This window comes from Chiloscyllium punctatum, chromosome 2 (genome assembly GCF_047496795.1).
Source record: "Chiloscyllium punctatum isolate Juve2018m chromosome 2, sChiPun1.3, whole genome shotgun sequence".
NCBI classification, from domain to species: Eukaryota; Metazoa; Chordata; class Chondrichthyes; order Orectolobiformes; family Hemiscylliidae; genus Chiloscyllium; species Chiloscyllium punctatum.
The window spans coordinates 142,717,710-142,839,605 of record NC_092740.1 but is presented as its reverse complement, the minus strand read 5'-3'; the positions used below and the strand labels follow the sequence as shown (position 1 = coordinate 142,839,605).

General features: G+C 40.9%; 2 protein-coding genes across 3 annotated transcripts; one reads left to right on the top strand and one right to left on the bottom strand.

The window, feature by feature from the left end:
* Positions 1–386: 386 nt before the first annotated feature.
* On the top strand, positions 387–35,717 carry rest (RE1-silencing transcription factor). Of its 2 annotated transcripts, none has more exons than XM_072589167.1 (4): positions 387–519; positions 4,769–5,639; positions 20,371–20,454; positions 28,345–35,717. In XM_072589167.1, exons 2-4 carry the CDS (start codon positions 4,778–4,780, stop codon positions 30,645–30,647), a joined length of 3,249 nt encoding a protein of 1,082 aa, XP_072445268.1. In that variant the 5' UTR covers positions 387–519; positions 4,769–4,777; the 3' UTR covers positions 30,648–35,717. The 2 variants fall into 2 exon arrangements, with proteins under 2 accessions (XP_072445268.1, XP_072445267.1); XM_072589166.1 differs by lacking the exon at positions 387–519 and adding an exon at positions 787–922.
* A 6,212-nt stretch (positions 35,718–41,929) lies between these two features.
* noa1 (nitric oxide associated 1) lies at positions 41,930–73,390 on the bottom strand. Its single transcript, XM_072589168.1, has 7 exons — positions 72,280–73,390; positions 70,241–70,405; positions 58,626–58,843; positions 53,243–53,374; positions 50,016–50,132; positions 45,306–45,423; positions 41,930–42,686 (listed from the first exon to the last, which is right to left on the bottom strand). Exons 1-7 carry the CDS (start codon positions 73,364–73,366, stop codon positions 42,418–42,420), a joined length of 2,106 nt encoding a protein of 701 aa, XP_072445269.1. The 5' UTR covers positions 73,367–73,390; the 3' UTR covers positions 41,930–42,417.
* Positions 73,391–121,896: the final 48,506 nt, after the last annotated feature.

Sequence of the window (121,896 nt, the reverse complement as noted above, 5' to 3'; positions counted from 1 at the left end):
GATTTGCACCGTCCTGATTAAGCGAGTGTGTAGAGTTGCACCGTCCTGTTGATGCAAGTACAGTATGGCCCGTTCCTGTTTAACCGAGTGTGTAGTGTTGCACCGTCCTGATTAACCAAGTGTGTCGTGTTGCACCCTCCCTGTTTAAGCGAGTGTGCAGAGTTGCACCTTCCTGATTAAGCGAGTGTAGAGTTGCACCGTCCTGTTGATGCGAGTACAGTATGGCCCGTTCCTGCTTATGCGAGTGTGTAGAGTTGCACCGTCCTGTTTAAGTGAGACTGTAGAGTTGCACTGTCCTCTCTGGGGTGTGGAAGTGTAGCGGTGGGGTATTGGGGGGGGCGGGTCTGTCTGTCTAACAGCTGTGCCGGGCGGCGTGCTGACGTCACGGGCCTGCAGGGACGGACGCCGCGCTCCCGCCGCTGGAGTTTGCGGCTGAAAGTTTGTCGCGGCCGCTCGATGTGAAGGAATGTGAGGCGGCGAGAGCAGCAGAAGGAGAGGCACTGGGCCTTGAGCCTGTCGGTGAGTGGACGGGACGGGGTTGGGGGAGGCTGACGAATGGACAGCGGGATTTCCCCCGGCTCTGGGTGGGGGTGAAGGAGGGGGGCTGGTTTGGGGGGGGAGGGGGGAGGTGCGGCTGAAAGGCGCTGTCCAAGGCTGATCGCCGAGCAGGCCCGATCGGGACCCGGGCAACGGAGGCTTCCGCCCACCACCGGGAACTCTCTGCACCGACTGGGAGAAGACAGCCCCCCCCCCACCCCCCACTCATGGCCGGGCCTCTCCTCCTCGGGGTATTCGGGAAGGGAGGGGGGGTCCGCCCCAACTCTCCCTCAACCCGCAGCAAGATCCCGCCCGCTCTCCCTCCCTCCGCGTCTGGACAGCGAGCGGTTCTGGAATCAACATGTCGGGGCCTCGGGCAAGGGAGGTGAAGGCACGGCGATTCCGTCACTGCCCCCCCCCCCCCCCAACCCGACCGGCAATGTGGAACCCCACCGTGACCCCCAATCTCTAACCCCCCCACCCCCACCGTGACCCCCAATCTCTAACCCCCCCACCCCCACCGTGACCCCCAATCTCTAACCCACCCCCACCGTAACCCCCAATCTCTAACCCCCCCACCCCCACCGTGACCCCCAATCTCTAACCCCCCCACCCCCACCGTGACCCCCAATCTCTAACACCCCCACCCCACCACCACTGTGACCCCCAATCTCTAACCCCCCCACCCCCACCGTGACCCCCAATCTCTAACCCCCCCACCCCCACCGTGACCCCCAATCTCTAACCCCCCCACCCCCACTGTGACCCCCAATCTCTAACCCCCCCCACCCCCACCGTGACCCCCAATCTCTAACCCCCCCACCCCCACCGTGACCCCCAATCTCTAACCCACCCCCACCGTGACCCCCAATCTCTAACCCACCCCCACCGTGACCCCCAATCTCTAACCCCCCCACCCCCACCGTGACCCCCAATCTCTAACCCCCCCACCCCCACCGTGACCCCCAATCTCTAACCCCCCACCCCACCGTGACCCCCAATCTCTAACCCCCCACCCCACCGTGACCCCCAATCTCTAATCCCCCACCCCCACCGTGACCCCCAATCTCTAACCCCCTCATCCCCACCGTGACCCCCAATCTCTAACCCCTCACCCCACCCCCACCGTGACCCCCAATCTCTAACCCCCCACCCCCACCGTGACCCCCAATCTCTAACCCTCACCCCCACCGTAACCCCCAATCTCTAACCCCCTCACCCCCACCGTGACCCCCAATCTCTAACCCACCCCCACCGTGACCCCCAATCTCTTAACCCCTCCCCACCCCCACCGTGACCCCCAATCTCTAACCCCTCACCCCCACCGTGACCCCCAATCTCTAACCCCTCCCCACTCCCACCGTGACCCCCAATCTCTAACCCCCCACTCCCACCGTGACCCCCAATCTCTAACCCCTCCCCACCCCCACCGTGACCCCCAATCTCTATCCCCCCACTCCCACCGTGACCCCCAATCTCTAACTCACCCCACCGTGACCCCCAATCTCTAACCCCCCACCCCCACCGTGGCCCCCAATCTCTAACCCCCCACCCCCACCCCCACCGTGGCCCCCAATCTCTAACCCCCTCACCCCCACCGTGACCCCCAATCTCAAACCCCCTCACCCCCACCGTGACCCCCCATCTCTAACCCCCCACCCCTGCTGTGACCCCCATCTCTAACTCTCCTCTCCCACCATGACCCCCCATCTCTGACCCCCCATCTCTGACCCCCCATCTCTGACCCCCCATCTCTGACCCCCCATCTCTGACCCCCCATCTCTGACCCCCCATCTCTGACCCCCCATCTCTGACCCCCCCCATCGTGACCCCCAATCTCTAACCCCCACTGTGACCCCCCCATTTCTAACCCCCCAGCCCCACCATGGACCCCATCTCTAACCCCTAACCCCCCACCATGACCCCAATCGCTAACCCCCCACCCCCGCCGTGACCCCCAATCTCTAACCCCCCACCCCCGCCGTGACCCCCAATCTCTAACCCCCCACCCCCGCCGTGACCCCCAATCTCTAACCCCCCACCCCCACCGTGACCCCCAATCTCTAACCCCCCACCCCCACCATGACACCCAATCTCTTACCCCCACCCACCCCCAATCTGTGACCCCCAATCTCTGACCTCCCATCTCTGACCCCCCCACTGTGACCCCAATCTCTAAACCACCCTCCCCCCCCCACCGTGACCCCCAATATCTAGTCCCCCGCCATGACCCCCCAACTCTACCCCCCTCTGTGACCCCCAATCTCTAACCCCTCCACGTGAACCCCAATCTCTAACCCCCCCACGTGACCCCGATCTCTAACCCACACCGTGACCGCAATGTCTATACCCTCCCCACGTGACCTCAAATCTCTAAATCCCCTGCCGTGACCCCCAATCTCTAACTCCCCCCACCGTGAGCCCAATCTCTCAGCCTCCCCATGTGACCCCCAATCTCTAACCCTTCCCCCACCGTGACCCTCAAACTCTAAACCTCCCCCACCGTGCCCCCCATCTCTAACCCCCCACCGTGACCCCAATTTCTAACCACCCCATCATAACCCCCCCACACCAATCTCTAAACCCCCCCCACCGTGACCCCCAATCTCTAAAACCCTCCCACCGTGACACATAATCTCTAACCACCCCGTCATAACCCCCAATCCCTACTCCTAATCTCTAACCCCCATCACCGTGACCCCCAATCTCTAACCCCCTCCCACCGTGACCCCCAATCTCTAATCCTCCCCACCGTGACCCCAATCTCTAACCCTCCCCACCGTGACCCCCCAATCTCTAACCCCCCACCGTGACCCCAATTTCTAACCACCCCATCATAACCCCCAATCCCTAACCTCCCCCCACTGTGACTCCCAATCTCTAACCTCCACCACCGTGACCCCAAACTCTGACCGCCGCTACCGTGACCCCCAATCTCTAACCCCCACCACCACAACCCCCAATGTCTAAACCCCCAATCTCTTAAAAAGCCCCCCTACAGTGACCCCATTCTCTGCCCCCCTACAGTGACCCCCAATCTCTACCCCCCCACTGTGACCCCAATCTCAAAAAACCCCACCGTGACCCTCAATCTCTAACCCCCCCCCCCACCGTGACCCCCCAATCTCTAATCCCCCCCCACCATGACCCCCAATCTCTAACCTCCCCCCACCGTGACCCCCCAATCTCTACCCCCCCATGACCCCAATTTCTAACCACCCAGTCATAACCCCCAATCTCTAACCCCCCTCCCCACCAACCTCGCCCCCTTTTGACCCTCCTTGACTCCCATCCGCTCACTCATTCTGGCCTTCTTTCCCCTCCCAGCTTTCTCCTTCTCCAACGACCTTCCACTCACTCCTCTGCCCCCTCTGCTCACACACTTCCAACCATCTTCACCTCTTCAACCGTCTTTTTGGAACCCTGACCTAGCTGGCCAAAACCCCTTCTACCCCAAAACTCATTTGCCTTCTGCCTTGCCCCTCACCAAGTAGTACTCCCAGACTACATTCGTCCCTTCCCTTGACTCTTACCTATCAATTATCCCCATTCGCCCCATTGCTCCCCTGTCCTCCATCCCCCTCTCATCTTATCTGTGCCCTTCACCCTCCCAACCTCACCTACCTCTCCTGTCTCCTCCTCTAACCCTTGCTTCCCATCTTTTTCCACTCTTCTGCTCCTCCTCCCTTCCTGTCTCTTTCCTCTCCTCTGCTCCCCCTCCCTTCCCCCTACCTCTCCCCTCTGTACCACTCCCTCATTCCTCAGCTCCACATGCAACCATTTACCCCTGGTGTGCCCTGCTAATCCATCCCATCCCCAAAACTCTACACATTGCATCATGTCCCACTCCCTTCACACCATGTCCCATCCTTCCCCTTCTCCGGGCTGAGCACTCTCTGCCTCTTGTCTACTCCATCGCTCCCAGCCACTCAAGCCTGCCTCCCACCCCTTTTCCCAATGTCTTCCCCCGACCCACCCCATTCCCTGCCCCCTCTCTTTCATTCCACCTCCCCATGCTACTTGTCTCTCCTTCCATGGCCCCATTTTCTCTCCTTTGTAATAAGCTGAAGCAGTTAGGTATTTGTCATTGACTCAGTAAATGTAGTTGACCTTCATCAATTTCTTGTTACAAAATTGAATTGTCACGGCAAAATATTAAAACCTCATTCTTGTCAGATGTTAATTGTTGAAGCTGATTTATTCAAAATTCATTTTATAATTGTGTACACAGAAATTGAAGATGGCTGCGCAAGTGCTCGAGCAATCTGGTGGGACCAGTATGTTTTCTCGCTCCACTGTTGGAATTTCTTCAGATGAGGAAATATGTGGCCTTAATTATCTTTCCAAGAATGACTTGACAGCAGCACCACAGCTGGTTATGTTGGCAAATGTTGCATTAACTGGTGACTTAAGCTGCTATGACTACCATGGCGAGGTTAGACAGATGGCAGAATTGAAAACGGTAAACAGCAATTTATCTGACAATGAGGATGATTTGAGAACTGATGTCAATGATGCTTTGCAATCTGAAAGTCTAAGAGCAGAAGATCAAGCCCTGCCAAGTGTTGGAACAAAGGACAATTCTGAGAGTTTTTCTCGAGATACTGGTGACTCAGGTACAGATTCAACAGAAATTGTAAATCAGGAGAACTTGGCTGACAAGAGAAAAAAACCAAAACCATTTCGCTGTCGCCCGTGCCAGTATGAAGCTGAGTCCAAGGTGGAGTTTGTGCATCACATCAAAGTACATAGTGCCAAAAAGTTTATTGTTGAGGAAAATGCAGAAAAGCAAACAAAATCCAAAGTTCCAGATCCTCTTCCTGAAGAAACTGATATTTCTAAAGGTCCCATTCGTTGTGATAGGTGTGGGTATAATACAAACCGATATGATCATTATTTGGCACATCTAAAACATCATGACAAGGTTGGGGAGAACGAGAAAGTTTATAAATGTACCATCTGCACATACACTACGGTCAGTGAATATCACTGGAGAAAGCATTTGCGGAACCACTTTCCTCGGAAGATTTATACTTGTTCACAGTGCTCTTATTTCTCAGACAGAAAGAATAATTATGTGCAACATATGCGAACGCACACAGGTATGGTTTGTTAGTACATTATTGGATTTTCAGAACGATAATTTGTATTTAAATAACCCTTATGGCATCCTGTTGAATCAATTAGTTCTGTTTCAAATCTGAAAATCACATGACACCATTTAAGAGTCCAACAGGTTTATTTGAAAATGCAAGCTTTTGGAGCACTGTTTCTTCATCAGGTCTCAGTTACTGTGTAGGTTGTGCACTTGTAAGTCCAAAAATCTTAACAAATGAGATGAATGATTTGTTTTTGAAAGTGATTGATAGAGGGATGTTGTGTTGCTAGGAGAACTGCATACTTTTCAATTAGCGCCAAGAATCTTTTACATCAGGAGTTGGGACATGGGTTTAACGTCTCATTCAAAGGTCTGCATCATTGACAGGACTTAAGAATGAACTGAAGTTTCAGTTTAGATTATGTGCACAAGTCCTTGACTGATACTTGACATGAGTGTTCCTCAATGAGTCGGGCTGATTCGGTGGATTAAATTGCAACAACATTTTCCTGACAAAATTTAGTATGTGTGGATACAAAAATGGATTTGGAGTACATTGCCACTTTTTGTGTTGCAACAGCAACATAGCTACTTGTTTAAAATCTTAAATATGACTATACACAGCATACTTCACATTAATGATGCAGAATAACTTCAGTATATAAGTTTCTTTGAAATCTTTATCAAGCTCTTACATAAGTTACAGAAGAAATTGAGGAATATAAAAGTAAGAAAAATCTGTTGTATGCACTTCAGAATATCTCAAAGTGGTTTATGGTTAATCACTTTTAAAGTGTAGATGTTGTTAGATATGAAATACACCATGCAGTTTGAACACAGCAAGTTGATAGAAACAACTTGAGAAAAGTGACAAAATAATCTGATTAAAGGTGTTGGTTGAGGGAAAATATTGGGAAGTAATAACATCTCTGGTTAGGTTGATTTAAAGAAATAGGTTAAATTTTTAAAAAAATCAAGAAGTATAAATCATTTTGGGATATTTTGTATTCACCTGCAAGGGTTTATGAGACCTTGTTTCTTTTTAAAGTCATTGCCATTGATTTGATGACATTTTTGAAATGTGACTGGAATACATTTTGTTTTGTCTTAAAGATAACAATAAAAAGTCTTCTGGATTGATATTTCTACAGCCTGTTAAAAATTGTTGCCTTGATGTTAGTGCTAAATGGAATGAAATTAAATTTTTGCATGTTGGAGGGCTCTTCAAATCTGTGGCGGCACGGTGGCTCAGTGGTTAGTACTGCTGCCTCACAGCACCAAGGACCCAGGTTCAAGTAGAGTTTGCACATTCTCCCCATGTCTGCATGGGTTTCCTCTGTTTTCCTCCCACAGTCCAAAGATATGCAGCTCGGGTGAATTGATCATTCTAAATTGCCCGTAGTGTTAGGTGCATTAGTCAGAGAGAAATGGGTCTGGGTGGGTTACTCTCCGGAGGGTTGGTGTGGACTTCTTGGGCCGAAGGACCTGTATCCACACTGTAGGGAATCTAATCTAATCTGCATACAAGTATGAGTAAATTGAATGGTGACCACTGTGTATATTGATGAAGTAATGCACATAGCTGGATAATGAATGTTGTAGTCTTACTTTTCAAGAGCAATCTTGCCAATGGTTTTTTCTGTTAGTGATGTCGGTTCCAGTGATTTATCGTTTCATAAAAAGTAATATGACTCATAACCTTCTGTGGATCAGAACGTTAACTCAGCAAGTGAAATTATGCATAGTTGAAGTAGTTTTCCACACTTCTGCATGACAGCTAGAACATAAAATGTAAAACATTACAGCGCAGTACAGACCCTTAGGCACTTGGTCTTGCTTCGACTTGTGGAACCAATCTGAAGCCCATCTAACCTACACAATTCCATCCTCGTCCATATGCCTAGCCAATGACCATTGAAATGCCCTTAAAATTGGCAAACCTACTGCTGTTGCAGGCAGTGCATTCCATGCCCCTACTACTCTGAGTAAAGAAACTACCTCCAACATCTGTCCTATATCTATCACCCTTCAATTTAAAGCTGTGTCCCCTCATGCTAGCCATCACCATTAGAGGAAAAAAAGAGTCTCACTGTCCAACCTATCTAACCCTGTGATTATCTTATATGTCACCTCTCAACCTTCTCTCTAACTAAAACAGCCTCAGGTCCCTCAGCCTTTCCTCGTAAGAACTTTCCTTTATACCAGGCAACATCCTAGTAAATCTCCTCTGAATCCTTTCCAAAGCTTCCACATCCTTCCTATAATGCGATGACCAGAACTGTATGCAATACTCCAATGTGGATGTACCAGAGTATTGTACAGCAGCAGCATGATTCCATGGTTCTGAAACTCAATCCCTCTACCAATAAAAGCTTACACACCGTATACCTTCTTAACAATCCTATCAACCTGGGTGGCAACCTTTCAAGGATCTATGCACCTGGACACCGAGATCTCTCTGCTCATCTGCACTACCACGAATCTTACTATTAGCCCAGTACTCTGCATTCTTGTTACTCCTTCCAAAGTGAGTCATACTTTTCCACATTTAATTCTGTTTGCCACCTCTCAGCCCTGCCCTGCAGCTTATCTATGTCTCTGTAACCTACAACATCCTTCGTCAATATCCACAACCCTACCGACCTTAGTGTCATCCACAAATTTACTAACCCAGCCTTCTATACCCTCATCCAGAGCATTTATAAAAATGACAAACCACAGTGGACCTAAAATAGTTTATTGCGGTACCCCACTAGTAACTGAACTCCAGGATGAATATTTCCAATCAACCACAGACTCTGTCTTTCAGCTCGCCAATCTCTGATCCAAACCACTAAATCACCCTCAGTCCCATGTCTCTATATTTTATGCAGTAGCCTACCGTGGGGAACCTTATCGAAATCCATATACATCACATCAGCCGCTTTACCCTCATCCACCTGTTTGGTCACCTTCTCAAAGAACTCAATAACAACAGAGTGTTACAAGGGGACATAAATTTAAGGTGAAGGGTGGAAGGTATAGGGGAGATGTCAGGGGTGGGTTCTTTACCCAGAGAGTGGTGGGGGCTTGGAATGCGCTGCCCGTGGGAGTGGTAGAGTCAGAATCATTGGCGACCTTTAAGCGGCATTTGGATAGGTACATGGATGGGTGCTTAATCTAGGTTAGAAGTTCGGCACAACATCGTGGGCCGAAGGGCCTGTTCTGTGCTGTATTGTTCTATGTTCTATGTTTGTGAGGCATGACCTACCCATCACAAAACCATGTTGACCATCCCTAATCAATATATTCCTTTCAAGATGATTATAAATCCTATCTCTTATAACCTTTTCCAAAACTTTACACACAGCCAAAGTAAGGCTCAACAGTCTATTATTATCAGGGTTGTCTCTACTCCCCTTCTTGAACAATGGAACAACATTTGCTATTCTCCAGTCTTTTGGTACTATTCCTGTAGACGAAGACTACATCAAGATCAAAGCCAAAGGCTCGGCAGTCTCCTCCCTGGCCTCCCAGAGAATCCTAGGATAAATCCCATCCTGCCCAGGGGATTTATCTATTTTTACACTTTCCAGAATTGCTAAAACCTCCTCCTTATGCACCTGAACCTCATCTAGTCTAGTAGCCTGTCTCTCAGTATTCTCCTCGACCACATTGTCTTTTTCTAGTGTGAATACTGACAAAAAGTATTCATTTAGCACTTTCCCTATGTCCTCTGATTCCACACACAACTTTCCACTACTATGATTGATTGGCCCTAATCTTACTCTAGTCATTCTTTTATTCCTGATATATTGATAGAAAGCCTTAGGGTTTTCCTTGATCCTATCCGTCAATGACTTCTCATGTTCCCTCCTGGCTCTTCTTCGCTCTCTCGCTAGGTCTTTCCTGGCTAACTTGTAACTCTCAAGAATCCTATCTGAGCCTTCATGTCTCATCCTAATATAAGCCGCCTTCTTCCTCTTGACGAGAGATTCAACTTCCTTAGTAAACCATGCCTCCTGCGCTCAACAACTTCCTCCCTGCCTGACTGGTACATACTTATCAAGCACCCACAGTAACTGGTGCTTGAATAAGTTCCATATTTCAATTGTACCCATGCCCTGTAGTTTCCTTCTCCATCCTATGGATCCTAAATCTTGCCTAATTGCATCATCATTGCCTTTCCCCCAGCTATAACTTTTGCCCTGCAGTATATACCTATTCCTTTCTATCACTAAAGTAAACATAACTGAGTTGTGGTCACTATCATCAAAGTGCTCACCTACCTCCAAATCTAATATTTGGCCAGGTTCATTATCTGGTACCAAATCTAATGTGGCCTCTCCCCTTGTTTGCCTGTCTACATACTGTGTCAGGAAACCCTCCTGCACACATTGGACAAAAACTGACCCATCTAAAGTACTTGAACTATAGTATTCCAAGTTCATATTCGGAAAGGTAAAGTCCCCCATAACAACTACCCTGTCAATCCCGCTCCCATCGAGGATCGTCTTTGCTATCCGATCCTCTACATCTGTGGAACTATTTGGAGGCCTATAGAAAACTCCCAACAGGGTAACCTCTCCTTTCCTGTTTCTAATCTCAGCCCATGCTACCTGAGTTGATGAGTCTTCAAACGTCCTTTCTGCAACATTAATACTGTCCTTGACTAACAGTGCCATACCACCTTTTTCTTTGTTCTTACTGAAACATGTAAATCCTGGAACCTACAATAACCATTCCTGTCCCTGCTCTCCCCTGTATTAGTGGCCACAACATCAAAATCCCAGGTACCAACCCATGCTGCAAGTTCACCCACCTTATTCCGGATGCTCCTGACGTTGAAGTTGACACACTTCAAACCAACTTCTTGCTTGCCAGTGTCTTCTTGTGATCTTGAAATCTTAATTCTGACTTCACTACTGTCAACCTCCCGCATACTCAGATTACAATTTCGGTTCCCATCCCCCTGTTGAATTAGTTTAAACCCACCTGAGGAGCATTATCAAACCCCCACCCCCCCAGGATATTGGTACCCCCTCTGGTTTAGGTGAAGACCATCCTGTTTGTAGAGTCCCACCTACCCCAAGAGGAGCCCCAATTATCCATGAATCTGAAGCCATCCCTCCTACACCATCCCTGTAGCCATGTGTTCAATTCCTCTCTCTCCCTATTCCTTGCCTTTGTTCTACCTGTAAGCTTCCTCCCTAGCTCCCTGAATCTCTGCCTTAAATCTCCATCTCTCTTCCTACCTATGTCGTTGGTGCCTATGTGGACCACAACTTGGGGCTGCTACCCCTCCCCCTCAAGAATCCTGAAAACACAATCAGAGATATCACGAACCCTGGCACCTGGGAGGCATCATACCAACCATGAGTCTCTCTTGTTCCCACAGAACCTCCTATCTGTCTCCCAAATTTTGGAGTCCCCAATGATTAATGTTCTGCTCCTCTTCCATGTTCCCTTCTGAGCAACTGGGACAGACTCCGTGCCAGAGACCTGTACTCCATGGATTACCCCCTGGTAAGTAGTCCCCCCAGCATTATCCAAAACTGTATACTTGTTGAGGGGGACAGCTACAGGGGACCCCTGCACTACCCATCCACCTTCTTCTTTTATCTGAGGTGTGACTACCTCCCTGTAACTCCTCTGAATAACCCACTCTGCCTGCCAAATGATCCAAAGTTATTCAGCTCCAGCTCCAGTTCCCTAACGCGATTTTTGAGGAGCTGGAGTTGTGTGCACTTCCCACAGATGCAGTCAGCAGGGATACTACTGGTGACCCTTACCTCCCACATTCTGCAGGAGGAACATTCAACTACCCTAACATCCATTCCCACTATTCTAAATTCCCAATGAGACTACTGAAAAATGAAAAAAAAAGAAACCAGTCACCTTCCCAATTGGAACACCAAACCTTTTTTTTTGGTTAGAGGAGGCAGACAGGTGGGAGACAGTACCCGAATAGTATTTTGGGTAAAACAACCACCCAAGTATAAAGTCTCACTTACCCAGCTACACTGCACTTTGCTCTAAATATTTTCTCATGACCCAGTGAAATCAGGCAACATTCAAAATATATTTTTAAACACCTACTTGAAATATTTATTCTTAATACGAGTGATGCATTTTGTTTTTATTTATTAACAGATGATTAATGACCTGGGCTAACCAATCAGAAATTGTTAATGTAATTATTATGCTCATTGCATCCAAACAGAGCCAATTTATTTTATTGCACGACAATCCCTTTCACTAAAGACAATATAATACAACCCAGATTTGAGCGAAGTACAAGAATAGCAGCAAATTGTATTTCATAGTGCTTTAAACATAGATTAAGTATCTGGCGCACTTCTCACTAAGAAAATGAAAAATGAGACACATCAGTTGTTGAAAGGTGATGACCAAATGTTTGGTCGAATAGTTAGATTGAGTAGAAATAATATAAATGCTGTTGAAGAAGTGAAGGAATATATGGCAAAGATACCCAAAGCAAAAAGAATATTTGAATTGGTGCAGTCATAGGGAGAGAGGGGCCCCCAAAGTGCTCATAAGAGAATGCCAAGGTTTTAACTCAGTGACAATGAAGGAATAGTGATAGAGTTCCAAGACAGGACATTGGTTAGACCACTGTTGGAATATTGCATGCAATTCTGGTCTCCTTCCTATCGGAGAGATGTTGTAAAACTTGAAGGATTCAGAAAAGATTTACAAGGATGTTGCGAGGGTTGGAGGATCTGAGCTACAGGGAGAGGCTGAACAGGCTGGGGCTGTTTTCCCTGAAGTGTCAAAAGGCTGAGGGGTGACCTTATAGAGGTTTACAAAATTATGAGGGGCATGGATAGGATAAATAGACCAACACCTGGGAATGCAGAACTAGAGGGCATAGATTTAGGGTGAGAGGGGAAAGATATAAAAGAGATGTAAGGGGCAACTTTTTCACGCAGAGGGTGGTACGTGTATGGAATGAGCTGCCAGAGGATGTGGTGGAGGCTGGTACAATTGCAACATTTAAGAGGCATTTGGATGGGTATATGAATAGGAAGGATTTGGAGGGATATGGGCTGGGCGCTGGCAGGTGGGACTAGATTGGCTTGGGATAGCTGGTCGGCATGGATGGGTTGGACCGAAGGGTCTGTTTCCATGCTGTACATCTCTGACATGATATTGTGTGACTGGGAAGTAAACTTGCAAGTGGCAGGAGTGTTCCCATTCATCTGCCATTGTTTAGCTGCTGAGGTCACAGACTTGCAAGATGCTGTTCAAGGAGCCTTCGTGAAGTGCTACAGTGAATCCTGTAGATGGCACAAATTGCTGCCACTGTAGCTAGTTGGTGGAGGGAGTGAATATTGAAGGTGTGGATGTGGTGTCAATCAAGCTCCTTGGTCCTGGATGGTATCAAGGTTGTTAAGTATGTTGGAGCTGCAATCATCCAAGCAAGTGGATGGTATTCCATTACATTCCTAACATGGGCTTTGTACATGATGGGCAGACTTTGGGAAAACAGGAGTTGAGTTACTCGTCAAAAAATTGCCAGCATCTGAACTACCTTTATGGGTACTGTGGTAATGCCATCATTGAATGTCAAAGGGCACGATTAAATAGTTAGATGCGCTCATGTTGAAGATGATCATCACCTGATAGTCGCACAGAGTGAATGTTGGTTGCCAGTTGTGTGCCCAAACCAGAGTGTTGTCCCGCATATGGGCAGGCTGCTTCAGTATCTGAGGAGTCACAAATGGTTCTTGATATTGTGTAGTCATCAATGAACATCCCCATTTCTGACTTTATGGTGGAAAGAAGGACACTGTTAAAGAAACTGAAGATGGTGAGGTCTAGGAGACCACCCTGAAGAATTATTTTGTTATTCACTTAGGGTGAATTATTCAAGCTCCATTCCAGACAGTTCTGACATATGGAGACTGGAATATGCTTTAAATGCTATATTGACGTCCAACAGGATACTCTGACCAAGAAATTTCTGGCTCATTAGTAATGTTCCAGTTCCGAATTAGAAGGATTTTAAGATCAGTCAACTTCAGTGAGTGCAGACTGAAGTGTGTTACAGATTAATTAGGGAGTGAGTTGTTGTGGCATCACACTTTTTGATATGCATGTTGTAGTCTCTACCTATGGATAGTAATGTTAGAGATTTCATTTTTTTTTCCATCATATGGCTAAAATTGAATTTCTCCACTCTTAGAATTCCTAATGTGTGGAAACAAACCATTTGGCCCAACAAGTCCACACCGACCCTCTGAAGAGTAACCCACCCAAACCTCTTACATTTACCCTGATTAATGCACCTATCCTCCACATTCTGAACATTACAGGCATAGCATGGCCACTTCACCTAACCGGCACATCTTTGGGCTGTGGGAGGAAACTGGAGTACCCGAGGGAAAGCCACGCACACACTGGGAGAAAGCGCAAACTCCACACAGTCGCCAAAGGCTAGAATCGAACTTGGGTGCCTGGCGCTGTGAGGCAGCAGTGCTAACCCTTAGCTATCATATATTTTGGAAGGTGTTACACGTTGATGGTTTATCTGTTTGGCTGTATTATGACTGCATTTTCCTTTGCTCTCAAGTTAGGATGCCACCACTGTGTCGCACAGTGCCAGTCCTGCAGACTAGAGACCCAACTCTGAGTACTACATTGATGTATGTCTGGGTTACTTACCTGAATGTCCACCAAGTGACAGTTTTGTGCAATTCATATATTCCACTTGTGCGAAGTATAAGGGGGAGAAAAACTGATTGGATTTCCTTTGGTATGTGTGCAGTTGAATGCAAAGATGATGAAACTTGAGACTCTGAAAACTCAAGCAAGGCAAATCCCTTGTGTCAGCATCAAGTTGAGACCTGTAAAAGGATTTGGGTATTTAGTTCCTTAGTTGTGATTGAATGAGATCAGTTCTACTGATGTCTTGAAGTGAGTACTAGAATGCTTACCTTTGTTCAATTTCCAGTTTTCCCTTTCAGTCAAAGGCCAGAAAACAGTTCAAAAGAATATTGTAGGAGATACTCCAATAATATTGCATTAAAACAGAAATTCCTTTGTTAAAAGGTCAATATGCTGAAAGTGACTAATTGAGAATCAGAATTATTAAAACAAAATGTTTCACTTCAGAGTGCCTTTGCCTTTGATGTGCTAAACTCACAAAATGCTAGTTGTAGGAGAACACAGTTGGGCTGAAATTGGTAGCAGATCTTTCTTTAACTTAGAGCTATGAGATGAGAAAAGCATTGATCAAAATCTTGATCATTTGTTTCATACCTTCACAGGGAACAGCATGGTGGCTCAGTGGTTAGCACTGCTGCCTCACAGCACCAGGCACTTAGATTTGATTCCAGCCTCCTGTGACTGTGCAGACTCCACACAGACATTCTCCCCATGTGAGCGTGGCTTTCCTCCGGGTGCTCTGGTTTCCTCCCACAGTCCAAAGATATGCCAGTTAGGTGATTTGGCCATGCTAAATTGTCCATAGTGTTCAAGGACATGTAGGTTAAGTGCATTAATCGGGGTAAATGTAGAGTAATAGGGTAGGGGAATGGGTCTGGGTGGGTTACTCTTTGGAGAGTCCGTGTGGACTTGTTGGACCAAATGGCCTGTTTCCACACTCTAAGGATTCTATGAGTCTATGATCTCAATCAGTGTTTTACATTGAGGGAATAGTAGCATCACAGTTATGTTATTCCGCTAGCAGTTCAAAGGCCTTGACTTCTGCTTCTGCTATGACAGCTGGTCATTGAAATGTGATTAAACAAGAATGGAATAAAAGGTTAGTCTTTATGGTGATCATAAATTTGTTTGTATTTAAAATGTGGCTGGTTCATTAACTATCTTTAGAATCAAAGGGGTTCTAACAAAGAAGAATGCCATTTGGCCTGTCATATTTGGTGCTACTTTCTGAAAGAGAAAATTGCTCAGTGCCATTTTTTTCTTCCCCGACAGCCCTGCATTTTTAAAAATGTTTAGGTAATGATCCAATTCCTTTTTTTTGCAAGATGCAAATGGATCACCCTATAACACATTCTTATGAGATTGATTCTAGATTCTAGTCTTACACTGCCAAAAAAAGCCTCATATTTCTGCTTTTGCCAATTATCTTAAATTTAGTGTCCTCTAGTTCTTGATCCTTCTACCCCTGGTAACAGTTTCCCTTGGTCTGCACTGAGGTCCTGACTATTTATTTTTGACGAAGCTACAATGAGGCCTAGAAAAATGAAATCCAAACTGAGCTCCAGTAAGCAGGCTACCACCTAGTTGGTGAAGCTTTTAATAATATCGTCTAGTTAGGTTATGGTGTTTAAATCCCTGAAATTGTGAGTTGAACCCACACAGTGCTTAACTTAGAATTGGGAGGATATGAGCACTGAGCATCCAGAGCACTGAAATGTCCATTAAACATACTGAACTAATTCGCCATCAGAAAATTGTTGCTCTTGCGATGACATCAGGGATTTTCGGTTTAAAGGTATTTGATTATGGGAAGTTGTTGAAGAAGCAAGAAATCTGCCATCTTTATCTCGTCTAGACAAGCAGGAGGCAGGAAGAACACAGCAAGCCAGGCAGCATCTGGAGATGGAGAAGTTGACATTTCGGGTGCAATCCATCTTCGGTCCTGCTTGTCTACCTTGGATTCCAGCATCTGCAATTTTTTTGTCTCTAATCTTTATCTCATCTGACTTGCACGTGATTCAAGATCCACAATAATATGGTTGACTTTTAACTCTTTTCTGAAATGACCTTAGAAGTTGATTGTAGAAAATCACCAATGACAAAGTCAAATAAAAATATACTTAGCAGATCCTAGACTAATAAATTGGGCATTGGAAATACTAATTTAGTCAATCCTGAATGTCTTTTTCAGTAGTAACTGGATCTTAGGCCAAATTGGGAAATCTGTCTTTGTGAATTAATCATACTTTCAGATTCATGCCTTCTTGCCAAGGCCAGTGTTTCAGATTGCCCTATTACCATATCTTGTGTGTCATTTTCTGCTGTCTCTATAGTCCTCAATATTAAGAACAGAACAGAATTATAGACCAGTAAGCCTAATATCAGTAGTAGACAAAATGCTAGAGTCCGTTATAAACGTTTGGATAACAACACTGGAAAGCATTAACAGGATTGGACAAAGCTAGCATGGTTTATGAAAAGCGATTCATACTTAACAAATCTGCGTATGTTACGTAACTAGCAGAATAGATGAGGGAGAAATAGTAGATGTGGTGCATTTAGAATTTTAGAAGGCTTTTGATATGAGGTCAGTATTCAAAAATAAAACTTGTGGAATGTGGTTAATGCATTAGTTGATAGACAAAGACCTGTGGGAATTACTTTTTCTTTTCAAGTTGGCAAACAGTGAAAAGTGTAGAACTGCAAGGATCAGTTTTTGAGCCTCAGCTATTCATGATAAATAAAAGTAACTGGGATGAGGGAACCAGTTCAATATTTTCAGATTTGGTGATGACGCAAAACTGAGTGGGATTGAGAGTTAGGATGCAAGCAGGCTTTAAGATGATTTAGACAAGTTGAGCGGCAAACAAATGGCAAATGCAAAGTGATTGAATGTGAAATTATGCACTTTTGTGTGAAAAACATGGATGAATGTTATTTAAATGGTGATATATTGGGAAATATGAATGTACAAAGATACCTGGGTGTCCTTGTACACCAGTCATTGAAAATACAATAGACTGGCAGATGCAGCAAGCAATTAGGAAGACAAGTGGTGTATTGGTCTTCATTGCAAAAGGATTTGAGTTCAGAAGTAAACTGCAGTTTCAGAGCACCTTGGTGGGACCGTACCTGGAGTATTGCATGTAGTTTTTATCTTCCTATCTTAGGATACACTTGCCATAGACTGAGTGCAGCGGAGGTTCACTCGGCTGATGCCAGGAGCAGCAATATTGTCCTATGAGGAGAGATTAGTTTGAGTGGGTTTGTATTTTCTAGAATTTAGAAAGATAAAAGGGGATCTGAATGGATTTCACATTTTTCAGTTGGGGCTGGATGGATGAGATGCATGGAGGATGTTTTCCCTGTTTAGGGATTCTAGAAATAGGAGTCTAAGTCTGAGAGTACAGTGCAAGCCTTTAAGACTGAATTGAGGAAACATTTCTTCAGTCAGAGTGGTCAACCTGTGGAATTCTCTACCACAGAGGCTGTGGAGGCTAAGTCACTGAATGTATTTCAAGAAAGTGATAAAAGTTTTAGAGTTTAAAGGCATTAATGGGTATGGGGTGAAAGCAGGAATTTGACATTGAAATAAGAGGATTAGCAATGATTATATTGAATAGTGGAGAAGGCTCAAACAGCTGAATGGATACTTCTGCTAGTTTCCATGTTTCTGATAAATCCCAGACTACAGGAGGATTTAAATCCAATCAGATACGAGGACGGAGATCTCCCGGTAACTATCAATTGCGATATTCTATCAGTATTGTTTTCTACCGCTTGGAAGGAACATGGAGGCCACAGGAATGTAGTCATGATGGACAGCTTCAGTATCTGTCACAAAGGATGGTTGAGTAGCACCACTGCTCATTGAGCTGACTAAGTCCTCAAGGAAATAGTGCCAAAACATGCCTGAGGCAGGTTGTGCCAACAAAAGTGGAGGGGGAGGAAAATTACTTGAGTTTGATCTCATCTGTTGCAGAGACATTGACAGTGTTGGCAAGAGTGAGCATTGCATAGCCTTTAACTCCAGTTTACACACACACTGAAGACAATTTTCACATCTTTTATGACACTACAACTGAGTTAAATGTAATTAGTTCAGCTTCGATGTAGGAGGTCAAAACTTTCCATGAGGAATTGTGAATCGTCAGCTACAATAGAAACAAATTCTACCACGATCTGTAACCTCATGGTCTGGTCAGTTAAGTACCTTAAAATGAGGTGCCAATTTATTGAAACTAATTAGAAATTAAGACATTTCTTCTCATCTTAGTCTTAAATGGTTCACCCATAGGATCTTGTCCTAACATTTGTGATTGCTTCTTGAAAAACTGCAGTACAGCTGGCATAGATATGCCTCCACTGCTATTGGGAAGCAATTACTGTAAATTGATTTGCCCTTTAGGAAGGAGCTTCAAGGTATTGAAAATTTTCATAATTTAGGAAATTAAGTCAAATTATGCATATTTGTCAGAACTAATCTATGATCAATTTAGGGACCATATTTTAGTGATGGGCGTGGGTGCAGTTGTGCTTCAAGCCAGCCGTTGCTTGGGTTTTCTTGATCATTGAGAATGAGATCTTTCCTGTAATGTGGTGACCAGCAACCTGTGCACTATTTCAGCTAAGACCTAACCAGTGTTTTACGTAGTTCTTGCATCTCTGCTTTTGTATTCTACAGTTCATACAGTAAAGATAAGCATTCAGTATGCTAATTGTCTCATATCTTCTGTTTATTGTTTAATCCCTGATTGTGTTTGCCCTGCCCAAATTAAAAGTTTTCTTTTTGGCAACTTTCGCCTTGAGTCAGATTGTGAGAAAATCACAATTACCCTTTTTATCTCTGGAGGAATTTAAATGAATTAATTAAATGTTGTGATAGAGCTATGTGCTAATTAATTGCATTCCCCAACATCTCAAAAATAACACAATCCTGTTTTGCCAATGTGAAACAGTTTTTGATGTATTTACACTCAAAATCTGCCTTAAGGTACCATTGGTAATGTAATCAATTTGACACTGTAAGCCTTTAAGAACTGTCTGTTCTCTGTGTGGATGTATGCTGATAGATTTTGCAGAAAATGTATGATGTAGTATTGGTAGAGTAGGAATGAAAAATTGAGAAGACATATTTAGAGGGTTTTAATAAAGTTCACTAATGAGTTTTATTAATTAGGACCCAAGGCGCTGTTTCAGTGAAGAGTTCACCTGTTGTCCTAGTCAATATTTATCCTTAAAATTTCATCAGCAAAAGAGGTTATCGGATCTTTGCTGTTTTTGGAACCACATTAGAAAAGTGACTGAACTTCTCAAGTTCTTCATTGGCTGAGAAGTCTTGTTGGGAGGTCCTAAGGTTGTGAAAGTTCTAAGGAAAGGTCACCAAACCCGAAACATTAACTTTGATTTTGTTCACAGATGTTGCCAGACCTGCTGAGCTTTTCCAGCAACCACTGTTTTTTGTTTCTGATTTGCAGCATCAGCAGTTCTTTCAATTGTGAAAGTTTGCTGTGTTTGGTAGTAGATGACTGTAGTTGAATCATAGTTATTAGAGTTCTCTTCTAAAAATTCAATATGTGATAATCTGAATCTTCATATCTGGAGATACCAAGCTAACTTATGTTGGTATGTGACACACAAAGCAATGTTATGTCATCCTGATGAAACAATACCTGCTTCAGAAGGTTCTGTTTGTGTAAGAAGGGAAGCCTTAATTTTTAAAATCTCCATAATGCTGAATTGGAGCCTCAAAAGCATATTGATAAACATTAAATCCATATTCTCAATTTCTATTTACCCTAAATTGTCGATATGATCTTGGTATTCAAACTTGGTGTTTTGTTAACCAGGTAGCAGCCACACCAGAAACTGCATTTTCCAAACTTTCAGGCCCATATAGTCCTACAGTGTGAGAAATATAAACCAAATAGAAACAAATTGTCAAAGCCCTCCGTGTTCAATTGCTGAAATTTACAGGGTACTTTTTGTGTACTTCTGTGTAAAGTTTTCAACTTCTTTAAGTGGAGTTGCAACCTCCTTTTAATGTCAGTACACTTGTTTTACAGGTGAACAACCTTATAAGTGTCCACAGTGTCCTTACTCAAGTTCTCAGAAAACTCATCTGACCAGACACATGCGTACGCATTCAGGTTAGTATAATTAGTGGTGTGTGAGCCATGTTTTGTAGTAATTCCAGATGATGTGAATGGATACATGATATAGTATCTTTATTGAAGGAGCTACCAATCTAGGTAGTTTAAATATTGCCATAGCAGCTTCAGAATTTGAATTCATTTTTTAAAAAGGTGTTCAGGCTGGTATCAGTAAAAATGATCAGTTGTAGCAGGTACTTTCATGCCTATTAGGGAAGGGTAATCTGATATTGTTGTCCGTTGGAGCTCATCTCTGACTAGTCTTTTATTTGTGTGGTTGTCTCTTAACTGCCTTGAAATGGCTTAGAAAGCCACTCAGTTTCTCAAAGTTGCTGTCAACATTTTACAAGAAAAAGCTAAACAACACCATCTTGGGCTAAGAATGAGTAATTAGTACTGTAAACGTATTAACTTGAATCTATGACACTAGGATTGTGCCACTTAATCAAATGTTCTTTATAATCAAGAGGTATGCATAACCGCAGTAAACTCTGACCAAGCAAAGCTTCAGGCCATCAATATCCCTCAAAAAATCTGCGCAAAACATCAATATGCCTCCTAAAGTCAATGTAAAAACATACAATGAGTAATAGAAACTTAATGCAGTAGGTATATACTTCACTGTTATACTTTATAGCATAAATACTTGGACATCATGGTAGATTGCGGCATTTGGGTGTTTTTTTTTGCAGGTTTGTCAAGAGTGCTGATTGATAATGTGCCAGTTAAAATAAATTTTACTACACAATAGTTCCCCCCACCCTACCCATGGGGCATACTTTCCAAGACCAACCACAGAAGCTCAAAACCATGGATAGTCATGAACCCATTCATTTAAATTGGAAATTTACATTCCTGGCAGACCCCTGATTCTGGACGTTCCCTGTAATATGTTCAGGTTGTGGTAAACTGTGGGTAACTGAAACCGGGCCCGTGGATACGGCGGTCAGCTTGTTCCAACTGTTTCTGTTACACTTGAATCTGGAGTTATTTTTAATAAGGTTGTTTGTATTCCTCAGTGATTACTTTTACAGATAGTAAACGTTTACATGTTTACTCAGTGTAATCCTTGACAATATGCATTTCAACCCTAGAAGCTGTTTTAGATGAGGCCTGTTCTGTCTTTTATGTTTTCGGTTTAGATTCTGATGAGGCTGATGATTATTTTTTGCCCTCCAAAACTGAATGATGCTTGGGTCAGTTGAAGTGCCTCACGTGTGAACAGCTGACATGTCACAAAATGAATCCTGTATCTGCTGACTTGAGCTTCATTTTGCAGTGCTTTTAACCAGCACACTTGACTATTTTAAAAATATGTCCAAATCTATTGTATCATATGCATGTATCTATTTCATAACATAATTCAGCATATGTACCATTTATATTAATTTTATTCAGAAATTGACCTACTTATTCTTAGCCATAAAATTAAATGAATGGTGTTCAGTGACCTTGCCTATACATATACAAGTTCATTACTGCAAATTCTGTTTTTGTATGTTTTAAAAAGATGCAACTCCTTTTCCAAATATTCTCACAACTGTAGTTTTGTATTTGGAATACATCACTGAGTTGATTATTACTTAGTCACACAATCATAACAGGAAATGGTAATGGCACAGGTTTCTGGGAGTAATTCAGGAGACACAAGAGATTCACCCTGAGGAAAAAGAAGCATGGTACACGGAGGATGAGGGAACCATGGCTGACTAGGAAAGTCAGGGATAGCATTAAAGCAAAAGGGAAAGCATAAAATGTGATGAAGGACAGTGGGAAACCAGAGGAATGGGAAACTTACTAAGATCCAGCAGAAGGTAACAAAAAAAGAAATAAGGAGGGAGAAGATTAGTTATGAGGGTAATCTAGCCATAACATAAAGGAAGACTAAGAGTTTCTTTGGATGTATAAAGGGCAAAAGTGGGCATCGGGCTGCTAGAAAATGAAGCTGGAGAGATTTTAGTGGAGAACAAAGAAATGGCTGAGTTCACGTTAGTCTTCATGGTGGAAGACATGAGTAATATCCCAAAAGTTCGAGAGTGAAGGGCCAGAGCTGAATATGGTGAACATCACCAAGGAGAAGGTGCTAAAAAAACTGAATTCCCTAAAGATGGATAAATCACCTGGACCAGATGGGCTACACCCCAGAGTTCTAAAGGAGATAGTTGAAGAGATAGTAGAGGCATTAGTGGTGATCTTGCAGGAATTGCTAGCATCAGGGGGGTTCCAGAGGAATGGAAAATCGCTAATGTGACACTCCTATTTAAGAAGGGACTAAGGCAAAAGACAGAAAATTACAAACCGATTAGCTTAACCTCAGTAATGGGTAAGATTCTGGAATCCATTATGCAGGATGAGATTTCTGAATACTTAAAAGTGTATGGCAAAATGGGGCAAAGTCAGCATGGTTTCATCAAGGGGAGGTCATGCCTGACAAATCTGCTAGAATTCTTTGAGGAAGTAACAAGCAGGATAGACCAAAGAGAACCAATGGCTGTCGTGTTAGATTAGATTCTCTACAGTATGGAAACCGGCCCTTCGGTCCAGCAAGTCCACACTGATTCTCTAAAGAATAACCCACCCAGACCCATTCCCCTACCCTATATTTACCCCAGACTTAACAATTTAGCAGGTCCAATTCACCTGACCTGCACATCTTTTGGATTGTGGGAGGAACCAGAGCACCCAGAGGAAACCCACACCAACGTGGGGAGAATGTGCAAGTTCTACATAGGCAGTCACCTGAGGTGGGAATCAAACCTGGGTACCTGGCATTGTGAGCCTGCAGAGCTAACCACTGAGCCACCATCTGCCCTTCACTACCTGGATTTCAAGAAGGCCTTTGACAAGGTGCTGCACAGGAGGCTACTGAGTAAGATGGGAGTTCGAGGTAAGATACTAGCATGGAAAGAAGCTTGGCTGTTTGGCAGGTAGCAGAGAGTGGGGATAAAGGGGTCCTTTTCACTTTATACATTATCCGTCTTGAAGGAACTGAGCGCATTCTGGCTAAGTGTGCAGACAATACAAAGATAGGTAGAAAGACAGGTAGCATTAAGGTGGTGGGGAGGCTGCAGAGGATTTGCACAAGTTAGGAGAAGGGGCAAAGGAGTGGCAGGTGGAGTACAATATGGGAAAGTGTGAGGTCATATACTTTGGTAGGAAGAATAGAGACATGGATTGTTTTCTAAATGGGGGCAAAATTCAGAAGTACAAAGATTTGGGAGTTCTACTCCAGAATTCTCTCAAGCTTGCAGTTTGTGTCAGTAGTTAGGAAGGCAAATGCAATGATGGCAGTTACTTTATCAAGGCTTGAATATAAAAGCAGTGATGTACTTCTGAGGCTTTATAAGTCTCTGGTCAGACTAGATTTGGAGTACTGTGTGCAGTTTTGGGCCCCATATCTCAGGAAGGATGTACTGGCTGTGGAGTGTGTTCAGAGGAGTTCATGAGAATGGTCCCAGGAATGAAAAGCTTCACACATGAGAAACGTTTGAGGACTCTGGGTCTAAACTTGGAGTTTAGAAAAATGAGAAGGCATCTAATTGAAACATACAGAATAGTCTGGACAGAGTAGATGTTGGGAAGATCCCTCTATTGGTAGGAGAGACTAGGACCCCAGGGCATAGTCTCAAAGTAAAGGGAAGACCTGTTTGAGTCATCGACATGTGCAGCACAGAAACAGACCCTCCGGTCCAACAAGTCCATGCCAATCGGATATCCCAACCCAATCTAGTGCCATTTGCCAGCATCTGGCCCATATCCCTCCAAACCTTTCCTATTTATATACCCATCCAGGTGCCTTTTAAAGATGGCAATTGGATTAGCCTCCACCACTTCCTCTGACAGCTCATTCCATACACGTACCGCCCTCTCGTTCTGGACTCCCCACCCCAGGGAAAAGACTTTATCTATTTATCCTATCCATGCCCCTCATGATTTTATAAACCTCTATAAAGACACCCCTCAGCCTCCGATACTCCAGGGAAAACAGCCCCAGCCTGTTCAACCTCTCAAATAGCTCAATAGCTCAAATCCTCCAACCCTGGCAACATTCTTGTAAATCTTTTCTGAATCCTTTCAAGTTTTACAACATCTTTTCGATAGGAAGGAGACCAGAAATGCACGCAATATTGCAACAGTGGCCTAACCAATGTCCTGTACAGCCACAACATGACCTCCCAACTCCTGTACTCAATACTCTGACCAATAAAGGAAAGCATACCAAAACCCGCCTTCACTATCCTGTATACCTGCGACTCCACTTTCATGGAGCTATGAACCTGCTCTCCAAGGTCTTTGTTCAGCAACACGCCCTAGGAGCTTACTATTAAATGTATAAGTCCTGCTAAGATTTAGAAAGAATGGAGATAAGGAGAAACTTCATCAGCCAAAGTGGTGAATCCATGGAATTCATTGCCACAGAAGGTTGTGGAGGCTAAATCATTGAGTATATTTAAGACACTGAAGAACCTATCTATCTCTATCAAGGGGGTCAAGTGTTATAGGGGAAAAGTGGGAGAATGGGGTTGAGAAACCATGGTCTATCAGCCATGATTGAATGATGGAGAAGACTCGATGGGCTGAATGGCCTAATTTCTCCTTTTATGTCTTATGGAAGTGTTAACGTTTTTCTTTCTCAAAATTTGAACAGCTGGCAGCTGGCTGTAGTGTTCCGTAGTAAAGGTTGATAGCAATATGGCTAAATTGAAGATGAGTTATTTCTGCTTTTTATTGCAGTTGAATTCAGCACTTTTTTTTGAGACTTAATTTTTTGAGTTTCCTCCTTTGTTTTAAAAAGTATCTTTCAGGTATGAATTAGTTGCAAAAGCCAGTGAACAATGAAAGATCCAAGAGTTGATCCCTGTCACTGCGGGTTAATCAATATTTTCAAAGATGACATTGCAGCTCATTGAGTTTGAGCAGTTATCTAATTGATATCAGCTCTTGGACTAGCTCTGCTGTGTTTGCAAAAGACAGAGTATGGTATTCTTTTAGTTTTGTTTGAGCACTCATGATTCCAAAGAATAACTGAAATGTTCTGTGCTGATGTCTTTTAGGGAAGGGAATCTATTGTTACTTGGTCTCACCTAATTGTGAATTCAGATCCAGAGCAATATAGTTTATTCTTAACTGCCATCTGAAATTGTTTAACAAGCCACTCAGCTGTACTATCTAAAGGACAGTTAGGGTTGGTCAGAAATTCTGGCCTTGTCAGTCATGCCAGTGTGAAAATAAAACAATGTTTAGGGTGCTGATACCCAGCACTGGGCTAATTTGAATAGTAGAATAGTACAGAAAATGTTCTGGACTGAGGCAGAGCCTAATTACATGAATTCGCTCTTTACCATACATCTGAATGTAGCTCTAGGGCAGAGAAATTTATCTGCTTCTTGTCCAAGTGATAGCTGCTTCCCAGAACTGCCATGGTGAAAATGATGGTGAACCTCAATGTGTCAGTAACAGGCCTCAAGTGTCCACTGGAGTTGGAGGGGCATTTCAATGGCTGTCTCCCATCTCCTTTTTTAACAATAACCTACAGGTTGGCAGTTTTGATCTCTATCGAGGCCTTAGTTAGGATTTAAATTCAGATCTTCAGGTTGCTTTCATTAGTGTGTGGGAATTCTGGTCTTATGGGAAACTCGATGTATTTATGATTGGTGGGATTCTCCATGTTTGCTCAAGATCTTGCATCGTAATACCTGACCAGTTCAACATCCTGTTCGTTAGCCCATGTTGTCAAATCTTATTTTTAAGGAGGAGCCCAAGAATGGTTTCCAAGCAGAAATTCCTATGATGAGTAATGGTTGTACTTTCCCATTTAGACTGGCAGTGTTAACCAGTTGTAACTGGAATGTATTGTTTGCTGAGTCATATATCTTCCACAAAATACAAATACTTGATCAAATATCAAATTAAATTATTTGCAAAGAAAATGCAAATGCACTTTTGTGTACTGAGGACTCCTGCCACAAGATTGTTGAAGAGACTCCAGTCAAATAGGACTTCATCAGCTTTATTGAACTCAGCAAATGAGTTTTATTTCCAGATCACAGGTACCTTTTTCATCATCACATTATGAGGTGGATTACCTTATCTTTGCTATGGATTTCTTAGTTCATAGTGAAATGTGAAATTGTTGGATAAGATCTCCAATAAGCTGTTGAATATAATATTATGTCAGGTGAAATGTTATGGTTGCTTTTGTGAGCAGCTTTCTTTTGTACTGCATGTTTTTATTCCTATAAGGTGTGGTAAGGCTGCTACTCATTATATGTTGATTTCCATTTCCCTACAATGCCTTCACTGGACCAGATGAGTTTTGATTCCATTCTGTTATGGCACGTTTTTACTTTATGGTCAGTATTGGTAGGTATTAATATTTAGTTTGCAATAACAGAATTATTGGCATGATATGTTCATATGTTATTTAGTCTGATGTTTGTATTTTGCCTTTTTTTTGGTATGTTAAAGTTACAGTTTACTATGAGTCCATTAAGTCTATCATGCCTGTACCTATCTTAACATTTTAATGACCAATACCTATTCTACTTCCAATTTCCTGTCCTTTCTGTTTCCCTAGAGGATACCTGTCATTTGAGGACAGGATGCTTGGCTTTTTATGACTAAAGGGGAGGAGGTGTACTAGAGAGTATCCCTGCCATTCAGGGAGAAAATTCATTTGACCTGAAGCTGCATCTGCTGGAATTACTAGGCCAGTTTTGCTTGTGGTTGGACAAATACCAGTTAGATTTTCTTTGCCAGTTTCACAATGCAGAACATCCATCCTATCCCAGATACCTAAACTGCCTTCCTGTGGAGGTGAATGAGAGGAAAACATGAGTCTGTATTAATTGTTAGATATTAACCATGCACAATCAGCAACCTATAAAATCTGAATTCCATGGTCCACACCCCATCTCTATCCCATCTCTATCCAGCAAAGGTCCAATATATTTTCCTGTAAATATAGTATAAATTTTAAAGAAAATCTGAGTGATCTGTGACCACTTAGAACTTTTACTACATTTTATAACAAATGCAAAAAAACTCTATTATGATACTGAGAATGTTTGAAGTCCCTATTTTGAAAGTTGCCTCACCTATCATAGTTAAATCTGATATTATTGAGAGATCCTAAATAATGTTTAAACTTCCTCACTTAGGCATTCTGGTAGTACAACAATGGCCAAATTTCGTGGCCACAAAGTATTATGTGCATATTATTGGTATGTATTTAGCCGTTTAGTATGTCTGCATGTGCCTAGTCTTGAATTATCATATCAGTGATTTTTCATATCCTTCCAGTATCTGTGAAACTGTAGTTTTGCATTGTCCTTTTGTGTATTTGTTTGTGTTGATGTTATGGTACAGGGACCTACAACATTAAAATGATTTGGGTGGGTTCAGATGAGGTGACTTCCTAAAATGAGTACCTTCAAAATAATTTTAATTTCACTATTTATAAAAGATTTACTTAACAGTCCAGAAAGACTGCAGTAATGTAAATGATCAGTAAATATATGGTTGGATAGAAAAACATAATTAAGAAATTTTTCAAGATCATTCCAGGCAGTTTACTGAAATCCAGGAATTCATCGTAAAATTACTAGAATTTTAAATTTCATGTGCACCTTGTGTCATTGATGAGAACATTAAATCTCTCTCTCTTCAGATTTCAATTGAAAATACACGCACTCTGTGGAATACATGTATATGGGTCATAAATTGAAATACGATAATTAGTCGTTTCAGACTTTGAATTCAGTTAAATATAGAGACTCCCCAGATCAGTTCACTGACAACCATGTTACGCTGTTTGAAGGGTCAGTGAATACTTTGTTATAATGCACTGTCCAATAACTAAAGGTTTCTGTTGATGTATTTCAACAGGTGAGAAGCCATTTAAATGTGATCAATGTAACTACGTAGCATCAAACCAGCATGAAGTGACACGACACGCCAGGCAAGTTCATAATGGACCCAAACCTTTAACTTGTCCTCACTGTGAATATAAAACAGCTGATCGCAGCAACTTCAAAAAGCACGTTGAGCTCCATGTGAATCCACGTCAGTTTCTGTGCCCTGTCTGTGAGTATGCAGCTTCCAAAAAATGCAACTTGCAGTATCACATCAAGTCTAAGCATCCACACTGCAGTGATATTACCATGGATGTGTCAAAGGTGAAGTTGCGCACCAAGCGAGTTGAGTTAGACATTCCTGTTGCTAAAATGGGAAAGAAAATGTCAGACAAACTGCAACCTAAAAGAGCTGAGAATCCAGAGGAGAAGATTGCTCCCAAAGATGATAAAAGTACATCTGTGTCAAAGGAGCAAGGTTTTACCTCAAAGAGTCAAAGGATAAAGACCCGAAGTCATACAGTTTCTAATAACAAGATCCCATCCAAAAAAAGGGAAACGAATGCAGAGAAGATCAAGAAAATAAAAGGTAGCAAAAGAAAGGTTTGCTCAACAGATGTGCCTTTGCAGGAGAAGTCTGTAGTTGAGACCCATACAGAGGTGAAAAAGAGGAAAATATGGAAAACTAAAGAGTTTGTCGAACATGAAACAAAGCGAAGCAAAGTCAAATTAGAAAAGTCCTTGCACAAGAAAAATCTTAAGTGCAAGCAAAGTCAGAAGAAAAACAAAAAGAATAAAAGTACTCATGTAATTTCTGCTGATGATTCAGAAAAGAATAAGAAACAGCGTGAACATCAGCCAAATCTGTTGAAAAAGAAAAGAGATTATTCCAGAAGCTCTTCATTCAGTAATCCTAGTACTGAAAATGTGCATAAGAGAGATACCCAAGATTCAGAATCAATGTTAGATATTCTGATGACTGAAATTTCAGTGAATACTGCTGTTGAACAAAATGATATGCAGTTTGTAAAAAGTACCTGTGAAATATTGTCAACAATTTCAAAAGAGTCCCAAATGTCTCCTGATCAGTTAACTGACTCTAAGTCAAAGGAACACATGTTTATTGAAAAAATGAACAAAAATGAGTTGCTTTCTGTAGAGGAACCTCCTGTAGTTAACACAGAACAAATTTGGATTCCTTCTCATAGTTCTGGGAAGAGAGAATATGTAACTAACTCATCCAAAATCTGCAACACAGAGTCAAAAGTGATGAGTGAAGAGTCTAACTTAACTTCTGATTTTGAACAAGAAAGGGCTGTTCAGATGATCAATGTTGAATTTCCTATATCATACAATCCAGATAAAGATGAGAATTGCACTGGTCACCAGATGGAAGTCCAGATTAATGCCAATGAGCAGGAGAAGGCCCAGGCTATTGGCAGCATGCAGATGGCCATCCAGACTAGCATGGTTGAGCAGATGGAGGTCCAGGCTCATGCCAGTGAGCAGATGGAGGTCCAGGCTAATGGCGATGAGCAGGTAGCGGTCCAGATGAGCACGGTTGAGCAGGTGGCGGTCCAGGCTAATGCCGGTGAGCAGGTGGCGGTCCAGGCTAATGCCGGTGAGCAGGTGGCGGTCCAGGCTAATGCCGGTGAGCAGGTGGCGGTCCAGGCTAATGCCGGTGAGCAGGTGGCGGTCCAGGCTAATGCCGGTGAGCAGGTGGCGGTCCAGGCTAATGCCGGTGAGCAGGTGGCGGTCCAGGCTAATGCCGGTGAACAGGTGGAGGTCCAGGCTAATGCCGGTGAACAGGTGGAGGTCCAGGCTAATGCCGGTGAGCAAATTGAAGTCCGGGCAAACATCTGTGAGCAGCTGACAGTTCAGGCTGACCAGAAAATGTTGAAGTTTGCTAATGTTTCAGCTAACCACGATAAACTCCAGGATAGTGCTAATGAAGTCCAGGATAGTGAGACTAACCAGGACAAGCTCCAATGTGGTAGAGATAAGGTCCAGAATAGCAAAGAGGATCAGAACAAAAAACAGGACAAGTATGAGATGGTAGAAATGGATGAAGATGAAGGTATTCACAGCCATGAAGGAAGTGATATCAGTGAAGATTCAGAAGGAAGTGATGACTCTGGCCTAAACGGAGCAAAGTCCATTCCTGGCGACAAGACCAACAAAAGAACACTAGAAAATGATGTGGTGGATGCTCCAGAGAGTTTTGTTTGCATATTCTGTGATCGCATGTTCAGTGTGAAAGGAGAGTTTACCAAGCACCTTAACCGCCACTTGGTAAATGTGTACTATCTTGAGGAAGCAACAAAAGGCCAGGAATGAGCAGAGGCTTGAGATTTGGCAAGCTTTCCCAGAATATTAATAATTGCTATGAAGTGATACAGTTCACATTAGTACAATTGGATTTGGGATATTTTGCTAAACACCTCAATTGTTCATTGCTGTAACTGCATGTATTTCCTGCTTTTTCAAGTTTCTGGCTAATACTTCAGAGGTAGTACAACAGCATTCATTCACACATGGTGGCTAAATATATTAATCATGCTTTGTAGCAGTTTAATCACCACTGATTTTGAATTTTCATTGCACTATTATTATTCAAGAAATTTATTTCATTTAATCTATTCTGTTCCACCCCATTGTAAATATTGGTAACACTGGACATTGAATTATTTTCTGTTTTTACAAGACCCAGGGTTTAAGCTGATACACAATGATTATTATAGCTGTTCATAATTTTAAAAGACTCAAGGTAATGGTTGAATGAAAGAAATTATGTCAGATGTTTGATTTGGATATTTCTAATGGCAATGTTAAAATGAAGACCTCTCAATGAGTAGTTTTGCATTTCGTGGGCATTTAATGCATCTGTACTGAAAGTGTATTTTAATTTTGATGTACAATGCGTGGAATTAGCCCATTTTCATTGAGTTACATTAACAATATTACATAGTTTTCCCATTTTAGTTTTGAATCATAACAAACATTTTTACATTGATAGTTCAGAGAGCATTCTCAAGGTAACATGTTAAAATATCCTGTTTTTCATTCAAGTCACTGAAGTGAGCACTTTGTAAGATGATATCACATCTCAAATAGCTAACGTTACAGGCCATGAAATTGTTTTAGGAGTTTGTAGCAAACAGTTCTCAGCAGCCACAGAGGAAAATGATCCAATATGGTGCTTTACAGCTTATAAAATTGCACGATATAATTAATCAACTATGCAATATAATTAAATAGTAGTAGTTTATATATAGTAATGTTTTTTCTGTATCATGTTTTTATATTTGTATGTTTAACCAGCATTTGGGACTTGACAATTAACCAAACCACTGTGCCACAAGCTGTTTGGGGGAAATTGTCCTGGTAAAATGCTAAAATATATTCCATCTGTATTGAGCATTGACACAGTTTTCAAAAGGTGAATGTCAAGCACCCCAAATAAGCAGAGGTGTAAAAATCGCTGTCTTGCATCCTTTTTTAGCTGAAGAGCTATATTTCAATTATGCTCTCTTGCTGGCATTCTGTGCTGTAGCACGTAGAGCTTTTGGCAACCTGGATTTTCCTTGTGGCCATTTGTAGATCGGTTATTATAAATGGAATTGATTTTGTCCCAATTTATTGAGGTCATCTGTTTCTAATTAGTGCACCAAGTATAATGGCCTTTTCTTTATACAAGGACCTTTCGCAGTTTTGATGTTGCACTCAATTCTTAGCTCCCTGTGTACACATTGATGATTTTGTAGATCTGGCAGAATTATTGGAATGCAACGCGTTGAAAGATTTGCTCACCTCTGATCTACTTAGTTTGTGAGTTGATATGGCCAAAGAACACACATTACTGTGATTACCATGTGTTTTTTTTCTTCTGACTTGATGATGTGTAAACTGTTTGGAGTAGCCACTTTCGTTAAAGAATATGGAGAACAGTTTAAATGCTGAAAAGCATTTTCTTTGCTTTGACAATCATGTTGACAAACTCAATGTATATCTGTGATCAAATTACATTGATTTTTAACTGCAATTGGCTTCATATAGTTTGTGGTACTCTATATAAGTTTTTGAATTCATTTTAGTAACTTGTACTAAAATTTGATTACAGTTAAAAATCTGTGATATTACAGTTTAAATAATGAATGCTGTAAGAGGTCTGGAGGGTCTGCTCATGCTAATATGAAGCATGCTTGTCCTTTTCAGTTCTAGAATACTACTTAGCATCCTCATTTTGGTACTAAAATGCTAATGGATACACCAGCAACCCAGTATTTCCTGTGGTAGGTAGGTAGCGCACGGCAATTATATAGATAAATATTATTTGTTTAACATAATTAGAAACTGCAGTTTGTCACAGTGGAAGATTTGTGTCCAGTGTTGAATCTTGCTCACCCTCTATAAAAGCCAATTAAACAGGATTGGTTAGTTGAAGTGTGATTTTTTTTTAAAAAGAAAATTACTTTCCAATTCCAAATTTACGCGTTGTGCAAAATGGCAATAGCATAGGGTAAGAAGGAAAAATCCACAGTTCTTACTACTGAATTCAGCAATAAGCTTTGATTTTATTTTGCCTGCTCCCTGGTAATGAGATCATGTCACAAGACCAGTGACAATGCTGTAAACTTTATTCCAAAACAAACCTTCCACTATAAGGGAGATTTTTGTGTCCTATATCCAGGTGCATTGTTTCACTTGGGCACAACAAAAATCAAAAGGATTGGAGTAGGTGTGAAAGGAATCTTGCCTGTTTTTCTGATTGTTGAATGATGATCAGTAGATTTAGGAAAATCTGCACACGTTCTACTGGGCAGCCATTAATTAATAAAAGCCTTACGTAACCAAGTGTGAACTCTGATCTCTTCAATAATGGACAGCAGCTTGCCAAAATTGTAATTTTGTTGTTTAACTACAAAAAAATTATTAAAGACAAAATAGTTTGCATAATCAATAATTACTTTCATTGCGCTCAAAATCTTGATCCATTGTAAGAATGCTGAGAGTGACCTGCTATATATCAGATTTTGAAGGTCTTACAAAGTGTTGAATTTATGCACTTTTCTGTGTAATATTAAAAATATCAGATGGCATCTCTAGATTTTTAAACATGTTCAGTTTCTATTCAAACATTTGAATTACATTTGCCAACAACAACCAAGAAATTCCTGTAGATTTAGCTTTTCTGTTAATGATACTCTGCAGTATTGTCGGTATTATTAGAATCTTAGAGCCCATTGTGTCAGTGACAACTGAAAAATTTAGCTCTTCCCATTCTCCTGTTAGTTCCCCACATCTTTGCATATGTTTATTTGCAGGTATCCAATATCTTCAAACTGAAAGTTACTATTGAATCTTTTCCACCATTCTTTCAGACAGTGTGTTTTAGATTATAACCAGTATAAAGAAAATGTTCTTCCTTTTTAGCCCTGTTTCTTTTGCCAATTATCTTAAATCTGTGACCTCTGGAAACAGTCTTCAGCCAGTGCAGCAGAATTGATGAGGTGAAACTATTGAATACATCTTCTAAAGTAGTTTGGGTAGCAAGGTTTGTAAGATAACAACTGTGTCAAAGAGGGGGAGGTGGGGTGTCCGTGGCTCAGTTTATGAACCTGTTCAAAATTCAAAAAAATCCAACTGCTACTTCTATTATACTCATGGTGATCGTATTTGATACAAAGCAGATTCATTTATGTGCTGGCACTGGAATTTACCAGGAAAGGATGAGAATTGAATGAGAGATTGGCATAGCAGTGTAATTGCTACGTTCTTGTTGAAACAGAATGTGTAATGGAATAAATGACAGTTCCTTTGTAATCAGTTTGCCAATAAAATTGGTTGGAAAAGCAGAGCACTTAAACTGCATTAAATCTGAGAGCACAACAGCTGTTGGTCCTTGACATAAAGAATAATAACTTCATGTGACAGTTGTTCCTGTGCTCTTTTCCACAATGAAGAGCTAAGCCACGTAGTCCAGAGTGAATTCAGTTTTAATTCCCAGTCTGTGATATAGTGGAGACTGTTTAAATACTTAAAGGCCTTGAGGGAAGAAAGTTTCCTAGGATTGTTGCTTCTGATCATTTAACCCTTTCTGAAATACGTTGGTGCTGATGTCAGGTGAGGAAGAAATTACATTTGGCCCTTGCGGTGAAGTTAGTGATTTAGTTTTCAACAAACTGAGGAAAATAACATGTGTACTACTTGTCTTAAAACTTCACTGCTACAGGGTGTAGTGGTATTGTATGTCATTTCAAAATATTTGTTGATTTCTGAACTGTAAAATGTTTGGTAGAAAATGGAGTATCAAGTCCAAGAACATGCATTTTTGACTTGGTCTTCAATATCTTCATGTAGGCATTGTAAAATATAACAAAAAAAAATTATGTTTTGGTCTGCAGTTAGTCATTGTTAACTTCACTTTGCCAGCAATAACCTGAAGGAGCTTCTGTTATTTGGGAGGCAGTAGAGATCATATTATTTCGTCTTGGTGGGGGAGGAGAGGAATCATACAATTATCCAAGTTGTAGAAGGAATATTTAACAAGAAATATTTGTTGACTCATTTTATGCATTCTCTGGGTGTAGGTATTGCTGGTAGGATCAGCATCTGTTGACCAACCGTGTTCTCCTTGAGAAACTGGTGGTCAGCTGCTGTCTTGAACTACTGCAGTCATTATGGTAATAGTCCACCTTCTCTTAGGGTAGAATAATATCATCAGAACATCATATGCAGTCTTGGCACACGTTACATTGCATACTAAATTTGCCATGTTTATTGAGTGGTTAGAAATGAAGTATGACATATGATTACAGAGATACCAATGAGGATGGATAGCTAATGACAGCAGGCAGGAACACTACAGAAAACCAGTAGGCTAATAATTAGCTTTGAGCAACGTTTAAACTGGATAACTGCCAGAATAACAAGCAGCATGCAGATGCTATAGTAGTCACTGCTCTAAGAGACCTCTACAGCATGATTCACAAAATATTTTGGCTGTTCTGTACAAAAGCACTGCCATTGGTGCTGGATTAAAATGGAAGCTTATTAGTAATTCAGAATTGTTTTACAGCATTATCTGTGCAATACTTCTGTTTTTCTGAAGATACCAAAGTTTAATAGATAACCTACTACTGTACTTCACTCTTTTCAGATTAATAAATAGAATTTTGATTTCAAGGGTAAATGTTTGTCAAAGAAAATGACTCCGACAGTTGTGTTGGACAGAATAAAACTGTCACAGTTTTAGTACAAAGACTATGTGTATAAAGAGGATATTTTTCACTATTTGCCATTTTGTTAACTAAAGTTAAAATGAAAACTAATTTCTTTCTGTAACTTTCTAAAAAGCATCATAGTATTTAGCAAAATGTTTGCTGCATTAAAGTTTTGAGAGCTCAATTGTGTGTGCCTTTCATTTTGGACTATGTTTTCATCTCAATCTACTTTTTTTCCTTCAGACTAGTACAAAAATACACTTTCAGCTGATGCACACCTAAATTTAGAGTTCATTGTGTTAAATTACTTGTGTTCTAGGCCAAAGGGCATCACTTGCATCCAAGGGCATTAAAGGAAATAGTACATTGTAGATGGCCTAAGTAAATCTTTGAGTTCCCTACATACCAGGACTCTGGACTGGAAAACTGCCCACATCTCCTTTTAAGGGTGAGAGGGGAAATCCAGGGAATAGTTAGCCCAGCATCTGTGGTGGGGAAATTGTTGGACTCTAGAACCAAAGATGGGGTAACTGAACATTTCAAAATTTCAGTTAATCAGCACAGCCAGCCCAGCATAGATTCATGACAGGTAGGTCATGCCTGACAACCTCACTGACCTTTTTTTTAAAAGGTGACTAAGGTATTGTCAGGGGAATGTCTGTAGATTTGTTTATAAAATGCCTTCTGGAAGTCCATATAAAGACCTATATAAGAGACTGGTGACTAGTGTAGAAACCTATGTATTTGAGGGCAATACTGTGACAGATGGCGTTCAATGCAAGTAGGTGTGACGGTTTCCATTTCAGACCAAAATGATACGAAGTTAAACATGATGGATGTCCAAAGTGACTTGGGATTCAAGTGCATAGATCTTTTAAAATGCCACAAACAGGTGTAGAAAATAATGATTTTTAAATAATGTCTCTTAACTAATGGGTACCAAACTGACATTTACATAGTTTATTAAGCAAAAGACAGTACAGCTTTACTACATAAAATCTACACTTATTGGAAACTAATCCATAAAGAACACATCATTGTGTGCCTCTGTTGACAGTTCTGATTTTTGTTTTAATAGAGCACTTCATGACCTGGGGCATTCCAGCATATTTTACAGCAAAATAAATATTTTTGAGTAATCACTTTTAATATAGGCAATATGGTGCTCCAAACAGACATCTACAAACAGCAATGAGATAGTGACCAGATACTCTTTTTGTTGCTTACTGAGGGATAAGTATTTGCAAAGAACATACTGAGTAGCTACCTAGCTCTTCAATAATGGTTTTATTTTCAGCTGTAAGAGGTGGGATAAAGTTTCATGTCTGATCCAACAGATAACAGTGTTGGACTCTCTCAGAAGCAGTCAACCTGAATTAATTGCTTGAGCTCTGGAGTGGAACTTGCACCTTCATATTTTGCACAGTGTTTGCGCTGACACTGTGGCTAGTTCCCACCTTTCCCAGGTGGTCAGATTATTTACAGATAGTAAAGCCAGTCTGGCGAAAAGCAACAAAGTTGATGAAAGCAGTTTGGGAGGCTTGACTTTTTTTTTGTCTCATACTGATTGACACTTCTGTTTACTCTAACAAACCAGGAATTTGCTTTGTGTAAAGATGATGCAGTTACCATTATTCAGTCAATGCATTGGAAAAAAAAACTGTCTTTGTTATACTGAAATCTTATTAATAGGCACTACAAGCTGAGGCAAACATGACTTAAATCACAAGTTAATCATCCTTCATTAAATCATGTAATTCAAGTTTGTGGGCATGTTTAGAATTCAATGTTTGCATTGTAAGCTATAGGGTACTTACCACAGTAGCAGAGTTTGTTTTGAGCTGTGATCTTTCCCTTACACACCAAAGCCCTATGGCTAGAGAATTAGATGCCTGAACCTTTGGCAATTATAGGTCAATTTAGTTCACTTTTAAAATATCGTTAAGTAAATGTGTTTTGTAAATTGCCCTGATAACAATGTATCATAGTTGCTAATAACCTACTTCCCTATAGCCAGTTTAAAAGTAGTACAAATGCTGAATAAAGATTGTTCTAGGAGTAAATGTTGTGCATTTCTTTGATTCATTCTGTTTTTGTGTAATTGGATCAAGTCATAGTAAACATTATGCTTTTATCCAATCACAGGATTCATTGGTATTGTTGCTGTTTATTAAAATTGATAAGAATTGAAAGTTTACTCTTACACGTTGTTTAGATTTACTTTATTAACGAAAAATAAAATGCTGGAAACACAGGTCAGACAGCATTTGTGGAGTGAAGCAGATTTCACATTGAAGTTAGAATTGATTCCTTCAATCAATTGCAGTCTTCTGCAATTCCATGTTACATCTTGCAAGTTCCAATATTCTGTAATTTCCTTAAGATATACTCTTTAGATGTTGTTTCTGTCTTATTCTTCTAATGTCCTCAGCTCACGAGGTGGCCAGGACATCTGATTCTTTAATGGACTGTTGAATTAGTCCTACTCTGCTGCTTTATCCCCCCCTCCTAAATGCAGTTTTTAACTTCCAGAAGACATTCTGGATAGATATTTGATGTTATTAATGAATCTGTTTCCATCTCACCATCAGAGTGTACACCAGCTCACTTTCTAAAAGAAAATCCTTAAATAATTTCTTGTTCTTTTGCCAATCATTTTATACAGTGGACTATGGAAAGTTGCCCTTTATAAATCTTAATTTTGAGGAGAAGAATCTGCTTTTCAACCCTGCCACTTAACTGAAGCTCCTCGTCCCTGTTGTTATTCTAATAAATCACTATATTCTCTAATGGTATTCAATTATATATAAAGTGACATTCTGGCAGCTGTGGTCACTTTTTCAAACTATATCTTCAGTCTTCTCCGTACATTAGTGATGCTCACCTCTGACAAGCTGCTGATCAAGTCAGGAGTACTCCACCCAGAAGAGTTTAGCAGAGTGAGAATAAGGGCCGAAACAATACTGCTGGAAATCTGGTTCAAGTGGGAATTCAATGTGTTAGCGCGGATGAAAATCACCCCCCTTCAAATGCAAAGTGGAGAAAGGTGCTTTAACTAAGGTTTACTGCAAGAAGTAAATCTCCAGAGTAAGAGGTAAGTGGAATCAAGAAGAATTGTGACCATCAGTGAAACAATGTCAAAAACCACAGCTTGCTATGGTATAGAGAAAGGTGATAGTGAGTAGGACTGGTGAACATTTCTTGTTTTTAAAATAGAAGTAAGTTCTTCAGTCTTTGTTTCGATTGTGTTTAGGTCTCGTGTTTTTATCTTTTTAAGAAAGGTGCTGGTTAAGTATAACATTGATAACTCTTTTCATAAAAGCAGAGAATCTAGATGAATTTATAAATTAAATACAATAGTGATGTCAAGAAGTTGTTGGACACAGGTGATCCAGATTGAACCCTCTTATTAATGTTTGCAGCTTGATGGAATTTGGATCCAAGTTAAGGAGCTGGAGTTTGAGTTGCAGATGTAGATATAGATATAGAGGAAATAGCAGGCGTAGGCAATTCAGCTTTTTGAGCCCACTCTTACATGATCATGGCTGATTTGACTTTGGTCTCACCGAAGGGCCTGTTTCCACACTGTTGGTGGGGTGGGAGAAAGAGACTAGGGGGAGAACTAGTGCACAATAGGTGGATGGAGGTAGGGGTAAAAGATGATAGGTCAGAGGGGAGGGAAGATGGACAGGTGGAAGAGGTCATGAGGATGGTGCTGAGCTGGAAGGTTGGAACTGAGATAGGGTGGGGGAGGGGAAGTGAGGAAACTGCTGAAATCCACATGGATGCCATGGGAGTGGAGGGTCCCAATGGGGAAGATGAGGCATTCTTCCTCTAGGTGTCAAGTGGTAAGGGAGTAGCATGTCCTTGACAGAGGTGGAGGGGAAGTTGAAGTGTTCAGCCACAATACAGGTCCCAGAGATGTTCTCTGAAGCATTCTGCGCATAAGCATTCTGTCACCCCACTGTAGAGGAGACCGCATTGGGAACGATGGATACAGTAAATGACTTCTGGAAGTGCAGGTTCTAGTACATCCAGCAGACCACCAAACTTTATTTGATTAGCACAGGAAATTGAAGGTCATATCTTAACAGGACAAACCACACATTCTTGAATCTACCTCTCTGCCTTATGCCATTAAAAATCAATGAAGAAATCAATCAATAGTTAATCAATCTCAGCCTTGACTACTCTTCACAGCACTGCTGCCTCACAGCAGCAGGGAACCCAGTTTAGACTCCACCCTCAGGTGACTGTCTGAAGTTTGGACATTCTCCCCACCTCTACGTAATTTCCTCCCAAAGTGCAAAGATGTACAAGTGGATTAGCCACAGAAATGCAGGGTTGCAGGGATGGGATGGGACACTCTTCTGCAAGTGGCCGAATGTAGGGATTCTATGATAAAGAGATTCCGAGGATTCATTACCCTCTAAAAATTCCTCGCCTTTGCTTTAAATGTACCACCCCTTACGCTGAGATTACACCCTCTGGTCCAAAGGTTTTTGAGGAACAATAGCAGATGTTTAAGTAAGTAGTTCAAAGCTCAGAAAGAAGATATACCCTCATGATAAAAGGAGATTTCTTGGGTGGGGGAGGGGAGGAAGAGGAAAGAGAAACGCAGAAGGAAGGAAAGTGGTGGTTAAACTAGGAAGTTAAGGTTAGCATCAAATTGAAAGAAAATAAACATACAACGTGGTGGTAAACCAGAGGATTAGGCCAAAACCAACAAAAGATGACTAAAAAAAAAAATAAAGAGGGAGAAGACTAATTTTGAGGGCACCTTATAATATCAACACCTTAAAAAGTATGAAAAGGAAGAAGCCAAGTTAACCTTAGAATGAGGCTAGGGATATAATAATGGGGAATCAGGAAATTGCAGGCAAATTGAATAAATACTAGGCATCAGTTTTCTTAGTGAAGGACTATTTTTGGAATGCTATTAATCAAAGAGCAAAACAAGGAGGAAATCAATACAATAACAAATCACTAGAGAAATCTTACTATGGAGACTAAAGGGGCTAAAAAGAGTGAAATCTCCTCATCTTGGAGGTACTGATTTTAGGATACAACCCAAGATGGTGAATGTCCTGGTATTAATTTTCCAAGAACCTTTGGATTCTGGAAAAATAGAATTGAACTTCCTTTATTGTCACGTACTCAAGGGAGTATAGTGGAAAGCTTACAATGTCACCCCACATGGCGTCATCTTAGACACAAAATAGAGAAATAAACATTACCTTAGTTACTCATAGTAGAAGCTGGAAAAATAAATAATTTTAAAAGGTAAACATTATAGAAAAACAAAGTTAACATTTTACTAATAGCAGCTGTTATGCTAAGAGTTTAGTGTAAAGCATGTAAAAAGAGTATTTAAAGATATATACTGTGATCAAGAAGAATCAGCATTGCTTCACAAAGGAGAAATTGTGCTTGACAAATTTACTAGATTTCTTTGAGAAATTAATAGGCAGGATAGAAGGGAGCTTTTGTGATGCAGTGGTAGTATCCCTACCTCAGCTAGGCGAGCTGGTTTCACCCCTACCTGTTCCAGCAGTGTGGAACAACATCAATGAACAGATTCAACTATTTTCTAATAATTTAAAAAAAGCACAATCTGGATATATAAAGGGAAGCAATGGATGCAATATATTTGGATTTTCAGAAGGCATTTGATAAGGTATGTTGGATAGAAGATAGAGTTAGGATAAAGGGGTGCATTTTATGGCAGGAGGCAAATACATTTTCAAATGGTTAGGTGTGAATTTGAGTACATACAAGTCACCAAATGGGACTACAATTGCGTGGCAATAAGGGACTCAATAAAAGGATATGAAGTGCTTTGACAGATTTTTAAAATCATTAATGTTTGATATAGTGTGGCACTATCACACTCCTATGGTGCAGTGGTGATGTCCCTACCTTTGAGCCAGCAACTGGGTTCAAATATCATTTACTACAGAGGTGTACCATAACATATTCAGACAGGCTGATTAAAAATATCTAGAATAAATGAGAAACTTCCCAGAGACAAAGTTGGGTAACCAATGGATTGGGTAAAGAACCAGAAGTGACATGGCAAAAAAAATATTGTGCAGTACATTCTGATGATCTGGAATCCACTGCTTGAAAAGGATGATGGAAACAGATTTAGAAGCTCAAACACCATAAACAGAATGGTCTCTTCTGTGCACAGTGTTGTTATTCAAGGTACAAAGGTATGGATTTGCTCACCATTTCCCACTGGTGATCTGTTATTCTCAGCTGTAGCACCGACAAACTGGTGAGTACAGCCCAAACAAGTCTACATCACAACAATTCATATTTTATAAAAGTACAAGTTTAAGAAACAGTTGTTCAGGCAGTGCCTGTAATCAAATAAAAACACTTAACAGAAAAAAAAGTCATCAGGTTTACTTACTGTAGAGGCCACTGTTGCCTTGGGATACAAATTTTGTTTCATACATACTTTACAAACTACATGTCACTGCAAGTTACATGTACACAAATTAAATGTAAAATGATTAATTACTCATCATAGAAACAAAAAAATTCAAAACTGGTGTTAGTCTTGTCATGACTTGCACAATCCTTAGCTCATGGCATTATAAATGAATTTGTCAGTGAATTAAATGACTTAACGGAGATTTTAAATATACATTTATTTGCAATACTGTCAGACTGCACAACTCAAAAAAAAACAAAACTTCTCTTTTCCGATATAATTCCACTGAAAATCACATACTGGAAATTAGTAAATACTCCATTAAAGGAATTAAGGAAATGATGTGATTATTAAGCAGTCAACTTCCTTGCAAAACTCAGCCAAAAAATAATTTATACAATAGGACTTAGCAGATAGTAACTCAGTCTTTGGTGTAATTTATTTACAAATGCTGGGATAGTGACTTTGATAAGTATCTTGTATGCTTCCATTCTTCGAGCAGGTCATGTTTTTGAGGTAATAATCGCAGGTTTTCCACAACAGGTAGTATCTTTTTAAGTTTATAGGCTGGGGATTTTCTAATTCGTTCCCCTTTAACATTGACAATGAATGATAGAAGAGGCGGCTTTTCAACTGTTAAGCCAATTCCTGCTGGAGTGTAGGCCCGAAGCCTAATCTTATCCTCTGACTGAGCTGTCACTGCAATCCAGCCTGATGAAAAGCAACAAAAGGTTACACATTTGTTTCAATTCTGGAACTATTCAAAGGTCTGAATTTCCATACTTAAAGTACAGCTGACTAGAATTCTAGTTCTGGTAAAATTAGTTTCAATAAAAGTTAATTATTCTGCCTATGTTTAAAAGCATTCAAATCTATAACATATTACTCAAATCGCTCCATAACATCTCGATAGATTTTTAATTAGTAATGGGTTGAAAGGTTATGGAAAGTGGGCAGGTAATTGGAGTTGAGGCTGCGATGACATCAGCCATTCTTGTATTAAATGGTGGAGCAGGCTTGAGGGGTTATGTCCTTAGTTCCCTCAGCACATGCCCTAGACCCATTCTAGCAGCAATGTCTTTTAGGACTTGACAAGCTCAACCAAAAGTGTTGCTACCAAGCTACTCTTGGTGGCAAACACTGAAATCTCCCAGAATATATTTTGCACTCTTACCACCAATTTGCCTCTTCCAAATGTGATTCAACATGAAGGAGTACTGATGCTTCAAATGTGGGAGGACAGAATATGGTAATCAGCAAGACATTTCCTCATTTGACTTGGTGCCATTAACTCTGCACATCACAAAGCCTAATGTTGAGAACTCTTAGTGCAACTCCCTCCCTCTCAACTGTGTCACTACCTCGGCTGGACCAGGGATGGTGATGGTGATGGTACTGCCTGGGACTGTGTCTGTAAGGTGTGATTTTGTGTGCATGACTATGTCATGCTTTAGCTTGATTAGTCTGATAGACCAGCTATTCCAATTTTGGCACAATCCCAGCTGTTAGTAAGGAGGGCTTTTAACAGTTGACTAGACTGTTTTTGCTGTCAAGATTAGAGTGGTGCTTGAAAAGCACAGCAGGGCAGGCAGCAGCCGAGCAAGAAAATTGACAATTTGGCTGTTTTTGCTGTTAACATTTCCAGTGCCTAGGTCAATGTCAGGTCTAATTTCTTTGAGACTTTCTAGAGATTGTTACAACTAAGTGGCTTGATAGGCTATTTCAGAAGGCAGTTAAGAATCAAACAGGCTATTATAGGTCTGCAGTCACACGTAAGCCAGACCAGATAAAGATGGCAGCATGTCTCCTTAAAAGACAATACTGAACCAGATAGGTTTTTCCTGACAATTAGTCACCATGAAACTCTTAATTCCAGTTTTTAAAAAAATTCAAATTCTACCATCTGCTCTAGTGGGATTTGAACCTAAATCTGCAGAACATAACCTAAGTTTCTGGATTAATAGTCTACTAATATTATCACTAAATAACTATCTGCCTCAATTCACATTTTTAAATAGTATATCTAAGACTATCAGCTGCTTAGAGCAGTAGCTGACTGTAAGATCTGGCCTCTGTCTAGGACTGAAGCAAATTGAGCAGGAAGAATCTACTTTAAATGGGTATCAGGACAGAAAGACACTGGTGACTTGTAAACACAGAATTCTGTTGACTGGTTGAGACTTGGGCCATGTCAAATGCTGCAGAACGCAATTTCCAAACTTCAGAATCCCCCGGCTGAGTTTGTGATGGGAGATGTAGCAAGACGCAATTGAAGAATATCAGCTTGCTTTCAGTTAAAAGATTGTCTTTTTTTCGTTTGAGGGAGAAAGCAGTGACTGGTTTTATATAAAAACTAATAGTTGTTTACAGTGGATTTATGGATTTACTTCGTATTAGTTGTACAGCTTCATTCATGAGCCAATGAATGAAGAAGTGACATTTTCACCTGGCTAATGGCTTTTTTCCCCTTTCTGCTACAGCCGCACTATACATAGTTTGATGCAAAATGTGTGACTTATCCACATATTAGTACCATTTATGTTAGAATTTGAACTAGTGACACGTCGGTTTTGTCTGTGTATGAGATGGTTTAATGATTAACTTGTAATTATTTCTGGATTTAAAAAAGAAACTTCCTGTAGCAGGAAAGGCAATTCATTAACACTGGGAGACTTCTACAAGTGAACAGAAGAATCACTGAAGAGCATCAATCACTGAAGGTTACTTGTAGTAAAAGATCAAGAATTTTTTTTTCTTCTTGCTTAGGGCAAAAACCCATAGCTCAGAAAGCCTTTTGGTTTCAGTTTGCAGAGGTCCTGGAAGTTAGAAGTGTTAAACAGGTTCTCCTAAATAAAGGAGATAGTCTAGAACTAGTAGGAAATAGGTTTTGTCAGTGTTGAGTTTAGTTTCAATGTTCTAGAACGGAAGTGTTTGGTTGAATGCAGAGCTGTAGATGGAAAATTGTACTTTTATGATGTGTTTCTCAGTATTGTAAATTGTGTTATGTAAATAGCTTGGTTTATTTTATTCTACATTTTCTTTTGCGTAATAAACTTATTGTTAAAACTGTAGCATTGTGTGCTTGTGCTTCAATGAAAGATCGCCGCACTAAATAAAAGCATAACTATGATCAACTAAACCAATTTCAGTCTGAGATTTGACTTGTCCAGGACTAACATTAGCTGGAATCATAATACATTATACAAATCTTAGAAATGTATTTACAAGCCAGTCATATTGCACTTATATTGCTTTGATATGGCTACTTGTGCATCCATTTCTGGATTTTTTTATATATATATCATAAGTTGATTAAGTAAAAGACGCTACCTGCTGAAGAGAGCTTTATGTCAGCTACAGCCTCAAAGGGTCCAATTCCAAACAACTCAATATCTTGAGGTTCCAAGGGAGGGAAATCTTTCATCCTCTCCTCTCCACCAATAGGAACCTAGAAGTGGGGACAGGACATGTCAGAACAGTAAACACTTCAAACCCTTGATGCATGCAAATTTATTGATCAGTCCAACAGAAGGCTGGTTTGGCATCACTGGAATGCTGTCCACTCTTTACAAATCCTTGACTGCAACAGAATTTCCCTTGATGTGCTTATACCACCATCTCTTTTTACAACTAAGTCCTTAATAAACCCACCCCCTTCTCCCAGTTTGTCTGTTGAATCTGTCCTGACAAATTTATTTTGTATACTACAGCTTCAAAAATGTTTTGTTCTCAGCTATAAATTCCCTTCTGCTATAGTTCACATGACCTGGATGTTGTTACCATTTCTCCTGCTTCCTCTTTAACCACAAGTCCAACATTCTTCTCTCTTTCACAATGGTAATAGCACCTTCAGTATTCACATTCATCTACATCTACACCTAAATCAGGATACTACCAAATAGTTCAACTGCAGCCATTTACCAGAAAACCTTTCATGAACCTACTTGACACCTTCCCATATGATTACAGGAGATTCACCTCCTTGCCACATCTCCTTGTTTTCTTTTATTCATTCACTGCACAGTGTTATTGGCTGGGCCAGCATTTATTGCCCAAAACTATTTACCACAGAGAAAGATGGTGGTAGGATGTCTTCTTGAACCACTGCAGTCAATTTGGTTTATGTAGACCCACATTACCATTACAGAGTAAGTTCAAAGAGTTTAACCCATATCACTAAAGAAACAGCAATTTCTCTCAATGATAGCAACAGTCATGACAGCCAGTAGCTTGAGTACAAGTGGCGATGCTCACATGCATCTGCTGCCCTTGTTCTTCTAGATGATAGTGGTCATTGATTTAGACAACATAGTCTAGGAAGTTTCAATCAATTTCTGCAATGCATTTTATACGTAAATGCTACAAAAGAATGTCTAATGAATGTTTGGGGATGTGGTGCCAATCAAGAGGGCGGTTTTGTCCTGGATGATGACAAATCTTGAGTATTGCTTGAACTGCACTCATCCAGGCAGTTGTAAATATTCCATCACACTCCTGACTTGTGCCTTGTAAATGGTGGGCAGGTTTTGGCGAGTTAGGAGGTAAGTTATTTGCTGCAGGGTTCCAAACCTTTGACCTGTTCTTGTAGCTACAGTATTTATATGGCTAGTTCAGTTTTTGGCTAATAGTAACCCGAAGGATATCGATAGTGGGAGATTCGGTGGTAGTAATGCCATTGAATCTCATAGGCAATGGTTAAATTTTCATTTGCTGGAGATAGTCATTGCCTAGCACTTGTTGCAGCATGAATGCTGCATGCCACTTGTTAGTCTAAACTTGGATATTGTCAAGGTCTTGCTACATTTGAATATGGACTGCTTTATTATCTGGGGTGTTGTGATATGTAGTAAAAAATTGTGCAATCAGTGAATATCCCTCTTATAACCTTAGGATGAAGCAGCTAAGGATAGCAGCGCTTCAAACACTTCTTCCATGTAAAGCAACACAGTACACTGTATTCGTTGTTCACTGGACAGATAGTAAACTAGCAAATATATTAAATGGGTAGCAACAATTTCTACAAGCATTTTAAAAATTGCTAAACTAAAAATTGGTCCACAGAGGATGACTTTGAGGACTAATATTACGAACACAAAAATGGCAGTTATGAGCAAATATTTTGTTTGTTTTCATGGTAGAAGAATCCCAATGGTAGAAAACCAAAAGGTACAAGGGAGGGAGGAGCTTAAGATAATCAAAAGCACTAAGGAAACTAATGGGAATAAAGGCTGATAGGTCCTGGAGCCAATGGCTGGCATTTTCGGATCTGAAAGGAAATAAGCTGCAGAGACAGTAGATACATTGAAAAATTACAACCAAAGTTCCCTTGATTTGGTAAAAGTTGCAATGGATTGTAAAACCACATGTGTAACACCCCTACTCAAAGGGGGAAGAGGAGGAGGGGGAGGGAGATAGGCCAGTCAGCCTGAAACGTGTCACTCAGGAAATGCTAAAATATATGACTAAAGTTGTAGTAGCAGCAGAATATTTAGAAAATCATACTATAATCATGCAAAATCAAAATAGCATTATGAAAGGGGAAGTATATTTGAGAGAAATGTCTTTTGAGAATGTAGCCAAGCAGGGTGGGTAAAGGGAAGCCAGTAGGTGAAGTGTGGATTTCAAAAAGACACTTGATAGTGCCACATAAAAGGTTACTCCAAAGAACTCGGTGTTTTGGTGGGGCAGGGAAGTAGAGGGAAGGGAGATTTATATACAGAACAACCTCTGTTATCCAAACATCAATTATCCAAAGTTTGCATTATCTCAAGATCTCTGTGCATGCATTTCAACTGAATTAGGAAAATTATATCCCTCATCCATTTAATGCATTATTTTGTAAATTTGAACAAGAATATAGATGCAAGTATGCTTTAATAAATAAATAACTTCAAATATATATTCCAGACATGACGTTCGAGTTAAGTCTTACACTTTTTATAAAAAGGCGGTGCGATACTTATTCTCCCAGAGGATAAAAGGTTTTGTGACTGTGAACACACAAGAGCAACATATGTGCTATAACAGCAAGAGTTCAGTCAAACTCTAGCCAAAAAGTGATTTTATTTCTAAAATATCATGAATTTTTAAGCAATATCCAGTGTTTGTACATATTTTATCAACTGAATTAAATAAAAACTCTGATCCATATGGCTTCCTGTGTTATCCGGACGGACAGGTGGATGCCAAAATATTTTGTGCTCTACATAATCTTGATGGGGGGAGCTGTCGATGTCCAGCAGAGGGTGATTGCTCCGTGCCTTCCTGAAGTCAACAACCATCTCTTTAGTTTTGTCCACATTCAGAGACAGGTTGTTGTCTCTGCATCAGTCCATTAGCCTCTGCACCTCCTCTCAGTACGCGGACTCATTATTCCCGCTGAAGAGACCCACTACCGTCATGTCAAGAGTGAACTTAATATGATTCGAGCTGTGCTTTGCTGCACAGCCATGTGTCAGCAGAGTGGACAGCAGTGGACTGAGCATAGTAGAATGCCATAGGGATTAATGCTAGAGCCTCAACTATTTCCAACTACATGAATAACTTATATATGAAGCAACTGTCTATATTATATCTAAATTTGTTGCTATGAAACCAGGTAGTTTATGAGAAGGTTATAAAACGCCTACAAAAGAATGAAGAAACGGTGACAGAGTAAACAGGCATTTGGTAGATGAAGTATGATGTGGATAAATATGAAGTCATCAACTTTGGCAAAGAGAATCAAGAATCAGAATATTACTTAAATGGAGAATGGTGAAAAACCAAAGGATTTCAGTGTGCTCAAATGTGCATCATAAAAAGTTAGCATGCAGCATTCATTAGGAAATAAATGGCACACTGAACTTTCTCACAATGAAAATGGGGTATAAAAGCAGGGAAATCTTCTTACAACTGTAAAGGGTATTGATGAAACTGCTGCTGCAGTACTGCCTACATTTTGGTCTGCCTTTTAATTTAGGGAACTTTATAGCTGTATTGAAGCCACTGTTTCTTGGGAAGACAATTCCTTATACTAACTACCATCCAGGAGAAACAAACTGTCATCTGTCTTTAAAGAGAGTCCTTAAACAGTGCTAAAAGTTCTAGTTTATTCCACAAGAGAAATCATTCATCCAACATTCACTATACCACACCCTATCAGTTATCATATCCTTATATTCTTCAATACCTTTAATTATTCTAATTTAGAAGTGGGATTCTGGTTCACATGATACTTCACTCAAAACCAAATGAACTGCAGTAGTTTAAGGCAGCAGCTCACCACCTCAAGGTCAATTAGGGATGGGCAATAAGGGTCAGCCAAGCAGAAAACGCTCAGATTCCATGAAAGAATAATAACGAAAATCTCAACCGAAACTCTAAGAGTAAATATACCTTCGAAACAAGAAAGAAAAGCTCATGCTTTGAAATGCTTTTGCCTGAATTGCCACTTCATCATAGAATCCCTACAGGGTGGAAACAGGCCCTTTGGCCCAACAAGTCCACACCAGCCCTCCGAAGAGTAACCCACCCAGACCCATTCCCCCTACCCTATTATCCTATATTTACCCCGACTAATGCACCTAACCTACACATCCCTGAACACGGTGGACAATGTAGTATACCCAAACACTAAACCTGCACATCTTTGGATTGTTGGAGAAAACCGGAGCAGACATGGGAAGAATGTCTGGGACAACCTCCACACAGACACAGTCCCAGAAGCTGAAATTGAACCTGGTGCCTGGCACCGTGAGGAGGCACCACAGAGCCACCATGCCGCCCTATTTATGAATAAAATTTAGAATATGGAAGATGGTTCTGGGTGAAATATTAGGATAAAGTATGTTGGACTTTTATTTATAAATATTTGTCTGTGTATTTCATGATTTAATTTTGCCTTCAACATAAATAAAAGTCCTATCAAAATGGTAACATTATGGAACAACAATTTTGGCCACATATACTACAATTATAAGAGGGACAACAATCTATGGTAAAGTTCAAATTTCAGCTGCATACTTTTTCCTAAAACTCCAATATAGAATGATTGCCTACCGCAAGGAATGCTGTTCCAGCATGCTTCTGATAGATCGAATCTGCTTTATCGAGGCTTGTAACATGGACTGGAAGCTGGTTGGAAGCAACTACAGAAAACCAGGCCGACCTTTCTCCCTGCATATTGCAAAGAAAGTGAAAAGACAATATTTTAAAAATACTAAATTTGCAGAAATTTTAAATCCAATATAAAAATCAGAATTCTGAGAACATTCAACAGATTAGGTAGTATCTATGAAAAGAACATAGTCATAGAATTATACAGCACAAAAACAGACCCTTTAGTCAACCTCATCCATGCCAACCAGATATCTTTTGTTGTTTTGGGGTGATAGAAGAGTTGGATTTCACATATCAGCTTCAGGTTGTAAGAACTACACTCGTACAATTTTGTCAGCCAACAATGCTGAACATGAAGAAAAACAGTACAAATTAAACGAACTAAAATGTAGCTCTTTTATCCTTATTTTATTTTCCACTATTAATTTTTTTAAAAAAAGGAGCCCATCATAACAACCAACTACAATTTATAGTTGAAAGATTATAGCCAAAGTTTTGCTGCAGCAGCAGCAGCAGCAATCTCAAGCATTCATTTCAATCTCGCCTTCGCCAAGAATTGTTTCCAGTACTATTACAAACTCAAAACTGGAAACATTTATTACATTTATCACCACAAAGGGCTCATTAGCTCTAGTCAATTAGGTCAATGCTGAAAATGTGTTGCTGGAAAAGCGCAGTAGGTCAGACAGCATCCAAGGAGCAGGAGAATCGACGTTTCAGGCATGAGCCCTTCTTCAGGAACTAATTAGGTCAATCCAAGTGAAAAGGCTGATCTCAATCTTCAGTCAAAAAAAATCCTTAATTTTTCACATTTCAGTTCATTAAAATAGTATTCCTATAACATTTTCCAATTGTGAACTTTCACCAAATTCTGAGCCAAGCCAATGTTGATGTTTGCTGTCCCAGGGTAAGGGAATTTACAGAAGCTCCTTGAAGCTGAAACACAAATTTGATGTAACTGTATAAGAGAATGGACTTAAGTTTAATGGCTCTATGGGATTTTGCTTTTGGATCATTATATTTGCAGATCATCGAATGAGTGCAGTAAAAGCAGTACCATGTTACCAAGTACACTGGCATTTCCATGTCCAATTCAAAGTTTGTGGACTGGAAAAAATAATCTTTGTGATGAAATATTGATGATGTGTTGGAAGCAAAGATAAGTTCCACAATTTACGAATGTTCATAGCCATGCAAGCCAAATGATGTGTGCTGACTCGGTACTTCCATACAGCTGAATAACTTCCTTCCGTGTAACCACTGCAGTTAAAATAAGTTCTCCAAGAACATTCCGTGTAAGTGGTGATCTCTGAACATTTTGCCTAAAAACTGGTTTTGAAAGTTCAATTTTACATGAGTATATGTGATATTTAAACTGAAATCAGCTTTTAGAACCTATTTGAAAGTTTTGCACTTAAGGCTATTTCTTTTCAAACCTTATGACTCACTGTACTTTGCCACTAGTTTCCATTTTATTCAATTCACATCATGTTTGTGCCATAATCTGGAGGTACCAGTGTTAAGACTGGGGTGGACAAAGTCAGAAGTCACACGACACCAAGTTATAGTCCAACAGGTTTATTTTAAATCTCATGCTTCTAGAACACTGCTCCTTTGTCAGGTGAAGTGTTTCATATCTAGTTTCTTTATAAGGATAAATGACCGGTTAGGTGACTACTATGCTGAACATCTATTTTGATTGTAGTAGTTGAGGTTCTCATCACTTGCCATTTCAATTCTCCATCCCATTCCCACACTGACCTTAGTCTTTAGCCTTTGTTTTTCTCCACTGAGGCTCAATCTAAATCAAGGATCAGGATCTCATCTCTTCGCTTTGCAGGCCTATGAAGTCAACACTGTCATCAACATATTTAGACTTTAACAACATGATTATTATCTTTTTGACAATGTTGGGAACTCATAATAACTCTGTCTGTGGTTAGGTGATAGGCAGAGAGAACAAGTTGGATATCCTCATCAGAACACCATGGGTGGGGTGGTCTCTATATTAGTTTCAATCTTCTTCCACCAGTCTCCCAAGTCAACTTACTGGTTAGTTTGAGTTAACCAAACTCCTAATTATTTAAAAAGCTATGTCCCAAAGGCATTTTCTTTCTTTGAGCACTCTCATTAAGAGGATGGTCAATAGGAGCATTTTGGTAGCTGTCAGCAGATGGTTTTGAGTAGAGCGTATTTCCTGGAAAGAATTCCTAGTCATCAGTCGTCGGTCTCTCTCTTCATCTATGCAAGTGTCCTCTTTCCCACAAAGCATGGCACTTCACACATTTTCGAACTTGGTCCTCATTTTCCAAAATGAAGAACTTCAGGATATTGAGGAAATAGTTACTGAAAATCTCAAATTTCAAAAAAATTGAGACTTTGATCAAACACTGATGAGACAATAAAATGATTTTTACACTGAGTGTTAACTGAACACATCTAAAGATGTACTTTCTTGCTGCTTATCCTTTTAATTTTCAAGCTGAATCACTCCCAATTCCCAGAATGACTTATATTAGGAGCATTTTGCTATATGTCAGGTGCTCTTTGAGAAGGACATATTCCTTGCAGACACAGGACCTACAGGCTATCATGGAGATCCTCTCCCACCTAAAGTTAAATGAATCTTCCAACTTTGTCGAAATCCTTGAGCTTGGTCTCTTCTTTCCTGGCCTTTGAGCTTTGAGTGCAAGCTCCCACCATATTCCACAAGATGAATCAGAGGGTGTCTTGCCTCTACCACCTTGCTGTCTTTCAGATTCTTCTGGATTGGCTTGTCTCATAACTGTTGAAAATGTGTTGCTGGAAAAGCGCAGGTCAGGCAGCATCCAAGGAGCAGGAGATCGACGTTTCGGGCATGATCCCTTCGTCAGGAATGAGGCTCATTCAGGAATTCCTCATTCCTGAAGAAGGGCTCATGCCCGAAACGTTGATTCTCCTGCTCCTTGGATGCTGCCTGACCTGCTGTGCTTTTCCAGCAACACATTTTCAGCTCTGATCTCCAGCATCTGCAGTCCTCACTTTCTCCTTGTTTCATAATTGTACCAACATTAAAAATAGCAAAGGTTCAAGTGACACCCTGTACCAGCAGATTTTACAACTTGTTAAAAAATGCTGTGTAAAATATATAAAGTTGTATTGATCTATTGAGACCTCTAGATCCTTACCTGCAGAAAGTCGATGCGACCTAGGGCACCCAGAAATAACACCATACCAGGTTGTAGCACATATGTCCTAGGAACGATACCTGACGATGGCATAACAGACTTCAGTTCTTGATCTGTAAGAAGATTTAAAATCTGCAAAATATATTGGAGTTACATGAGAGAATTACAAATAGTACCACTTCTTAATTTCCCACGGATTTCACTTGCAAGATGTCAGCCAGTTGCTTTTTTACTGTACTTATTTCTATTGATACAAATAGCTTACCACTCAAGAACAATCGTTTTAAATGAAAAGTTATGAGAAACAATGTTCCTCCAGAACAAAAAACATTTTAGAGATTGACCAAATACATGTGAAAACATGTTGGTTTTCAAATTTAGGATTTATCTTTGAGAATGATACAAAGAAAGCAGGCTCATCTAAATTCCCTGGCCCACTACATTCTAACAAGACATACCTGCAAATACTTTGGAATGAATTAGCATTTATGTAAAAGCAGCACATACTCTAGATTGATTAATCAGTTTTGTATGAAGGCAATAGTGCAATGACAAAGGTCAACTGCCTTTCAGAAGAGACGTTAAATTTAATTCTGACCTGTCTGTTCCATTGAAAATTAAGGTCTACTAGCACTATTTAAGGAACAATGAAGAGTTGCATCCCCTGGCCTACATCATCCTTAAATCAACACCCCCAAATAAAACTGCTTATTTAAATAGTCTGTTGAAGGTCTTGCTGTTGTAAAATCACTGACACATTTAATAGCATTTAATTAGTGAAGTACTTTGGGGAGTCTTGACATGGATGGAGCGATGTAGTCAGACAGCACGAAAACAGACCCTTCGGTCTAAATCGTCTATGTCGACCAAGTTTCCTAAACTAAATTCCCATTTGCCAGAGTTTGGCCCATATTCCTCTAAATCCTTCCCATTCATATACCTGTCCAAATGCCTTTTAAATGTTGTAATTGTACCTGCACCTACCTCTTCCTCTGGCAGTTCATTCAACATACAAATTATCCTATGTGAAAAAGATGCCTCTAAGGCTCCGTTTAAATATTTCTCTTCTCAGCTTAAAAATATGCCCCTAGTTTTAAACTCCCCCACCCTTGGGAAAAGATTCTTGCTGTTCTCCTTATCAATGTCCCTCATGATTTTATAAACCTCTATAAAGGTCAGCCCTCAACCTCCTAAGCTCCAGTGAAAAATGTCCCAGCCTATATTATATTTCAAATTTTCCAGTCCTGGCAACATCCTGGTAAATCTTTTATGAACCCTCTCCAATTGAATAATATCCTTCTTGTAGCAGGAGGCCAGAAGAGGCCTCACCAACATCCTGTACAACTTCAACATGACTTCCTGACTCCTATGCTCAACGGTCTGAGCAATGAAGGCAAGAATGCCAAATGCCTTCTTAACCATCTGGTCTACTAGTGACTCAACTTTCAAAGAACTATGTACCTGAACTGCTAGGTTTCTGTTCGCGGCGTTGCTTAGGGCCCTATTAACTGCATGATCCTGCCCTTGCTGATTTTAACCAAAATACAATACGTCACTCTTTTTGAAATTAAACTCCATCTGCCACTCCTCAACCCGTTGGCCCAACTGATCAAGATCCCTTTGGAATCTCAGATAACCTTATTCAGTATCCACTTCAGTATACCACCAATTTTGGTGTCATCCACAAACCTCCTAAATTCTCATCCAAATCACTTATATAATGACAATCAAAAAAAGTAGACCAAGCAACAATCCCTGAGGAACGCTAGTAACAGGCCTCCAATCTGTAAAACAATGTTTCTTTAGCAACCTCTCCTACCATAAAGCTAATTTTGTATCCAGTTGGCAAGCTCTCCCTGAATTCCAACTTTACTAATTAGTCTACCAAGCGAACCTTGTCAAAGGCTTTACTGAAGTCCATGTTGACAGCATCTACTGCTGTCCTCATCTTTTTCGTTATGTCCTCAAAAACCTCAATCAAATCTGAAACACAATTTCTCACGCACAAAGATAATCCCTAATCAGTCCTTGTCTGTCCAAATTAACGTAAATCTTATGTCTCAGAATCCTCTCCAACAACGTACCCATTATTGATGTCAGACTCACTGGTCTATACTTCCCAGGCTGCTTCTTAGTCTTTCTTAAATAAAGGTGAACATTAGCCACCCCCACCACCTCATCAGTGACTGTAGTTGATAAATATCACTGCTAAGGAATTCTTCCTCATCTGTCTTAATGGCCACCTCTGGTCCTAGACTCTCCCACAAGGGGAAAGAACCTCTCCGCATCGCCTCTGTCAAGTCCCATAAGAACCTTGTATGTTTCAATAAGGTCACCTCCCATTCTTCTAAAGTCCAATAAGTGCAGGCCCCCTCAGGAACCTTACCCACCATAGTCATCTCTACCTTCTCATTGCCTGATAAAGTTTACACTAACCGACCCAATGCTTATAAACACATTACCTCTACATACATTTCACTGTCACCCAATGGACCCCCCCCCCCCCCGCAAGTCCAATGTGCTTCTGTTGTCTCTCAGTTTGCTGACCATAATAATCTGTTGCAAAGTTCCCAATGGGCGGTTTTACTATTGCCTCTCATGAACCTATCATTCAGTCAGTTCTGCCTACAACTGGTTTACCTGATAAAAATCACAGAACTACATTAACGAAGAGTTGACAATGCAATGTTGCACTGCTCCAGCATCTGCCATATCCAAAGGCTGTCAATTTAAAGTGTGGTCACTGTTGTAATGTACGAGCTGCAGGAGGTAATTTGTACTCAGTGAAGAGTGAGTGACATTAACACCAATCAACCTTTAACCATACTGTTCAAAGGTAAACATTGGATGCAGGACACCAGGTTCTGGGAAAACAGTCCTTTTTCCATTTCAGTCCACAATTAAAAACAAAGAAAAATTAAAAGATGTGGTCTTTACAGAGGATTGCAAGTTCCAACAACACACGAAGCATGACAACATCCAGGGCAAAACAACATTTTGACAGGAGACCCACAACAGCTTAACGATGCACTCCCTCACTTCCTTTATCATTAGCACAGGGCAGGAGCATGTACTATCTATAACTTTTTCCTCCCATTTCCTCTTTTTGGTGCTTAAAAATTGGGAGCAGGGGCTATTTAGTCCAGAGATTTTAAGTAAAAGAGAAAGACTACTTTTCCATGGGATTTTGCAAGATAGCAACAAGTTCAAGAACTGGCCACACCAATTATTAAAAATAAAGCAACGATTTAAACTGCAATGCAATTGTAAATACTAAGTCAGAGCTCAATGGCTGTGTTACAATCCAAAAATTGCAGCTGGTGATGTTTTTGGTGTTGTCTAATGCAGCCTGAAGGAATGTGGGAACAGCTGGTACTTTCACAGAATCACTACAGTGCATATAGAGGCCATTTGGCCCATCAAGTCTACACCGATTCCTCCAAATAGCATCCCATCCAGACTCACCTCATTCCTATAATCCTGGATTTACATAGCTAATCCACCTAGCCTGCAAATCCTTGGACACTCGTGGCAATTTTTAGCATAGCCAATCTACCCAACTTGCACAGCTTTGGACCATGGGAGGAAACTCAAGCAGACATGAGGAGAATGTCTGTATGGACTTTGCACAGTCACTCAAGGCTGGAATGGAACTTGGGTCCCTTGCACTGTGAGGCAGCAGTGCTAACCACTGTGCTACCCTAATGGATATATTGAGTTAACTGGGTTTGAATTGGTTGAATAAAATGTAGGCTGTCAGTCATGGGAGAGTGTTTAATGGAGAATGGCTAACTGAAAAAAATGTTCCAACATCTTTTGGAGTATGACACTGGTAGTATAGGAAGATTGAGTCTGTGTATACCACCAGTGTATTCTGAAAATGACCCTCAAATCCAATGGAAGAATGAAGTTCCAACATGGACCTGGGTTACTTCTTTACCAAACAAGAAGCAAGATATGGCTTTCATATTTTTATTACCAAGTTGAAGCAAGATAAGCAGTTTCTTTTTTAAACTGGAGCCTGATGATCTGAACACTCATAAAAGCAAGATATTGCAAATGCTGGCGATCTGAAATAATAACAAATGCTGGAGAAATCAGCAGATATGACAGCATCTGAGGTGGTAGAAATAGGTTTAACCTTTTGGGTCTGAAAGGACTCTTCTTAGAAACTGACTACTGATGACATACACAAAACATTAACCAATTGTTTCTTAAAACATTAACTAATTTTTTTCTCTCTCCGCAGATGCTGCCAGATCAGTGTTTCTCTAGCACTTTGCTCTTGTTACCCATCTTTTCTTGCTTGGATATTGTATTTGGAATTTAAAGTAAATTTGTCAGTCATTTATATAAACAATTTGAATGAGAATTTAGAAGGCATGATTAGTAAGTTTGCAGATGACACTAAAATTGGTGATATAGTCAACAGTGAAGAATGTTATTCAAGATTACAAAGATCATGATCAATTGGATCCATTGGCTAAGAAATGGCAGATGGCAATTAATTTGGAATTAGGTAAAATTGTATTTTGGTAGAACAAACAAGGGCAGGACTTGTATAGTAAATGGTAGGGACCTGGATAGAGTTGTCAAACAAAGAGACTAGGGGTTCAGGTACTTGGTTCTTTGAAAGGTGCATCACAGGTAGACAGCGTGGTTAAGGTGGTGTTTAAAATGCTTGCTTTCATTGCTTAGACCATTGAGTGTAAGAATTGGGACATTATGTTGAGGTTGTACAAGTCATTAGTGAGGCCTCTTTTGGAGAACTGCGTACAGTTCTGGTTACCCTGCTACAGCAAGGATATTATTAAATTGGAGAGGGTTCAGAAAAAAATTATCATGATGTTGTTGGGACTGGAGGGTTTGAGTTATAAGGATAGGCTGGGACTTTTTTCACTGGAGTGTAGGAGATTGAGGGGAGATTTTATATTGGTTTATAAGATCATGAGGGGTATAGATAAGGTGAATAGCAAATGCCTTTTCCCTCGGGTGGGGATGTTCAAAATTAGGGGGCATATGTTTTAAGGTGGGAGGGGAAAAATTTAAAAGGGACCCAAAGGGCAACACTTTCGCAGAGGGTGGTTAATGTGTGGAATGAACCGAAAGTGGTAGATTCAGGTACAGTTACAACATTCAAATAGGTGCACAAATAGGAAAGGTTTAGAGGGACATGGACCAAACGCAGGCAACTGGGACTAGTTTAGTTTGGGAAACATGGTCAGCATGGACGAGTTGGGCTGAAGTATATGTTTTTGTGCTGTATGGCTTTGTAACCGGTACTTACTGTTTGGAGTACAAATACAAAATGCTAAACTATCAGCAAATTAGTCCTCACTTCGTAATCCACACTGCATGACATGCTAAATTCTACTTCACTTACACAGTCTTGCTTTAAGATGCCAGGCGTGTCATAAAACCAGCGAGCATCTTTCAGTTCATTGTATGTGAATTCCACCACCTTTTCAGAGTTTGACACATTTTCTTTCTTAGATTCTTCAGGTTCTGCACTCAGGGACAGTTCATCTGGATCCCATTCAATTATTCGTTTCTTTCGTTCTCCACTCACTTGAGTGTTACGAAATGTTCTGCCAACTCTACCTAAACTCAAAGGAAACAAAGCAAATATCAGCAAGTGCCAGTAAACTGAAACATTGAAATGGTAATGATAGAAGCATATCAAATCAACGTCAATGGATAAGTAAATCTGAATTATAACTGATTTCATTAGAATGAGAAAGAATGAAATAAAACTTTTAAAAATTAATAGAATTTGAACAATTGGGAAGACTCAAAAGAAGAATTGGTATAATAATTTGTGACCTGCTTAAAAAGCAAATTATCATTGAGCCTGACGTCACTAACAAACGAATAGAAGGATTAAAGAAATTGAAGAAAAAGAATCTAAGGAAATCAATCAGTATCAAGTCAAGAAAGTTGGTAGGCAGTGAAAGCCTGTAGATCAAGTTTGAAGAAAACTCAAACTAAATAAGTGCAAACCCTTTGTTGGAATCAAACAGAATATTAAAATAATACAGGAAAACAGGGCAATGAGGCTCATTTCTGCTGGAACATAGGAAAATGTTTTGAAGCTGATACACTTTCCATACAGACCTGCTTCTTTGTTAAATGGGGCAGGAGAAATTAGGCATATAGTATATTATGTGGGAAAACTTGAAGTTGTTCATTTTAGCTGTAAGAATAAAAAAAGGCAGTACAATATTTAAACAGTGAACAACTACAGAATCTGAAGTGCGAAGAGATTCTAGGTGTTCTAGTGCAGAGCCACAAACCATTGGTATGAAAGTACTGCATGTGATTAAGGTAGCTAGTGGAATACTGTCCTTTATTATGATAGGAACTGAATATAAAGTAACTTCTACAAGTAGTATCAAACGAGAGGGACCGTATTGTTGAAGAGGAGAGTGTGAAACGGACTGGTAAGCTAGAAGAGATACTTGTTAGGAAGGAAGATGTGTTGGACATTTTGAACAACTTGAGGATAGACAAGTCCCCCGGGCCTGACGGGATATATCCTAGGATTATGTGGGAAGCAAGAGAGGAAATTGCAGAACCGTTGGCAATGATCTTTTCGTCTTCACTGTCAACAGGGGTGGTACCAGGGGACTGGAGAGTGGCGAATGTTGTGCCCCTGTTCAAAAAAGGGAATAGGAATAACCCCGGGAATTACAGGCCAGTTAGTCTTACTTCGGTGGTAGGCAAAGTAATGGAAAGGGTACTGAGGGATAGGATTTATGAGTATCTGGAAAGACAATGCTTGATTAGGGACAGCCAGCACGGATTTGTGAAGGGTAGGTCTTGCCTTACAAGTCTTATTGAATTCTTTGAGGAGGTGACCAAGCATGTGGATGAGGGTGGAGCAGTGGATGTAGTGTGCATGGATTTTAGTAATGCATTTGATAAGGTTCCCCATGGTAGGCTTATGCAGAAAGTCAGGAGGCATGGGATAAGAGGGAAACTTGGCCAGTTGGATAGAAAACTGGCTAACTGGTCAAAGTCAGAGTGTGGTGGTAGATGGTAAATATTCAGCCTGGAGCCCAGTTACAAGTGGAGTTCCGCAGGGATCAGTTCTGGGTCCTCTGCTGTTTGTAATTTTTATTAATGACTTGGAAGAGGGAGTCGAAGGGTGGGTCAGTAAATTTGCAGACGATACGAAGATTGGTGGAGTTGTGGATAGTGAGGAGGGCTGTTGTCGGCTGCAAATGGACTTAGATATGATGCAGAGCTGGGCTGAGGAGTGGCAGATGGAGTTCAACCTTGTCAAGTGTGAGGTTGTCCATTTTGGAAGGACAAATAAGAATGCGGAATACAGGGTTAATGGTAGGGTTCTTAGTAAGGTGGAGGAGCAGAGGGATCTTGGGGTCTACATTCATAGCTCTTTGAAAGTTGCCACTCAGATGGATAGAGCTTGTAAGAAGGCCTATGGTGTATTAGCGTTCATTAGCAGAGGGATTGAATTCAAGAGTCGTGAGGTGATGTTGCAGCTGTAGAGGACCTTGGTTAGGCCACACTTGGGAGTACTGTGTGCAGTTCTGGTCACCTCACTTTAGGAAAGATGTGGAGGCTTTGGAGAGGGTGCAGAGAAGATTTAACCAGGATGTTGCCTGGAATGGAGAATAGGTCGTACGAGGATAGGTTGAGTGTGCTAGGCCTTTTCTCATTGGAACAGCGAAGGATGAGGGGTGACTTGATAGAGGTTTATAAGATGATCAGAGGAATAGATAGAGTAGACAGTCAGAAACTTTTTCCCCGGGTACAACAGTGTGTTACAAGGGGACATAAATTTAAGGTGAAGGGTGGAAGGTATGGGGGGGGAATGTCAGGGGTAGGTTCTTTACCCAGAGAGTGGTGGGGGCATGGAATGGGCTGCCTGTGGGAGTGGCAGAGTCAGAATCATTGGCGACCTTTAAGCAGCAATTGGATAGGTACATGGATGGGTGCTTAAGCTAGGACAAATGTTCGGCACAACATCGTGGGCCAAAGGGCCTGTTCTGTGCTGTATTGTTCTATGTAAGTCACAGAGATTAAATAGAATGAACTGCAAGTGGAAGATTCAGGTACAGTTACAACATTTAAATAGGTGCACAGCTAGGAAAGGTTTAGAGATATGGGCCAAATGCAGGCAAGTAGAACTAATTTAGTTTGGGAAACTTAGTCAATATGGACGAGTTGGGCTGATGGGAATGTTTCCTTGCTGTATGATTCTAACTGGTACTTGCTGTGCACAGTTTTGGTCTTCTTACAGGATATTAATGCATTGGAGACAGTTTAGAGGGGGGTTTATTAGGTTGATACCTGACTGAGCGGCTACTGTTATGGGGAATGATTAGACAAGCTGTGCCCATTTACAATTGAGTTTAGAGGAAGGGGAATTTGAGTGAAGTGTATCAAGATCCCAAGAGGGTCTTGGACAAGGAGGACCTGGAAAGGATGTTGACTCTTGCGGAAAATCCAGAACCAGAGAATACAGTTTTAGAACTAGAGATGACCTTTTTAGAACAAAAAAAATTGGGTTTTTTTTCCCTCTTTCCAAGGATTGTGCAACTTTGGAATTCTCTGCCTCAGAAGGAATTGGAGATGGAGTCAGGAATATTCTTAAGGTAGAGAGAGATTGTTGTTGGACGAACGAGTCAAAGATCATTGGGGTTAGATGGCAATGTTGAATTTGAAACACAAATGGGTCAGCCATGGTCTTATTGAATGAGAAAGCATGATTTAAGGGCACAATAGCTTACCTTTGCACCTACTTTACATGTTTTATGTAACAAGCACAGGAACAGGCATGATAGCACTACTGACACTAATCTTTCCACAATGGAGCAAAGCAAGTAAAATTCTGCTCTAAAAATGCACTTCTCCTAAAATCAAATAACAAGGTAGACAAATAAAACCAAACTGATTAGAATTATAGTCAAAATACTCAGATTATATTAGAGAGCTTGCATTATAAAAGATAATGTCCTCATATGACGTTAGTTTGCCAGGTTCACTAATACTCAATCTCAGAATGTGGTCATTTGGTCTATCACATATGCACTGGGTCTTTGAATGAGCAATGCATCTAAATGCAATTCTCCTGCATTCTTCCCATGTTTCAAAATTCCTCCTTTTCAGGTAACTGTTCAACCCCCTTATGAAAGGTTATTGTCTCCACTACACTCGGACAGTGCATTCCAGATCAGTGTGAAAAAGTCATTCCTCATATCACTTTTGATCTTTTCACTGATTAATTTTAAATCTGCACCATCTTGTTCTCGATACTTTCAAAAGGAAGACATTTCACCTTGCCTACTCTGTTCAGATCCCTCAGGATTTTGAATACCCCAACTACAGAGCTTTTGAAAAAGTGAAGGTTAGCATCGTAAATTGGAACATTAGGGCAAATTTGAGTGGAGTTCCAGGAAGGATTGGCTGCTGTGGAGCACTGACCCCCCCAAAAGCTCTGTGGGCCATTCAGCCCATCAAGCCTTCACTGCCAGGCTTGCTGTGTTCTCCCAATCTCCTGCCTGTCTACTTTGGATTCCAGTATCTACAGGTTTTATTGTATCTTCTCAGACTCAGCAGCAGTCCAGGCCAACAATATCCAGGACACGGACAGACAATATCCAGGCTTGAGGTGAAAAGTGGTAAATAATATCAGCACCACATACTTACCAGGCAATGGCCATCTTGTGCAGGCTCCTCAGCCAGGGAGCCAGAGCCTGTCTACTCTAGGTTTTCTTCCTTTGCTTTAAAAAAAAAGCACTTTCCATTTATTATGGTACTTTACCTTCTTTTACTGACTTTGGGAGTAGTAGTCTTCTCTCAGTCCAGCCCAGTGATAAGGTGCCTTCCAATAGCCTGGAATGACTGTATGAGCATGGCACTTGGTGGGGCGGTCTCCTGATTTGGCAGTCTTGACCTGGAATGGAGGTCCCATTCTGTTGTGGAGATCTTCTTTGGTGGCTTTCGGGTATTCCAGCAGCCCGATGTGAAAGTCTAGTCCTAGCACAGAGGTCTGGACTTGGTGTGAAGCGCTCGTCCTTGTTTTGGAGGCGGCTTCCAGGTCTCCTAACAATCCAATGTTAGGCCTTGTTCCAGCATGGAGGTCTCATCTTGGCATGAAGGGGTAGTCTCGGACTGGTTTTCCAGTCAACCCCAAACCTAACAGTCATTAACTGAACTGTGATGAACCTTTAACATTTTTTCCTTCTTATGATTTGTGTTAATAATTTAAGCGTCTTGGTATGGCAACTTATAAAACTTTACACTTTTTTGTAAAAATATATGTGACAATAAATTGTTATTCCACCTTCAAAAAGAGATAATCTAACCAGCGCCCCATGATATTCAATGGCATTACCATCACAATTCACCACTATTAATACTGTATGGGGTTGGGGGCAGGGGTCACACCATTGTCTAGAAGCTGAAGTAGACTCACCATATAAACATAATGGCCACAAGAACACATTAGCGGCTAGAAACACTGCAGCAACTAACTCACCACCTGACTCCCCAAAGCCTGTCCACCACCTACAAGGCACAAGTCAGGAGTGTGATGGAATACTCCCCACTTGTCACGATGAACATAGATCAACACTTAAGGAGCTTAACACCATCAATGACAAAGCAATCCACTTCATCTGCACCATATGCACAAACATTCAGTCACTTCACCACCAACACACTGTACACAGCGTTAGTGTGGTCTACAAGATGCATTGCAGAAATTCACCAAAAATCCTTCAACAGCACCTTCCAAACCCATGATCACATCCATCTTGAAAGCAAGGACAGATAAATGGGAACACTTTCAAACCACTCACCATCCTGACCTGGAAATGTATCACCAAACCTTCATTGTCATTGGGTCAAAATCTGGAACTCCCTCCCTAATCATATTATGCATTTACCTATAGCACATAGAATGCAGCAGGTCAATTATATAGCTCACTACCATCTTCTCAAAGGCAATAAACCTGGTCATGTCCCATGACGGAATAGAAGTATTTGCAAGACAGTATTCCATTACCAGTTTTGACTTCTCTGTGGATAGGGACCTTGGCATGGTGGAAAGGTTTCTGCGATCTGCTGACAACCTGAGTGATATCATTGGGAGAGTTTTGCTCCTGGAAAGGCAACATGTGTCAGCAAGGTCAGGGTGGGCTGCAAAGTTGGAAGAAACTGTATTGGGACAGGAGTGTTTTTGGACACCAGTATCTGTAACTGAGCATACCCTTAAAGATACACTCTTACTCTGAATAGAGAGAGGGTGTTAGAAAGAATGCCTAAAGGTCGGCTGTTATACTTTCTCCAGACTGGGGAACCACACCCAGCAGGATCAACATCTTTGTGGTCAGAAGAATTTTGCAACTTAGAATGATAGAACACTGCTGAATAATCTTAAACTACTTTTGGAATACTGTGTGCAATTCTGGTCTTTCTGCTATAGGAAGGATATTGTGAAACTTGAAAGGGTTCAGAAAAGATTTACAGGGATGTTGCCAGGATTGGAGACTTTGTATTATAGGCAGAGGCTGCTGGTTAAGCTGGGGCTATTTTCTCTGGAGTGTGAGAGGCTGAGGGGTGACCTTAAAAAAGTTCATAAAATCATGACGGGCATGGATAGGGAAAATAGACATAGTCTTTTCCCCAGAAAGGAGGAGTCCAACACTGGAAGGTGAGATGGGAAAGATTTAAGAGACCAAAGGGGCAACTTGGTCAGACAGAGGGTGGTGCATGTATGGAATAAGCTGCCATTGGAAGTGGTATTTAAAAGGCATCTGGATGGGTATATGAATAGGAAGGGTTTAGAGGGATATGGACCAAATGGTGACAAGTGTGACCAAATTAATCAGGATATCTAGTCGGCATGGACGAGTTGGACTGAAGGGTTTCTGTGCAGTACATCTCTAAGACTCTACGAATGGCCACCCAGAGAAAAGAGCTGCAATTTTAACACCCGAGCTATCAAGATTCCAAATCAATGTCAGTGCTCTTGATAAGGCTCAACTTCCAGGTGAAGGCTTCTGAAAGCACAAGTGGGGAATATAATACTGAAAATGAAAGGTTAACAGCAACCCTCGTGTCCACGCGGTTAAGTATGCCATCTGGAATAGCTTTTTGGTGGAATGCAATTGTATAAAAGAAAGATTCATGACACTACATCTCCAGATCATAATAGTTTAATTACGCTGGTCTGTTAGTGCAGTGAGAACTGAAGAAGTGATTCATTAATGTTTCAGCTACAATTAGGTTGGTCAAGATAATATAGTTTCAGGTGGAGATTGTAACATACAGCTGAAAGAAGATTGTTGAGGATATTTTTTAAGAGATAGATACACTGTTTAAAAATAGCAACCTCAGGACAAAGTCAACATTGGATTTTTGATTTTTCTGGTTTTCTGTTGGGGGATTCTGGCCATTTTGAGTCAGATTAAGGGTTACTGGAAAACAGGAAAAAAGATGCACATAAATGCACTACCCAGTAAGCCACCACAGTTATGCAGCACCTATCTTGACAAGCTGTCAAGTTATTTCACTAACCTATTAATTAGAACTCATGCTTGCCACATTACAGAATGTCTGATTTTCATACGTTACTAATTTTCAAATAGACTAATTTGAGAGAATGTTGTATGTGTTTGCTTTACAGTATGTTCATGACAAATTTTGGACACTTAAGCAAATGCTAGTTAAGTTGAGGAACTCAATGGGATGGAGCTATCAACAAGAGTGAACTGGCGCTCGACTATTCTATAGCCATGAAAGCTTTAGATGGAATGTGCCATTAATGCTTCTCTATTTTGCTCCTGAAGTTTTACTCTTTGCATTCTACACAATTTTCTAGTTCTGCTAACAACAACAGAAGAAAGTGGTATGTGATTGAGGCTCACACCAGCACTCCCATTGTCTACTAATTGTCCATTTAAAGCATAAATAAAATTAAAACAGCCAGAAGCACTTTCTTTATCAAAACAATGTGTTGTTTGGATTGAAGCTTAAAAGCCTTTCCCAAAGGGAGGGTAAAACCATCCACTACATGACATTAAAACATTATCTAAAGGACACCACAATCATCCACTTAATGCTATTAACATATTTAGACGAAAATGGTTAATCTATCCAAGTAAAGATTTTGGATATCTTGCATTATGGGGAACAGGGATTATATTTATATACTAACAATGACATTAGACCCACATTCCAGAGGATTAGCTGAAATCTTAGCATGAAAAGCTACAAGGATAAATTTTTTAAAAATCTGGTAATCCCTGGGCTAACAAGAAATGACCATAAAGATGATGGGTTGTAATGAAAACTCAATTTGCTTCAGTCAAGTCCTTCAGAACAGGAAACTCCAAACCTTTACAAAGTCTGCCCTATTTGTGACTCTCACCAAGTGGTTAATGCGACATCCTCAGGACAAAAGTGGATGGATAAAATGTGCTATGAGAAAGTGAGGACTCCAGATGCTGGAGATCAGAGTCAATAAGTATGGCGCTGGAAACACTCAGCAGGTCAGGCACCATCTGAGGAGCAGGAGAGTCAATGTTTCAGGTGTTAGCCCTTTATGGATGGGTAAAATGTGCTATGTTAGCCGTAAACTGGAAGCATTTCAAATAGTGCAAAATGCTATTTCCAAAGTGCCACACTTTCTTTTTGCTTTTATGGACCAAAGAGCACAGCTTTCCATGAATTTAGTTGGAAGGATAGGAAATTGGATTGGATAATGCAGAAGCAAAAGATCCCAGCTTTTAACTTCTAGTGGGGAATGAAGCACCTTCAAATCGCCATCTAGATATTGGTTAGGCCACTCCTGGATTACTGCATTCAAGTCTGGTCTCCTTGATATAGAAAGGATGTTGTGAAACTTGAGAAGGTTCAGAAAAGATTTACAAGTATGTACCCAGGGTTGGAGGGTTTGGCTATAGGGAGAGGATGGATAGGCTGGGACTATTTTCTCTGGAGCATCTGACACTGAGGGGTGAACTTTTAGAGGTTTATAAAAGCATGAGGGACATGGTTAGGGTGAATAGGCAAGGTCCCCAGGGTAGGGGAATCCAAAACTAGGGCATAGGTTTAAGGTGAGAGGGAAAAGATTTAAAAGGGACATAATGGACAATCTTTTCACATAGAGGGTGGTACGTAAGAAATGAACTACCACAGGAAGTGGTGGAGGCTGGTGCAATTACAACATTTAAAAGGCATCTGGATGGGTATATGAATAGGAAGGATTGAGGGGGATATGGGCCAAATGCTGGCAAATGGGGCTGGATTAATTTAGGATATCTGGTCAGCATGGTCAAGTTAGACCAAAGGGTCTGTTTCTATGCTGTACATCTCTATGACTAATTGTATTTTACGTCAAACCTTAATGAGCAAATACATTTTCCTTGCATTTAAAGCATATTAGATATTTGTTTGACCTTTAATACTTCAAACTGAGTATTAAGGTTAATTTGGAAAAAGTTTAGAAATTAGTACAGAAAGCCCCCACTATATTTCATTAACTTTTGAATTAAATAATGGCTTATAAAATTGCAGATTTACGGATTATTTAGAGAATCTGCATGTGTATTTCAACATTATCATTGTTGCTGGCTTTGAAGCTGAAAGCACATTCTGTTTAATACAAAATTGTGAAGACATTTGTATCTGTGTTTGCAAAAATGTAACCTCCAACTAATTCGTACTAAAACTTCAAAACTATACTATGGCAGTCTTTCCTCCTTTTAAAAAAGGAAGGCACGGAGCTCCAAAATTCTGATGTCTGGATATCCCTTTAGATTACTGCATAGTAATTCTCAAGTATGTTTACCTAGTTTGAAATGTATGCTTTAATCAAATAACCAGCTTAGTTGATTCTAACATATGTTATGTACAGTGGAGTATAAGTCAATATTTGGGGATAAGGTGAACTGTGGGCCTTAAATAACAGATTTAGCAGATTATTCTGCTAATTTAAAAAAAATTGAGTCATCACCGGCATGGACGGGTTGGACCGAAGGTTCTGTTTCCGTACTGTATATCTCCATAATAAAAACCATTTTATATATCAGTTTATAGTTAATAGGTTACTTTTAAATTGTAGTCACTTATTACTTGGGAAAATGCAATACAAAGACCAACTGAACTCCAAATTTAAACTATAGATTAATTCCTCTTCAAAAACCAATAGCAATTTCTAATTAAACATGTTTCATTGTCCTGATGGCATAGTCCTGATGAAAGGTCCTGCCTGAAATGTTGACTCTCCTCCTCTGTTGCTGCTTGACTTGCTATTCTTTTTTTAGCTCCACATTTTATCAACTCTGATGGCATAGCACACGTAATAAGGATATCCATTATGAGTTCCGTCATTCTGACTAGCATCCTGTCATTTAAGTATTCCAAATTCCTCAACTACCTAAAAGACAATCAGTAAACAAGTGGTACAAATCAAACAAAGCATCAGATGAAACCAGTTAAGTACTTGCTTTTGCTTCTGCCTCTCTCCTCTCAAACTATTAGATTCTTATTTGCTTTTGGCACTACATTGAACAGAATTCAAAACACTAAAATCAGGAGGGTTTCAATTTCAAGGTCAACTCAACGATTTTCTTAAGTGGCGGATGGCGAGAGCACAACCATTAAATAGAAAATTGGTTTATACCTATAAAACTCATTAATGAAACAGCTTTCATTAATATTTCAGCATAGGGTGCTGGGTGGTGCTGTCAAACAGACGCCTAGGGGTTCAGGTATATAGTTCTCTGAAAGTTGCATCACAGGTAGACAGGGGGCTTAAGAAGGTGTGTAGAATGCATGTTTTCATTGCTCAGACCATTGAGTATAAGACTTTGGTTATCATGTTGAGTTTGTACAAGTCATTAGTGAGGCCTCTTTTGGAGGAGTGCGTACAGTTCTGGCTGCCCTGCTACAGCAAGGATATTATTAAATTGGAGAGGGATCAGAAAAAAATGTATCAAGATATTGCTGGGACTGGACGGTTTGAGTTATAAGAACAGGCTAGGACTTTTTTCACTGGATTGTAGGAGATTAAGGGGTGAACTGATAGTGGTTTATAACATCATGAGAGGCATAGATAAGGTGAATAGCAAATTTCTTTTCCCCAAGGTGGGGGAGTTCAAAACTAGGGGGCATATTTTTAACGTGGGAGGGGAAAGATTTAACAGGGACCCGAAGGGCAACATTTTCACAGAGGGTGGTTAGTGTGTGGAATGAACTGCATGTGGTAGATTCAGGTACAGTTACAGCATTCAAATAGGTTGAGAGAGACATGGGCCAAACTCAGACAACTGGGACTAGTTTAGTTTGGGAAACATGGTCAGCATGGACGAGTTGGGCTGAAGAGTATGTTTTTGTGCTGTATGACTCTGTAAATGGTACTTACTGTTTGGAACACAAATACAAAAAGCTAAACTATCAGCAAATTAGGCCTCACTTCATAATCCACACTGCATTACGTCCTAACTTCTACTTCACTTACACACTCTTGTCTTAACATGTCAGGCATGTCATAAAACCAGCAAGCATCTTTCAGTTCATTTACCAGGACATTGCTGGGTCTTGAGGGTTTGAGTTACAGGGAGAGGCTGTGACTTCTTTCACTGGAACATAGGAGGTTGACGACTGACCTTATAGAGGCTTGTAAAATGATGAGGGGCATAAGATAAGGTGAATAGCCAAGGTCTTTTCCCTAGGGTGAGGAGTTCAAAACTAGGAGGCATATTTTTAAGGTGGAAGGAGAAAGACCTGAGATGCAACATTTTCATGTACAGGGTGTTTTGTAATTGGAACCAGAGGAAGTGAAAGATTCAGATACAGTTACAACATTTAAAAGACATTTGGACAGGTACATGAATTGAAAATGGGCTAAATGCAAGCAAGAAGGAGTAGTTGCCTTTGGGAAAGGTGGTTGGCATTGATGAGTTGGCCCAGGTAGTCTGTTTCTGTGCTATATGACTATCATATTATAGTAAAGGTCCTTACCAACCAAATAGCCCTGTTTTTTCAGTTGGTGAAGTTGCTTCAACTCTTCTTCGCTGAGGTCAGCTTCAGTTTGAGACTTAGCAGCTTTCAATCTTTCTGACCTTCGAAACATTCTGTATGGTGTGGGGTTTATAATTGGAAACTTGAGAAGATTTAATGTTGTTCCTGTGAAACAAAACAAATACTTAACATTATGGCTGATCATACACTAGAGTGCCTTTCCCTTACCCTATTCCCATAACTCTGTACACCATTGGTAACCAGAGATCTATCAATCTCTCCCTTATACATACGCAAAAGACTGAGCTTCCGCAGCCTTCAGTGGTAAAAAATTCCAATGCTTCACAAACCTCTCAGTAAAATACTGTCTTAACTGCAATATCCCAAGAGGCTATATTTTTAAAACATGTCCCCTGCTTCCATAATCCCCAATCAGGGAAAACATCTTATCTACATCTATCCTGTCTATCTCTAAGGATTGTGTAGGTTTCAATAAGGACTTCTTATTCTTTGAAACTTGGAAGAATACAGACCCAGTTTGTATCTCATATGCTGCAGTCAAGGATGTCCTGAGGCATGGTTCATTTGTGAGACCAAGCAGACGCTATGACAACAGATGAATGGACACCACACAACAATCAAGACAATCTCAGTTGGGGAGCACGTCAGCGGTCAGGGATATTCGGCCTCGGCACTTCAGGTGACCGTCCTCCAAGGTGGACTTCAGGATAGGGAACAACACAAAGTGGCCGAGCAGAGGCTGATAGCCAAGTTCAGTATGCATGAGGATAGTCTCAACCGGGATCTTGGGTTCATGTCACACTACAGGTGACCCCACTACACTATACACTCACACACACACAAAACCTTCTTCCCCCACCCCCCTCCCCCACACTCACCATCTCACAGGCTTATACTCCATTACACACACTTTACCAGGCTTACACGCAAACACACACACTCATGTGCACTCACATGCAATCTCTCTCTCATGCACGCGCACACACAAGTCTATGGGGTGAATCTGTATTTGCAGATACATTCTATCTTGCTCAAAAAATGCACAATCTGCAGGAAGTAATATTGTGTAAATTCCACTTTGGAAATAGAACCGGACTGACTCAAGATTGGGATACAGACAGACTATGATCTTGCACACCTTTACTGCATTGTCTGAGCTGAGATATCACCTTTTGTTATAAAAGCTTATCTCAAGAAGGTGACTTGAAAGTAGTCCTGGGATTTATATATTAATGAACTGAAACCTGCAACCCATTCTAAAAGATGAAAGATCTAACAATCCAGGTTTGTTCAATATATCATTTTAGTTGGATGACACTGTAATCTTTTGCTATAAATTGTGTCTTATGATCTCATACTCCACAACCACCTGAAGGAGCAGCGCTCCTAAAGCTAGTGCTTCCAAATAAACTGTTGGACTATAAAGTGGTGATGTGAGATTTTTAACTCTATTTATCCCAATTCTTTGCAGTAGAATTATAATATAAAAAATAACATTGTCTGGACTATAGATGCAAGATTAATTTTTGACTATTTATCCCAATTTTGTTTTACAGTAGAATTATAATATAAAAACATCGTCTGGACTATTGATGCAAGACTAGTGTTTTTAAAATATTATAATTCTACTGTAAAGAATTGGGATAAATAGTAAAAATTAGTCTTGTATCTATAGTCCAGACAATTTTTTTAATATTATATTTCTACCGTAAAGAATTGGGATAAATAGTTACAAATTGTCTGGACTATAGCGCAAGACTAATTTTAACTATTTATCCCAATTCTTTACAGTAGAATTATAATAATATCAAAAACAACATTGTATGGACTATAGATGCAAGACTAAGCGGTCAGCAAGTTCTCTTTTTGTTTACCGGCCTCTTTGATTGTGGCATTTACTACGTTTCAGTCGGGAGGAATAATTCTAGTATCTAAAGCATTCAAACCCCTGAAGTCGGGGATTGAACTCGAGCATTGAAAGGCCAAAGTAAAAACCCCATGCAACCCGCTGAGTTCACCTGGCCAGCGGGAAACAGTTGCTCTCTGAATGACATCGGGGGCTTTGGATTTACAGAAATCGGATTGCAGGAGGGTGTTGAAGAGGGTGGACTTTCCCACGTTGGTGTTGCCAACCAAGTACACGTTGCCCTTGAAGCGCCAGGAGCTCTGGAGCCGGGAGATCAGCCCTTCGATGCCGTAGCCGGTCTTGGCACTGATCAGGTGCACCACGTCCCGGCCCCGGTAGTCGGTGCAGATGTCCGCCAGGCCGCAGTGCTCGAGCACCCGGTGCCGGAGCCGCTTCAGGTAGTCACGGCAGTCGGCCGGGATCAGGTCGACCTTGTTGGCCAGCACCAGGACGGGGTTCCGCTCGCCCACCAGCCGCTGCAGGCCGGGAATCAGGCTGCCGCTCAGGTCCAGCAGGTCGAGCATGTAGAGCACCAGGGCCGACTCCTGGGCGATGCGGCCTAGCAGGCGCCGGTACTCTCCCTCCGGCACCCGCACCTCCAGCGCCTTTTGGTGGTGCACCAGCAGGAAACAGCGCTGGCACACGGAGCGCTGCAAGGTGCCGGCCTCAAGCAGCTGCTTGTACTTCTCGCTCGGGAGGTAACCGGCCAGGGACGGGTCCACGCAGTGCAGGAGGGCACCGCAGCCCGGGCACGGCGAGCTGCTGGCCGGCTCTAGAGGGTCGGCAGTGCCGTACACCCGGTGCTCCTGCCGCCGGCTCTCCCTCCTCCTCCTCTTCTTCTTCTTCGACGGCAGTTCAGGCACCGGGAAGCCCGGGTCGGTCACATGCGGCTCGGCTGCCGGTGGCGGACTCAGCGCCTCCAAGGCCAGGAGTTGGCGGTGCAGAGCTGAGGGCGAGGCCTGGGCCTTCCTCGGCGCCGGCGGCGTCGTCGCCTCGCCGCCCGGCGCCGCCGCCGCCTCCTCCTCCTCGAGTTCAGCTGCGTACTCGACAAACACCATCTGCTCCGGCCTCGCTGGCTCCACCGCCGCGTAGGCCCAGGCCGAGGGCGGGCTGCTCGGCCCCCGGCGCGGGGCAGCGCCTAACGGGCGGCTCGAGCACAGCGCGCGGCGGAGAAACCAACTGACAACCGCGCGCGCCATCTCACCCCGAACACAGGGGGTGGGGGCGGGGAGTCAATGGGAAAGGGAGGGGGGGAGGGGAGGCGATGAGGGGGGTGGAAAAGGGAGCGTCAAAGGATGGTTGGGGGTGGGGGAGAGAGGAAAAGGGAGGGGTTAGAGGTGGTGGAATGAAGAGAGGAGTGAGGTTAGAAGGTGGGTGAGGGATTGTATAGTGATGGGAGGAGGGGTGGAGGGCAAGGGATTTTTCGGCATGTGGAAAAGTGTTTGGTGGAAGGATGGGAATTGGGTAAGGAAGGAGTTGGGATGAATAAGGTAGGTGGAGGGGGTGACTAGGGGAAAGGGGGGGCAGGTGGAATTGGGAGGTTGAGGGGGAACTTATTGGAATTGAGGGGAGATCAAGGGGTGAAGAAGAAAAGGAGTGAGGTATGGTGAGAAGGAAAAGGGGATGGGAATTGGAATAGTGATGAAAGACCTTCAGTGACTCTTGTTCAAGCTAAGACTGTAAATTACTATTACTTTAGTAAATTAATACCTAATTGATTAAACTAAATTTTTGATACACATTATAGGGCTGGCAATAGTGCCACATGCTTGCTCATTCACACAGATATCAAGCAGCTTACTGCTTGGTTAAAATCAAGGGTAGAGGCTCCTCTGGAATAGATTAGGGACAGATGGAAGAATTCATGACTGGTCATCCATGATATGCTATGGGCCTTCAGCAGAAGAATTATACCCCAAAACAATCTGTAACCTCATGGCCTGGCATTCACCCACTATTCTACTACCATTCCAGGGGCTCAATTCTTGTTCAACAAAATCCGCAGGAGTAATGTTAGGTGTACCTAAATATGAGGTGTTTACCTGCTGAAGCTTCAAAACAGGACTAACTGTTCCAAACTGCGTAAGGAGCATGTTAAATGATTCCTTAACCAGTGGATCAGATCTAACCTCTGTAGTCCTGTCATATCCAGTTGTGAATGGCAGTGGACAATTAAACAACTCACTGGAGGAGGGGGCTCCATAAATATTCTATCCTTAATGATGGAAGAGTACAATACACAAGTGCGAAAGATAAGACTGAGCCTACCCCACAATATCACATAAGTTTAAAATTACTTTGTTGCTAATTGGTTCTTTAAAAGCGAAATTTCCTGATAACCTTTGCCAATTTGAATTGTCCAGTCCAAACAAAACTTCAAGTTCCCCACAATTATTAAGTTGTTCTTGTTTTAAGCTCCCATTATTTCTTGCTTGCTACTCTGTTTAAAACTAATAGGATGCTTAATTATTCCAGCTATAAATTACTCCTAAGTGTATTTTCAAACCTAAAGTTTTATTAGTCTCCACCCATACTGATTCTGTTCCTGGTCATTTGAACTAAGATTTTTTTGACTACTATACATAAAACATCCTATCTAGATTATGTCTCATTTTCCATTCTGTCTGTCTACCTGAAGTGCTGTTCTGGAATCTCGCTCCCGCCCCATTCCTGATCTTGTGACCATGGCTGAAATTTCCAAGGCTTGTTGGGAATGGACTGGCAAATGTTAGGGGAAGGTATTGGGGGGACATACCTTAAGTCTTCAAGTGCTGTGCCATATTGCTAGCTATGTGAAAAATGGTCGAACAACCATCTGAGCCATTTATATGGCCAATTAAGGAATACTTTCCACACCTTCAAGTATTTTGCCTGGGTAGGATTGACCTACTGCCACATGGGGAGACCATCCAGTGAAACCCCTGATAGCCTCCCTGCAAGCTCCATGGTGTTGGTGTGTTGATAAGATAATGACTGGAGTTGAATGGGTGATGGTACACCATTATTTTTGGAACCTCCAAAATAGATCTTCATGGTCCAGGGTGAATGCCGAAGACAATGATTACACTGCGAATAATGTTGCTGCTGGTGTTGATGCTGTGTGGCACTGAAATTCATATGCCATTTTCGTTATAGGCAGGATATCCTTTTGACCTAATGCCAACATCCTGTTTTTGGTGAACATGCAGGTGTACTGCCAGATATGGCACCAAAGACTGATGGATTGCAACAAACACTTGGCTGTTCATTAGAAACAACATATTGATTATAGCCAACTAATCCATGGTTGCAAAACATTGGATATCACCAGATGTGGTTTTGCAATTGGACAAGTTCAATTTTGGTCTCCCTGCTTTATGAAAAATGTTGTTAAACTTAATAGGTTCAGAAAAAAAATTACAAGACTTGTTGGGATTGGAGGGTTTGAGCTAATATGCTGGGGCTGAGGGGTGACCTTGTAGATGTTTACAAACTCATGAGGGGCAAGGGAAGGATGAATAGCCTTGGGCTTTTTCCCAGGGTGGAGACCCCTAAAACTAGAAGGCAGAGGTTTAAGATGTGAGGTGAAAGATTTAAATGGGACCTGATGGGCAACTTTTTCACACAGAGGCTGGAACAAGCTACCAGAGGAGGTGGAGGGGGCAGGTACAATTACAAGGTTTAAAAGGCATCTACATGGTTACATGAATGAAAAGTATTTAGAGAGATGTGGGCTAAATGCTGACAAATGCAACTACATCAGTTTAGGATATCTGATTGGCACAGATGCACTGGACTGAAGGATCTGTCTTGGTGCTATGTAACTCTGACTCTATAACATTTGCTGAATAATCTGAACAGTGTAATTCATTGCACAATCATTTATGGTAGTCAGTCAGGTTTGTAGTATGGTGCACTTGCAGACATAGGAAGTTTGTGGGAGGCAGAAATTATATGAATACACACATGCCTATTCCAACTACCCGAAATAGGTGACAGTTATTTGCTGGTTCCTTTCTGAGGGCAATGCCCAAAGCAATCAAAGTTGCCTGATCCTTAACAATAATGGTGCATTCTCCATGGCCAATCAGAATCCACTTTCCACCAATCAGCAGTCTCCTCACATGCAGTACAAATGTTGCTTTTACCCTCAAATTTATCATCTTGCTGAGTGCAAGATAAAAACCTTTGACAAAATGTTCTTTTCTCGACAATGGGTTTGAGTGGAGTTGGGAGAGATAGCTAAAAAGTAGTTAGGCTCATTATTCATATGTAGAGTTTATTATTGGTGCCTTGGTGGTTCTGCTTCAGGTGTACTCCAGAGAAATAATAGCAGCAATTATTCAACATTACACCACTGCACTATGTGTCTGGCCCTTTTTAAAAGCTCTGGACCCCTCACACAGTTAATTCTTTGGTAAGAATCATTAAAATTCATTTAATAGATGTTTGTGGTCTAAACTTGCAATTAGCCCCACATTAGCTGTATGATATTGTGATAGGACCAATTTGTCTGCTTTCTAGTGTCTTCTAGATTCCCATGTGAGTGCCCTGCTCAACATGAAACATTCTGTCGGCCATGCTAGAGGAGGCCGGATCCAGTATGAACCATTATCACCCCTTTCCTTCTCTGGGGGGATGCATGGCTTCCATTACATTCTCTCCAATGATGATAAATGTAATGCCAGTAAATTTTTCAAAGCTACTTTGCAGACATGTATTTTAGAGCCCCTTGTGACACTTTCTCATGAGCAAACATCCAAAGAACCTGCATACTGTATCAATGTAAGTCAATTCTTATAGACTTCAGCTGAATTAATGAGGCAAATTGCAATGTCACCCCAAGCTTGCTAAAGCAAATATCATTCAAAGAGACTAAGCACTTCTTACTAATGTGAAGTAAACTTTGATGTTCTTTTCATTTTAACCTACCAACCCAATCATATTGCTGCTGAGATTAGGTTATTTACTTTAAACTGTGTATCATTGGTGATACATCAGTACAAGGAGTTTAGACTTGGATGTTACATCCAATGCCCAGAAAACCTTGTTTGAAGAATAAATTATTCTTTTAAACAGTTTAAATCTCAGCTAGCCCAGAGGTCAGGAACAAAGAAAATTTACAGCCCAGGAACAGGCCCTTTTGCTCTCCAAGCCTGAGCCGATCCAAATCCCCTGTCTAAACAATCACCCAATTCCTAAGCATCTATATCCCTCTGCTACTCACCTACTCATGCATCTGTCCAGACACATCTTAAGTGAATCTACTGTGCCTACCTCTACTACCTCTGTTGGCAACGCGTTCCAGGCACCAACACCCTCTGTGTAAAGTACTTTTCGTGTATATACCCCTTAAACTTTTCAGCTCTCACCTTGAAAATGTGACCTATCATTATTGAATCCTTCACCCTGGGAAAAAGCCTATCTCTATCTACCCTGTCTATACCCTTCATGATTTTGTAGACCTTAATCAAGTTCCCCCTCAATTTCCTTTTTTCTAATGAAAACAAACCTAACCTACTCAACCTGTCTTCATAGCTAGCACCTTCCATACCAGACAACATCCTCGTAAACCTTCTCTGCACCCTCTCCAAAACGTCCACACCCTTTTGGTAATGTGACGACCAGAACTGTACACAGTATTCTAAATACGGCTGAACCAATGTCTTGTACAATTTTAACATGGCCTGCCAGTTCTTATACTCAATACCCTGTCCGATGAAGGCAAGCATACCATATGCCTTCTTGACCACTCTATCCACCTGTGCAACAATCTTCAGGGTACAATGGACCTGAATTCCCAGATCTTTTTGCTCATCAACTTTTCCCAAGGCTCTTCTGTTTACTGTATAATTCCCTCTTGAATTAGACGTCCCAAAATGCATAACCTTACATTTGCCTGGATTGAACTCCATCTGCCACTTCTCCGCCCAACTCTCCAGTCTAGCTATATTCTCCTGTATTCTTTGACAGTCCCCTATGCTTTCTGCTACTCCACCAATCTTCCTGTCACCTGCAAACTTGCTGATCATACCAACAATGCCCTCATTCCAGATCAGAAACAACTGTGGCCCCAGCACTGATCCGTGTGGAACACCACTGGTCACCTTTCTCCATTTCGAGAAAATCCCTTCAACTACTACTCTCTGTCTCCTGTTGCTCAACCTCTTCTTTATCCACCTAGCTAGAACACCCTGCACACCATGTTACTTCACTTTTTCTCTTAGTTTACTGTAGGGAACCTCGTCAAACGCCTTACTACAGTCCATGTGTATGACATCTACAGCCCTTCCTTCATCTATCAACTTGGTCACTTTCTCAAAGAACTCTATTAAGTTGGTAAGGCACGATCTCCCCCAAACAAAACCATGTTGCCTATCACTGATAAGCCCATTCTTTTCCAAATATAAATAGATTAAAATCCCTCAGTACTTTCTCCAGCAACATTCCCATCACTGACATCAGGCTAACTGGTCTGTAGTTACCTGGATAATCCCTACTACTCTTCTTGTACAGGGGGACAACGTGAGCAACCCTCCAGTCCTCCAGCAACTCACCTATGTTTAAGGATGCTACAAAGATATCTGTTAGGGCTGCAATTATTTCCTCTCCCACCTCCCTCAGCAACCTGGGATAGATCCCATCCAGTCCTGGGGATTTGTCCACCTTAGTAACCTCTAGCCTACCGAACACATCTTCTCTACTTATGTCAATGTGATCCAGAGTAATCAAACTTGTATCTCTAATCTCAACATTCATCATGTCCCTCTCCTCAGTAAATACGGATGCAAAGTAATCATTCAGAATCTCACCCATTCTCTCAGGTTCAACACATAGCCTTCCTTCATTATCCTTTAGTGGACCAATCCTTTCTCTAGTTACCTGCTTGCTTCTTATATAAGAATAAATGGCTTTGAGATTCTCCTTAATTCTGCTCGCTAAAGCTATTTCATGACCCCTTTTAGCCCGCTTGATTCCTCATTTAAGACTGGTCCTACTCTTCCAACATTCCTCCAGGGCCCATTCTGTTTTAGCTGCCTGCCCCTTGTGTACGCTTCCCTTTTCCTCTTGGCTAGTCATATTTTTCTCTTAATACATAGAGTGAAACAGTGCTTTAAAATTTAGTCATGGTCTTGTTGATTGGATTAAAAAAGAGCTTCCCAATAACCATTGCTGTAAGCCTTCCCCTGTTAGTTAGAAAAGGTCATTTTTAACATGAAAGTTGTGTGATGAAATGCGCAGAATAGAAAATGACAGTAATAGGTGCGTGTTATTAAGGCAGGCAAGAAAGAGAGTTTCAAAATAAAACATTCCTTATACAGGATAAGAATACCACACTGTGGCTGGAAAGTAACTTTGAAAGGGAGGGAATGAATTTAGTTGTAATCGTCCATGGAGCACAAATTGCAGGTAGAAACGGGGAGGAGATTCTGCTGAAAGACTGGCAGGAGTTATGTTCTAAATAGACAATAGGTGCAGGAGTAGGCCATTCTGCCCTTTGAGCCTGCACCACCATTCATTATGATCATGGCTGATCATCCTCAATCAGTATCCTGTTCCTGCCTTATCCCCATAACCCTTGATTCCATCATCCTTAAGAGCTCTATCCAACTCTTTCTTGAAAGTATCCACAGACTTGGCCTCCACAGCCTTCTGGGGCAGAGCATTCCACACACTCACCACTCTCTGGTTGAAGAAGTTTCTCCTCAACTCTGTTCTAAATGGCCTACCCCTTATTTTTAAATTGTGTCCTCTGGTTCGGGACTCACTCATCAGCGGAAACATGCTTCCTGCCTCCAGAGTGTCCAATCCTTTAATAATCTTGTACGTCTCAATCAGATCCCCTCTCAGCCTTCTAAACTCAAGGGTATATTAAAAGTTAGGATTTTGTTCTTAATAATCTTTGGACTATTATCTGAGCCACATACAAATTCTCATAGGAGTAGATTGAAGTGAGAGATGGCACGGGGCAGGGTGACACTAGGCACACGGGCACGCAAGTTGGCCGCAGAGCCATAAGTTGGTCACTTCTGATGCACAAGATGGTTGCCGGACTACAATATGGAGAGAGACAGCAGAGCAAACACAGATATTGCCTGGGGCCACCAGAATGCCAGCACAATGCACTCACAACCTAGTTCATTAGTTTAAGTCAGGTGGGGGAGAGAATACAAATGAGTAACGAATACTGCCCGCCGAAGTGTCTGGATCTAGCCAACACTTTGATAGAAATGCTAACTGTTTGATACGGACTGCTAATAGCCAGGGCTGCAGTAATTATTCTTCTGAGGAAGAGCGATTAGTGCCCATTACTACAGCAATGGACTTCCACACAGACGTTGAAACTGACAATGTCTGTGCTGAAACTGACAATGGCTGCGCTGAAATTAACAAAGGCTGCATTGGAACTTACAATGACAATTAAGGTGGCACGGTGGCTTAGTGGTTAGCACTGCTGCCTCACAGCGTCAGGGACCCAGGTTTGATTGCCACCTTCGGCAACTGTCTGTGTGGAGTTTGCACATTCTCCCCGTGTTTGCATGGGTTTCCTCCAGATGATCCGGTTTCCTCCCACAATCCAAAGATGTGCAGATTAGGTGAATTGGCAATGCTAAATTGCCCATAGTGTTCAGGGATGTGTCGGTAAGGTTCATTAATCTGGGGTAAATGTAGAGTTGTAGGGGAATGGGTATGGGTGGGTTACTCTTCGAGGGTCAGTGTGGACTTGTTAGGCTGAAGGGCCTGTTTCCACACTGTCGGGGTTCTATGACTGCATCGAAACTATCAACGTTCTGCAATGTTTACAACAAGCAAACTATGTTATAGAGACAAAACCTCACCACTGACCTATTATATCACAAAATGTATAAAAGTATCTTTGACATGTGCTCCGAGTTGAGAGAATAATAGCAGCTGACCAATGTGCTGTTGGTGTCTTTGTCTCCCTGGAGCTCCGGTATTTCCTTGTACAGTAAACCCTGTTGTTGAACCCCGACTCTGTGATTTTCTCTGCAAAGTGAGCAAAGTTCTTATTATTGGTGCCCTGGTCAAAGGCCACGATGGGGGGCGGGGCTGAGAACCAATTTGTACCTCAAACGGGAAGTGTCAGACCAGGCCAAAGACACAATTTAAAAGGTATACCGATTGTAATGTCTAACTTGCTACTGTACTGAGTTAAAAAAAAATTTAAGTGCATGTCTTTGGAGAATAACTGTTAACTGTATTAACTGTTGTAAGAACCTGCTGCTTGTGCTGGAACAGCCAGAGGACAAGGTAGTGCCTGTCTCAAAGATCCTACCCTAAACTGGTTGTTAAGAAGGGTTGCTCCCTCATGGAAAGGTTGGGATTTGAAGTGGGAATTGAGGCGTCAAGGGAACTAGGAGTTGTGAAGCACAAGTGGCAACGTCAGGTAACATTGGACTCTGTAGGGGTGAACAACGCGCAGTCCAGTTAGAGTTTAAGTTAAAAGTCGGTGCTGTTTGTATTTGTAATTTCCAATGTGGTGAAGAAGAGAAGCTGATAATTCTGACCAAGAGCCAAACCTCAGTGGAGCGCATGTTACCAAGGTGGGGGGGGGAGCGTGGATACTGTGAGTAACCGTGATACCCTGTCAGTCCGTAGTAGGACGACAGAGCTTGAATAGCGGCGATGGCCGGTAGGGTAAAGAGTCCCACCAGTAGAGAGCACACCTCGCTAGGAGGCTGCTACAGCCGTACAGACAGTGCTAGGACAGTGTTATTGGCCGGGGGGGGTAGAGAAATCCCCACTGGTTAGGAACACTTTACTGTTCGGGGTATCCAGGGGTACACAATCTGCTAAATGGCAGATCAAAGTTTTAAGGGGGATACTGCAGGTTTCTTTATTGAGAAATACAAGGCAGACAGACAAGGGTTGTCAGAGCAAATGAAGAAAAATGGTTGGGATCCATTCCAGACATTAGCACAACAGAGAGGGTGGATAGATAAGCAAAAATGAAATAAAACGAAAAAGGTAGGGGTAATGTTAATGTACCAATTACCAGGCCTAATTGAACAAGCAGGTGCTTCCACTAGCAGGTGGAGAAAAGTCAGAGAACGAATTGAGGAGTTGGAGGACAGGATAAAGGAGCTAAAACAAAGATTAGAAAAAGTAGAGAAGGAAAGGGGGATTGACTCTCCCCTCCTACAAAACCGTCCAGCAGGGACCAACTGCTCCCTCTATTGGACGAACCATACAAGAGTATAACTTAGCACCCATTACTAGACAAGGAACAGACTTACAACCCAAAGTGAATTATGAACCCTTCACCCCTGGGGAGAGGCAGCAAATTATAGTTCTGGAGTGCAAGCACCAGATTCTGGTAAGAGCGGGATAGTGTATGGATAGGGCACCAACTACACCTGAGGGACATACACCAGCTGGTCCGGGCAGCTTGCCCAGCAGACGAGTGGAGAAAGGTACCTGGCAGACTCGATGCCACAGCAGCCCGAGACTTTAGGGGAGGACGGTGAACACATACCATTGCCCTCACAATTGAGATAGATGCCCAGCAGGCCCCCTTTGCCAATTTTAAAGGAGTTGTGCAGAGGGTGCTAGGAAATGTTCCCACAAACTGGAGCAAGATCACGAACACTAAGCAAGTTAAAGAGGAAGGAGCCTCTGAATATGGGGAATGATTATTTAGGGTCAATCAGGAATGCTCAGGGCAAGCAAACCCAGATCGGGGGGGGGGGAGGTTACCGGGCATTCATCCAAGCTTTTAGAGATGGGATCTCTAGCGCCCATCAAGCCATCCTGAAAATGGGAGTAATAATGTCCCAGGATTATTATGATCTAATTGAGTGGGCTAACAGGGTGCAAGAGGCAGAAGCTCCTGTGATAAAGGCAAGTCTTGACAAAGCAGCCTATCGGAATGGAGGCGAGTGTAGAATAAAACTATCCTGCCACAACTGTGGCTGACAGAGACACTTTGCCAGAGAATGTAGGGTCCCAAGAGCAGGGAACAATGTAAAATACTGCAGCCACTGCAACAAAACAGGACACGTAGAAGCAGTGTGCTGAGAAATGCACAGGGCACCACCAAACACCACCCACCGTGGAGCCGTTGGGATGTTGAGGTCAGCAGAGCTGACAATCAGCTGTCCCCATTCATGAGGGTAAGGGAGAGAGTAGAATTTACATGCCTACAATAATAGGAGGGAGGAAATGTGAAATGCTAGTAGACGCAGGAACGGCTGTCTCTATCACAAACTTACCATTATCCCACACAAATAAAATAATTCACTTAACTGGGGTAGGTGGGGATAAAACACCAGCTTACCTAAGTGAAACTACCCTCGTAGAAATAAACAATATGCATATTCCCATGAAATTGTATGTATGCCAAAATAACAAGGGCACCATAATGGGCAATGATCTCATGTGAGAATATAATGTTCTAATCAATTGATTTGGCTCAGACAGGACGGTCGAAAGACCGAGATTGGGAAACTTACAAGTTACCTTGAAACTATTAAAGTGGCTACAGTCACCAGTAGGGAGTGGAACCTCAAAGGTTGGGGGGGGGTGGATTCAGAGCCAACTGCGCCTCTGTCTCCAGACCATGGGCAGGAACAAAGTTAGATGCAGGTCTAGTTAACATCGACCCGGTAAGGGTTCCTGGACCACAGCATAAGCCCTACTGGCAATACCCAATAAAACCCGAAACAGAACAAGCAGTTGTAGAGATAGTGAAAGGACTAGTGAAACAGGGAATCCTGAAAAAAACCACAAGTACAACTAATTCCCTGATGTGGCTAGTAATAAAGCCTGATGGGAGCTCACCATTGATTGTACAGGACTAAATAAGGCCACCCCCAAATTGCACCCCATTGTGGCAGACCCCTCCACCATTTTAAATGGCTTGGCCCCCGAACACAAGATTTTTACTGTTTGAGACATAGCCCATGGATTCTGACCTATCCCGTTACAACTTGAGTCCCAGAATAAATTAACTTTTACAGTAAGGGACAGGCAGTATACATGGACTCACCTGCCACAAGGGTTTCACAACAGCCCCACTATTTTTCACAGGGTGATGGGCGACATTCTGAAGAGAATAGATTTACCAGAGGGTAGCACTGCCCTCCAATAGGTAGATGATATTCTAATTGCCTCAGAGTCCGAGTAAGGACACCAAGAAGCTTTATATCTAGTATTACAGGAATTGGCAACCGCAGGGTTAAAAGTTAGCCCCACAAAAGAACAAATTGGCAAAACACTAGTCTTATACCTGGGACACTTTATATCCCAGGGACTCAAATAAATGCCCAATGACTGCAAGAAGGCAATCCAACAGATGCCATGACCTGCCACTGTCAGGGGAGTCAGAAAGGTCACGGGGCTATTCAACTACAGTCGGAGCTTTATACCAGAGTTCGCAAAAGTGGCTGAACTGATCCAGAGATTAATTAAAGGAGGCAAGCCCGCCTTGGAACCTGTAACCTGGGGGCCAGAACAGGAGGAGGCATACAGTCAGCTTAAAACTCAACTCATATCGGCTCCTGGGCTAGGGCTGCCAAATCCCAGCAAGGATTTTCACATCCACTGTAATAATGAGGGAGGATTTTACTCCGCAGTGGTCACCCAAAACCATGGTAGCAGAAGACCCGTAGGAAACTATTCAACTACAGAAAGGTCAGTAGTCACCGGGTTGCTCAATTTCACAGCAGTGCTACTTGGGCCGTTAGGGTTAGTGAACCAATATTAATGACAGGGAATGTCATCCTCCACACTAAACACACCCTAGTGAAGATGCTAAACACAGGGACATTGAGGGCCATCTCCAATGTGCAAAGGGCAAAGTGGGAGGCAGTTCTTTTACCCCCAAGTCAGTCTGTGGTAATAGTTAGGGATACAGGAGAATACCCAGCTGAGGGAACTCTAGATGCAGAGGAACCACACAACTGTGGGAATATAGATAGGGAGAGTAAAAGATACCTCCCTAGCCATAACCAAGGAGACCCACTTTGTGGATGGGTCACGAAAATATGTAGCAGGGTCGACCCGAACAGGATGGGCTGTGATAACTGATAAGTTAGAAACAGTAATGTCAGGAAGGATTGATGGAAGTCAGTCCACACAGGTAGCAGAAGTGGTAGCACTCACCAAAGCACTGGAACTAGCAAAAGGAAAAGTCGTGAATATATATACAGACAGTCAATATACCTTCAGTGTAGTCCATGACTACATGATGGCATGGGGTAGAAGAGGGTTCACCAACGCTGGGGGATCCCCTATCTGACACCAATTAAGAGTTCAGGCACTATTGCCAAATGAGACTGCACTAATAAAAATAAAATCCCACCAAAAGGAGCCAGCAAAAGAGAGTCCAAGATGGCTAAAATTCAAAGGAAACCAGGCAGCAAACTGAGCAGCTCAGAAAGTCCTTGAACAAGAAGCCATTGACAAAGCTGCAATAGCCACTATTGAATTATCAAAAGAAGCTATCCAAATTCAGCAGCTACAGGAGGAGATCCTGCAGGAAGAGAGAAAGCAATGGAAACTGCAGGGGGCATTCAAAGGGAACAATGGTGTCTGGAGGTGAGCAGACAAGGTGGTAGCACCAGCGTGTATACAGAACACATTGCTTGAACTACACCAGGGGTTCTTCCATACAGGTAGGCCATGATAGCAAGCCTAGGGAGAGAGTGGTAGTGGAAGGGAATGAGAAAAGACGTGGCCAGGTACTGCCGCAGATGCATGGTTTGTGCACAACATAACCCAGGGAGACCCATAAACATTAAGATGGGACACCAGCCCAGACCTAGGGGACCCTGAGAAGACCTTCAGATAGATTTTACAGGGCCAATATGACCCTCCCATGGGAAAACATACTGCCTGGTCATCAGAGACTAATTCACCCGGTGGGTAGAGGCATTCCCAACCAAAAGCTGCACTGCAACCACTGTACTCAGAATATTAGCGGAGGAGGTAATCCCGATGTGGGGGGGTATCCCTCCAGATCGATTCCAACCAAGGGACGCACTTTACAGACAAGGTCATGAAGACTGTCTGCCAACTACTCAGCATTAGACAAACATTTCACCTTCCCTATCACCCCCAGAACTCAGGGATGTTAGACAGAATGAGTACGACGCTCAAAAATAATTTAGTTAAGGCTATGCAAACCTCAGGCAGAACATGGGCTGAAGTGCTGCCAGCCATACTAATGAGATTAAGAGCCACCACGAGTCAGGCAACCGGGCTAACACCATATGAATTAGTAAGTGGGTGAGCGATGCAATTGCCAGAAACAATAATCACAGGTGCCACCAATGTGTGTCCACTAAAAGACAAAGTTTGGCGGTATGTGATAAAATTAAGTGTCCGATTGAAAGGGATGCGGAAAACTGTATTTGATAAACAGGACAAAAAGGATAAGGCAGGGGAACCTGAAATCTTCCCTGAGGTCCCAGCAGCAGGAAGCCATGTCCTGGTGCGAGCACTGCCTGACAAACCAGGCTTTGCCCCAAAATGGAATTGGTCATACGACGTGGTAATGAGTGCGGACATCTGTGCCTGCATAGATATTAAAGGCACATGGAAGCCCTGGACCCAACTAAAACCCACTTAAATACTCCTATGACCAAACTAATGTCATTGACCATTCCCCAGGTGCAGACAGGAACGGCGGACAACATGGTTACCCTGGGGGGAGTACCGAAAACACAACAGAAACATGATTTCACCTCCTGATGAAAACAAAGACTTTGACTGATAACTTTATTTTAACTGCAAAATGTGTATACCGGTATGTATTTCACTGTGTTTAAGTGTTGTGACAGGATTTGAAGAAAACCGATGAAACCCACCTAAGTTTACATGGGAATGAAACTGTCTGCTACCCACTGACGCGATCAGTAGAGTCCCTATTTGTGGCCACCCCACACCTTGGGAACGCCGTGTAAGGGGCAGATAGGGAAATACAAACAGGGTCTCCAGGGTAGATGTGTGCAGCTAGGCAGGACCACCAGACCATGGGGCCGGGTCCCCTAGCCTAGGGAAGGAAAGACCCGTTTAAAACCTGGTAATTACCCACTCTGCTTCACAGGGCAGAGATGGGGATGTGCTTATGCCCTGGTTCCCAAAAATGACTCAGACATCCAGACACAGTGCACTTATCAGCACTGTACAGTCACCAGAGGACAGTTTACCTACACCTGCAGTGAGCAGGCGTGCTTGAATGTGACCGCGAGCAGACAATTCACATGTGGTCAGTGCAATGGCATCCATGTCAGCTCTGCCACATGGATGTACCTGTTCAACACTTACCACCTGGGGGGACACCCGGGTGATCGGGGTGACATGGGAGGACAGACAGATGGAAGGACAGGACAATGTTACCGAACAGCAAAGGGATTGTTTTTCTATTTAAGGGGACTGATGCAACAGACTCCCCAGGCCTCCCAAACCTGTTCGTGGAAGGGACAATTGCGCCCCTCACTGTACCAGGCCCCAGCAGGCGACATGTTCGGAGAAGAATAGTGACCCGCTCGATCAGTCAGCCATTCTGAGCTGACTGGCAGGTCCCCACCACTTTGGGGTCATCATTGGGATATGCATTCTTGGGATTTCTATCTTTGGGGGGTGCAGCAGGGGTCGTCAGCACTAAAAAGCAAAATTACTTTGTATGTAGCCTGACTATCTTAGGGAATAATACCTCGAAAGCTCTGGAAGCAATTAACAAAGAGCTGACTGAACTCAGGCTCTACAAACAGGAGACACATTACGCGGTGGATTATCAATTAGCACAGCAAAGGGGAGTTTGTATAATTATTGGTGACAATTTTACCACCCATGTTATTGATGTCTCTTATAACATTACAGAAGCCATCAAGAATGTCCGAGACCAGCTAGATAATTTTCGACAGGGAGCCACAATTACAGACAGCTGGCTAAATTGGTTGATAGGTAAATCTTGGGGACCCTATTTGACACTTTGGATCATTCTCCTCATTGCACACATGCTGGTATTCTGTGTGGGCCTCGGGTGTTTAAAGCTCTGCTGAAAGGTGCTACTGACAAGAACTATACCAGCAGTGAATGTCGCCATGGAAGAGCCCCCAATGAAATTGGCACTCCCTGATACCCCTTGGGAGGGGGAGCTCCTAGAGATGACCTACCTCTACATGTAAATTGGGTGGTCTGCGGGAGATCTCCAAAGTCACCTCCTTGACCACAAAGGGGGGAGTGAAGTGGGAGATGACACGGGGCAGGGTGACACTAGGCACACGGACACACATGATGGCTGCTGAGCCATAAGTTGGCCACTTGACACACAAGATGGCAACCGGACCACAATATGGAGAGAGGCAGCAGAGCAAACACAGATACTGCCTGGTACCACCAGAATGCACTCACAACCTAGTTGATCAGTTTAAGGTGGGTGGGGGAGACAATATGCATGAGTAGTGTATACTGTCTGCCGAAGTGTCTGGGTCCAACGAGCACCTTTGATAGAAATGCTAACTGTTTGATACGGACTCAATACAAAGTGCTACTAGCCAGGGCCGCAGTAATCGTCCTTCTCAGGAAGAGCGATTAGCACCCATTACTACAGAAATGGACTTCCGTGCAGACGTTGAAACTGACAATGTCTGTGCTGAAACTGACAATGATCGTGCTGAAATTAACGAAGGCTGTGCTGGAAATGACAAGGACTGCATCGAAACTATCAACGATTCTGCAATGTTTGCAACAAACAAACTATGTTACAGAGACAATAACCTCATCACTGACCTATTATATCGCAAAATGTATAAAAGTAGCTTGACATGCTCCAGGTTGAGCTGACCACTGTGCTGTTGGTGTCTTTCTCTCCCTGGAGCTCCGATATTTCCTTGTACAATAAACTCTGTCGTTGAACCCCAACTCTGACTCCGAGGCTGGTGATTTTCCCCACAAGATGGTCAGGAGAATTAACATATGGCTAAAGAATTGGCGTGGGAGCAAGGGTTTCCATTTTATGGAACATTTGAACCTGTTCTGGGTCAGAAAGAAGCTATACCACAGGGATGACTTCTCTGAAATGGGAATGGGACCCATATTCAAACAAAAAGGGTTAACAGGGAGCTGGCAAAGTCTTTAAACTGGCAAGAGTGGAGGGCGCTTGAGTATAAGAATCCGACTCGTAAATTAAACAAGGCAGGCAAAGAATGGAATAAAGCAAGGGAAGTCATTCAGGAAATAAATATACAATAGGAGTCTAAAAATGGCTAAAGATTGTGAGAGGAATTCATCTCAAAAATGAATTAGAAGATCTGTATAGTCTTGCATATGGTGTCTGTATTAAAACGGGTACTTTAAGAAATTGTATTAGGTGGAATCAGATGTAGTGTTTGTTGAGGTAAGACTGCAGAAGAATCAGAACTAGGAATTGAACATATGAACATATAAATTAGGAGCAGGTGTAGGCCACTCAGCTTCTTGAGTATGAAAACATAATCTTTGGAGGGTGTAAAATATTTAGAAAAGACACAGAGGGATAGTGAGATGGAGCAACTGTACTTACTGAGATACATAGGCATGACTACAAAGGTAGAATCCATGTGAATGGAGAGAAAAGATAGTAAAGGATCAATCATAATAAATGGACAGGAGGTGGAAGATGTAATGCAATCAAAACAGCAATAATAAAGAATAATAATTATGGGAGATGGTGGTCGCATGGTGTTTGAACTACAGTAGATCGAAGAGATAAGTAAGAGAGATAAAGAAATTAAATTCATACATTGTGTGCAAAACACCTTTCTAACCAAAGGCATAAAAACTAACAAGGAAAGATTTACCATGAGGATCTACTATTGAAAAATAAAAAGACAAGATTGAATAAGGTAAGTAAAAATAGAGAAACATTAAAGTCCCACCTGCTCTAGAGGTGCCAATAATTTTTCTAAACGATCAATTAAACAATATGAGAGACATCAAGGCATTATTGACTATTATATTGTTCATTTTTAAGATGATAGCAGGATGGTTATTAAAGAAGTGGGGGTAATAGATTGAAGTAAAATGAACTTTGAGGTGCTTATTAGTATTTGGGAAAATAAAATGGACAATAGTATTGATTTTAAAAACAATGTAGAACAACAATGGAAAACATTGATAATGATGTTCAACAAAGTGCAGGAAAATATACTGTGCTAGAAGGAAGGAACAAGTAAACATTAGTGTGGAATTATGGATCAATAAATATATAAGAGAGCAACTAACGATCAGGAAAGAATGATAGAAATATATAAAATTATGAGAGACGTGGGTAAGGTGGATAGAGTCTTTTTCCAGGATGGAAATGTAAAATAGTAGGGGACATAGGTTTAAGTTGAGAGGGGCAAACTTTAAACAAGACTTGTCAGGAAAGTTTTTTATGTAGAGGGTGGAAAGTGTCTGGAATACGCTGCTAAGGGAGGTTGTAGATAACAACATTTAGGAGGCATTTAGACAGATATGTGGACAGGCAGGAAATAGAGGGATTGGAACCATGTGTAGGCAGATTGAATTAGTTTAGAATGGCATCATGGTTGGCACAAACATGGTGGGCTGAAGGGCCTGTTCCTGTGCCATACTGACTCAGACCACTTCAAAGCCTGCTCACCTACCAATGGTTCAATCTCTGTTCCTGTATATACATCCCAAGAATTCACTTCAGCTCTGACTCCTGGATTGCTCAGAACTCTTCAGTTACTTTGAGTAGAACATCACTTCTTAACGGTGCTCCAGCAGCCAGCAGCAGCACTGAGCCAAAGACATTCAACTGCCTTCTTAGCTCCTGAGAGTTGCTTCTGAGCCTCAACCTTCTGTACTGCTCCCTGAAACTTTCCTGGAGCTTGTCCCAATTCTTTTGCATCTGACAGCTCCAAAGGCTTCTCTGAGCCGGGACTGTCCAAAGCCCTCTACTGGGAGCATTTATCAGTGGAGGACTTTTTTTGTTTGCGCGCAGCAGTGTCTGCTTTTCTGTGGCATGGGACTGTACTACTGGGTCCTGTTGGCTTTGTTTCTTCATGTCACTCCAGCATCTAGGTGCACTGATTCCTTTAAATGGCTGTTACAAAATTGCCCACAACATGTAATCTTGCCTTGCTATCGCTCTATGTGAATGCTGGAATCCGCAGCCTGTTCAGAAATTGAGTTCTTATGAGAGCCCAAAGTAAGGTCAGTTCATTTTTCATAACAGACGACAAAGAGAAGCTATGGAATTCTATTATTAAGGAAGATAAAATGAAATGTTCAGGCACATCAAATAAACCAAAAAGGCTGTGATGGGAATAGGATCATTAAGGGAGAGACAGAATAATGCCATGGGCACGGGAAAGTTATTGCAGAACTATTTAACTGCTGTGAACCAAAGAACTGTGGATGCTGAAGTTCTGAAACAAAAACAATTGGTTTGAGAAACTCAGCAGGTCTGGTAGCATCTGAAGAGAGAAAGCAGAGTTAATGTTTAAAGCCGAATGATCCTTCTTCAAATAAAAATATTAGTTTGTTTCATTATTCAACAGGAGGCTAGGACAGGGTGGAGTGTTGAATGATGAGATAAACAATGAGGCAAATGCATTTTCAAAAGGGAATTTATTGAATAAAGTAAACAAACCAAAAGAATATAAAGCCTCTGTTTCTGATAAATTACACCAAATTACTTTAAAGGAATCCAGGGAAGTGAAAGTAAAAACATTACTCATCATAGTTAAAAAAAAATTAAGGGGGTAGCTAATGTATTTCTGATATTTAACAATGGGGCAGAATATGTCCAGAGAATTATAAGCTAGTCATTTTAACAGTGTTAATAGGAAAAAGAATCGGGATCCCTACTAGAGGAGAGGATTGAGAACATATAGAAACAAGAATAAAATAATTGCATGCATTATAAAAGGGGAAATCTTGCTTAAACAACCTCTGATTTCTTTAACAAGGTAGCATAAAGAATTTATTTGAATTTTTAAAAGGTCTTTGGCAATGTGCAACAGAACAGACAAAAATATAAGCCTAGGTAATGCAGTTGAGACAACTGGCAAAATGGTTTAGATTAGATTAAGATTACTTACAGTGTGGAAACAGGCCCTTCGGCCCAACAAGTCCACACCGCCCCGCCGAAGCGTAACCCACCCGTACCCCTACATCTATCCCTTACCTAACGCTATGGGCAATTTAGCATGGCCAATTCACCTGACCTGCACATCTTTGGACTGTGGGAGGAAACCGGAGCTCCCGGAGGAAACCCACGCAGACACGGGGAGAACGTGCAAACTCCACACAGTCAGTCGCCTGAGGCGGGAATTGAACCCTGGTCTCAGGCGCTGTGAGGCAGCAGTGCTAACCACTGTGCCACCGTGCCGCCCACAAAACAGCAGAGGGTGGCAGAATATAGTAGCTTTTTGGAGTGGTAAAGATGAGAAGTGGTGTTCTACAGTGGTCATTCATTATACGCCAGACTGCATCAAATTATTGGAAGACATTAATAAGCTTGCAGAATCGGCAAAATGGTGGAAAATAGATTTCACATGTGAATGTGAGGTAGTACGTTTTAGCAGGAACAGTAGGGAAGTCACTTAACAATTGAAAGGTGCAAGTTTAGGTGGGGTAGAGGAACAAAGAGGTCTTGATGTTAAAGTATATCAATTTGTAGAACTCAGATTTGTGCTCCCAAAATGGTGAACAGGGTGGGGATGTGGATGTTCTGGGCAAAGGTGAGGACTGCAGATGCTGGAGTTTAGAGTCAAGATTAGAGTGGTGCTGGAAAAGCACAACAGGTCAGGCAGCATGCAAGGAGCAGGAAAATCGATGTTTCGGGCAGGAGCCCTTCATCAGGAATGAGGCTAGAAGCCTCGGGGGTGGAGAGATAACTGGGAGTGGGTGGGGCTGGGGAAAAGGCCCTACTTCTGACAGACCCAGTTTTGTTGGTAGGGGAAAAGGGTCAGTGGGTGACTCACACATGTAGGAGACCTGAGCTCAGCAGGACCATTGATTTCAGTGCTGACTTTAAAGGGACTCCATTTTGGTTTTTGCAAGGGTACTAACCCATAATGTGGCTGTCATGAATTTATGGATAAAAAAGCTGTTGAACAGTGAATAAGATCTGTATAGCTATCACAGTATGAAGTTAACTAGTTCTTCGTCCTTTAAAAGTAAGACAGGCTGCAAATGTTAGTGAGAATTTTAAAAAATTCAAATAATTTCAGACTACTTGTTAAAGTTCCTTAAGGCCTATTGATATGAATGCTTGACTGAATTTCCCAAAAAACAGTTATATCAATTGGGTTGGTGGAGGCTGCTTTCTGAGTTAACAGTTTCATTGATGGCTTAAAAAGGTTATTAAATATTAGTTGTCTTTGATGTGGGGTATGAATAGAAGCTTGTTTATTACAAGTTTAAGGACTGAAATTTAAAATGAATGTGCTTTCATGAATAATATTGATTTAAGCTACTGAATCAGTGTCGTGAAATTTGTATTAGATTTTTAGAACTTAATCTCCACCTGATGTTTGTCCAGGGTTACAATGGGTGACTTGTCATGTGTTAACATGGGAGTCCAAATGTCCATGGGAAAGAGGTAGAGGCATTAATTGGTATGGGCCAGTACTAGTTTTACATGAGTTGGAATTGATGGTATAAAACACTAAGGATGTGGGTGATTTGCATGGAAATTTGAAGAGTAGGTGAGGAGCTGATGATGTGTGAGGGGTAAAGTTGAAAGGATGTGAAATGTAATCAAACCCAGAGAATTGGGGCAGGCCTTTTAACCAGCCCACCATGGAACCTGGCTGCTTTCGTCATTGCCTCCACCTATTTGTAGTCACAGCAGGCCCAACTCTATTCTTCAACCCACCAGCCCCCTCCCCCAAACCCCACTCCATCCCACCCACTACCCCCATCCTCTAGAGCAAATATCCCATCATTCTGCCAAGGTGGATGTGGTGAGACTTAAGCTATCCACCTCAGTAGTGAAAATCCAGGCCCAGAATTTGTGCCACAGCTTAGAAAGTCTTTAAAAGTACACAGATACTATGTTTTATGTTTAAATTGATTCAACTTAAAAATAGTGAAGTTATTCTAAACTTGTATTCAACTTTGCTCAGACCAAGCTTTGGAGTTTTGTGTCCATATCTGGTTTGTATGTTATCGAAAAGACAAAGGTTCTCCTGTGGTTCCCCATGAAGGGTTTTCTCTTCAACTGAAGGGCCCTGCCTCCGAATGCTTATTTTTGCTTTGCATCTGTCAGAACATCTTCGTGTTGTGGTTCCCTTTCAAGAACCAACTAAAGCAATGTGCAGCAATACCTTTGATTGGGCTGTTGTATCCACCTGCCATTCTCAACTGGATGTTGAGAACAGGGGCTATCTCCAGAAGACACCAAAGTCTGGCTCCTGGCTGTTGGTCTCTATGTCTGTGAGCTGAAAGGGATATACTGCCCATATAGTCATACAACAGTATAGAACATAAGCAGTTATGTCTATGGTGCCCTTTACTATCCTTTAATAAAGCTATCCAATTAATCCTATTCCTCTTCCCTTTGCCCATAGCCCTGCAAATTCCTTTTTTTTTCATTTATCTCTTGAATTCTTATTTGGAAGTAATTTTCTATTCTGTTTTTGTCAGCAATTTTAATAGCCTTCCTAATATTCCAACTATCTTTAAAGTTTCATAAAGAATCATCCTTTTCCAAATTTTCCAATATATTTTTGACATCTATCTGACAGGACATCTGTGAGGTCAATGTAGGTATAGTTGGATGATGAAATTCATAGAATGGCTGCAGACAAGCTACAATATGTGTGTAATGTTCTCTCAAAACAGGCGATTGTGGCATACCATGGTAGCAGATCTTGTAGGAGTAGCTACAAGCAACAACATCAGAGAAGGCATACACGATCTCGGTTCAACATCATATCTGAAAGATGGAAAGTCCATCAGTGCATTTCTCCCGTAGTCCTTCATTGAAGTATCATCTTAGATTACATGCTCAAGTTGGACTTGAATCTTAGCACTTTGTCTGGGGACAGCTCTGATAGTGCATGAGTTTATTTGAAATAATCACAAGAGGTAATCAGTGCTACTTAATATTGACATTATACTTTCAGTGATCTCAAGTGAAAATAATCAATTTTGAGGATTGAATAAGTCTTTATGCTTTTAATTCCTTGCACTATACAACCACTTGATGGCACCATGGAATTATGAATCCATTCAGTCATCTACTTAGGAATATATACTTAATTTTGAGAAATTAAAACATTTAAATTGGAAATGCTGCGAAGACTTCTGATGAGCTTCCCTGGAGTCCTTTCTGCAACCAAATGTATTTAGTTTCACTAATATTGTAAGCTTTGCCAGAACTCAATGTATTATAGGTTGCACCCACATTTCCTTGGGTGCTCTCCAAAATCAAGCCTGGAATCTTTCTCAGTTGGGATGATTATCACTCCCTGAATGGGACCACAGGTATTGGAAACAAAAGATCTGTCTGTCAGTAGTCAAAATTCTGACCCTAAATGGAATGCCAGATCAATAAGCAAAAACATGGAAACTTGAAAATAAACCTTAGTTTTACTCCTTATGTCACATGCTAGCAAGAGTAAAAATAAGATGATATGATGATTACAAGGCTTGAAATGTGATGTGGGATATATGGCTTCATTTTTCTGGGAAATTGGGACAACCTCTGGGGCAAGGCACACCTATTTACAATGGCCATTACATCTCGATAGAATTGAGGTTAATGTTTTCAAGGCTGTTTCATTAGTATGTTTAGGAGGATTTATATTAAATTGGGCACTAACATATAGAAGTGGAAAAGAAGATGAAGTTTCATAACTGTTGTGGTAGGATTAAAAATAAATCTTCAAACCAGACCATTAAGGGTTAATCATTGACAGTCAATTTGACATGACAATGAGCAATTGAAATAAAGTGGGAAATTATGTGGAAAACAAGCCTAATGTGAAAACAGCCTGGTTTGACTGTGAGAGAGCCATGTGACACTAAACTGTGAGAACAGTCCTGTTAGATCGTCACATGGAGCTACTTAGAAATGTTTTTCCATGGAATGGAATGTCTGGAAAAGTACTGAAAGTATCATGAAATGGTGATACAGCCTGTAATCTGAGATTCGGAATAGTACTTGTATCAGGGACTATACCCCATTCATTGAACTGCACCTCGGATTGGGATCATGACTGGTGACAGGAACCCCAAGTTCTCCAAATCAGCACAAGTTCCCCAATGGGCAGAAGGCAGTGAGACTTATCATTAAACATGTCTAAAGTAGTTAAGGGAAGGTGATTGCCTTATGGTATTATTGATGGATTGTTAATCCAGAGACCCAGATGATGTTCTGGGGGCCCAGGTTCGAATCCTGCCGCAACAGATAATGGGATTTGAATTCAATAAATATCTGGAATAAAGAGTGTGATGATGACCATGAATCCATTGCTGATTGTTGGAAAACCCATCTGGTTCACTAATGTCCTTTAGGGAAGGAAACTGCTGGTCTGGCCTCCATGTGAATCCAAACCCACAGCAATGTGGTTGACTCTTAACTGTCCTCTGGGCAATTAGGTATGGGCAAGAAGTGGTGCCTGGCCAGTGATGCCCTCATCCCATGAATGAGAAAGAAGCCAATAGATTCACTCACTAGTTTGCATATATCTAAAGTAGATTTTAGTATGTAGGTTAAGCTAATAGATTTACTTATTAGTTTGTGCATGTCTCTAATATATATTAAAGTATATTAAGCTAAGGAACTAGCCTTATATCAAATCTAAAATAATCCGTTAGGTATCTTCAGCCCAACAGTACAATAACAAAAAGCATTTCATCGGAATACTGGAGAAACTATCACCTTATTAATTAGGAGCAAACTCAGAAATACTCGGCGGAATACAAATTCAAGTTTAAAATATGCGTATGTGCTCGCATGGAGGGCATTAAATAAGGTTAGTGAGCAACAAGAGCAAGTAGTGATTCGTTTTCATTTTCTCACAGGATGTGTGTCTCACTGGGAAGGCCAATGTTTGTTGCCATTCTTAGTTTGCCTTGAAAGAATTCTGACAACCCACCTTCATGAATTGTTGTTGTCCACCTTGTGAAGGTACCCCCATACTACTGTTGGGAAGGGAGTTCCAGATTTTAGGTGCTGGAGGATTTTGTTCCAATTTAGAAACCTGAGTGGCTTGGAGGGGAACTCGTAGGTGATGGTGTTCCCATCTATACGCTATTCTTGTGCTTCTAGGTGATAGAATGTTTTGGAAAGCACTTTTGAAGGAGATTTGGTGAGTTACTGCAGTGCATCTTGAACACATTAGTGGTGGGAGAGTGAATATTTAGGACAATCGATAGGGTGTCAGTCCTGTTTTGTCCTGGATGTTGTCAAGCCTCTTGAGTGTTGTCACAACCACACTCATCGAGAGAAGTGAAGAGTATTCCATCATGCTTCTTGTCACAAATCCGATAATACACAGATTTGGGGGCAGCAGAAGATGAGGTACTTGTTTTTGAAGCTCTAGTATTACGTAGCTTTTTCAGTTCATTTTTTGCTCAATGTTGAAGGGAGCCATAGCTGACATTTCCATCCATCTTTGCACAGAGCTGATCCACACATTTTCTGTATTCTGTGGGTCTGTTTTCTCCAATGACAAGTATAGACCTACTTTTATTGAAAGATAATTATTTCAAGAAAGATGGCAAGATACATAGCAGTCGATTGAGCTGACCTTTTCACAGCTTGGGAATTGTATTATTGCTGCTTGCGTCAAATCATTACTGCCTCAAGGTAACATCTGTGCACTCCTTCCAACAAAGTAATGGCAATCAATTTCATGTGAGCACTCAAATCGGGATGTGGATTTCCAAATTGAGGAATAAAAGAGCTGAGTAAAGTCCATCCATTCCATTTTGGGGACAGATGTTTAAATAAGACAAAGTGTTAAGGTGAGTACATAAAACAAGTCAAATTGTCTTTTAGTCTATGAGGATTAAATGAAGGAGCATTAGACAAAATTTATAGGGAGTGTATGAAAAAACAATTAACATGCAATTATATATTTTATTAAACCGTGTAAAAAGAAAGATGCTTCTCAAGAACATGATCAGCCAAAACAACAGGACAATAAGCTAAAGAACCGTGGAGTTGGAAATCTGAAACAAACAAAAAAACATAAATTGCGAGAAAAACTCAGCAGGTCTGGAAGCATCTACTAAGGAAAAAAGAGAAAAATAACAGGATATTTCGATTGGTAACCAAATAACTGGTTGAAAGGGTAAATTTACAAAAGTGCCTTATAAGTGAGGGAACTGAGAGGCAAAAGAATTAGGAGAAGGAATTCAAGAATTTAAGACCCAGAGGGAGGAAGGCATGCAACAGAACTGGATAGGTTCAGGAAGTGGGGGATACACAAATGGTCAAAGTTGGTGGTTCTCAGAGTTCTTGGAGGTTTATGGGGTTGGGTGAGGCTACAGAGTTTAGGGAAGGGCTAAGGTCATGGAGGAAGTTTAACACAAGGATAATGATTTTAAATTTGAGGCATTGTTACAGCAGGAGGCAAAGTAGGACATTAATGGCAGACATGTTGGATAAACAGGACTCTGTACAAATCATTTTATTTTGCATCAAAATGTTAGATGAAGATTTAAGATGGAATTGCATTTTAATAGCTGAGCCTAAAAATAAAAAAAAACTATATATGAGAGATTCATCAACTGCTGTATGGAGCCAGGAGTGGAACTGTGGGGTAATCCTCCCAGCAGGAGACGTAACTAAACAACTTATGAGATTGCTTTAGGTCCCATACAGATACAGTAAGTTTCTTATTCAACAAAGATTACTCAGTGGTCAGCATTGTGGTCTCACAGTGCAAGAGACCTAAGTTCGATTCCACCCTTGGGTGACTGTGTGAAATTTACATATTTTCTCTATGCTGCCTGGGTTTCTTCCAGGTGCTCCAGTTTCCTCCCACAGTCCAAAGATGTGCAGGTTGGTGGGAAACAAAAACAGAAATTGCTAGAAAAGTTCAGCAGGTCTGGCATCTTCTGAGGAAGGGTCACCGAACCTGAAATGATAAGTCTCATTTCTCTTCGCAGAGGCTGCCAGACCTGCCAAATTTTTCCAACAATTTCTGTTTTTGTTTCTGATCTATACATCATCTGCAGTTCTTTCAGTCTTTATTTATGCAAGTTAGGTGGATTGGCCATGCTAAATTGCCCATAGTGTCTTGTGATGTGTAGGTTAGGTGGATTAGCCTTGGTTAATGCAGTGATATGAGAATAGATTATAGGGGCAGGGTCTAGGTTGGATACCATTCGGAGAATTGGAGGGGAAATAATGGGCCAAAAGGCCTGTTTCCACACTGTAGGGATTCTATGAAAGTTAATTTGATTGACAGGCAGGTCTTGGCCTCCAGAGCTGAAGTATGAATCAGAGGTTAATCATGTGCCTATTTGCAGGTTTGAAGCTGCGATAGAATGAGATTTGGAGCTCTTGCTTGTAAAGGTCAGTGTCAGAGGGTGACAACTATAATGTGATGTTAATGAGCAGTAAAAAGGCAACATTGCTAGATTTATTGTTTTCACATCACGTAGAACAGTAGAGAATAAATTATGCTTCATTAGAAATTATATTCTGTCGATTTATGTACTCCATGTAAAAATAAGGAAGTTTGTTGGTTAAGTAACTAAAGCACACATAAGCCCATTTTCTTAGAGATATATAAGTAGACGTGAGCTCTCAGTGTCCAGTACACATAAAGAGGGATCTTATGAAGAAGGCTTCCAGCTCCCTTTATTGTTGGCTTTTTGGTGGCAAATGTGCTCTCTAGAATTCTAACAATGTATTGTCCAAGTTGAGACATCAGTGATGCTGGATTCACATCGTTGGTGAATTTTCCTGGTTTCGTCCCTGGGTGTATCAAATACAGGAAAATCAAGTATATTTTTATAGGTTCACAGGGACAGGACTCAGGCCCAGCATTACTCCTGTCAAAGACCTGTCTTTTCTAAAAAAACGCCATTTGAATATGTGTTGGAATTAGATTCCTCTTTAAACTTTGCATTTCCAAAAATTACTGAGAAAAGATATATTTTGTTGAAACTTTTCACCTTGCATCCAATCAGGACAACTTGCAAGAAAAAGAGGTGTAAAGGGAAAACAGTATTTATTTCGTATGAAAGGAGGGTGCTGATGCTTGGCAAGTGGATTCTGATTGGTAGGGGCATTGCCACAGACAATGCACCAGTTAGATGATGACTGAGTTAACTGCAAAGCTTTGTTTACTTTTTAAATCAGGCAGACTGAATCTGTGGCCCTGAGGAATGAAGCAGAGCCTGTCTGTCGTCATTTTGTCGAGTGACCCTAAATCGTCCTAAACTGACCCTAAATTGTCAGTATAATTCTTCACACACTCACGATTATTTAATAAATTACTAATTATAGAATCACATGTGATATTGGACACTGTTTTATTGGCTCTGTAAATGCAGGCTGGTTGAGTGCGGTCACTATTTTGATTGTTGCTAACAGCAAAGGAATGTCCTGTTTGATACGATCTACAGTCAGTTCTTTGATAATGTGATTTTTGTGATCTTGTGCAACCCCGTGTTATAGAAAAATTGTGCTTTAGAAACGGCATTTAAAGTGTTCGCGCTGTAATCATATTACACCCAACACACATTTTATAAGCTCTAGGAACAGTGTCCCCAATTTGTCGATTGTATTGCAGCGAATTTACGTTAGTAAAATGTGTAATAACAGAACAACCTGCATTGTGTTTGGCAAATGTAGCTTACATTCCTGACATCACACCAGCACTGAAATTCATTTACCACATGACCAATTCATATGATAGGCAGGCTATATTTTTGCCTTAAAGCAGAATCATCTTAGTGGCAAACACTATTCCAATTGCCACTTCATCTGTTGTTCAAACCTTTGAGAAACCTTTGTTCTTGGGTAGTCTGAGAGAGGGCACACAGACTTTGGAACCAAAAGTGATAGCTTAGGGTACTTTATGAGTTTCACAGAACTGTTAAAGCATAGAAGAAGGCAATTTTGTGCATCACACCTGCGCCAGTTATGAAATCAAAGAGCATGGAAACAAGACACTTTGGTCCAGCTCATCTGCACTGACCAGACATCCCAAAGTGACCTAGTCTCACTTGCCAGCATTTGGCCCATATACCTCTAAACCCTTCCTATCCACATACCCATCCAGATGCCTTTTGCATGTTGTAATTGTAACCACCATCACAACAGAAAATTATGAACAATTGAGTTCACAAAGCGTGGCGCTGGAAAAAGCACAGCAGGTCAGGCAGCATCCGAGGAGCAATAAGGGTTCTGCCTGAAATGTTGACTCTCTTGCTCCCCGGATGCTGCCTGACCTTCTGTGCCTTTTCCAGCACCACACTTTATCAACTCTGATTTCTCCAGCATCTACACTCTCCATTGTCTCCTAATTATGAACATTTGGACAGGATAGATAAAAACAGTAACTGCAAACATTGAGCAGTTTGAGACAAGGAGTCATGGTTTCAATATTGACTGCAAGAGATCTACAAGGCAGCAGGAGAAACTTCTTCATGTAGAACTAAGGGGGCCTGGAATTCAGTTCCACAATTACTGCTGAAGACAGGAACTTCAAACATTGAAAATTGGACTGTTGAGACATATGAAAGCAAAGTAATGAAAGGGATATGGGAATACATTGGATAAAATTGATTAGAATTATTTGTCCATGGGAGTGGTAAACATGTACTCAAATTGTTTTGCCCAAATACCTTAATTCTACTTTGTAATAATATTGGAGAAAGCAACAAAAAAGTGTAAATGCTCAGTTAAATCAAGTTTTCTTCCCTAGTGCCAATCTGCTGCCTTTTCCCATGTCCGTGTTCACTATTTCAATCCAAATAATTATCCAATGCCCTCTTAAATGTCTCAATTGAACCTGCCTTCACCACATTTCCATACAGGGCATTCCATACCCTAAGTACTTGCTGTATGAAAATCTTTTTCTTACATCACCCTTGTTTCATTTGGACCTATGCCCTTTTTTCTTTTACGAGTGGGAACAACTTCTTCCAAAGTATTCTATTCAGCCCACTCATGATTTTGAAAACCTCCATCAAATCTCCTCTCAGTCTTCTTTTCTTCAGGGAAAACAATCCTAATTTCTTTGATATACTCACATAACTGGTGTTTGTCATTCATGGAAACATTCTTGTAAATTGGTTCTGCACTCCCCAGTGCATTCACATTTTTCCTATGATACGACACCCACACCTGTACCCAATTCTCCAGCTGAGATCGAACAGGTATCTCATACTTTCTGCCATTAACTTTGGCAGACCTTTCAACTCAGGCAATTGACACAAGTGGAGATTTAATTTACAACTGAATCATTAGTGGGTGATTAATTTGAAAAATGAGATGCTGCAAGGACTTCAAACTCCATTTAAATGACAATCGAGGTTGCATAGCCTCTGTGTTTGTACAAATTTAACCTGGGAATTTGTGTGAATGATATATTTCCAATCAAATCTGAAAAAGATCATCCATGAACATTCATTTGCCACTTAAAAACCTCAAAAAATGTTATCTTTCCTGCTTTCCATCCAATCAGAGGTCCTTTACCAACTCACCGCTTGCTCAAAACTTTGCATTTCTCATTCCTTGTTCTGATAAAAGGTCGTTAACCTGAAACCTTACTGTCTCCTTTTCCTTCACCTACACTTCTTTTTCCACCTGATATTGTCCTTAGTTAGGGATCTTTGACCTTCCAGCTCAGTTCTAGAGGGGATAAATATATAATAGTGGCTTCATTTTCAGCTTCCTGTAGGCAGTATCGCCCAGTCTGGAGCGGCAGCTAATATCTCAGGCAGTAAGAGAAATGAAAAGCTAGCTGAACAGTGAGACTTACTATTTTTTATATATGTTAGAAAAAAAATCTAAAACTGCCTCACAGTTAATCTGTGACTCTTCCTCTTCTCTTGTTTAGCATTCTGCCACAACTCAATCAGTTATGTTTGTTCTGTACATCTATTATATCATTTAATTGCATATATTGTTTTAATTTCGCTAAAATGCCAATTATTTTTGCTTCTATTCGTCAGAATGATTAGCTTTGTCCTTGTGTTCATGGATTCATCCTTAAATTCTGTGTTCTATCATTTTAGTTAATTGACTATTTTGATTTTTTTTATTTCTGGGGGCTTGACTATGCATTTTAAACATTTATTTGGCCTATTTTTCCAATCAACCTGTTCAGCGATGTCATTACACACCTCTAGAGCAGCTGGGACCTGATCTCAGTCCTCCTGATCCAGAGGTAAGGACACTACCACTGTGCCACAAGATGGCAGTTGCTTGACTACTCTTAAAATGGAGGATGAAGTGAAGATAGATGAGATCATTTAATCCATCAATCCCCTGCTTGCACTCTGCAACAACAACTTAGCCAACTTCATTCTCCTTCCCTTATCCCACTGCCTTAAAATATTTCCTCTTCAGGTGTTTATCCAATTTGAAAACCACAACCGGATTTGCCTGTACTATCCTTTCAGGCAGCGCTTTCCAGATCATGAACTCTCATTGTGCAAAAGGGTATTTGTTGGAGGAGAGGGGGATGAAATGGGATAATTTGATGAATTTGTGCATCTTGATGAGAAGACTTGCCCACCATGATTTGTACAATGCTGATTTCCAAAGCAACGTGATCAAAAACTCCCATGCAACTTTCATCAGAATTTTCAACAAACCACCACTAAATAGAACAGGCATGCTGCCTTGAGTGAGAAGTAAGAAAATCACTCAGTATACAGTCTTGTCTTAGCACATGGCATCTGATGGATTATTAAATACAGTCCTGTATAATTCATTACAACAACAGTGGGAGAAGGGTGAGTCACCAACAAAAATTAAGATAAACAGACTGTACAGGGATGAGTCAAGAATTGGCTGGGTAGAATTATTAAAGGATGAAATTATGGAGAGTAAAAAAGTATGTGGTAAAATAAAAGTCCTGGATGTACCCGATGTGTAAGCAAATAGACTAAAACACAAAAGGACTCATGCAAAGGCAAATGATAGTAGAGATGCCACAGACCGGATGAGAGGTAGAGAACAACAAGGGACTGTTAAAAAAAGTGATAAGAGTACAGAAAAGAGATTCAGGAAAAATGCTTGCAAAGGATTTTAGGAAGAGAAGAAATTCTAAAACTGCCTCACAGTTGACTACACATTTTTAAAATTTTCATGATGGATCAGAAATCTGAAGCATTTAAAACTTTTTTTATAGATATTTTTATTGAAAAAAGAAAATTTTTAAGAATTTTTACAAAATTACAAAAGTAATACAAAGAAGTATAAACATTAATATAAAATTAAATACATAAAAAAAATAATAATCAAAAAAAAAGAAAACCCCAACTAATTACTAGTCTATCCTATAAACAACCAAACCATAAAATAGAATATTATACTTTACTAGCAATAAACAACAAAATAATTAAATAACTAGATGCATGTTCAAAATAGATTTACATCAAGTCATAATAAAACCCGTATTTATACGGGATTCCACCTCCCGGGTGTCCCCGAACCAGCCAGATCCACTCACCACTAGACAAAAGCCCTGGACAGTATGGCCGAAATATCTGAGTCGATATTGTTCAAAAAGGGCTGCCATGTTTTATAGAATAGTTCTGTTTTTTGGTGCACCATATTTGTAAGGAAGTCAAGGGGGATATATTCCATGATTAACCTGTGCCAGTTTGAGAGTCCTGGAGGGCCTTCAGCTATCCAATTCACTGAGATATTTTTCCTTGCACAAAAGGAAAGAATGGTAAATAATTTCCTCTTGTGCACATTCAGGGGGGGGAAAATCTGAAGAGCCCAAAAGCAAGGATATTGGATCCGATCTAATGTCCGTATCCAATACCCCTGTCAAGGCATTCGCTACTTTATCCCAATACCTATGGATCTTATGGCATGTCTATAGACAGTGCATGAGAGTGCCAACTTCTATTTTGCATTTAGGACACACTGGGGACGCTCCTGCCTTGAATTTTGCGAGTCATTCAGGTGCCATATGTGGCGTATCTTTAATTGTATAGCCTGAGTTCTGTTACAAACAGAGATCTTTCTGGCATTTTCCCAGGTATCCTCTCACATTTCTGATGAGTCTTCCAACCCTAATTCTTGATTCCAGGTTTTAAATAATCATTCCATGTCCTTAGATACTTTATTATATAGTGAGTGATAAAGAATACTAACCAAGGGGGGCCCCATCGGCCATAGCACTCTCCTTTCCCTATCCAATTTGTAGGGATTAGCTGTCAGTGTGGTCTTCTTTTGTATCTAGTCTCATATTTGGAAATACCAAGAAAGGTCCCTGCTAGGCAATCCAAACTTCTGGTGCAACTGATCAAAGGACATTATAACCTCCCCATTGAATAGGTCTCCCAAGCAGGAGATACCTCTGGACTTCCAAGTTTTAAATGTAGCATCTATCACCCCTGGCTGAAATCCCGATGTTCCCACTATAGGAGTATAAGGAGAGGTTTTTTACAGGTTACCCTCACCTTGTTGCATTATCCTCTAGGCTTTAATTGTATTTAATACAATAGGGTTTTTGCAATAGTCCATAATAGCTCTCATCTTGTCCATAAATAAAATATTGATGAGGGGACATTTTTGCTTCGGAGTTCTCAACATCTAGCCAGATTGACTGTGGGTCACAAGAGACCCAATCAGCTACATAAGACAATAAGGAGCTCAATTGGTACCTCCTAAAATCTGGAAAGTCCAGTCCTCCCCTTGCTTGTGGGAGCTGCAGTTTTTCTAATTTAATAAGGGGCCGTCTATGATTCCAAATAAAGGAGCTGAGCCAGCTGTAAAGCTCACACAATGCCTGTCTCAGTAGCATCAGGGGGAGCATTCTCATAGAATATAAAAGACAAGGTAGGATATTCATTTTAACTAGGGCTACTCTGCCTAACCAGGATATTGGGAGATCTCCCCAGCATTGAAGGTCCTGTCTTATTTTCTCTAATAAGTGCACGAAATTAGCTTTATACAGCTGACCAAATACTGGGGTGATAAAAATACCTAAGTACAGAAAACCTTTTAGTGACCACCGAAAGGGAAAACAAGATCTGTCTGGTAAATTAGATACACTGGCAAGATCTCCCAATGGCATGGCCTCAGATTTCATGAAATTGATTTTAAAGCCTGAGAACATACCAAATAAGCTGATCACTTGGAATCACTTGTAACTCAAAACTTCCATATCTGGCAACTACTGATAAATCTCTTCTGAACCCTTTCCAATGTAATAATATCCTCCCTATAACTGGGTGACTAGAACTGGACATAATTTGCATGAAGAGTCCTCACCTGTGCAACCTTAATATGACTTCCCAACTCTTATACTCAAAGGACTGATCAATGAAGGCAAGTGTGCTAAACTCCTTTTTAACACCCCACCTAGATGTGACACAACCTTCAAAGAATTATGTACCTGCACCCATAGATCCCCTGTTCTACAACACTACCCAAGGCCCTACCATTAATTGATTAAGCCATACCTTTGTTAGTTGTACCAAACGGCAATACCTCGCATTTATCCAGATTGAACTCCATCTGCCATTTTTCAACTCATTGATCCATTTACTCAAGATCCCTTTGCAATCTTAGAAAACCTTCTTCACTGTCCACTATGTCATCAAATTTGGTGTCATGTGCACACTTAGTAACCATGCCTTCTATACTCTCATCCAAACCATTTAAATAAATGACAAACAAAAAAGGACCCAGAATTGATCCCTGTGGAACACTGCTAGTCACAGGCCTCCAGTCCATAAAGCAACCCTCCATTATCGCTGTCTGTCTCCTGCCATTAAGACAATTATGTGTCCAATTGGCAAACTTATCCTGAATCCCTTGTGACCTAGAAAGTCAAAGGGTATGAACTTGAAATTGTCTGTATTATATGTTAATCTGTCACAATTTTGGAGCTGAATGGTAACAAGAGGTCAAGATGTTATAGCCCATATTAGTGGTAGCATTGTCAGTGAGGATGCTCAGGCATTGTGTCCCTTGGGGAGATGGTAGTGTCATGATAATGTTACTAAAGCAAATAATCAAGAGACCCAGAATGTTGTAGGGCTATGGGTTCATAATCCCATCATGAAAAGTTTGAATTTAATAAATCTGGAGACAAAAGTCTAATGATGACCATTAAACCATTGTCAATTGTTATTTAAAAACTCATCTGATTCACTAATGCCCTTTAGGGAAATCTGATGCCTTATCTGGTCTGGTCTACATATGATTCCAGACCCACCGCAATGACTCCTCACTGACCTCTGGGAAATATATTCTGGCCTAGCCAGTGACTCCCACATCCTTGAATGAATTAAACAAATCGCATCACTGCAGGAGTAGTGAGGGTATGTGGTACAGTCTCCCGATATTTGAAAACTTGGTGTTACTGACCAGGGAATAGACTTTCTATTGTGATTCCTATGTCCTTGAGACAAGGCACGTTTTAGCACAACAATGCATTACAGATAGGCCCAAAGTAACACGAGCGCTGTAGCTATTGACCTCAGACGAGGTATCAGCCTTGAGGTTATGAGATCAGAACCAGAGCTAAAATGAAAACCAACATTTTATTGCAAAAATAATGCAAATTAAAATTCATCTCAATCAGTGAGAAATGGTGAATACAACATGCAGAGGATTAACAACGAGCAAGGTACCTCTTTCTCACTCATTCTCCGTTTCTCTTTTTGTCTGTCTCTCTTTTTCTATCCTTGTCTCTCTTTCTCTTTCTCCATCTCTCTCAGAAATTTCTTGATAAATTTATGTAATGACTAAGAATTGTATTATTTTAATACAATTACAGTAATGAAAACTGCAATATTTTCAAGTAAATGGCAAATAATCAAAAAATATCTGTTTAATTTTTAAAAATCTTTTAAATCTCAGGAACATACAGATTACTGCCTTGAAGTTATTTAAAAAAAAACATGATTATTGGTTCCTGTGAATAAAGTTAACGAAAATAAAATTTTGAAAATTTAAATAGTGCTCTGAATATTTACATGGACAAAATTGATAGAGCATAAACAGCAGTGTTTGTGTGGGAGTGTGCAAGTTGGTCAGGTTTAGCACTGGTATTCAGCTAGAAGTGTAAGACTGAACAATACAAGGGGAAACACATTCTTATTTCAAATGCTTGTGCAGAATAACAAAAAGCATCAGTTAAATGAATATTGTATTCCACAAAGTTATTGAATTTAATGCAGTAGATTTTGAAGCATCACCACAACAATGACAGAAATGAATAGAAGAGAGAGGTTTCCTATCCCAAAAGTGGGCCACTAGTGATAGATATGGTGCTGGATGTAGAGAAGGACCAGGTCTAAAAGAGTGGAGGACATAGGAGCTGCAGACTGCTGTTGGTACTTCCCTTCACAGTCGAGTAATAGATACAACGCATTCATTTTTCAGCTGGCAAGATTTGAATTTATTACCTATCCTTAGCTTAATGATTGATTAGTTCAGTTAGCTGGACAGCTAGTGTAGAGAGGCTTGCAACATTGAGTGATGCCAACTTAGTCTGGGTTCAATTCCTGCATCGGCTGAGATTACCGTGAAGGACTCTCCTTCTCAACCTGTCTCTCGTCTCTATCTGGCAATCTGGTCAATTAAACTAACACTGTAAAATAATCCAGCAGGATTTAGACAAAGGTTATAAAAAAGACAATTTGTGGTTAAGACAGTTTTACGATTTCCCCTTAGAGTTTTCCTACTCAGATTATTTTAGTCTTGAAGCCAAAAGTATATTATAATGAGCAAAATAAAAGATATTGAAGTTAATTTTCAGATATATTACTCTCTCTGGTTTTGCAAAGCTATCAAGAGATTTGGGGAGTAGTTATTCAGTAGGACACTGGTCCTAGAAGGACACAGAGTCCAAGAAGGACAGGTTATCTCAGACATGTACCATTTGGTCAATAGGATTTGTAAGGGTATTCAGTCATTAAGGTCAATCAGTAACCACTTGCTCAAACCAGGATATCATCAGAATGACATGCAATATCATGGAAGTTTTTGTCACTGGTCACTCAGCTACACAAAGGAAGGTGATGGCCTCGTGGTATTATTGCACAACTATTAATCAGCCAATGTTCTGGGGACCTGGGTTTGAAATGCAAATAGCGGATTTTGAATTCAATTTTTAAAAATTGAAATCAAGAATCTAATGATAACTGTGAAACCATTATTGATTGTTGGAAAAACCCATCAGGCTCACTAATGTACTTCAGAGAAGGAAATCTGCCATCCTCACCTGGTCTGGCCTTCATGGGACTCCAGATCCTCAGCAATGTATTGACTCTCAACTGCCCTCTGAAATGGCTGAGCAAACCACTCAGTTGTGAAATTGCTATGAAAATCCCAACAAAAAAAATGAAACTGGATGGATCACCTGACATCAAACTAGGCACCAGAAAAGACAACGGCAAAAACAGCCTGTCAACTCTGCAAAGACTTCTTTACTAACATCTGGGAGCTAGTGCCAAAATTGAGAGAGCTGTCTCATAGGCTAGGCAAAAGTGAGGACTGCAGATGCTGGAGATTAGAGTTGAGGGTGTGGTTCTGGAAAAGCACAGCAGGTCAGGCAGCATCTGAGGAGCAGGAGAATTAATGTTTCGGGCAAAAGCCCTACACCAGGAAAGGTCTCATAGGCTAGACAAGCAACAGCCTGTCATAGTCATCCTCACAAAATCATACCTCGCAATGTCCCAGATACCAACCTCACCATCCCTGGATGCATCTTGTCCCACTGGCAGGGCAAACCCAGCAGAGGTGGCAGCACAGTGGTATAAGGATGGGATGGAGTTGCCCTGGGAGTTTCCCTGGGAGTCCTCAACATTGACTCCAGACCCCATGAAGTCTCATGGCTTCAGGTTAAACATGAGCAAAGAAACCTCCTGCTGATTACCACATACTATCCTCCCCCCGCTGATGACTCAATACCTCTTCACGTGGGACATCACTTGTAGGAAGCACTGATATTAGCAGCAGTTTGGGGCCCCTTATATAAGGGAGTATCTGCTAACCTTGGAGATCATTCAGAGAAAGTTTACAAGAATGATCTTGGGGATGAAAGGCTTGACATGCAAGGTTGAGGACACTGGATCTATAATCGATGGAATTGTAGAAGGATGGAGAGAGGGGGTGGGAGCGGGGGTGGGGGTATCTGATTGAGACTTACAAAACATTGAGAGACCTGGTTTGAATGGATGTAGAGAAGATGTTTCCACAGTAGGACAGACAAAGATCTCAGGGCATAACTTCAGAGTGAAGGATGAACCTTTTTAATTGAGATGAGGAGGAATTTCTTCAGCCAGAGGGTAGCAAATCTATGGAACAAAATGCCACAGAAGACTGTAGAGGCCAAGTCATTGAGTGTCTTTATACAGAGACAGTTTCTTGATTCGTAAGGGGATCAAAGGTTTTGGGGAGAAGGCAGGAGTTGAGAAGCATATCAAATATGATCAAATTGTGGATCAATGGGATTAATGGCCTAATTCAGCTCTTATACCTCATGGTCTTATGGTATGTTAGGTTTCTAAAATTAAAACCATGCATGAGATCATGTTTGTAAGTACAAATGCTCGTAAGTTGGAGTTTATAAGTCAGGAACCACTTGCAAGTAGCTCTTTTATTCTATTTTTACTTCATCTCTTTTGTGCAATAAACTTCTGTTTTCTTGTTAAAAACAGACCCGTTTCAGTGAAGGACCTCCATAGTTAATTAAAAAGAAATGTGATCTATGAAGCCAGATTTCAATGTGGGATTGCACTCATTCAGAAGTAACTTCAACTAGGACCATAACAGCTGCACCAACACCATGAGACCTGTCCTCTATTTCTTTTTCCTCTTCAAGCTGCAGGTAGCAAAAGTAGCATACAACACCAATGCTTGGCGTCACTTTCCACTATGTTGCTAATTGCTTGTTCCAGGTCAGAGAGCCTGTTGGTACAAAAGGATTATCCTGAAACCCAAACTCTTCCTTCCACAGTTAATCATAGAATCTCTACAGGGCAGAAAGAGGCCATTTGGTCCATTGAGTCTGCCCTGATCCCCTCAAAGAGCATCCCATCTTATATTTACCCTGTAACCCCTGTATTATCCACGGCTGACCCATGGCTGATCCCTAGACACTATGGGCAATTTGGCATGGTCAATCCGCCTAGTCTGTATATCTGTGGACTGTGGAAGGAAACTGGAACACCCAGCAAAAAGCAACGCAGACACAGGGAGAATTTGCAAACTCCACAGAGATAGTCACCTGAGGGTGGAATCAAACCCAGGTCCTTGGCATTGTGAGGCAGCAGTGCTAACCACTAGGCCACCATGCCACCCCATGTTAATTTTTAAATCAGCATTAACTTTTCGCAAGAATGCAACAAGGGGTAAATGTAACTCCCATTTAACGTCCATCGCTCGAATTCAATAAATATACAATTAACATGCAATTAGCACCTCCTGCAAAACAAACATTGCTTGTAGTGTTAGTTACAGTTCTTGCAGGGTATTTTGTAAATGACATTAGTTTTGCTTGTTACCTGGAGAAGATCTTTCAAGTACATTCGCTGCTGTTTTACCATGTTGGTGGTTTGTGGTCTACCATGACGCTAAGGGGTCTGAGTAATCTGGCATACAGATGAGGCAGGCCATCACTTTGAATGGGACAACACATCCAGTCTAGTACAAGCCAAAACAGAGACACAACAGAGAATTCCTAGAAGCATGGCATTCCAACTGGAAATGTATCAACAAACACATTGACTTGGATCCCATTTACCACCTCCTGAGAAAAAGAACAGGAAATGACATCACCACAGTAAATGACATCACCACAGAAAATGACATTACCAACCCAAGGAAACCTAAACACACAAATAGAAAGTGGGCCATACCACCAGTGCTTCATCTGAAGGCTCACTGATGATGTTACCTAGTATGGTGATGAAATGTCTGAAAACGAATCTTCCAGCTCAGTAAACAAACCTATATCCAGAACCTCAATCTGAACTACAAATCTTCTCAAAACTCACTAAGTGTACAGTACCTTTAAGGGAGTGAATGACTTGGCAAGCACACTGAGTGCTGGAGAATTTACAATGTAACATTTAGTTCAGAATAGATAGCACTGGCTGAGTTGCTATGAGACAAAAACAAAATTGAATTCATCTAATCAGTTCAATTATATCCTAAAAAACCAAACTCCATTCAAGTTGAATTTAGTATATTAACAACCTTAAAAATCAATGACACAATCTGATGCTTTGAGGGTAGAAGACCAGGTAAAATTGAACAGTTGGGAGGAGAACTGCCAAGCCACCAGCATGTAAAGACTGCCCAGAGAATAGATCTCTTAAAGGGACCTTTATTGATCAGTAACCTGTGAAGCAGAATTCCCAAGAAGAAGAAAAGAAGACAGGAATACAGAGAAGAACTGAAAGCTGTCTAGTTTTGAGATAAGAAGTTTTGTTTTGTAAATCTTAAATTGGGGGTTTTATCAGACCAGTATGTCGAGGGGAAAGTAAAAGATAGGTTAGACAAATGAGTTGTAAATAGTTCTCAGTTATACTTTAAGAAAGAAATTTGTTAACTTTTATTTTAAATAGTTCTTGGCCTCTCGAATTTTTACAGATTGCTGCATAGGATAAATCTTTTCTGTGTTGTTGGGTTAAATTGAGCAAGAGGGTTTAAAAGTTTGGGGGATCATTGTTTGGATTTGAACTGTTTTAGACAGATTTGAATAGATTTGGGGTTACAAAAAATCCCAACAGATTTAAACACTTGCAGGTTAGTGTCCTAGATCTTTAAATAAAATGTAGGTGAGACAATTTGTTTAATTTCAGTGACTTATGATTGATTAAATTAAAAGTGAGAGAAATGGCTCTTAAAATTGCTAAAATAGGTTCTGGGATTTGAAGATGATGCTCAAATTTGCCAGGAAAGTTTAGAAGGAAAGAAAAAAAGCCATACTTTTAGAATTAGCAACTAAGTTAGATTTGGGTTTAACCAAGGACAAAAGTAAAGCTGAAATTGTAAGGGAGTCATTCAAACTCTTAGGTATGTCAGAGAAACAGACAGTGCAGTAGAGGTAGAAAAATTTAGATAACAATTGAAGAAAATTGAGTTAGAAGATAAACAAAGGGAGAGAGAAAGGGACAGAGAGAGAGAGAAGAGAGACAGAAAGGAAAAAGAGAGAGAAAGAAGGTTCTTGGCTGAGCAAAGAGAGAGAGAAGAAAGGGAGAAAGAAAGAGAAAGAAGAGGGATAGGAAAAAGGAAGAGGGAGAAAGTTCTTAGCTGAGCAAAAAGAGAGAGAATTTGAACTTGAGAAGTTGTGACTTAGCAATGTCAAGTTAACAGGATGGAGATTAAAAGAGAAGGTAATGATACATATGACTGTCAAAACTCTGCCACATTTTGATGAGAAAGATGTTGAAGCCTTCTGTATTTCATTTGAAAAATTGGCAAGGCAGATGGAGTGGTCCGAGGATTTATGGATAATGCTAGTTCAGACTAGACTGGTAGGCAGTGCTAATGAGGTATTTGCTGCACTGTCAGATGAGGGGTCAAGAGATCATGAAGAGGTTAAAGAGACTATTTTAAGTGCTTTTGAATTTGTACCAGAAGCATATAGACAGCGGTTCAGAAACACAAAGAAGGAACCAGGTCAGACTTATCCTGAGTTTGAAATAATTGAACATAGTCATTTTGATCAAAGGGTGTGTGCTTTGAAAATAACTAGGGCCTTTGAGTCTCTAAAAGAGATTATTCTGCTGGACGGGTCTAAAAACTCACTTTCAGAGATGGTAAGAATTCACGTGGAGGAACAGAAAGTTCAGGAAGTGAGAGGGGCAGCAAAATTATCAGATGAGTACATGTTGGTGCATAAGACAATCTCTGGTCACAATTTCATCCTGTGAGGGATAGAAGTTGGGAGAAAGGGAGATCCTACACTACAAAACCAAGAGTAGAGAGCACTGGTGAGAATTTACCACAGGACAAAAAAGAAGCCCGAGAGGGTGGGCAGGAGTTGAAAGGCCTCAGGTGTAATGGAGTGGAGCACAAAAAATTACAGTGTTGGTGGTTTCAGAAGGGCACTGGGCACCGCCAGAAGATGGGATATGTAAAGACACAGTGCTGGTTGTTAAAGAAAGACGCTGTGGGAAAAGACGTGGTAAAAGAAGCTAAGCCAGTGGCATTAGTGAAGATAGTAAAGGAGACACCAGGTAGCTGCAGGAGAATGCACAGCTTAGGTAGAGACTGGGTTTGGGGTTAGTAGCTGATCTCTACAAAGAATTTGCCTCTATGGGTAAAGTTTACTCAGAAAGAACAGGGGGAGATGGACAAGAAGTTATAATTTTGAGACATACAGGATCTAACTAGTCACTGATAGTAAGGGATGAGCGAATATGCACTCTTTCTGATCTGTTACCCCAGAGTGTGATAATTTGTGGGATAGTTGGATAGAAATTTAGCGCTCCCCTGTGTAAGATCAGGTTGGAGTGCCAATTTGAGACTGGGGAAGATACAGTGGCCGATTGACAAAGTGTCAGTTCCAGGAATTCAGTTTGATCTTGGGAACAATTTGGCAGGATCCAAGGTGGGAGTGACACCCTTTGTTGTGGTGAAGCCCAAGAAAGACCAAGAAACTGAGGAGTTAAAACAGAAATATCTGGTATTTTCCCAAACTGTGCGGTAACCAGATCCCAATATCTAAAGTCACTGCATGAAGCAAAAAGTAAAGAGAAGGAGGTAGGAGTTGGGGTTGAGTTAGCGGATACCTTGTTTGACATAATGGTGCAGGAAAAACCTGAACAGGCAGAGGGTCAGGGAGAGGTGCTTGGTCCTGAAAGACTAAAAGACTTGCAACAGCAAGACAAAATGATAAAAGATATGTATGTGGATGCGTTCTCCGAAAAGGAGGCAGAGAATATTCCGGAGGGTTATTGTCTGAAAGATAGAATCCAAAGGCAGAAATGGAGACCACAGCAGGTTGGTGCAGAGGAGAAATGGGCCGAAGTGCACCAGATTGTGTTGCCAGTAACGTACAGACAGAAGGTGTTATGGGTAGCACATGAACTACCTGTAGGAGGTCACTTAGGGGTATGAAAATCTCAGGGTAAGATACAAAAACCTTGTTATTGGCCTGGAATGCACAAGGGTGTGGCTAACTTTTGCCGTACGTGTCCTACATGCCAAATGGTAGGTAAGCCACAGCCCGTAATAAAACCAGTACCTTTGTTGCCAATTCCCACACTCGAAGAACCTTTCACGTGGGTCATAATTGATTGTGTAGGTCCCCTCCCAACAACTAAAAGTGGGAACCAATACTTGTTAACCATAATGGATGGGTCTCCCAGGTTTCCGGAGGCAGTTCCATTATGGAGTATCAAGGCAAAAACGTTGGTCAAGGGGTTAGTAGTTTTGTTCACATGGTATGGGCTACCCAGAGAGATTCAGTTGGACCAAGGGTCAAAATTTTACTGCTAGGCTGTTTAAGAAGATTATGGATAGCTTAAGAATACAGTACTTTAAATCCAGTGTGTATCATCCTGAATCCCAAGGAACGTTAGAAAGGTGGCATCAGACCTTGAAGACCATGTTGAGAGCATACTGTCAAGATTACCCGAATGATTGGGATAAAGGTATCCCAATTCATATTGCTTGCCATTAGAGATGCTCCAAATGCTCTCTTGAGTTAATATTCAGGCATGAAGTGAGAGGCCCTTTGAAATTAATTAAAGAAAAATTGACAGGACCAAAGTCGGAGATCTCACATTTTGATTATTCATTGGAGGTGAGGGAGAGACTAAATCAAGTAGGTGAGTTAGCTAAACAACACCTAAAGAGGGCACAGTTTTGAATGAAGCAGGTGACAGATTAAAGTTCTGAGACTTGGATGTTTTTCCTACGGGAAAGCATTAGGTCTGTAACCAGTGATAGGAGATCCTTTTGAAGCCAGGGTTAGTGGTCCCTATCAAATTGAGAAAAAGTTAAGTCAGGTGAACAATCTAGTAAAGATGCTAGACAGAAAGAAAAGGTATCGGGTATGTCATGTGAACATGTTGAAACAATATTATACTACAGAGAAAGAACTGGAGAAACAGGTATTAGTTACTACCCTTCAGAGTGAGGAATCAAATCCAGATGATGTGGATTTTGATGTGCCTCAAAATAGATTAAAAAATGAAGAAGTCCTTGAGAAGTGGGATACGTTAGTAAGCTATCTGTCTCAGGAGCATAGAACACAGTTGAAAGATTTGTTACTGCCGTATAAGGACATATATACAAATCAGATGGGGAGGACTAATGCTATTGTATATGAAGTAGATTTAGGGAATACTGCTTTGATAAAACAACACTCCTATTGACTTTATCCTTTCAAAGCTAGACAGATCCAGATGGAGATGGAGGCCATGCTTGAAGAGGACATCATCGAACCAAGCCAGATCGAGTGGACTTTGCCAATTGTCTTAGTTCCCAAACCAGATGGGACTCAGCAATTCTGCATGGATTATCAGAAGCTCAAAATTGGACTCATATATAGTTCCTAGATTGGAGGAATTTATCGAGAAAGTTGGACAAGCCAGTTACATCACCAAGTTGGACTTAATACGTGGTTACTGGCAGGTACCTTTATCAGAGGTGGCGAATGAAAACTCTGCATTTGTAACCCCAAATGGGCTATCTCAGTTTAAAGTGATGCCCTTTGGAATGAAGAACACACCCGTCACATTCCAAAGACACAGGAACAGAGTTGTGACTGGATTAACAAACTGTGCAGTCTATTTAGATGATGTAGTGATCTTTACTAAGTCCTGGAAAGATCAAATGGTACAGTTGGTAGAGCTCATTGAACAACTACGAGAAGCAAAACTGGTGATATACTTAAATAAAACTGGATTCATGAAAGCAGAGGTGACGTTCTTGGGACATATCATGGGTCATAGAAGGTTGACCTCATGGAACACAAAGACAGAGGCCATTGAGGAATTTCCACAACCAACCTTGAAGAAAGAGGTGCTTCAATTCTTAGGACTCAGCCAATTTTATCGGAAGTTTAGATCAGAGTGGTGCTGGAAAAGCACAGCAGGTTAGGCAGCAGAGGAGCAGGAAAATCAGCATTTCGGGCAAAAGCCCTTAAATTTTAATGGAAGTTTGATCCAAACTTCAGCGGTGTAGTGGCACCGTTAACCAATTTGCTGAAGAAGAACACAAAGTTTCGGTGGACAGAACCATGCCAGGAGGCATTCGACCATTTGAAAGCCATGGTAACCACCAAACCAGTTTTAGCTACATCAAACTTTTCAAAACTTTTTAAAGTCGCCATCGATGTTAGTAACATAGGAGTTGGAGCTGTCCTCCTACAGGAAGATGAGGATGGGACTGAACTGTCAGTTGGTTATTTTTCAAAGAAGATTGACATCCACCAGAGGAAATACACCACAATGGAAAAGGAACTATTGAGTTTGGTATTGGCCTTACAACATATTAATGTGTATGTCACGATCAATGTATTGGAGATGATTGAGTACATGGATCGCAATTGGCTTACATTCTTAGAACACTTTAAAGACTAGAAACTGAGACTATTTCATTGGAGTCTTATGTTACAGACTTTTAATTTAAAAATTGTACATGTTGTGGGTTCTAAGAATGTAATCACAGATGCATTATCACTGATTTAACTGATAAAGTTTAAATGAGATTTGTATTATTAATGTTTTATATATATATTTATTTGGGAAGAAGTTAAGGTGAACTTAGATTAAAGTTATCTGTATGTGAGAGTAATGTTTTCAACGAAAAATAAAGCCATCTTTTCATTATGATAGTTCATTTTTTTCTTAAGTGGGAAGGTATTATGAAGGTGTAGAAATATACTGTACCTTTAAGAGAGTGAAGGAGTTGGTAGGTACACCGAGTGCTGGAGAATTTACAATGTAATGTTTGGTTCAGAACAGCTAGCACTGGCTGAGTTGCTATGAGACAAAAACAAACTTGAATTCGACCAATCAATTTAAATTATACCTTAAAAAATACAAAATTCCAATCAAGTTTGAATTTAGTATATTGACAATTCTAAAGGCAATGACACGCTTTGGGGGTATAAGATTGTGGAAATTTGAACAGTTGGGAGGAGAACTGCCAAGTCACCAGCATGTAAAGACTTCCCGAAAAAATAGCTCTCTTTAATGTACCTTTATCATTCAGTAACCTGTGAAGCAAAATCCCCAAGAAAAAGAAAAGAAGAAAGGAAGACAGAGAAGAATTGAAAGTTGCCTGGTTTTGAGATAAGAACTTTTGTAAATCTTAATTGGGATTTTTATTGGACCAATATTGTAGAGAGGAAAGTAAAAGATACGTTAGAGGAAGGAGTTGTAAATAGTTGTCAGTTAATTGTTTTCGGTTATACTTTAAGAAATAAAGTTGTTGATTTTTACTTTAAATAGTTCTTGGCCTCTCGAATTTTCACAGATTACTTAATGGGATAAATAATTTCTGTATTGCTGGTTTAAATTAAGCTGTGGGGTTTACCCCGTGTCAAAACGTTTGCTTATTGTTAACACAATCTCCAATATTCTTAAATAGGATTCCCATAATTCTTATTCAACATATGTTTTGCTAGTCTGACTGTTAAATGGTTCTAATTAACAAGGAGGAGTTTGATGTAGACAGCCTGCCACTGAAGGAAGATTTTCTTCAAATTATTTTTAATTAATTTATTTGGACATATTATGAACCATCTTCAGGACGGGTGGGACTTGAACCTGGACTTTGTGCCCAGAGGTAGGAACTCTACCACAGCATCAGAAGTTCCCCAAAGTTCTTCATTATATGTGCTCAAGGTACATTATCAATCAATGTTTTTCAGAAATACAATCAGTATTTCTGACTTTAATGATAGATTGAATATACCATCCTCTCTAGACTTGAACACCTAACTCGGTAAAAGTTTCCATGTAGTATGACAGTGTGCAACATTGTCAAGTATATTGTAAGTTGAACTGTATGTTAAATGCTCAAGTTAAGGAGCAATGAATTGTTTTGGTTTCTTGGCTAGCATTCTTCAAAAACTAAGCCATTTGTAGAATCTGACTGTGCAATGTGGGTGCTATTTTTTCTTAAAAATCAATTGTGACTGCATTTCAAACATAATTAATTGTTTGTGAGAATCTAGGTGATGTGAAAAGCACTATAAATTTTTTTGAATAAAAACTCTTGTTTTTTTTTGCTAACTCTGAAGTTTATGTAAGTTATTGCCAATACATCGAATGATTTACCCATTGTCTCCTCCTGACATTTTCAGTGATGACATGTTTTGAAATATTTTTAAATATGTAGACACTGTTGTTGATATTTTAGAATCTTTAAGTTGTTCTTTTACACTCAGTTCACATTATTCTTGCAGCTAATACTCATCCACCTGCTACTCGCTGACTTCATGCATAAGCAACTTAATTAAAAGATGACAAAACATGGAAAATGTATACTATATTTAGTTATAAAACAGTCTTGTTCAACCTAACAACTGTTTACGATTGGATTGATAGTTCATAACAGTATGGAGTAAGCAAGTAAAGTTCTTGTGCATCTGAAGTGTTCCATTATCAACATCATTATTCACTGCATTTCATGAGATTTCCTAAATACATTTTAACAATCAATTGCCAAATTCTTTAGGAATGGAGCACATAATTTAAGAACGTTTCTCATTGTTATTTATGGAACCTTTGACTGCTTCTATTCCCCATGTTAAATATGATTGTTTATCAAAAGTATTTTAGCAGTTGCAAAATCTTTTTTGCACAGCCTAAGAATGTGTAAATAGTTATGTAAATGCCATTTACTTCCTTATATGGGACAGCTGGAATCTGAGAGTGGGCTACAACAGGTTGAGGGCTGAGGCAAGAAACACCCAATTGCAGTGTCAGTGGTTGTTGGCCGCTTACAGATATGAAATGTACTGCCAAAGAATGTGATTGAGACAGATATAGTCAGGGTTTTCAAAGGGGGATTGGGATCTATCTGAAAAGGAAAGAAAAGTAAGGAGAGGGTGTGAGTGAAATCTGTTGAGTTGCTCTTATAAGGAGCTTGCACAGACATAATGGACTATTGAATCTCTTTCTATGCTATACCGTTCTATGGTACTTTGAGGTATAATGTAAAATGTGTGTTTTATCCATATTAAAAGGTTTTGGTCTGTGGAAAGGAGGGAGTTTAATAACTAACTTGTCAGCCTTTATGGAGCCATGAATTTTAAAACCAGTATATGTAAAAGAGATATTTCTGAAGTGGCAATGGGAATTTGCTTGCATTGTATTAGTATTACAATCAATGAGAATAAACATCAAAAGCTTGTTTTTGATTTCGAAGATGTAGACTGGTTGGGCCGAAGGGCCAGATTCCACATTGTAGGTGATCGAATCTAATCTAATCTAATCAGGAGATTTTATTCGCTTAAGGGAAGAAAAGGTGGATTGGAAAACTTTTGGTTTCAGTTTGCAGAATGCCTAACTAAGGTTAGATGTAAGAACACTCTCTCCCAGAGAAAGGAATAAGTTCAGAACAGTTCAGAAATAGGTTACCTCAAAGTAAGCTTTATAGTCAAGTGTTCAGTTAGAAACCTGGCTAAGTTATTTGAAGCTAAGAAAGTATGACTAATCAGGTAAAAGGCAATCAAATTCCCAAGATTAGAAGTTGTAAGAAACAGTTAAGTCAAAGCTATACTTCCTGACAGAGAAGGGGATATTATAAAGTAACAGTATTGGGAATAGACAGGATTGTATTTTGCCATGTGCTGTAAAATCTTTCAAATTGTGATACATGTAAGTAGCTTGGTTTGATCTATTTTGTCTTCATTTATTTTGCATAGTAAACTTTGGTTTTTTTGCTGAAGATAAATTTGCAGCATTGTGTGCTTATATTTCAATGAAAGGTCTCCATGTCATTTATTTTTTAAAAATATGATAAAGCTGGATCCTGTCGAGAACGAACATCAACTGGGATCATGACAGAGGTTGCAGTTGGCTTAGGGAGGCCCAATACTACAGAAGATGTCATTGTTGGTATTGAAGGAGCAGTGCTCCGAGAGCTCGTGCTTCCCAATAAACCTGTTGGACTATAACCTGGTGTTGTGTGATTTTTAACTTTGTTGGTATTGGTTGTCATGTCAGACAAAAATAACTTAAATTTAATTTCTTTCTAAGCCTGTGACTGTTGAAGCCTTTTGCTGTAGCTTTAAGTGATTCTATAATTCCATGAGAAGTTGTAAATGTCTTGTTTTCTCATCATAAACAAAAAAATCAGTTTATGTAGTATTGGAGAAAACTTGGGAGTTTAATATTTCAACTATCTGTAACTTTTCACTATTCTGAAAACTATATTTGTATCCAAATCAGCAGATAAGATTTATCTCTATTTGTGAAGCTACATGGATAAGTAGAAGAGTTTTATTTGTTCTTTCCAAAATCATTGTAAGTGAATTAAAATTTCTTTTATTATTTTCTGGTATATTTGCATGCGTGCTGTAAGATCAGAACCTCCTCCACTGGACCTTGGAATAAAAAGAAAAGAACATATAAAACTCTTGGATAAAGTGCTGCAACCAAACCTCAGCACAAATACCCAGGGATTAATTTCAGAGAGCAC

Coding starts and splice junctions, on each gene's coding strand:
- rest (XM_072589166.1), top strand. CDS start 899: ATGTCGGGGCCTCGGGCAAGGGAG. Junction 923..4,768: donor CGGGGCCTCGGGCAAGGGAG/GTGAAGGCACGG, acceptor TTGTGTACACAG/AAATTGAAGATGGCTGCGCA. Junction 5,640..20,370: donor ACATATGCGAACGCACACAG/GTATGGTTTGTT, acceptor CTTGTTTTACAG/GTGAACAACCTTATAAGTGT.
- noa1 (XM_072589168.1), bottom strand. CDS start 73,366: ATGGCGCGCGCGGTTGTCAGTTGGTTTCTCCGCCGCGCGCTGTGCTCG. Junction 53,375..58,625: donor GCATCTTAAAGCAAGACTGT/GTAAGTGAAGTA, acceptor TATATTTTGCAG/ATTTTAAATCTTCTTACAGA. Junction 45,424..50,015: donor CTGGAACAGCATTCCTTGCG/GTAGGCAATCAT, acceptor CCCCACTTCTAG/GTTCCTATTGGTGGAGAGGA.